The sequence below is a fragment of the Lutra lutra genome, chromosome 6 (assembly GCF_902655055.1).
Source record: "Lutra lutra chromosome 6, mLutLut1.2, whole genome shotgun sequence".
NCBI classification, from domain to species: Eukaryota; Metazoa; Chordata; class Mammalia; order Carnivora; family Mustelidae; genus Lutra; species Lutra lutra.
The window spans coordinates 55,281,655-55,425,833 of record NC_062283.1 but is presented as its reverse complement, the minus strand read 5'-3'; the positions used below and the strand labels follow the sequence as shown (position 1 = coordinate 55,425,833).

Below are 144,179 nucleotides of genomic sequence, written 5' to 3'. Positions count from 1 at the left end.
AACTAAGGGGGAGGAAAAGGTAAAAAGAGTGTTGTGTGTACAAAGACTTTAAGAATCAAAGAAACTAACATTCTGTCCTTTGATCTGCCTTCTAGTGTGGTCAGCATTGATTCAACAGGTAATTGAAAATAAGACAATTGGGAGGGTTTGTGGACAGAGGCTACTGTTGATAGACAGACAGTATCTCTAAGCCAGATGCGATCATCACTGAGGGCCACAGACCTTCAGCAAGCCTGATTTGAGGCATGGATAGTTTGTCATTCCCTGAGACCAGTATTTCTGGGAATGTGTTCTGTATACCATAAATCCTGTGGGGTGATAGTGAGAAAAAGATGTCCAAACAAGATTGCTAATGTAATTAATTCTTAAGCCTAAGATATTCAACTCCAGTTAACTAACTTTTTAAAATTCCCTTGATAAGCCTATATCCAACTTAAAAATTAAAAAAAAAAAAAAAGATGTGAATAGATGTTACCCTCTGCCAACTAAAAGTGGGAGAGGGTTCCTCTCATCAAATAAGTTAAAGAAATGTTAGTTAAACAAAAATAAACACAATGGCTTTTTTCTTTGTGGGACTCCTCAGGGTCAATAATATTTTTATTTTCATTGTGAATTTTTAAAGAAGTATGCCATTGGGGCGCCTGGGTGGCTCAGTGGGTTAAAGCCTCTGCCTTCGGCTCAGGTCATGATCCCAGGATCCTGGGATCGAGCCCCTCATCGGGCTCTCCGCTCTGCAGAAATCCTGCTTCCTCCTTTCTCTCTGCCTGCCTCTCTGCCTACTTGTGTCCTCTGTCTGTCAAATAAATAAATAAAATCTTAAAAAAAAAAAGTAGTATGCCGTTGTTTTCTAAATTTTTTGATGCTTGATTCCAAAGTGACCTGAAGAAATAATGCTTCATGGATCCTGCTTAAATCCTTGAAACCAAGTCCAACTCAAGTTTGAAAATCAATTAGCAAACAATTCTTTATAAGATCTCATGAAATTTGGCTATTGAGATATAAAATTTTATTTACTGTTTTACTTCATTGATTCAATTGTTGGTAAAATGCCCCCCCTTCAAATATAGCTATCATAGTTAATGATGCAACTTCACAGAGAAATTTTAAATGTAATGCCAACTATTAAGGACTTTACAGTAATAGACAAAGTCTGCATGTGACTCTCACACTTTTCAAAGAACTTTCTCTCATTTATTTAGGTGACTTCAGTACTCCTATGAAATAGTCATGTTGTACGTAACAGCAGAACAAGACTTGTGGCATCTTATGGACAAGTCACATCTCAGCAATATTTCTTGACTTAGAAGCCAGACAGTGTTATCTGTTTCTGAGTTGGGTTTGTCCATCACCAGCTGTGCAAATGTTTATTCGCTACCCTTAACAAGTGTAGTATAGAAGGGGCCATGATGACCTACTGAAATGCATATTTGAAGAATAAAATTTTTACGTAAAGAATTTTTCAGGACAATTGGGTGGCTCAGTTGATTAAGTATCTGCCTTCGGCTCAGGTCCTGTCATGGTCCTGGGATGGAGCCCCGCATCAGGCTCCCTGTTCAGCAGGGAGCCTGCTTCTCCCTCTCCCCCCTGCTCGTGCTCTCTCTCTCTCTCTCTCTCTCTCTCAAATAAATAAATAAAATCTTTTAAAAAAATTTTTTTCACAGGCAGAACAAGTAGGTTAGTGATCAACCTAGCACCTTTGATTTAATTTTTTTCCAAATGAGTTGCTCTCCCACTCAGAATATGCAAAGTAAAATTTCTTCCATCTCTGTGTTTGTTTCCTAAATCAATTTTTTCAACTTTTGTGAATGGCACAGTCAGTTAAACCAATTCCCCTCAATGGTCCTTCTCTTGAACATTAAACTAGCCAACTGGTTTGGCAAAAATACATCCCAACATGATTTAGATGTTTTCTAAATAATTTTTCTTTCTGAAGTTTGGGTGAAATATCAAAAAGCCTGGTCCTCGCTCACATAGGATGCCAGGGTCAGAACCAAAAGGCATCCTAAGTTCTTGATTCTCCAAGTGACCAAATCTAAACCACTCACCAAACATCTCTTTGTGTTAATGGACGTTACAGGAAATGTTTCATTCCAAAGATGCACCAAATCAAGTTGGTAATCCCATGCTTTGAGCACAAAAATGATTCTAAAGTAGTGATAGATGCTGTTATAAATTCCCCACCACCTCAATTTCCTCTCTATAGACTATAAATAAGAAATTGTTGGTGCGAGTGAAGAGGGGCAAGATGGCAGAGAAGTAGGAGACCCTGTTCCAACCAGTCCCCTAAAGTGAGCTAATTATCTATGAGAACACTCTGAATACCCATGAAATCAGCCTGAGGTGTACGAAGAAGTTGTTGATGGTTACAAGATAGGAATCTTTTATTCATTTCATATTTTCCAAGCACTTGGTATAGTGTCTGGCTCACACAATGGGTTTAAGAAAGGTTTATTATTCTTATTTACTTCTCTGCCTGACAAAAGTAAATAAGTTTCCATCATTTCTTGGCCCAATCCCAGCATGATGCTCAGACACTGGGATAAATCCTGTCCCTAATACATAAAATTCCTTTCCCCAAAATATTCAGAGCATCAGATAAGTTGATGACACACAGGCCTGAGATAAGAGAGCACCCATCAGGGTTTTGGTGTTTTGGTTTTATAAAAACCTTGAGAAATTCTGTTTTGAAGCTGATATTTTCAAAAAAGTTCTTTGAATTTTTTAGAACATTTCAATCACTGCTTTTCAAGGGAAATTTTAGTAATTTTTTCCAACTGAATGGAAAGCTGTGCTATGCAAACAACAAAGATTTCTTTCTTTTGAAAGTTATTCATGTCCTGCTTCTAGGATTGCCAGGGGAATTGAATTTTCAAAAAAAAAAATTTAACCAAGCTGAATTCCATTGTGCTAGAAACAACCTAAACTCTAAAGTTCAGAAGTTTTATGTTTCCTTCTCAACTTGGAGCCCATGGTTTTTGCATGGGTTCTTAAGTTAGCTACATAAGTTTGCATGACCTATAGCCAAATTTGTCTTATTTTTCAGTGTGTATTTGTTTTTGCTAACTTTTTAATTTCTTCCTTTAGTTTTTTGTGGACAGCACAAAAGGGTTTGAATTTGCACATGCCCCTCAGCAATAGAGCAAACTCACATTTGGGATAAAGCTGTACTCACATTTTTTTAAAAGATTTTACTTATTTATTTGACAGAGAGAGAGACACAGAGAGAGGGAACACAAGCAGGGGGAGTGGGAGAGGGAGAAGCAGGCTTCATGCTAAGCAGGGAGCCCGATGCAGGGCTCGATTCCAGAACTCTGGGATCATGACCTGAGCCAAAGGCAGACACCTAATGACTGAGCCACCCAGGCACCCCTACTCACATTTTTTAAGACATCACTTTTTCAGTGCATGTCCTCTTGCACATTAAAAATTTTCTATAATTGCATGTGTTACTATCTATATTTTAAACTCAAGAACACTGAAGTTCAGTGTCAAATACTTTTGTACAACAACTCTGCCTCAAATCTAGAACTGTTCAGCTCCAAGGCCTACCTGTGCTCTACTTTCCAGTGGTTCTCAAACCTCAGTGTGCATAAAATTACCGGAGGTAGTTTCTACTCAGATCCTCAGGCATTGTTTCTGGAGACTGTGCCCCAGTGGCTCTTCCTCAGGCTCAGAAATCTGAATTTTTAACAGCGATCCCCAATGGTTCTAAACCAAGTCATCCAGATTCCAACTAATTGGATCACATTCCGATAAAGATTTGTCTGTACCTGCCTCCTCTCCTCAGCCCTGGAGGTAAAGCAAGATTACACACGTCCGCAGTCCCAGCTCTACCACCAATCACCGTATGGTATAAACCACAGTAAACCACTTCCCCTGTTTGGATCCTGGTTTCTTTAGCCTATTAAATGAGAAAAATTGTATTCTCTTTACCTCAAAGGATTGATACCAAGATAAAATGCCATGATAGATACCATACATTTATAAGAGGAGAAAATGTTATTTAAATGTTTTAAGGATATCCCAATGACAAAAAAAAAAAAAAAAAAAAACCATAAAATGCAAGCTTCTTTGTATGTTTTAATACAGGGTTGTCCAATCACAATGTTGCAAAGAATAGTTAGACATTCAGTCTTTTCAATCTACTTCCCCTTCATCTATAACCACTATGAAGTGCAGAAAATCCTTTGCTAATGTATGCAAACACACACACACACACACACACACACACACACACACGATCGCCATGGTTAAGTTAGTGACAGATTTTCCACTGTCTTCACTCTAGATATCATGAAAAGATTAAAGATATTTCCTTTTAAGACAATGCAGGTGGGTTAACAGCCAAGTGTTACTGCCACCAACACTCCCACCAACCCACATGGGAATTGTAGGACACCCCCCACCCTACCACCACCAAGATGACTCCTTTCTCAGGTGTATGGACTTCCACTACCCTTTCAGTGGAAGGAAAGTTCTGAAACAATTGGTATGATAAAAGAGACTGACACCAAACAGACACAGCTTGATTTCATGGCATGCCACATGGAATTTTTCTAAAAATGAAGAAACTTTAGCATTTCCTTGTTATTTGGGGCTACAAAGCCATAAGCCTCCCACCTATCTTGGTCGGCTTTGAAATGAGCAGACTGGCTGGAAAACAAGAGGCAATTTGCATGTGAAGAATAAACAAACAGAAGTCTGCTGCATACCATGTCAAAAAAAAAAAAGAGTTGATGTCTTTGTTTAGAAAGGAGAAGCAGCAAAGTTTAGCAGGTTAGTAACACAGCACTTTTCCCTTCCTGCCTCCTAATACGTATTCTAAATAAACCTGATTTGACCTCAATACATCATCAATAGCTTTCTCCCAGGCCTCACTGATTCAAAACTTTTGCCCAGTCCAGTATATCAGGCACAGAGCATCAAATGTCTTAAACACTGATCTCACCATCTCCCCTGCACTCTAATCGTGAAATCACTTTATATTGCATAACCTCGAGTCCCTATCCCCACCTTCCATAAATTTTTTCCTGTGTCAAATTTGCAATTATTCCTCCATTTGCATTCACCTCCCACCCCAGCCCACCTTGCATTCTCTAATTGTTACTCATTATGTATCATCCTTTTTATGTATTAGTGAATTCAATTTACTCAAACCAGCCAAAAAGTATTCAGTGAGGGGGCACCTTGGGTGGCTCAGTCGGTTGAGGATCCTACTCTCAGTTTAGGCTCAGGTCATCAACTCAAGGTCCGGAGATTGAGACCTGAGAGGACCTCCTCACTCGGCGAGGAGTCTGCTTGTCCCTCTCCCTCTGTCCTCCCTGCTCACTCACTGAGGCATTCATGCTCTCACTCATAAATAAATAAATTATAAATAAATAATCTTTTTTGAAAAAGTATTCAATGAGACTCCATGTGCTTAAGAGACTGTGCAAAGTCAGAAGGGAAAGATTCCAAATGGTAAGATTTAAGGAGCTGGTCTCTGACATGGGTAGCAAGACATTTATTCACATACATAATCACAAATACATTCTGGAAGGACAACTTATGTGGTCACTAAAATCCATTTTCTATTTCTCCTAAGAACACACTTATTTTGATGTGAGGCTATATTGTCTGAGTTCTGGACAGAAGACTGGGACAGAAGGTATATACCTCTCTTTCAGGCCTGGCCCATAAAAGCTTATGATCATCTGCACTGTTTCTTCTATCTTCCAAGAGGGCTCTGGGACACTATAGTCTATTAGAAATATAATAGAAGGGGCGCCTGGGTGGCTCAGTGGGTTAAAAGCCTCTGCCTTCCGCTCAGGTCATGATCCCAGGGTCCTGGGATCGAGTCCCACATTAGGCTCTCTGCTCAGCAGGGAGTCTGCTTCCTCCTCTCTCTCTGCCTGCCTCTCTGCCTACTTGTGATCTCTCTCTGTCAAATAAATAAATAAAATCTTTAAAAAAAAAAAAAAAAGGAAATACAATAGAAGTCCATGTGGAATTTTAACTTTTCTGGTAGCCACACAAAAAAGTTCAAAAGTAAAGGTGAAATTAATTTTAATAACATATTTTATTTCACTTAACATGTATAAAATATTATTTCCATATGTAATTTTAAAACTATTAAATCAATGTTTTATTTTCTTTTTTAATTATACTACATTTTTCAAGATCTGTGTGTATTTCACACTGCCCATACATCTTAGTGCAACAGTATATCACATTTCAAGTACTCAGTAACCACATGCAAGCTAGTGACAACAATGTTGGACAGCATAACTCTAGCGGATGGTGAAGTCCCAAGATTGAAGGATCTCTTTCCTTCTTTTTCTTAGCTTATTCCACCACTAGTACTCCCAGTAAAAGGTTGAATAGAAGAAGTGAAATTTGATGTACATTTATACTTACTGATCTTAAGGAAAAAGCATTTAGTCTTTCACAATTAAGAATGATGTTAGTTATAAGTTATATATAGATGAACTTATTAGGTTGTGAAAGTTCCTAATGTACCAAGAGTCTTAACTGTTGTTAGATTTTAGTAAATGCTGATCTGTATCTATTGAGATAATCAAATAGATTAATTCTTTTGTTGGTTAATAGGGTACATTACATTGATTGATTTTGAATGTGAAACCAACCTTGCATTCTGGAATTGGACCCCTGTTGCTCCTTTTGTATCATCCTTTTTATGTATTACTGAATTCAATTTACATAAATTTTGTTTAGAATTTTTACATCTTTGTTCACAAGGGATTTTGGACAGTAATTTTCTTTACTTCCTATATCTTTGTCTAGTTTTGGTATCAGGGTAATGCCCACCTCATGAAAGGAGTTGGGAAGTAGAATTTTATAGAAAAGTTCCCTTAGACTTCGTATCAAATGTTTTATAATATTCACCAGTAAAGTCATCTGGGCCTAGAGTTTGCTTCCTAGAAAAGTTTGTAACTTCAAAATTTAATCTCTTTTTTAAGTATAGCGATATTCTAGGTATAGTGATTTTCTAGATATAGCTATTTCATCTTCACTAAGCTTTGGTAGTTTGTACATTCCAAAAATTTGTTGATTTCATTAAATATGTCAAAAATATTAATACAGTTGTTGGTAGTATCCCCTTATGATTTTGGTGATATCTGTATAGCTTTAGTGATACTATCTTTCAGATTTCTATTATTAATAATTTGTGTCTTTTCTCATTTTTTTCCTCATCAGTCTCTAGAGATGTTTCTCAACTGAATTGATTTCATGGAGCAGCCCTTAATTTCAATTATTTTCTCTATTGTGTTTCTATACTGTATTTCATTGATTTCTAGTCCACTGATTTCCTTTTATATTTATTTTTCCTTTGGATTTTATGCTTACTTTCCTTTTTCCAGTTTTTAAAAATAGAATCTAAAGGCATTGATTTAAGACCCTTCTTCTTTTCTAAAACAAGTGTTTAATGCTATAAATTACCCCCTCTATGTACTACTTTAACAGTATCTCGTAATTTCTATATTTTGTGCTTTTGTTTTCTCTCAGCACAAAATATTAATTTTCCTTTAGATTTCCTATTTGACTTAGAGGTTATTCAAAAGCGTGTTGTTTGATTTCCAAATATTTGGTTATATTCCAGAGATTTTCTCTTATTAATTTCTGATTCAATACCATTGTCACAACATATTTTGTATGACTTGAATACTTTTAAATTTATTTGCACTTGTTTTATGGCCCACCTCTGATCTAACCTGGTAAATATTTTGTGTGCATTCTTAAAGAATAAATATACTTTCCTTGTTCAACAAATACTGATTAGATCAAATTGGTTGATAGTATTGAAACCATACTGATTTCCTATTCGTTTTGTCAGTTATTGAGAGGTGGATGTGAAATCTCTAACTATAATTGCGACGTTGTCTATTTTTTCTCGCAGTTCTATCAGTGTTTGTGTTCTGTTATTAGGTATGTAAACATTTAGGATCGCTAAATATTCAGGATGCCTGGGTGGCTCAGTTGGTTAAGCATCTGCCTTGGGCCCAGGTCATGATCCAGGGGGCCTGGGATGGAGCCCCACATTGGACTCCCTGCTCAGTGGGGTGTCTGCTTATCTCTCTCCTTCTCCCTCTGTGTGTGCTCTCTCTCTAGCTCTCACTCTCTCTCAAATACATAAATAAAATCTTTAAAAAAAAGGATTGCTATATACTCTTGATAAAATCACTCCTTTATCATTATGAAATGAACTTCTTTGTCACTGCTAATAATCTTTGCTCTGAAATCTGCTCCTTCTGATATTAATATAGCCACTCCAGGTGTTTTTTTTTTAATTACCATTTCCATATTATATCTTCATCTAACCTTCATTTTTAAATTGGCTATGTCTTTATGTTTGAAGGGACTTTGTTGTGTACCGCGTATTGTTAGATTTTGCTTATTTTACCTAATCTGACCGTTTTTGCCTTTTATTTATTTTTTTAAGGATTTTATTTATTGGGGTGCCTGGGTGGCTCAGTGGGTTAAGCCTCTACCTTCGGCTCGGTCATGATCTCATGGTCCTGGGATCGAAACCTGAGTCAGGCTCTCTGCACAGCAAGGAGCCTACTTCCCCCTCTCTCTCTGCCTGCCTCTCTGCGTACTTGTGATCTCTGTCTGTGGAATAAATAAATAAAAATCTTTAAAAAATAAAAAAATTTAAAAGATTTTATTTATTCATTTGACAGAGAGAGAGAACACAAGCAGGGAGAGCGAGAGAGGGAGAAGTAGGCTCTGTGCTCCCAACTATCCCGTTTACATGTCTCCATTCTCAAACCTGTGCTATGGCTGTCATGCACGTTACTTTTACACATTATCACGCCAAACAATATTGTGATTATATATGTTAAAATAGTTATGTTTTAAGGTGATTTAAATAACAAGAAAATACTTTGTGTTTATTCATGTTGTTACCATTTCTGATAGTCTTCATTCCTTTTATATAGGTCTTTATTTCCATCTGATACCATTTTCCTTCTGCCTGAAGAACTTGCCACAATATTTCTTGCAGTGAGGGTCTACAGGTAATAAGTTGTTCAAATTTCGTTATGTCTGATATATTCAGATACTCTGATTAATGGCCAAGATTAACATACATTCTCAAAGGTAACTTTGTAAAATTCTTCCTTTTTTTTTTTTCTATAACTTTAAGGTTGAGTTTTTGCTTTACAAATATATCTCCTGCCGATCAAGCCATGATTCTCATTGACACAGCTACCATTTATTGAACACTTAATATTTTCCAAGATCCCATTAGTACTGTAACATATCTCATTTAATTCCTCTAATAAAGATGAGATATTTTTATCCTCATTTTACCAATGGGGAAACTGAAACTCAGGTAGATTGTCATTGTCAAGTACACACAATGGCAGAGAAAAATGAGGCCTTTTTGAACTCAGGTCTCATCACTACTGCCATAAAGATTTTCTTATTTTGCTGGTGTACCAGGAAGATAATTGGGTGAGATTCTAATTAACTGAGATATAGCACATCTTATTAATTTTGAAACACTAGCAATTGGAATTCATTTTATGGTAGATCTTATAATTTATCTTAGAATTCCTGTTGCAAAGTTAGTGATCACGATGCAACTATGGTTGCTTTGGCTGGTACAACGTCTTTCTAAAAGATAAAAAGAGCATTGCTGTCAAAATTTGAAGAATGGGTATCTCTACCTTGAAAGAAAATCCTAACAATAATAGTAGGATATAATTTTAAGAAATACTAAATCACCAAAACTCTTGATGACACAGAACACAGTGTTATGTAGAAAAGCAGAAACATTGACAATGCTAAGTTTAAAAGCAATCCCAAGTAGGATAGACTCAGTGTGAAAAAAGTTTGAGTATCCTGAATAATTTTACATTTATTGTTGTGTGTGTTCTTTTTTTTTTTTTTTTAAGATTTTAATTATTTATTTGACAGAGAGATAGAGAGAGCCATAGAGTACAAGTTGGGTGAATGGCAGAGGGAAAGGTAGGAGCAGGCCCTCTGCTGAGCAGGGAGCCCGATGTGGGGCTCAATCCTGGAAACTTGGGATCATGACCTGAGCTGAAGGCAGACACTTAAAGGACTGAGCCATTCAGGTTCCCCTTCTCTGTTCTTTTAAAGAAATCTTTGGATATGTGGAGGTTATGGATATATTCTCTTACATTTTCTTCTAGAAGTTTATATTTTTAACTTTCACATTTAGGTTTATGAGCCTTTTCAAACTAAGTTTTGTGTATGATATGAATTAGAGATAATAATTCACTCTTTTCCCATATAGATTCCTTCATCCCAGAGTCATATATTGAATGGTCATCCTTTCCCTACAGAACTGAAACAATCTCCAACTGGTCTTCTTGTCTCCAGTTTTGCCTTCTAGAGAGTCTTTTCTTCCTGTAGCAACGAGGGTAATTTTTAAAAATTGTGCATTGTATGATATTTTTCATGCTTAAACCTTTTTATTAGCTTCTCATCACACTATAAATAAAATTAAAGAATTCCATGACACACAAGAACCCACATTACCTGGTTCATATGTAACCTGCCACCATATTTGATCCCATGTTCCATCTTCCGTCACTCTTTCCATCACTCCTGCTGCTGTAGACACACACACACACACACACACACACACACACACACACACACTGGCCCCTGGCCCTTGAACTCTCTATGGCCTTTAAACTAGTGTTTCCTGTTACTCAAAATGCTCATCTCCAGGTATAAGCATGACCTACTAGACCCTAGTTCCTCCAATGCCATTTCCCCAGAAAGGCCCCCTGTGATGATTGTTCTAAATGATCTGTAATAGTACTGAGTCTCTATTCCTCTGCTACTTTTTTTTTCTTCATGGCACATTTCACTACCTGACGCTATACTTGTTTGTTTATTGTTTGACTCTCACATTAGAATGTAAGCGCCATAAAAGCAAGGACCATGCCTCCCCAAAACAGAACAGAATGTGATATATAGTAGGAACTCAACTGGTATTTGTTAAATGAATTATTGAATGCATGGAAAAATGAAAGTTGATGCCAGTGATGTAGAAAGACATAAAAGGATGCAGAGAGAAGAGGAGAATTGAAAATGTACTTCTCTCTTTCCTTTGAACTCTTCATTATTTTGTGTTGTGATACTGTGCTTCTGACATGTAGCTTTGCTGTTGTTTATATAGCAAAATGCAAAAAAAAAAAAAAAATGGGTTCAAATCTTAATTCCATCATGTACCAGTCCTGTGATATTTGAGACTCTCTGAGCTGCAATTTCCTGTGAAATGGGAATTAAAAGTACCTGCCTCACTGTGTCATTATCTTCGGTATTATAAATTACCCATATAAAATGCCTACCCAGGCGCACCTGGGTGGTTCAGTGAGTTAAGCTGCTGCCTTCGGCTCAGGTCATGATCTCAGGGTCCTGGGATCAAGTCCCGCATCGGGCTCTCTGCTCTGCAGGGAGTCTGCTTCCCCCTCTCTCTCTGTCTGCCTCTCTGCCTACTTGTGATCTCTGTCTGTCAAATAAATAAATAAAATCTTTTAAAAAAATTAAAAAATAAAATAAAATGCCTACCCAAAGGTATATATGTAGGATTCCAAAAATGGTAACTTTTTATTATTATATAATTTCCTATTTATAAATTAAATGAAGGTACTACAAATTTTTAAAAAATCTCTTGGTATATACTTCAGTCACAAGTAGAATTTTTTGTGTATGTGAAGAGCACGATAAATGTTTTTAGAATAAATGAATAGATACAGACAGGCTATATTAAGAACTAAAATTCCAACAAGAGTCTGTTTTCTTCTTTCTATCTGTATCTCCCATTGATTTATTGATTAATAGTGGAATTACACTGTCCTTGGACTATTTTGTTAGAAAGATCTCTGGAGGAAAAAAAAAAAAAAAACAACCCAGTTTACATAGTCTCTTAGTCTCTATAAAATATTTTTGACTTCTTATTTCTTCTCTAACTTTAGAGTTAGACCTTTTTGATTCCTCGGTATGCACAATTGTATATTTCAATGATTTTTTTCAATAGGCGAAATACTTCTCCCCCTTCCCTTTTCACTTCTAAAACCTCACAAGCTGTTAAAATGTCCATCCCTTCTGCTCCATTTCCTCACCAAAATCCTATCACATACCATATGAATTTTTAACCCTAACACCTGTCTACCCACATGGTTCCAGAGGGGTAAGTTAAAAACAACAACAACAACAACAATAAAGCTCACACATATCTTTATGCAACTAGCCCACAAAGTACATAAAACATCGTTTGTCTAAATTGATTACCTACTGTGTGCAAAACTCCAGGGACCAAAAGAATGTAAATTGTATGTATTAAGATCACCGCTTTTCCACTCTCCTTGGTTCCTGACCAATGATTGTGTTACTCTTCTGTTTGTATGGCTTCCAAACCCTTGCATTTAAAGCTTTTGTCTCATCATCCAGGTGCCAAGCCATCTTCCAGGCTGCAGAAAAAGCTGTTCTGTGAGATCTGCTTCCTCCTTAGGGTGTGATGTATGACCGGAAAGAACTAGAAGGAAGTTTGTTAGTGCCAATTTTAACTTAATTCATTAATTACACAAATGCTTGGTATTAATAATTTTCTTATTCTTGTATTGGGTGTGGGTAGAGAAACCTTTAAAGAAAGCTTCTGCATGAAACTGTAGCTCTGTGAATATTTGAATTTCTATATACCGGAAATCAGTTAATGCTTTTGTAGGGTACCTGGGATGATTGACAAGCTTCTCCCCTAAGCATCCTCTTTTATCCCATACTTCATCACATTAACATTTATGTATGTATGTATTTATATATTTATTTATTTGTTTATTTAGTTATCTGATGATCCAGTTTGGGGAACCAAGGGGAAATGATGTGTAAAAGTAGCTTTCCTGGGGCAGGAAGCAGTATTACTCACATTGTTCAGAAATGCTGGTACATGGTGATAAAGAAAAGCAGACTCTAACTTTGAGTTGGTTTTTCATTGTTTTGTTTTAGGTAAAAACCTAACCATTGAAGAAAAGATTAAAAATTGGACTTCCTTAAAATTAAAAACATCCATTCACCAAAAAGAATAAAATTAAGAGAATAAGAAGTGTATGTAGGTATAATCCAGAAAATACGAAGAATCCCAACATAATAAAAATAAGGCAAAGAAAAATAAAATAATTATAGAAATGAGAACCCATCATCTTTGTCATATTCTATTGTTGCAAACAAGTCACAGTTCCCACCAGCATTCAAGACTATTACACAAGGAAATGAGAACCAGGAGGCAAGGATGACTGAGGGTCATAGTAGAGTTGTGCATCACATATCCCACCCTTTTCTTACACAAGAGGAAGCCTTCTATATACACTATTGTCACCTGGCATTTTTTTTTTTATGACACTCTATATTCTGTCACTCACTCCATAACAGGATATAGAAATCTTTCCCATTCTTTTTTACAGTTTCAGAGTAATTCTTTTGTGTGAATGTGCCATTTTTTTTTTTAAATCAGTCTCTTGCTAATGGACATTTTGGCTGTTCCTAGTCTTTTGCTATACCAATATTGTGGCAATGAATAGCCTTGTACGTACATGATTTGTTTTTCCTTTTTTGTTTTGTTTTGCCAGTTTATCTATCAGATATATTTTTAGAAATAATTTCTTGGTCACCAGGTTAATTCGTATATAATTTTGTAATCCCTTCAGTAATATATGAAAGTGCCCATTTCCTCACATCTTTGCCAACAGAGTGTGTTCTCAAACTTTTGGATATCACACCTCATTGTAGTTTTCTTTCTTTATTAAAAGATTTTTATTTATTTGTCAGAGAGAGCACAAGCAGGAGGAGCAACAGGCAGAGGGAGAAGCAGGCTCCCCACTGAGCAAAGAGCTCGATGGGAGCTCCATCCCAGGACCCTGAGATCAGGACCCAAGGGGAAGGCCAGCATCCCTTCACTGTAGTTTTCATTTGCATTCTCTTGTGAGCAACACTAAGCATCTTTTCATAGATTTTTTTAAAGATTTATTCATTTATTTAAGAGATAGAGCAGGAGAGAGAAAGCAAGATACTTATCTTGAAAAATAATATTCATATGTAGAAAAAAAAGGTTTTATTTCTTCTTTTCACATTTTTATGCTTCTATTTGTTTTCTCTTATCTAAGTTTATTGAGTAACATTGTATCAAATAGTACATAGTGGGCATCCTTGTCTTTTTTCTAACTTCAGCCAAGAAGAAAAGCCTCTGGTATTTTCCCATTACAAAAAATGTTGACTCTCTAGGGCTAACATCTGTGTGTGTATACAGGTGAATGTAAATGTAGGTATATAATCTGGTTAAGGTAGTAACTACCAATTGACAATTGTTTATTTTTAATATTAACAATTCTTGGATTTTGTCAAATGCTTTTTTTCTTGACAATTGAGAAAATGTTTTTCTCCTTATCTCTATTAATAAATTGTTGAATTATATTAATGGCATTCTTATTATTGAACTGCCCTTATATTCCTGAAGTAAACGCCACTTGATTATTATGCATTTTTTAAGGATTTTATTTTTTATTTCAGAGATTGAGAGTTAGCATGAGGGAGGAGCAGAGGGAAGGGGACAAACAGACTCCATGCTGAGCACAGAGTCCATTGTGGGGCTTGATCCCAAGACCCTGAGATCATGACTTGAGCTGAGATCAAGAGTCAGACTCTTGACTGACTGAGCCACCCAGGTGCCCCAATCATCATGCATGTTTGAGTGCTCTTGAAATCTGTTTGCTAATTCCTGATTTGTAAATTTGCCATTGATAATTCGTAGTTTCCTTTTTGGTACAATTTTTGTTGGGCTTTTATATCTATTTATAGTTGTTTCATTAAAAGAATTAGGGAGTTTTCCTTCTTTTACTAAGCCCAGGAAAAATATAATTAGCTTTGGGATAGTCTTATGTAAAGACGTATTTTATAAGATTTTGTATCTTGCAGCTCATACTCATACCTAGAAGTTTGACCAATAGGTGGAAAAATAGCATGAATTGTGCTGGCTACTTCAATAAGGTGTTGCTATGAAGAGAGATTCTTCAGACTGACACAGTATCCTTTGGAGAAAAAAAAAAGTTAACCGCGAGAATCTTTGTTACAAAAGATCTTTTTTTACCCAGACCAAGAAATTCAAGGCTACTATGGGTCATATTAATCATGCACTTTACAGAATTTGCAAAAGCCTAATAGGCAATCTTAAGACAAAGTGAAAGAAAAAATGAGGTGTAGAAGGGAAGGACATGAGGGAGACTAAGCTGTGGTATGGGAAGGGTCAGAGCAATGTGGGAGAATGATCTGACTGGTCTCTCCAAAACCCTTCCTGAAATGTGCTCCAGACTGACTAAGTACTATCTACATTATGAAAGTCATCTGTAGAGAAGAAGCTTAGGGGCAGGCATTATACCCTGCTCATTTCTGTTGATCTAAGGTTCAGGCACAGACTAAAACCAAATGTTAGGAGGACTAGGGAAATGGACAGAGTTCTCAAGCCAGTTGCTAAACAATAGAAACTACAAAGGGAGGCCAAAGTGAAGATTATGATAGTCTGCATTCAAGGACCATGACTGGTTAAGAGAACACCAAGACTGATGAATAGCTAACTAGTGTGGAAAATAAATTCAATAAAGTAGCAAGGCGATTTAATTCTTTACCTGCTGCCCCCAACAAACCACGCCCCCAGAGGGTGAGAGGCTCAAGGGCTGCAGTTTCTAGAATAGAAACCCCTCTGTGTCTACTGCAATTGTGGTCATGGAAAACAATGAACAAGGCAGAGACTTCTCTTGGGCTCACGAAGAAACTATCTCCCCTGCCGCAGCAGAGAGATTCCTTGTTCTTCCTGCCCAGGAGAGGGTCAGAGACAGTGAAATTTGTAATCAATTCATTGTCAAATCCTGTGGAGCCAAATCCGGACCCATCCTCAAGGAAAACCTATCATCTGGAATTGGGACTAGATGCACAGGCAAGAAGTGACACAATGTGTCTCCCACTAGGGAGGAGTGAGATATTTTTAGTTGCAATCTGAGATGGCTCTCAAAATCATAAATGGCAAAAAGCACACAGGTGCAACTGTATGTGTTGCTATATGTATGTCTTAGCTTGAGGGTGTAAGAAAGCAGTAAGTCAAAGAGAGTCGACTGTTACTTTATCTGTCTAGCAGCTCCTACCTCCTGGAAAAGAAGTTCTCCTTTCTAATGGAGAATCTTTATGCATCGTTTAGATAGGGCTGACCTCACCTTTTCCCTAACCTAAGTTCTGGGTAGTGGGGCTATAGCAGTGAATGAAATAGACCTTTTGGAGCTTTCACTCTAATCATTAGAGAAAAGCAATAAACATAAAAATTAATATATTTCAAGTATGTCTGAAAATGTTATGCATAAAGAGAAAGAGAGAGAGAGAGAGAGAAAGGAAGGAAGGAAGGAAGAAAAGGGAGATGGAAGTGAATTTTTTAATGAACAATAAGTCAGAACTGGAAGTAACATTTATTGGATTTTTATGCACAGTATACTCAATTTTGAAATGTAGGGAAACAGAAAACAAAAATCGCCATGAGTAACTTTCGGAAACTTTTCTCCTCTTCTGGTGCCTCAGTGGCTCAGTCAGTAAAGTATCCAACTCTTGGTTTCAGCTCAGGTCATAATCTCATGTGTCCTGGGATCAAGCCCCACACTGGGCTCCTCGATTCAGCAGGGAGTCTGCTTGAAGTTTCTCTCCCTTTCCTCCTCACTGTCCTCCCTCTCCCAAATAAATAATTAAATCTTTTAAAAAATAAATAAAAGAAAATTATCCCCCCATCAAAAAAAATATTAAAGTTTTCTCCTATATCTACAGCTTATTTGGTCAATACTGAAAATATTTTGAAGCTAATGTATTATAACCACCAAAATGGGCCTTTTATCTTATTTATGAGATGTTGAAGAGATCTGCAGATATTCCGAAACTTACTTTTCTTTTGTGTAGAACTGTCAAAGTAGGGTCTGTGACTTTTAAGTATCTTAAATTCATCTCTGCAGACTTTTTCTACTTTTTCAGAAATACACCATTCATGCGTAATCATTTTGTTTCAACACATGTGCAGAGGAAACAATAGAAGGAAAGTTTTGCCATGTAATCATTTTTAAAGAATATGTTTTAAACCATATTCCCAGAAATTCATGAAGCTTTAAGAAGAAAAAAAGATTGTATGTCATCAGCTTAGCCATACCACATAAGAAAACTCATGCATTAAACATCTCAAAAGGAAGTAATACAGCTTTAGTTCAATCTGTAATTTGTGACCTATCACAGAGATTCTGGCTTGGCACCACTCAAAAATGCTCACTGAATGTCACTGCAAAGGTTTGAGAGGACTCTCCAAGGACCAATTAAAGGAATGGAAAACTAGGCAAGATTGTTCACCAGTAGGAAAAAGCAAGAATAATGGTGCAAGATGGATGTGGTTTTCCAATTTTCTTGTTTTGACTGTAAAGGTGGAAACCCAAGCCAAAAATAAATAATAATAATAAACATCTCATCCTGTTATGCTTATAATCATTAAAAAGGGATTTTTGTCCAGTCCATTCTGTCCTCATCCTCTCTAACTCCCAGTGGCCTTCACCTGCAAACACCAGACTAAGTTATCGACTACATTGTCACTGCTTCTTTACCATGCGTGACTGTACACACACACACACACACACACACATTTTGAGCTTATGTTCATTTTATTAGCAAGCAGTACATGATGCAAAAAAATAGAAACCAATATTCTTATTTAAGTATACGGACAAAAAACTTTTTTTTTTTTTAAGATTTTTATTTATTTATTTGACAGAGAGAGATCACAAGTAGACGGAGAGGAAGGCAGAGAGAGAGAGAGAGAGGGAAGCAGGCTTCTCGCTGAGCAGAGAGCCCGATGTGGGACTCGATCCCAGGACCCTGAGATCATGACCTGAGCCGAAGGCAGCGGCTTAACCCACTGAGCCACCCAGGCGCCCCCGGACAGAAAACTTTTTAAGAAATATGCTCTATCAACTTAAACTCATGATTAACCATCAATTTTTTTTTTTATTTTATGTATTATATGCATGGGCCATTGATACATATATGTTAGCTTCTCAAACAATCCATGGCATATTATAGACACACAAATGTTGATTTAATAATTAGTCAACTAGTTGAATAACTGCATTGGTTGGACTATGATTTTTACTAAGTCATTTTAAAAAGAAAGTCTTTCCTCTTTTTTGTATGTCTTGTTTACCCAAACTCAGTTGATATTTTCAGAAATTTAAGGAGAAATTTGCAGACGAGGTTCATGACAGAGAATGCCTCCTCTCACTTATAAGTTTTTGTAAGTCTGGAATATGAATGCAGGAGACCACAAAAGGAAGAAAGACAGAATGGACAGAAAAGCAGGTTCTCTTGGTCACAATATTAATTTTCTCAAAGGTAAGGACCTTCTCCTATAATTTTCTATATGCCTGGTGATAAATAATAGATCTTCACAATTACATGTTATATTAAGAAAAGGCAGAAATTTAGAGAAAATTTAAATCCCCAATAGTAATTCTTCCCTGAAAGGTTTTTTACTTTCATTTTTCTTTTGTCTCCTTTTTACTTTCAGGTTGCTTTAGTTCTTTTGGAGTTTAGCCTCTGAAATATACTAGAGCAATTTCTGTTCTCAAACCACAGAAGGGCGGAAAGTCTGATAAAGCAGCCCAGTGCCCAGTGCCACTTCTGATTAGAATAATAAGTAAGAATGACCACACAGCTTTGTGTTGAGCAAAGTCCAGGTCTGGACATAGCAAGTGGTGAAGTAGAAAGAGTCCTAGGCTGAGTAACCAGGCATGTCCTCTTACACCATTTACCTTCTCAGTCTGAGATCCAGTTTCTTCATTTCTAAAATTAAGGGATAAGTCATGTTTCATTCCAGCTCTAATTTTCTATAATTCTAACAATTTCCCTAAAGTGCATACTTATCAATCATTTACAAATACCACAGATACATTTTGCACAGACATGTCAAATATCAAAGTGAATAAATATTCCCTAAAGATCTTTTTTATTAACTTTGCTATGGCCAACTGGTATGTAAAAGATGAGTTCCATTCAGTGTAAAGTGTAAAATTTGTACAACTAATATAGAAATTGTAACAATACTTTTTTATCATCAGTTTACAAATCCTTTAAATTCTGTAGACTATGAGCTCCTCTGGGACAGTACTATTTTTTCATCACTTTTATATCCCCAGTACATGATTTTGGTACGAAAAAAAATTAAATGTTTTTAATAATTAATCTGAACAGCTAATCCAGGCTGTAGAGAAGCATGTGGAAGAAAAGCATGCTGAGTGATCTCACTTCCAAGGCATGACCAAGAGCCTTGGTGGTCCTCAGTCCTGCATGGAAATCATAGTATATTTCCCTAGCTCATCCATGCTACACTCATGGATGTCTGTTACAGACTTCATTTTCAATCCTCAAATCCTCCAACACTTCCCACCTCATACTTGCTTCAAAAGAGAACATTCACAATCTCCCATATACATCCCTATAGCATCTGTATCATATGGTAAGTCTTCCTGTTGCTATTAAGAATGAACTTTTTATACTCTTGGGCAAGTCAATGGCTTCACCTGTACAACAGATCCAACCTCTTACATCAATACAAGAATAATCATTCCTTCCAGAATTCTCCTCACTCTCTATTGAATCACATGGATTCTCTCTCTCCACTGGATCTTTTTCCATCAGTGCACAAACATTTTATTTTTTCTCTCACCCTAAAAAAAAAAAAAAGAAAACAACAACAGAGACTCTCTCTTAACCCCACCTCTGCCTCTAACCACTGTCCTATTTAATTTTTTAATTTATAATTGAAGTATAATTGGCATATGATATTTTATCAGTTTCAGGTGCACAGCACAGTGATTTGACAATTCTATATATTATGTTTACCACAGTAAGTGGAATTATCATCTCTCACCATATAACATTAGTACAGTATTATTGACTATTCCCTCTGCTTTACTTTTCATCCCCACTACTTACTTATTTTATAGCGAGAAATTTGTACTTCTTAATCCCCTTCACTTATTTCATGTATCCTTCCTACCCTCTTCCTTTCTGGCAATCACCAGTTTGTTCTCTATATCTATGAGTCTGTTTCTGTTTTATTGGCTTGTTACTTCATTTGTCTTGCTTTTTAGATTGTACATACAAATGAAATGACATGGTGTTTGTCTTTATCTGTCTGGCTTGTTGCATTTAGTATAATACCCACTAAGCTCATCTGTGTTGTTGCAAATGGTGACACTAAGTTTGCTTCTATATCCTTACCTACCTCACTATATTCATTCTCAACCTCCTTTATGGGTCTCTCCTCTTCTTCCCAGATACTAAATAAACAATGATTAGCATCAGAGCTGATGGTTTGGGCTTCTCTTTTTCTATTACTCTATTATCTGAGCCAGATCCATGGATTTCTAATTCATAAAAATGCTCATAATTCCAAAATATATACCAAGTTTATAATGCACAGGTCAACCAAACTCCCCATATCCAAACTTGTATATCCAGTTGCTTTCTTACCATCTCCACTTTGAATTCTGATAGGCCTCTGAAACTCAGTACATCCTCAAGTCAAAGTCACAAATTTCTGCTTCAATCTGCTCTTCTCTTAAGCTTTTCCATCCTGAATAATTATAACTCAATAATTCCAATGGCTCAAGCCAAAAACTCTGGAGTCATTCTTGAATTCATCCTTTCTCTCATATCTGTAGTCAAATCCTATCAAGATAGAGCTGTAAGCTATTTCAAGAGTGCAAGTGTCTTTCACATCTTCACCTTCACCAGTCTGTCTCAAGCCACCATCTTCGTGCATCTGAATTATCGCAATTGCTAATTCTTTTACCTGTGTTTGTCTCAAAAAAATTCTCAGCAGAGCAGCCAGGATGATCCCAGTACATCAAATTAGGTCAGAATTCTCAATCTTGTCTCATCTCACTCAAAGTAAAAGCAAAAGAAAAAATAAATAAAAGGTTTGTTGGGGCGCCTGGGTGGCTCAGTGGGTTAAGCCGCTGCCTTCGGCTCAGGTCATGATCCCAGGTCCTGGGTTCGAGCCCCACATCGGGCTTTCTGCTCAGCGGGGAGCCTGCTTCCTCCTCTCTCCCTGCCTGCCTCTCTGCCTACTTGTGATTTCTCTCTGTCAAATAAATAAATAAAATCTTTAAAAAAAAAAAAAATAAAAATAAAAAATTAAAAAAAAAAAAAAAAAAAAGGTTTGTCGAAATTGTCAGGCCCTTTAAAACTCCCCTGTTTTTCCATCCTCCCCTGCTTTGTCCCACTCAGCCACAATGGTCCCCTTGCTGACCTCTGAACACTCCTGGTACATTCCTATTCAGGTCTCGGCACCTGCTGTGTTGCACAACCTATCACATTACCCTCTCAGGTAGCTTGCTCCCTCCCTTCCCTCAGGTCTTTACTCAGATGTCAACTCAATAAGATCTTCCCAGTCCTACTTACCTAAATTTCAACCCTTCCCCACCAACCTCCAGCAGTCTATCTTCCCCTTTCCTGCTCTATTCTGAAACATAGCAGGATCTTACATAGTTAGTGAATGAACTGAAAGAAAGGAAGTCACCATACCACACAGTCAATATTAGAGATAATTTTTGAGAAATGAAGCTTACTTTCAAATGCCTCCAACATTCATGGAGAAGCCTCTGAAGACTTTCTACAATTAATAATTAAGAGTTGTTTGTAGTGAGTACATAAACTTTTTGGCAACAACTGGATGTTACTAACATACTTAAAATAGCTTGAAAAAAAATCTCGAGAATAAGATATTAACAGATGATAATTTCACAGAATTAATGATCGTTTGTCTTTGCTACAGACAAGCAGGAATTTATTCATTCCTCTTTTGTAGAAAGATGTAAGAAGAAGAGGAAGCAGTTTAAATCTAATTTGAATTTTATCTTCACCAAGTAAGAAAATAAAATTCAATAACACACTGAACATAAAGTACTCACCTTATACATGCACAGTAGAGAATTAATAAATGGAATTTCCCTTCCTCTAGTATATTACATATATTATGATTTAGTAAAATGTTTTTACAATTTACTATTTAAACTATCTGTCATATCAGAATCACAGTGCTTTCTTAAGCAATTGAAAATGTTTTTCCCATACATATAATTCTCTGGAAGAAAAAGATTTGGTCACTAAGTAGAATAAAACTGAAGACTTTCTTTTTTACTCATTCCAGTTTTTTATGGAAGGGGATTCGCTTCATTGAACCTACCTTCCTGAATTATCTTATTTAATTACTACTGCAGATATTTAACATTTTAAATAATAAAGGATCCAAAAAACAAAAGTTATGAACACAGTAATATTTGAATTAAAATTTTAAACTGCACCTGGTATTAAGGATTGAGAAGATGGTAACTTGTTAGTAACGTCTCATCCTATCTTGTAAATAAATGCTCAATAAAAAGAAATGCAATCATTATTTTTTTGAAGGAATAAGATGTTTGGCCACCTTCTGATGATTTCTTAGCCTGGAGGAAAGCTTCTGAATATAAACTGTTAGAATGACAGTGGAGAAGTCTGGAGAGATTTAGGAAAACAAAGATAGATGGTATTAAAAAAAAGAAGAAGAAGAAGAAGAAAAAAGAACTCTGAAATTAGTTCTTAATCCAGAGGGCCAGACTCTCCTGGGTTTCAAATGAGCTCTTGAACTGTAGCCAAGCTGCTCAAAATGGGGGTTGCCAGTTGAAATTTTAGGGAGAAGAAAGTGACTTGCTACTTCTGTTCGTTTTCGTGATTTACCCTTCCTCCGGACATTGTATTACCCCCTTTCAAAGATGTGGCTGAATCTATTGTTTAGTAGATGGGGGTTTTTCATTTACCCATCAAAGCACCCTCCCTCCTCCTTTTCACAGTATTGTCCAGGGGTGCGTCCAGAAAGATGAAAGGAAGGATATGAGGTCGATGGTCACCGGCAGAAATTAGCTACAGTTATAAAAATAAGTAGTAGATATCCAGTGGTTTTGACTTTCTGTTCTTTGAAGTTCTCCCTGGAGAGATGAGGAAAGGAGAAGAATGTCCCTTTAGTTCCTACAGAGTTTTCCTCTCTAGTTAGTCATAAACTTGAGTGACAGAGCAAAGATGATCCAAGGCCCCTGCTGCTCCTAGAAAAAGGAATCAGTATAAGAATTTTTTTACATACCCTTGCACAAAAACCATCATTATGTGTGTGTAGCCTCTTGCTGCACCCAAAACCAATCCCAATTAAAGTGAGAACAGGACTAAAAATCACCCAGAGAATCATTTCTCCAACCTCCACAGCACTTCCTTTTCTGAATAGAAGAAATAATTTCTCCTATCTTTTGGTAACATCCCTGAGCATTTCCACTGGTAGACGATGTAAAAACCTTGAACTATCGTACTAGCCTCCATTCCATGACAAACTGCCATATAATGGATGTCACATCCCCTGTATTTTCATATGAGGCTCTGAGCCTTTCTTATGAATATAAAATATTAAATGTAAAAGTTACATTTACCATTAAGATGGATGAAAATGGATTTTTCAAGACTTCTTAGTCTCTGTTTGCACTTGTGATCAGTCCAGAAAAGGGAGGAAAGTAAAATCTATCTAGAGTCATGATACTATCACATGATTGTTCTTGAGCCCTCAGACCCCACCCAGATCACAAATTTGTGAAAAACTGGTTCTGAGAAATAAACATCTATATCAGTTGTCCAGTTGATAGGGAACACAGACCAAGTATGTATGAGTGCCTGTGAGTGTGTGCACACGTGAATGTGTGTGTATCTTGTTACTTTCTGCACTGACACTTTGGAAGACCTACTTCATCACTGTGGGAACCATCCAACACATTCCCACTGAAACAATGAGAAGTCCGATAAATCATAATGAACAGATCCTATCCTGAACCATCCCAGCCCCCAACCCAAACAACAAGGTTAGATTTTGCTCTGCTTTAGATTGTATAAAATTGCTTTTGATTGGCCTGAGGAAACATGTATCACCATGATATTTATGTGTCCTCTCTTATGTCTGTCATGGCTAAAAGAAGATCATAGCTAAGCACACTGTTCACTTTTACTCCACACATCACCACCACCATCAAACCTACACGTTGGCAAGGACATGCTTACAATCCTCCTATTACATGATATTTGTCAGGAATGTTTCAAAAGTAGCTATAACATACATGGATAATTCTTCAGTATTTGCATTATCAAGCCAACAAACATCTTGTAATCTAAGCATCCTTACCACAGAGAGAACTGCAAAATTGATTCACTGTAATTTGATGGAGAGCTTATTTTAGGAAAAGTAAAGTATCATTGGTGAAATGTGAGCTAAGTGCAGCTGAATATTTCAGAAGGTGAGCCAAAGTCCCTCTAAAAAGGGTGCATCCCTAAAAATGATAAGGCCAAGGTCTACAGGTTCAGAATAATCCTGGAGATTTCCAGGAGGGCAACTAGAAACAAAATTGAAAGTGTTACTTAACTCTGATGCAAAATAAGAACTGCTCCCTGAAAAAAAAAGTTGGGGGGAGAACTTAGGGAAAATTGGACAGAAGATTGTTAACTAGAGAGATGGAGGAATCTTAAGAAAATACAATTTCAAAGGGCAATGTTTGTACCTTGTGCTAAAACTATGAGTAAAGTCAATTAAACTTTCACCAAATTTGAAATCTTCACAACCAAGACCCACACCATGAAATTTGAAGGAGATATGTTTAGGATAAACAAATCACCTTTGTGAATAGTGAATTTATCATACAGATTACATCAAATAGTTGGATCAACAAGAAGTATAGATATATACATGGAAAGAGATCAAAATAATAAATGTATAACTAGATAAGGGAAATCCAGTTTTATATCTCAGAGTTTTTTTAGGTAAAAGTAAGTAAAGACAGTGATGCTTTCACACAAAATACTGTTTTGCTTTCCTGTCAATGTGTCAGGATTGGACGCAATGGGCTGTTTGTCTCACCCAAAGAAGTGTTTCTTTGTCATGTCAATGTCAAGAGTGTGGGCTTTGAGTCTACTTGCCTCTTCTATGTTTGAATCCTGAATCCATCACATGCCATAAAATAACTGCCATAGTTTCCTTAGCTCTAAAGCAGTAATAACCCGACTACTTTAGAGCTAAAGAAACAATGGCAGTGTTATGGTGAAAATTAAATGAGATACTCTGTGTAAAGCATTTAACACAATTCAGGATACATAATAGGGGCTCAATTAGTTTTGAATATCATCCACAATATTGTAAAATAAGCAATTTACTCTCAAAAAAATAAACCGATAGCCCCAGGGCCTTCTTAATAATTCAGTTATATCCTGGGAATTCTTTTTCCTTGTCTTGGTCAATGACTTCACCCTCTGTATCATCAGCTAGTGCCACAATAATGCTGCATAACAAATAACCTCCTATTCTAGATGGATTACATCAACAAGTACTTGTTTTTCTTGTTCACAGGAGCTGAAGTTTTACTGAACTCAGCCAAACTCAGCCAGACTTGGCTCTAGGACAAGGACTAGGTCAAGCCTGTTCTATGAGTCTGATTCCAGGGTCAGGTTGAGGGACAGCAGCTACCAGGACATATCCCCATGGAAATGGCAGAAGTCCAGGAGCCAAGCAAAACTATGAAAGCCTGTTTTAAACTTTTATAACATTCCATGGGCCAAAGCAAGTCACATGGCCAAAGATGACATTAAAGGGGGCAATAAAGTGTACTCCACCCTCAGTAAGAAGGGAAGAGAGCAAATATGTGTTGAACAATAATCTTAACTATCACACCAACTGATACTGAAAGTGAGAAGAATTTTTTTAAAAAGAGTAGTGGGGGTGGGGAGGGGGGGTTGGAATCCAGCTATTTGCAATGACATGGGTGGACCTTAAGGGCATTATGCAAAGTAAAATAAACCAGACAAAGGCACATACTATATATCACTTATGTGTGGAATCTAAGTAACTTATAAAAACAGACTCAAATGGTGGTTACCAAGGAATATGGGGTGGCAGAACTGGGGAGATGTAGTTTGATGGTACAAACTTTCTAGTAGATAAATAGCTTCTGAAGATCTAATGCCCAGCACAGTGATTGCTGTCAAGGATACTACATCATTTGCTTCAATGTTGCTAAAAGGCTGGATCTTAACTTTCCTCACCACAGAGAAGGAATGATAATCATGGGACATTATAGAAGTATTAGATAATGCTAGCATGGCAATCATATTGCAATAGAGAAATGTATCAAACCATGACGTCCTACACCTTCAACTAACACAATGTTAGATCTCAATTAAAAAAAAAAAAAAGAACAGTGTGGGAAAAGATTCTCATTGTCTCTCACAGCCCAGAAAGCATACTCAAAATCTGCTTTTCACAGAGTCAAATTTGATAAATACAGAAGGAAGGTATAATGGGAACATCAGGCTATTCCCAAGGAGATCCCATAAACCCCAGTATCTAGAGTTTCCAAAGGGAGAGTGGCATGATCTCAAAAGGGCATTTCACACTAATATCATGAAAATGGTCATACTGTTACTCACTTAAGGAATATGCTCTGTTCAACATTGTGTTTATGTCTTTAAGTTAATACTCATTATAGGAAATATGTATACTATTCAAGTAAATGTAGTGGAGCCTGAGGAACCATGCCATGGCCTATTTCATCGTGACTATAAAATACTATTCTAAAGTTTGTATATCAATAATAACAGCAACACAAAACAACAACACATAACCCCCTGTTATTAAAAAATATAGGAAAGAAGAAAAGTCTTGAAAGATAAAAGGTAGAGGGATCATATGTCCAGAAGCAACTGCATCGGGCCAAGCCCTCTGGTCAATGACATCAGTTACTTTGTAAATGAATTGGAAGTCCTAATTCTGCTTTAGCTTAGAAATCTGATTATCCTAGAGCTTGTAAGAAATCAGCTTTAATCCTCTTTTAAATGTCATTCAACAGGTTCTCTGCTGTACGTGGGATGCAAATGAATTTCCCTTATCAGATCTTTTCTAATTCATTTTTCTTCCACAGGACATTCTCAGAAATAATTTAAGACTGGACTCTGAAAATTGTTCCAATCTTGAATAACATATGTTTGAAGCATATTGTCTCTCCAATCAGCAAATCACTCCTGAATCATTATTCAAAAACAGAAACCCTTGTTACTCTACATGAAAATTAAACAAGAAATTTTTCTGACATATTATGTCCACAACTAAGCTGTTCTCTGTGTATTTCCGTGTCAGCTCAAAATGAAATTTAAAAATCCCAGCATTGTCTACCCCATTCAAAATACATGACGTTTTCTTATTACTAGTATGATTATAGCCAAGATTGCAAGGAGATGAGGGATGTAACTCAAGTTTACTTACTCCTCAAACAAATTACAAGGAAAATGAACACTGAAACTGAGTCCAAGTCCTGGTTTCAGTCCCAGTCTGTAAGATAACATGGGAAAATCTCCATCTTTATAAATTATTTTGAGTTGGAGAACAAATGAAATTTTGCAGTTGTAGTGATAATTAAGTCCTTTTCAGAGGCATAGCTGCTGAAATGTATCATTAAACAGTGAATTTTATAATGTGTTTGGTCTAAAACTAAATAAAACTAAATTAAATAAAACTAAATTAAAACTAAATTCATACAGTTGTTGAATCCAATTGGGAGATTTAAAATGAAATTTATAAAGTGCTGTTAACCATGTGTGGACCTTCTAAGAAAGCCTTCGAATGCATGATTTGTGTTTCTCTCTTTGCTTACATGTAGGCACTCATATAAGTGTTAAATGATTTCATTTACTCTACACCAGTGTTACCTTTTTGATCTTTTAAATAAGTTATCTTATCATTGAAGATCAATATTACACTTAGAGTTGGGAGAACATCAGTCCATAATTGTCAGTGTCTTTCCCTCCTAAGACAGAGTTGTATCATCCAGTCTTTTTATCTCTATATATGTACACATATAATATGTATATAATAGATTTTATTATACACAAGATATAGATACAAAATGGATATCTAGGTGAAATTAACATGTACGACTTCCAGTATTTTAATCCTATTTCTAGATTTTAAGAATTCCTTATTTTGTAGCTCCTGGTAGGGGAAAGAATCTGTCCCCTGGTGGGAAGTGGAGAACTAAAAATCTGGATACTTGCTTTCTTGGCTTCTGTTACAGCTAGGTAGGACGCATGAATTAGGACTGGCCAATCAGACATAGTTCTTCCAAGTCTGATTCCCAGAGCTTCTAGTAGAACAAAATTCAGGAGTGGTGGTGGATACATGTTGGAGGTGGTAACAATGGTTCAGTGTTTAATAAGCAGAGGTAGTCTTGCCCTCAGCAGAATGGTTCTAAGCCATGGTTTATGCCTGAGGTTCACACTTCTTGGCTCTTTTACCTTGCCTGTTCTCCAAGTCAATTTATCCAATCTTCTGGCAATTCAGTGAGCCACTCAAAATCTTTTTAATAACTTCCTTTCTGCATAATCAGCTAAAATCAGTTTGGGTTGCTTGTTATAAGGAATCTTGACAAGTTGCACCATTCTGTGAATAATGGAAAACTTGGGCTTTGCAGGAAAGATATCAGGGTGTGAAATATGCTAGCTGTGGTGTCTGGTAATCTTTGAGGGAACCATGGCATACAATCTCCTAGTTGTAACTACCTTATTAAAATCATAATAATTGGTCATCTAACATTAAACTAATAAGTAGTGGATAGTTCTCCTTTGACATGCTTCTTCCACCATGACTTACTGAGTTCAACAGGCCACTGGAAACCTGTATATCTGTTCTATTCAGTAAGGAGGGTAGATTTTAGGTGAAGTTAAAGACTTAAAATACATTTCTAAAATTACATTCTGTCTATCAGCACAGAGGGTCACTGCCCCACTCCCACTTCTTAAAATAGGCTATAAAAACCCTGTGCTAGTTTTTCTCAATTGGCTTCCTCTAGGAACAAAGAGATTATTCTCTACCCTTCTATGCCCTTCTCTGAATCCCAGTAGGCTCACCCTGTAATTTGGACTCTGTGGCCATTTATTTTTCCCTTTGGATTGGTCTGTGGGTAGCAACAATGTCTTCAGCAAAAGAAGCTGTGGGTCAGCTCCTGTTGAGAGCCCTTTCTATCTGATTCAGCTCTCATCAGTCTCTAATAACTTTAGTTTTCTCTCTTCAGTCTTAGCAGTCTCCTACTATTATGTCTACTGAGTGATTTTTCTTGGGTAACTCAACATTCTTCATTCCTTTAACCCCAACCACATCTCTACAAATGACTATTTGTAGTCATTTCATTTAAGTCTCATTATTTGCATCACCATAGCTGAATTCCCCTTCCTGCCATAACCTCTACTCACATGGTAGTCTAAAGACAGAGGCTGGATCTTACTCACTTTTTAATCCCAATGATCAGCAAAATGCCTTTCACACACAAAGTTCTCAGAATATGTCAATGGGTCTCAACCAAGTATACAAGGAAAGCTCCTAGACAGCCTCCACCATTAGACTATACAAGTCTGATTTTCAGTGAGCTCCCCAAATCTACTCCACTGGAGCTCCTAGGACATTTCCCTTTTTTTCTGGAACTGATATGCTGGAGTAAAATGAGCATGGAATTTAAAGATAGGTAGCTAGGTCTGTGTGACCTTAGAATAATCATTTAATTTATCTCAATCATTTAATTTCTTAGTAATAAAACTGAACTTAAAAGACTGAATTGATTATTTTATAGGCTTAACCATGGTGTCAAATAAATATAAAAATGCAATGGCATTGATGAGAGTAGTTTATTTCTCCACACATGAAAAGTGGCTTGCACTAGAGGAGCAGGTCTGTTCAGTGTGGTCCTTCAGATCAAGGTTTTTGCTATCTCATTATTCTTTTACACTTGGGACAGTGTTTTTCTCTGCTTAGTAGAGGCTGAGGGATGACTATCATATGAGTAGTTAAGCAAGAACATGGAAAATGCACAATTTCTTTTTTAAATGTTTTCCTTTTTTCCATTTCTTTTAATCTAAAATACACATAAGAAGATTTAGCACATTAACCATTTTCAAGTTTACAGTTCAGTAATATTAAATATATTCACATTGTTGTGCGATCATCATCATCTATCTCCGAAATACTTTTCATCTTGCAACACTAAAACTCTAGACCCATTAAATCATAACTCCCCATGACCTTCTCCCTCATTCTACTCTCTGAAACTATGAGTTCTTCTTCTCCTCCTCCTCCACTTCCTCCTCCTTCTTCTTTTTCTTTTTCTGTGTTTTCTTGGTCAGATTTCATATATAAGTGAGATTATGCAGTATCTGTCTTTTTTAAAAACATACAATGTATTATTTGTTTCAGGGGTATGAAGTCTGTGATTCATCAGTCTTACATAATACAAAGCGGCCCCCACAGTCTCCCCAGTGTCCTCCCCAATGTCCATCACCCAGCCATCCCATTCCGCTCACCCCCTTCCCCTCCAGCAATCCTCAGTTTGCTTCCTGAGATTGAGAGTCTTAGGGTTTTTCTCCCTCTCTGATTTCTTGTTTCATTTTTCCCCTCTTCCCCTTTGATCCTCTGCCTTGTTTCTCAAATTCCACGTATCAGTGAGATTGTATGATAACTGTCTTTCTCTGATTGACTTATTTCACTTAGCATGATACCCTCTAATTCCATCCACATCATTGCAAATGGAAAGATTTCATTTTGATGGCTGCATAATATTCCATTGTGAATATATACAACATCTTCTTTATTCATTCATCTGTCAATGGACATCTAGGTTCTTTCTATAGTTTAGCTATTGTGGACATTACATACAGTATCTCTCTTTCTATGTCTGGTTTATTTTACTTAGCATAATGTCCTCCAGTTTTATCATATTGTCACAAATGTAAGGATTTCCTCCTTTTTTAAGACTGACTAATACTGGGGCACCTGGGTGGCTCAGTGGGTTAAGCCTCTGCCCTTGGCTCAGGTCATGATCTCAGGGTCCTGAGATCAAGCCCCGCTTTGGGCTCTCTGCTCGATGGGGAGCCTGCTTCCCCCTCTCTCTCTGCCTACCTCTCTGCATACTTGTAATCTCTCTCTCTCAGTCAAATAAATAAGTAAAATCTTAAAAAAAAAGACTGAATAATACTCTACTATATACATATAATATTAATATAATAATTATAATCCATACAGTGAAATATATACAATAAAATTCCATATATATGCATACACTTTATACACACACACCCCATCTCCCACTGACAGATATTTCAATTGTTTCTATATCTTGCTATTGTTAATAATGCTACAGTAAACGTGGAGCTACATATATCTCCTTGAGGTAGTATTTTATTTCCTTTGGGTATATACCTAGATATGGTATTGCTAGATCATATGGTAGTTCTATTTTTACTCTTTTGAGGACCCTCCTATTTTTCATAGTGGTTATACCAATGGTTGTGTGTGTGTGTGTGTGTGTGTGTGTGTGTGTGTGTGTGTGTTGCTTGAAGATTCTAAGAAAATGAAATAATTCCAGACTCTGGAGTAAGATAGTTAGGTTTAAATCCTGGCTCCTGTTCTTACTAGAAAGGTCAGTTTGGGCAAGTGACTAAATGTCTTTAAGCCAATTTCCTCATCTATAAATTATGGAAAACAATAATGAATACTTCATAGAATTTTAGTGATAAATAAAAAAACAATATATATAGTTAGCACAGCTTCTAGAACATATTATGTGCCAAACCTATCATTATTAAGTACTGCATTTCTGTGGAAACTGAGGAAGGCAAAGATAGGTCTGTTTACTTCCCAAGAAAGGTGGATTGAAGTGGGACACTGTGGCATTGTCATCTCAGTCAGCTGTTAGACTAAATAGCTTAAAATTAGTATTAAACCTCATAAAGATAGTCATATTGTTATGTTCACCTTCACCTAGGCTGAGGATTATATAAGGACTTTAATATATCTAGTGGAGGACATCAAAGGAAAGACAGATGTACAAACATGCTAAAACAGAAAGAAACAAAAAAATGACCACCTTGAACTATAATTTTTTTTTTTTTTTGGAGAATACTGTAAAACTCTAGCATCACTTATTGCTTCCTCCCCACTTAGATATTTTTTTTTTAGAATAATAAAGGTATTCTTAAGCTGAACAAGAAAATAAAAAGCTCTAGTTCGGTGGCTCAGTCAGTTGGCTAGGTGGCTCAGTTGGTTAAGCTGGATGACTCTTGATTTCAGCTCAAGTTATGATCTCAGGGTTGTGAGATTGAGCCCTGCCTCAGCTCTGCACTGGGCATGGAGCCTGCTTAAGATTCTCTTTTTCTCTCCCTGTCAAGCCACCCCTCATTTTCTAAAACAAAACAAAACAAAAACAAAAACAAAAACAAACAAACAAAAAAAGCACCTCCAAAGCAAGAATCCCAGCCCACAAACAGGTTAGAAGCTTTTCCAGTTTTCTAAGTCATGCAGTATCTCCTCTACAGCATTCTATTAGCTGAAAAGAATAACTAAAATCAGCTTAAACTTTTTGATGAGCAGCACAAACACACTTCTTGATGGAAAGAGTGTAAAAAATTTTGCAGACATGTTTTAAAACTTCCATAAGGAATAACACGGAGGACATAGGGAAATGGAGAGGAGAAGGGAGTTGGGGGAAATGGAGGGGGAGATGAACCATGAGAGACTGTGGACTCTGAGGAACTAACTGAGGGTTTTGGAGGGGAGGGGGTTGGGAGGTTGGGTGAGCCTGGTTGTGGTTATTGTGGAGGGCATGTATTGCATGGAGCACTGGGCGTGGTACATAAACAATGAATTCTGGAACACTGAAAAGAAATTTAAAAAAAAAATTTTAAAAAGAAAAAACAACTTCCATATAATGTATTATTATATTTTTGGACTCAGGTCCTAAGTTTTTATATACGTATTCTGGGTCTGTACTGAACATACCACATATTTTGAAACATAAGACTACAACTCAAACATTATTTAGACAAAGCCATTATATCGCACATAATATATATTTTTTAAATTATTATGGCATCCATTACCTTAAATTCTCTTTCCAGAGTTTGTACATATGTATCAAATGTAACAGACAGAATATATTAGCAAAAAAGTGTTTGTCATAACAAGAACTTTCTCAAAATGATTGTTAAAAATACAAATTAGATGTAAATGCTATGTATTTTTGTAGACAACAGATGACATTAAATAGTCTTGTAGATGTTTCTCCAAAACTTCCCTCCCTAGAATTACCAGTGCATTAGAAATGATGCACTTGCTTAAAAGGCAGTATCCTTAAGAGCTCATACAATCAGTTTTATGGCTCATATATTTTAATTGTCATTATTTTAATTAGAAGTTATTCATCTCAATTCATTTCAGATCACATCTAATTCCCGAGTTGGTGGTACTCTGTTTCCTAGATTATAGCTTTAGAAAAATACAATTTATTGTTCAGTGACAAGAATATCATCCTTATTTAAGGAAGGTTAAATAGTAGAACTGGCCTGGAAAGAATCTGACACAAGGAAAACTCACTAAACTTGACTCTAGCCTCACACTTTTAGTTTGATATGATATGACCCACACTTCTACCCTGATGTAATTCTCTTATCCAGTTATCATCTAAGCAGTCCCATAGGAAGTTGGGGTTTATGCTTTGAATGTGAGTATCATTTTCCTCCTAAGAGCAAAGAAAACATGAGATTTTCCTGCAAAGAGAGAGGTTTAATGTAAAGAACAAAATAGAAATGATACCCTCATTCTAGCATAAAAGGAGAAAAAAATTATTTGCCAAATAAGAGTTAGAGGTAGAAAATGTGAACTAATTATTATGATCCTGTAACTTTGATTTTTTTAAAGATTTTATTTATTTATTTGACAGAGAGAGAGAGAGATCACAAGTAGGCAGAGAGGCAGACAAAGAGGCAGGCAGAGAGAGGAGGAAGCAGGCTCACTGCTGAGCAGAGAGCCCAATGCGGGGCTCGATCCCAAGACCCTGAGATCATGACCTGAGCTGAAGGCAGAGGCTTAACCCACTGAGCCACCCAGGAGCCCTGTAACTTTGATTTTTAATGCCATATATCAATGCTTAGGCTATGACCATGTTGTTTTAGAACGCCTCTCCCCACCAAGTCCCAGGAAACTAACCTAAACCGTTCTGCCCCACATTACTATGTCACATTTGTTACATTTTGCCATTCATGTAATTGACTGCCATTCATATAATTGATTTTACATGTATTATTTCCTCAACTGGATTGTAAGTTCCTCAAATTCTGAAAATTATGCTTTATTCACTTCTTAATGTCTTCCTTACTATCTAATGAGATATTAGGTATAAATAAAATAGGTGTTTACTTAATTTTTTAGAATTTAATTGAATTATTGAGAATTAATTATGTTAAACTTACATCTAACAGAGGGTAAAATACTAAGTTAACTAAGTCAACTTTAACAGTTGATACTCAGTTTAATTTTGTATATTCAGTCTCTTCAAATAAAAACAGAATTTTGATGATAAATAAATCATCATGACCCTGATTGACAATTAAGAGAGCAATAATAATCATTTATGTTTCAACAAAGAATTCATTATTCAATAATAATACAAGATAAAGGAGATGGGAGTAAAAATAACATATAAACCATAAATTGTCAGAGAAAATAAGTAAAAGGTGAAATAATCTGATGATTTCAACTCTAATTGTTGACCAAAATTTCGGTATTATTTATCTGTATTTGAAACAAACTAAAAAGAGTGACTCAAATAAGACATGCCTTTTTTAAGATTTTAGATTTAAGTAATCTCTACACCCAATGTGGGGCTTGAACTCACAACCTGTAGATCAAGAGTCGCATGCTCCTCCAACTGAGCCAGACAGCCATACCAAAGGTGATACCTTTTAACTTAAAAAACAATGTCATGGGTGCTTCAATGGCTCAGCTGGTCAAGCCACTGCCTTCAGCTCAGGTCCCAGTGTCCTGGGATCAAGTAACACATCGGGCTCCTGGATCCACAGGGAGTCTGCTTCTTCCTCCGACCTTCTCCCCTCTCATGTTCTCTCCCACTCTCACTCTCTCTCAAATAAATAAATAAAATCTTTAAAAAAAAAAAAAGAATGTCATGATAGGACATGGAATGAAACCTTCAGAAGTTGAAGGTGCTCAGTTATACTCATAGAAGGTCAGAACATGAAGGTGCCTGATATACCTGCTTAACATAAGAGATAAGGATCAGAGACCAAGAGATTTACTACGGGTGTGAAAATAAGTGACTGAACCAAGAATAGAAAAAACATCTAAGTCTATAAGTGTATTTTTTACCACAATTTTTTACCACAAAGGGGTATTTTTTACCCCTTTTTACCACAATAGACAGACATTCACTTATCTGTCATGTATAATAATACACACTGGCTCAATTATAAATACCCTAAAAAACTTCTTCTATTCCAAGGAATGACTCAAATTGTGCATTTATCTTTTTTCACCACTGACACAATGTATCAATAGAGTCTTTATGGCCCTATTGTCTATGTCATACAGTACATCATGGACAAAGGAAAAACTTAAATTGAAATGGACTCCTGTCTAAGCCTACTTTTTACCAGTAGATAAAGTTTGGGCACTCAAATGTTGCCTTCATATTCAAATATCTTGTTGAATTCTTAAAAATGAATTCTACTAAAATTGATGCAAACCTTGATTTTTTTAAAATGCATTTAATAAGTACAATAGCTTGTATTCTATGAGCATTCAGGCAAAAGAAAGCAAGAATGAACCCAAATTAAGGGCTTCTTTCATTAATTTGGGATGAGTCTCCAATATGTAAACAAAAAATAATTTCAGAAAATACTCTATGAGTAAAAACCAGCAGAGTGCTCCCACACAGTAGTTAATCAATAAATGTGTATTTAAGGAATACAGTTATTTTTCTAGATAGTGTTAGGGTTTTGATCCCCTTTGCTTGGGGACTTAGTGTCCAGTAAAATTTTAAGAACTGTGTACAAAAATAAGTAGGAGCACCAAAAGGTAAATTATCAGTGCCAGATGTAGATGCCTAATACAGACAACAGTGCATGCTCCAGTAGCTCAGTGAAAGAAGAAATGTTTGGCAGGGGGTGGGGAAAGGGATGGCTCATATAACTGGACTGGTTGTTGTTGCTACAACAGAAATGTCTCAGAAGAAAAGAAGAATGATTCTGCAATTAAATCCTTTGAAGAGTTGTGCCACTGTTTCCATATAGACAGCTTTTGAATGCAATATGTAGGACAGCCTACCCAACTGAAGTGCAAAAATCCTTTTCAAAAAAACGCATTTTCCTTATTACCTGAGGATCAAATAATAAATAACAATAATAAATGCAGCTTGAGGAGGAAAAGCCACACTCCCATTTATTCTTTTCTGTGTTTTACCTTAAAAGAAGCTTTGATATTTTTATACATCAGTCAGCATCCAGCTCATTTCCGTGCTGGTGTGTTAACCTTCTCCCTCTGGACACTTGGGATATTAATATTATCCTCTGTAACAATCAGTAGAAGAAATGAAGCATTTACGCAAATACTGCAAATTAGATTAAACTGCAGTTCTGATGTAACCCTGTGACATACAGTTTCTTGCGAATTAAGCCAAATGTACAAGCATTTAATGACTAATCCTTTTAGGTATTTTAATGCCCACATGAAGATTTATTGAGGAGAAAGGGAAAGCATATGCGGTTTTCCGTTAGAGCCTGCCTGCGGGCGGAGGATTGAGCAGATTGGCTTTTTTTAATTAATATTTCAGTTCTTTGTGTTTTGGCGGGCAGGTTGCACGTGGTCCTGGTACTGAACGGACAGCTCCTTCTCTTAGACTGTGCGCTGGGGGCTAGCAGTCTAAGAGGGCAGTGGCAGACCCTGAAGACAGGAGAGAAGAGAGGCCAGGAGAGTGAAATCAAGTGCTGACTCCCCCTTTTTCCTTATACCCCACACAGCCATAGGCTTGCCTCCTCCAGAAATTAACCTACTGATCTATATTGGTAAAATTAGTTATACTAGAAGCTTTCTCAGTTCAGCCACAAAAGGGGAGGAGAAAGCTTGTCAGGCCCTCCTCCTTCCCCTGGGCTTACTACAAACAACTTTTCTGATGCTAGGAGGAAACCTTTGAAGATAAAGGCAAGTTCGCCTGCATTTTAGGAATCCCTCCTGCAGATGGGAGGATTCTAACTAATGAAATCTCAAGGATCACATTCGTTTTTAATGTTATAAAACCTTGTTAAAGAAAGTAATACATGTCTGCATGTACGTATGCATATATACATATATGTGGGTGTATATATATATGAGTGTGCATGTATATACAAGTATGTATATAAGAGAGATGGAAATAGATTCATAGATTTGGATGGACATAGAGCCTGATCAACCAACTTAAAAATATCAATGATCTTGAAAAGTTTCTTCTATTTATTCCACTGGCACACTGCTTTCAAACAAGATTTTAACTTTGTTTTAAAGTTCATCTGGGGGGCACCTGGGTGGCTCAGTGGGTTAAGCCTCTGCCTTCAGCTCAGGTCACAATCTCAGGGTCCTGGGATAGAGCCCCGAGTCTGGCTCTCTGCTCGGCAGGGAACCTGCTTTCCCCCACCTGTCTCTGCCTGCTTCTTTGCCTACTTGTGATCTCTGTCTGTCAAATAAATAAATACAATCTTTAAAAAAAAAGTTCATCTGGGTATAAGAAAAAGACGTAAGGAATTGTGAGCTATCAGTGCCTTGAAACATTAAGACGTTTTCACAGAAATATGAGTTGGAAAATTTGGGAATCTTTTTGATGGTATGTTCAATATCAGTGCTGATATCATCTGAGTCAAAGTCTCCAAAATAAAATATATTAGGCATATATCAAATATATCACACATTTTTGTTAAACTAACACTTAGAACACGCATTCTATTTACATATGGGAAATGTAACTATTGTTTCTCAGTTGTAGTTCTCCCCACCTCCTCAGTATGTGGGAAGATTACGTTCTCTCCTTGCCCTGTAGTTAACCATAACCTCATGATTGGCTCTGGCTTGCAACAAAGAACTTATTTACTTGTGCCAGAACCTCCAGACCCCTCCCTAACATAACCTTGTGATAATGCAGAGATAAAGATCGCACTAGATTTCTGAACCTCCATATGGAGAATAATAACCCTGGTGAGGTGTCCAGATCCACGATGAACTGTATGTGTGAGGGAAATAAATTTTGTTGTGTTAATACACAGAGATTTGGGAGTTATTTGTTACCACAGTGCACCATGTCCTAATCTGACTAATAAATTCCTTTAAAGAAAAAAAAAATAGCAAACTTCCCATGGTCAGAATTGCCAAGGATTGACTTTCTTGGGACGTTATAAACCAGTGCAGCTCGACAGAAATAAAATGCAGGTCGCATAAGTGATTTTAAAAATTCTAGTACTAATACTTTTAAAAGAAAAAAAAAAAGAACAAGTAAATTTCCTTTTAATAACGTATTTGTTAATATATCAAAATATTATCATTATGGTCAATACAAAAGTTTTGATATGCTTAAAATTTTCTTTTTCAAATAAGTATATGAAAATCAGCTGTGTATTTTATACTCACAGCACAGCTCAATTTAGACTAACTTTATTTCAAATTGCCAATGTCTTCTAGCTAAAATCACCAAATACACACCTGTAGTTGAAGAAATTGGGTTTATGACTTGTATGCATCTCATAGAGAATCTTGGAACATAACAATCATAACATCTTAATAAAGGGGGTTAGAAAGGATCATATAGGATTTGAACTTCAGTTGAGTTTTTCCAGGAATGGTCCAAGGAAGTAGAGGTTCACACTGGATTGAGTGTTCTCAGAAAGAGGGTGAAATTGTGTGATTAGGTATCCCAATAAATGTTTTACACTGAGGGAATACTAAAGCAAAAGCTGTAATTAGTAAAGAAGCAGCGGTCCCTTCCATTAGCTATTAGCCAGAAAAGGAGTATGTTGGGTATTTCCAGGTGTGAACAATGTTCGTGTTCTGTGTTCAGACATGATTGCAGAGTAGTCCTGCATTCCTCTAAGTCTGTCTGGTCACAGAGAGGCCCTGTGTAACGTTGATGTTCTGCAAGATGATTTGTATTCAGCAGAACACCAACACCTGAGCATGAGGTAAGCCAGCCTGTAGCAACACCATGGCCTAGCTGATAATACTAGTTCAACTCCTGGATGTCAGAAGCCATTTGTGGGGCTATGCGGGGTTGGGGGGTAGAGTAGCTTAGTTTTTTATCGAAATGATTATATTTGTCTGCTAGGGCTGCCATAACAAAATATCACAGACTGGAGGCTTAAATAACTGAAACTTATTTTCTTGTAGTTCTGGAGGCTGGAGTCCAAGATCAGGGGGTCAGCAGAAGCCTTTCTCCTTGGCTTGGCTGCCTTCTTGCTGTGTCCTCACGTGGTCTTTCCCCTGTGGGTACACATTCCTGGTTCTTGTTCCTCTTCTTAGAAAGACATGAGTAATATTGGATTAGGGCCCCATTCTTTTTTTTTATTTAAATTCAATTAGTCAACATATAATACATCATTAGTTTCAGAGGTAATGTTCAATAATTTATCGGTTGCATATAACACCCAGTGCTCACCATATCACGTGACCTCCTTAATGCCCATCACCCAATTACTCCTTCCCCACCCACCTTATGGCCCTGCTGTTATGACCTCATACAACCTTAATTACCTCCTTAAAAGCCCCATCTCCAAATATAGTCACATTGGGGGTTAGGGATTTAATATATGAATTTTGGAGGGAACAATTTGGTCCATAATGGCACTCCATAACCACATACAGCTAGGCATAAAACAGTATGATTATAGACAATTTGAAATTAATTGTGTCCATTTGCTAGAGACTCACATTGACTGAGGACATTTATCAGCAGAATAAAAAGTTTGTGAAAGTTTCACTGCTAAAAGGAACTCTGGATATTTTTGGTCCCTCTTTTTATTATATCTTTTCTCTATAATGTAATGTACTGACTTCATGGTAAAGAGTTCTGTAATTAGGTGTCAAGATGACCCATTTTTTCACATTAAGGTATAGTTCCATAAGCAGTTAAATAAAGTGGGTGAAACACCTTCTTATCCTTTTACATTTCCTGATTTCCAGTCAATGAATCACTTCTTGAGAATAGATTTTACAGTGTCATAGGAACCCTAACTCTTGTCATTCCAAGCCACCCAAGGGGCATTCTTCCCAACCTAGCAAGAATCATTAAAGAGCCTCTGTCTCGGGGCGCCTGGGTGGCTCAGTGGGTTAAAGCCTCTGCCTTCGGCTCAGGTCATGATCCCAAGGTCCTGGGATTGAGCCCCGCATCGGGCTCCCTGCTCAGCAGGGAGCCTGCTTCCTCCTCTCTCTCTGCCTGCCTCTCTGCCTACTTGTGATCTCTCTGTCCAATAAATAAATAAAATCTTAAAAAAAAAAAAGAGCCTCTGTCTCATGCTAGATATACCACCTTGGGAAGGGACAGGATGAACTTTCTATACTTATTTCTTAAGAGGCCAGTAGTCTTACTTTTCTGTGGAAATAGGAGTAGGTTCCATGTTTTACAGAAAATCAGAGATTTTGGAGTGATCTTTGGTTTCTTGATTGTGAAAAGGGAGAGAAAGATGTTAGCATGAAAAATTTGAAATCCTGGACCTTTGAAAATAAAACCTTTTGGGGTTATTCTGGCCACCAAAATCTACATAATGGTGGTAAATAAGCACATTGTCAAAATATACAATTCCTACATCTCAAGGATTTTGAATTTTGCCTTCAACTGTACCTGAGACACACCTTGTAAATGACCTTGTAAATGAAAAATGCATTAAAATGATGTCTCTCTAACATTCTGCATCGCTACTCCTCCTCCCCTGCCAGAGTCCAGATAATTCATGGAAGAGCTTCCTCCTCTAAGTCAAAACTGGCTGTGCCAGCACAGAGCATCTACAGGTGTTTAGTTTGTCACCATCTAAATCTTAGCATTCAGATTGGAACACACTCCTCAAAGACTAATGCTGTTTCAATATATTTAACTAGGGAAAGAAACCTGTTCTCCTTAACTGCTGGCACATAAATATATGAGAAGTAGATAGTGTTCAATCATACAAAGAACCTTACACTGTATTATTTATCAGAATGTCTCCATTCATTACTGATATTTCTAATATGTGGTACATATTTAATACATCACAGTCTATACATGTTCCCAGTGTCTTATACTAGAGAGAAGTCTCAATGCTAGATTTAATCTCTAATTTTCCAAAAGGAGGGCCTGAGAGATGTTATTTTTACATCTGAGGATTTACATTAACCCATACCATCCCCGTTTCACTGAACTTCTTAAAATGGACATTCCATGACATGCCCTTGTCCCAGCCAGATGGACACGATACTCCCAAGAGGACAAGATTCCAAGAATCATTAGAGTGGGTTATCTTCTTTTCTGCAGTGATTTCTTCATTAAAGATGCTTTATCTGAGGACAAAGAGAGAGAAAGGGAGCGATTGAGAGCAGGAAAAAATACCAATAGTGAGAGGATGACCAGAGGGCAGCAAGGGTGATAGGGTGTTTCTGGGATTGCTACCTCCATCCTTGGCAGAGAACACTGAGAGACAGAGAGGATTTGGGAGTATGCCTGTAAGTTCTCTCAAGGCTTTTCATAGCACCAGAATGAAGAAGAGGCCTGAGCAAAGTTGTCCCCTCTGAATCTAGACAGCAAAAAGACAGTACTCTGACATGGAAATCAGTAGAAATGTTAACAATGAAGACAGACAAACCAGAATTTAGTGTTGGAAGGGATGGGTCATGGAAGAGAAGCAATACTCTTCATCATTTTAGGATTGATACAAACCCATGAGAAGCGTTGGCCTACCAGCAGGAAGGCAATTTGCAGAAATAAATCTTACCTAATCATTTTAAAGTTCATTACCAATTAAAAAGTTGATTTGCATCTATATAGCCATATATATATATAAATATATATATTCATATATATTTACTATAAACCATCCATGAAAGGGAGCAGAGTGGTTAAGTGACTTGCCTGATGTCACAGAGCCAATCAGTGGCAGAATCTATGCATCCTTCGCCATCCTCTACTTGCTCAAAAGTGGAGGGAAATCAAAAGAGATAAATTCATCCTAGCAAATGTCTAATGCCCATATGATGCCTATGAACAGAAGTGACTTGGGAGGGACATTACCTCAGGTGACCAAAAATGGCAGGGCCAAGGCAGGAAAAAAAAAATATTTAATGGTATGTCCTGTTAGGTAAGATACGTAATAAGGCAGAACAGGTACACATTTCTGGACAATGTCCCTGAACATTCCAGGCAGCAGACAGATAGCAGGAAACAAAGGAATAAGGTAAATATGGATGGACCAGGAGTTTCAAAACAAAACTATTCAAGGGTAAGTAAAAGACAGACGTGAGGTCTAAACAGCATGCACAGAGCGTGGAGATTCGGCAAGATTACATAATGAAGTCAAGAAAGTGTAAAGGCAAACACTAGCACAGCCAAGTTGAAGAATAAAGGGCGATTGCACCAGAGATTAAGATAAATAAAATAATAAGGCATTGTTCCAGTACATAAGGAAGAAAAGGTCAATGGAAAAATAAACGGGACCTCTGAGAGGCGTGCTGGGGTAATTGACAGAAGAGGAAGACAAAGCTGTTTCAAGGATTTAAAAAAAAAGGTAACTGGAGACCTTGATTGCCTCAAAGCTCCTCAAGGCTACTAACAGGGAGAAGAGGCAGGGGCTTAGGGTCAGCCACCAGACACATCAACAGGGGTCAGTTAGAAGGTAGACAATGAGATATGTACTAGAGTGACCAGAACTTGAAGTATTACAAATGGAGAAACACACACAATCTCTCAGCCCTCATGTTACTGAGAAAATGCCCAAGAGAGGCAGAAACCTGCGGGCACTGGATGGAAGGGAACTAAACCAGCGCAGAATCCCAGGAGGGCGTGTGTATGAGGGCCCTGAGGCAAAAGTTGGGGGCAGGGGGAGAAGGAGGAAAAGAAAGAAGTAGAGAGAAAAAGAAGGAGAGGGGAAGGAGAGAGAGGAAGGGAAGGGAAGAAAGAGAGAGAAGAAGAAAGGAAGAAATGAAACTCAAAGTTTTAAAAGACCAAAATATTCATTAATCCAGGAGCAAATACTGGAAATAATTAGCCATAAAGGATAAGGAATGCGTGGGGTTCGTGGAAGGAGGACTAAGTTGTCCATTCCCTAGATATTGAGTGAGAGACTTTGGACCAAGTGATGCAAGCTTCTAAGTTCTAGCCCCAGCCCTGGCCTTGTCACTTGCTTAGCTGTGTGACTTGAGCAAAAAGGCTAAGACCCGATGACTTCCTACATCTCCCCCAGCTGGATTTTCTTTGCTGCCATCTGTCCAAGGGCTGCAAAGACTAACTCTAGGGAAGCTAGTTTGCCCTAATAACGTTTCTCTTCGGTTACCTCCTTAACAACACCCCCTCCTTCCAAATAATAACACCCAACATTTCTTAAGAGCTTCCCTCAGTCCTGGCTGATCAAAGAGATCTATATATTCAATTGAGCGTCATAGTGATCTGATAAGCTAAGTGTTCATAGTCTTTTTCCCGTTTTACAGGCGAGAAAATTAAGTAACTGGCTGAGGTAGAATCGTGGTTGAAGCTCCAGGCCCTGTGGTTGCACGGGTGAGGCAGGGGTCCCGGTGTCTAGCGGTGGATCGACAGAGAGGCACCCTCCACCTTGCCTGGGAGCAGGTGCTGAGGGAGACTGGCAGGACCCTGCGCTTGTCCCAGGCGTCCTCACTCAGGCTGTCTTCCGCACTCCCCGCAGGCCAGAGCCACTGACTGCCAGGGCTAGGGCACCAGGCCGGCGCTCCAGGGCAGGGGACAGGCTCAGGGAGGCCGGCACACAGTCGCCACCAGAGAAGAGAGAGGTGAGATCAGGGAGGCCAGATTTGAGGCCTCAGGAGTCCGAAAGGCTTCCCCCAGAAGGTGTCAAGGTGGCGCATCTCTTACTACAAAGGAAACCTAGACAGGGCCTCCAGGTGGGTGGTTTCCGTCCGTCAGGAGTCTAGAACTGAGAGATACAAAGGAAGAAATGAAAACTCTGGAAAAGTTTCCATTCAACAGCACGGGCCAGAAGATGTAGTAGTAGGACACCTGGGCGATCACTCCTACCCTTTTAAGCCTCACTTTCTGGAGGCTTGCCTAACCTGCGGGGGGCGGAAGAATCTTGAGCAACTGCCAAGTGCCTCAGTTTCCTCTGGGAGGGGCACTTATCCTGCCGCACCTCCGACTAATATTAGCACACACTCTACCTACCTCCGAGGACTGTTGTCGGGATTAACCGACCTAATGCTTGTAAGGAGTCTGAAAACAGCAAGTGCTCCATAAATGCTGGCTCCTGGTATTACTTTGTTGCTATTCTTTGCTCTACAAAAACAAAGTAATAACTATGCAAATCCTCCCTCCTTGCGTTGTGGGGACCAGAGTGTTCTCGGGATCAAATGAGTCAATACTTGCAAAGGTACTTAGCGAAGGAAGGCTCCATGGAGGACCCGAAAGCCTCAAACACCCCCAGCGCCCCGTAAGGTGAAACACTGAAATACTGGGGGCGGGAGGAGGACGGAGCGCGGCCCTTTGTGAACTCACGCAGTTCTTCGCGGAAGGGAGCAAGTTTACCCCGAGAGAGCAAGACCTTAGCTGAAGAGCCAGGGAGCCTCCGGGGCGCCGTGCGCTCCCGGGCTCCCGCGGCTGCCAGGGGTGAGTGCCCCCCAGGACGCCGCCGGGCTGTCTAGACCCGCTCCCCCGGCGCCCGGGCCGCGCGGAGAGGGTGCGCGAGCCCGTGCCCGTGCCCTTCCTGGGTCCCACTCGGCAGCCGAGGCAGAAGGGCGAGGAGGCTGCCCTCTCGCGTGAGGGCCTTGGCTCCAACTTGCATTGTTATCAAAGAGAAGACTTCAGACGCGAGTTCCTCTATTTAATTTTCGGCTAATACATTCGCAAGGCTTTTTCATTGCTTGCAAATGCATCTTCTCTGTACGATTATGGAATCCGTGTTGCCTGTCGGCTGCAAGGCTGAAGCGGAATACAGATCCGCGTTAGGCTTTTGACAAACAGCGCGGAGGGCGGGGTAGGGTCGTGCGGAAGGAGGTTTAAAAAAGAAAAATAAGTAAGAAAAAGGAATTTAGAAAAATCAATGACAACCCTTAAACTGAAATGACTGGAGAGTCTGTCAGAAATGTTAATTTCCCTTAAATACCCCAAAGCTCTTTTTTTAAATGGTCTGCCTTTTCTCGTTTGGAATTAGGTAACATTTTACGCAAAGGGGTCCTTCTGTTGTTGAAAGTGGAGGGGAGGGGGAGATACAAAGAGAAGGCAGAAGAGTTATCACATCCTGACTGGAAAAAGACATTCAGGGTCAGCATCAGCTTAGGCTAATAGAAGTAGGAAAGGCAAGCAATTCGTTCTTAGCTGGGGTGGGGGGTGGGGGGTTTCACCTGGAGTGCCTACACATGAATGCCCGTCCTGCCCAAGCCTTTTCTCTTCAAATATCCTGGCCCTTGTAAGTAACTGGGCCAAGTTTTAGCTTCTTGGCTTCTGACCAGAATTTTCCCGGTATTTGGAACACTCTTCTCTCTCCATCTTGCATTCATTACTAATGAGGAAAAAAATGAATGATTCAGGGTTCGGAATACTGTGTCCTGGAACCAACCGGTTTGCTTTTCAATGACTTGAAGGACTGTCCCCCCCCCCCCCCCGCCACCCCCCACGTCCCTACCTATCTACCCACAGTATCCGTAATTGGGAGAGATTTAGAGGAATCAAACCAGAGGAAGTCCTTGGATAAGACCTTTCCATTGTCATTAAAATCCTGAGAGATTGTGAAACTTGGACCCCCCTCCCCCAGAGGGCCCTGAGACCTCCCTCTGTTTGGCACTAGGAACCCCAGGCTGAGCTCAGAAGCTTATCCAGCCAGGATGGAGGCACTGGGGGGAAAGAGGGGTCAGGGGACTCAAGAACAGGTGGAAGGGTGCCTGAGAGAGAGTAGAATCAGACACACTAAGATAGGACAGAGCAGGGGTGCCTGGCTGGCTTAGACCATAGAGCAGGCACCTCCTGGTCCTGAATTCAAGCCTCACATTTGGTGCAGAACTTACTTTAAAAGAAAAAAGATGGGACACAGCGGTCATTGGCTTTCTTTAGGCTCTCTAAAGGCCCCTCTGCTCTGTACTGCATCCAAAACAAAAAGTGGAAGGAAAGGATTGGAAGGATTAGGAGAGGTACTGATATTCAGATCTACACTTCTTGTTTTTGCTTTGTGGAAGGAAGGTCTGCCTACTGTGTTGGATCTTCAGTGCTCTTTCCCCCATACTAGTATCCTTCCAAAGCCAGGTTTTGTAATCATGAAAATTACCTCCTCAACTCATGTCTGGGTTATGGAACTGCATGCCCCACTGGAGCAGAAGACACTAAATTTCATTGTTAGATAATGTACACACATGCCCTGATATGGCATAAGTTTAATGGATTCAGTCTCATTTCTACCTTTCTCTAAAGAGGAAGGAAAGAAGGAAGGGTAAGGAAGAAAGGAAGGAAGGGAGGGAGGGAAGAAGGAAAGAAGTAAAAAGAGAGAAGGAAGATACTCTGGTTGATTCATATGAATGAATATATCGAAGGAAATAATTTGGGTTAAAAGTGTCCAAATAATTGCATTAATTACAATCTCTACTCCATTTTATTTAGCATTATACGGGCAATTTTGTGAGGAAAATCTATTTAGACAACAGGAAAACACACAAAATCTGTCTGGAGGAGCGAAGAAAATCCCAAGTAGGAAAAAGAAAGAAGAGGATGGTGGGGGGAGAAGGGGGTGGGAGAGGAGGAGAAAAAGGAGAAACGTGTTTAATAAAGTTAGGATAGACACTTGTTTGCTGGTAATTGTTCACCAACTTCAAAAATGCAATGGGTGGAGGACTCTTTCAGTAGAGATGTTTGGGATTGGATGACAACTGAGGTGAGTTGTATGATACCAGCACAGAAGCTCAGGAACGGACCTGAGCTTCCCACACCAGCATCTGAACTGTAAGAAACAGTTCATAACCTCTCTTTTCTACCTCTGGACCCTAACTAGATAGTAATGATAGATTTAATATATATAAAATATAATAACAGATTAATAACAATAATAATAATAGATATAATATAGATATATTGAAGATTCCTAAAGCGACTGCAATAGAACAATCCCTCCTGGGATGTGGAGCATGGAATCAGAAGGCAGAACAGAAGCTCTGGGTGCTACGGGAGACCCTTCTTCAGCTTCTAGGGCGTGAGGCTGGCGGGGGTTCTCCTGTGCTTTTATGAGCTCTCTCGAGTGGGCGGTAGCTGGCCGGGGCTTAGGCTCAGGCTAGGATGCTCACTACCGGTTTCTCCAGAGAGGGAGCCCCAGGCGGTTGTCACCATGTCTCCAACTCGCCGTGGCCAGTTAATTCAATTAAGCGCCCGCTGGAGAATGTGTGGCCAATCGCTCTCCCGCAAAAGGGCAAAGCATGGAAAGAGGAATTAGCTTTGCTGAAAAGCCCAGTCTTTGGGTCAAGGAGGATGGCACTTATTAATTGCTCAAAACTATTAATTGGATGGGAAGGGGAGATGGTGGGGGGCGGGGAGAATGACAGAAAAAAATCTCGCGCGCGCGCGCGCGTGCGCGCGCAACACACACACACACACACACACACACACACACACACACCAAGCGCAGCCACACACCTGCCTCGATGAGTTTCTTTAGAAAAGGGGCGCGCCGAGCAACCCCAGAGCAGATGGAAGGGAGCGCTGACCAGTATGTGCATATGGCGCGGATGATTTCCCCAACTTTTCTTTCAAGGACAGACAGCTTTTTTTTTTTTTTTTTTTTTTTTTTTTCTTTTTGTTGGGATGAGGCGAGAGGGAGCAGTTGGCCAAATGGAGTTTCCCTACCGTTCAGATGCTGGTGTGGGAAGCTGGGACACTGGAGTGGGGGGAAAGCTTTTCAAGGCAGATGTGGACCCTGGCAAAGTAGACCCTTAAGCCAAGAGACACACTTCACCCTCCCAGTTTCGTTTCCTTTAAATACAAATACAAGTTTGTTTTTTCTCATTCTGCCAGATCTTTAGTTTCCTCTAACTCCACAAAGGTTCGAGAAACAGTAAATGAACCCTGGACACCTTTTGTCTTGGTATCTAGAAGTCACTCGGGAAAATGAAATGGGGATAAGTAGTGGAATGGAGAGTTCAGATTGCCTGTTCTTCCGTGATGTCCAGAAGGATTTAGAGGGACAAGACAGCTAGAGGTCATTCTGTGGATGTACCCAGCTCCAGGCCAGAGCTCATTACCAAGAGTGTCAGCAGTGCGGGGGCTGCGTGTGGATCTTCTCCCGGATGGGGACAAACACATGGGCCAAACGCGCTGGCACACCAGGCAGAGCAGGCGGCCACCGCGTCCTGAGCCTCCTGGTCATTCCCAGGGGAGAGGGTTTTGCGTCTGCTGCCTGGACCTAAGCCGGGAAAAGAAGGTCCCTTCGCCTTCAATGAAGACGTATCTGACAGTAGAGCAGTTGGGGGAGGGGTTTACAGCTTGTCTGAGAAGGGGCCATCCTTTTCCATTTAAGCTCAGACCAACATCATCTACTTAGAAAAGCGCGTCTGGCAATTCCCAAGATAACCTGCGGGTTCTACCTCCTCCCAGGATGGGGGCTGGTGGTGGTGAGAGGGGTTACACCTTCGCAGAGGCGGGGGCTCCTGGGGTAGGTCGAGGGGGCCGGCTCCAGCTCCCACAGACGGTTATTTATTTCCTCTGTGGGTGGAATATAGAGGCCTCACTCAGTCCTGACAAACAAAAGATTCCGCTGCAAGCATTTTGGGATTCAGCCCCTGGTGCCAAGGGCACTCATCTTACCCCTCCTGCTTAAAGATTAAGTTGGGCATTCTTTCTTTTCATCTTCACTGGGCTTTCATTCTCCTGACTTCATTAGACCAAAATATAGAATTTTGGGGGGGCTTGCGCACCTTGTAAAAGGGTGCAAGTGTTGGGGGCTGACCCTTGTGCAGGACTGAAGTATCACGGATCTCCATTTCAGACAGTGCATTTCAATTCTTGTCGTGTGCCTTTGTCCATTTATATAAAGCAAAGAGCGCTGAGTGACAGCCCCAGTTAGCCTGCATGAGCAGATCCTTATAAACCCTCCCAAACCCCGACCTAAAAAAAAAAAAAAAAAAAAAGCCACATGCCTGTTTGCCTGCGGCTTATTATTAAGACACCTTCTCAGCTTAAACACTTAAAAGCTAACCAAATGAAATGGCAATTAAGACTAAATTACTCCTTCTATCTCTGAGATGAGTCTGTGGGGCCAGCCAGTTCTGACGGGATAGGGTTGGAGAACGGACCTTAAAGCCTCAGTATTCCCGGCATGTAGCCACCCCTACCCTCGCCAGGTGCTGGAACACTTGGTGCAGGAAGCTGGATTTTGAACGAAGTAAAGCTCAAATACTGTTTGAAAGTCAAGAAATCCACCAAAGAGACAGAGATAGGTGTGCACTGCCTCCTTTCTGCCCTCTCTTTGTAAAATATAACTTTCAAACATTTAAGGGTTATTTTGGGGTAGTAGTGTTCAAATACCTGGTGTCACTGCTAAATGTTTTACACCCTCCTCCCCAATCCAGCTCTGTTTCAGAAAGGGAAAAAGCAAAACACAAAAGAGGGGGAAAATGGGCTGGGTTGGGGAGTGGAAGACAACGTTTTACCTAAATGTAGAATCTTGTCACACGTCTTTATTCTCTTGTATTTTTCTTAAATATATTGCCAGTTACACCATTTCTTTATGATGAAAAGTTGGGGCTGTCCACCTTGGCTATTTATTTTAAAAGCTGCTGAAAGTGTAAGCTACCACAGGGTGTTGCCTTTCAAAAAAGGGAAAAGAGCCCAAATTCGATGTAAATTTGGAAAGAGCAATATTGTTTCCACTTGGGTAAGGGCAGACACCCCAATCTGGGTGAAATTGATTTGGGTGCTTGTTGGAAAAAGCAGTCTTCAGCATCTAGGGAGTGGAACCAATAGGAATGAACACTTAGTCATGTAAAAGGAAGCTTTAATTAATATATATTTCTATCTCTAATATACACATATCGGGGCTGGATCTTTATCTTCACAATAAAATGTGTGCAAATGCTCTCTGTAGAGATGAGTCCCCACCTCAGTCGGTATAGAAAAGCATGATAAAGGTTGGAAAAAATGGATAAAAATGTTGAAAGAACCTCCAGTTCCTTATTAGGCGAAGATACAATATTTATTCCTTGTCTCCTGGGATAAATCTCTTCTGCCTATTGTCCTCCCAGTTCTCAGTGCTGATGCTTAATTTTCAAAACTTCTATATTACCAAGGGACCTACGACATCAGCCAAAGAAATACTCAGCAAGTACAAAATCTGTTCCAGGGAGCTGCTTTTGTGCAGAGGGAAAATTTTGTTCCTACAGGTTTTTAAGTGGGTACGAGGCAAGGAGCTATCTGATCCGGGCAAAGCCATTACAATTTAGATCTCTATCTATAGAACATTTTTTTTTCCTTAAAAAAAATTGGAAAATACAAGAAGTTTGGATTTTTTTCCCGATTCTTTTTTTGGAGAGGGAAATTGCATCGTAAGCTTTCGGAGAAACCCAACATGTCAACTACCTTTCCGGGACTAGTCCACGATGCCGAGGTATTATTACTTTTTTTTTTTTTTTTTTTTTTTGAGCGCGCGTGTGTGTGTGGCGGCGGCGGCGGTGGCTGCGGTGGTGGCAGCTTTCCCTGTCTCTAATCTATATTGGACCGTTACGTTTAATTATAATCTGGCTTTCGGGAGAAGTTAAGGAAGGAAAGGGGAGAAAGTTCGTTATGACATCTGTCGCCAGGAAGGGCAACTCTCTGCCATGTTAAGAAACATTTGCCATAATGAGGGGGAAAACATAATCCTAATAATAAAGAAAGGAAGGAGGGGGTGAGGAGAAAGAGATAAAGATGGAAAAAAAGATACTCAGAAAGGCAAAGTAAAGAGATTGATGGGGGGCGGTAGGTGGACAAGGGGGGTGGGGAACAACGCACCCCTTTGGAAAGGGCTTATTCTAGGAAAGTGAAGCAGAAAGAGGGGAGTCGGATTCCTTGCCCCAAATGGTTAAGGAAATGAACAAGTTGAACGATTTGCACAGACTGGATTTTGTAAATATATGGATAATGATTTTGAGCAGCTCTGGCGGAACAGCTCAGCAAGGACAGCCGTGGAATCCCGGTGTTGGGATCTGGTTGCAGTGGCGAGGCGCCGGCCAGCGTTCCGTGCGTGTGGACTCGGGTTCTGCTCCCCGCCGCCCGGGAGTCAGGCGTAAACCTGGCTCTCAGCGCCCAGCTCCCTGGGCAAGTTAAGCAGGGGCTGTGTGTGTGTGTGTGTGTGTGTGTGTATGTGTGTGTGTGCGCGCGCGTGTGTGTGTGTATGTGTGTGTGGTGTGTCACCCGCACCTATATAGGGTGGGGGATTTTTTTCCGCCCTCTCGACTGTGAGGACGAGGCCACCCACCCCCAGTTCGCAAAGGCTCTCTGGCAAAGGCGCTGAGCCGGGGCTGCGGCTCGGCCCCAGCCCTGCATGCTCGCTCCCCTTGGAGAGCCAGAGAAAGCTCCTGGCTCCGGGAGAGCGGTGCCTCGGTTGCAAAATGACAAACCTCAAGTTTTTCTGCTCTCCCTTTTCCCCCTCTTCCTTCCAGATACGTCACGACGGATCAAACAGCTACCGTTTGATGCAGCTTGGCTGTCTGGAGTCCGTAGCCAATTCCACTGTCGCCTATTCCTCCTCCTCTCCTTTAACTTACTCCACCACCGGCACCGAGTTCGCGTCCCCCTACTTCTCCACTAACCACCAGTACACCCCGCTCCACCACCAGTCCTTCCATTACGAGTTTCAGCACAGCCACCCGGCCGTCACCCCCGACGCCTACTCTCTGAACTCGCTCCACCACTCGCAACAGTACTACCAGCAGATCCACCACGGGGAGCCCACCGACTTTATTAACCTGCACAATGCGCGGGCGCTCAAGTCGTCCTGCCTGGACGAGCAGAGGCGGGAGCTGGGCTGCCTCGATGCCTACCGCCGCCACGACCTGTCTCTCATGAGCCACGGCTCTCAGTATGGAATGCACCCAGATCAAAGACTCCTGCCAGGGCCCAGCCTGGGGCTGGCCACCGCGGGAGCGGACGACTTGCAGGTAAATAAGCATGCAGCGAATTTGTCTGCGCCCTCCCCTCTTTGCCCTCCCCCTCCCGAACCGTTAAAGCTCTAACTGTAAGCCGCCTCTCCTCTCTCCTCTCCTCTCCTCTTCCCTCCTCTCCTCTCTTCTCCTCTCTCTGTCTGTCTGTCTCTCTCTCTCTCTCTCTCTCTCTCTCTCACACACACACACACACACCCCACTTATTATGGAAAGTTATCAAAACAATTAGAGGAGGCGTGCGCCATTCTGTCACTCTCATTGGATCAAGGCATTTCACCTGGACGCCCGGGAGTCTGGCTAGCTGCGGGCCCCCACTTTCAGTCCGTCTGCACAGAAATCGGTTATGAATCCTCATTCCTGTCCCTGAGGGGATGGGGCGGAGGAGATCCGGGAGGCTGGGTTGAGCCGACTGGACTCTGAGTAAGACTCGATAAGATGATGACCAATCGCACCTTCAGTCTCCGCGTTTTGCTGGGTCTACCCGCCGGCGTCTCAGGTGTCTGTCCCAGACAGAGCTTGTGGAAACTTACTAAGACTGGGAGGTGGGGGGGGGGGGGTGCTGGTTTGTACTGCGACTTTGTTGGGCTCTAGCAAAAGTTTCCCCGAATATTAGTATTGCTGTGGATAGTAAAGAATTGCAAATGAAAGTCTCAAAATTCACACCAATCAAAGAATCTGCCCAATACACTTCACCAGGCTGTGGAGTTGAACCCAAGTCTAAGGAGACCCAATCCCACCACTCAGTTGGGTAATTGACAACTTTATTTTTCTCACCGGGTTATTAACTTTTACACAAGATGCAACTTCTTAAAAAGAAGGAAATTAAGAAATAAATGAGGGGAGGGAAAGAAATAAGAAGGAATGAAGAAATGAGAAAAAGAAAGGAGGGATGAGAGAGAGAGCAAAAAGAGAGGAAGGAAGGAAGGAAGGGAGGGAGGGAGGAATCTAGATACTGTGGAGACCATCAATCAGATGATCTCTCTCTTACATTTTTCTTAATGTATTTTTGCACATTTTTGCCAACAATAGAATTTATAATTTTTCAGACATACTGCCACAACCACATTGCAAACAAATAAACCCACAAATATCCCAAAAAAGAACTGAAAAGACATTAATTTGTAGCTTCTTCTGGCTGAAAGGACAGCTGTAGCTGAGTGTCTACTTTTTCAGTCCGCACAAAGCTGGCCACCCTCTCCACAGTTCCATAACGAAAGGGGAGATACTCCAAGAGCACAAGTTGGAGACGTAAGAGATCCCTTTTTGCGCACGGAAAATCTTTGCCTCTCATTTACCTCCAAGCAAGGGATCATTTTAAAATTAAAGTGAAAGCCCTTACAGTCCCAACAAAGAGCCGTGGGCACAAGATCGGCACACAAGAAAAAAGATTTGGTTCCATAAACCTTGACTTTCTATATTTATATTCACAAAATAATTTTATACGCTCAGAACATTTTTACATTTTTCACAAGGATCTCCTTATGTCTCAAGGGGGGAAAAATCTGCCATTCAATGCTTAGCTCAACTAAAACCTATTTACTCCTTTTAATAGCCGCGTCTGCTGCTGATTTTTTTGTATCTGTACAAATTTTTTTTCTGTGCTAGGCACAAAGCCGGGCATTTTTCAAAAGAGGGGATTAGAACATTTGCAAGCACCAAACAAAGGGCGAATCCCGTGCAAAAGAACACCGTAGTTTATCCAATTTTCGACTTAGTGCCATTCAACTGGTCATTTATGCAATGTCATCCGACCAAACAACATGTTTTACTTATGAGGGGGAAAAGTTTGTTAAGTGTAGAGACCAAGATTCATTTCTTCTGAGAAAATAAACATCTTAACAGTGCGCGAGAGAATGGGAGGGAGAGTGGTTCGCTCCCTTGGAGAGCTTCGAGGCTCTTTACCTTCTACATTTCAGATATTTTAAGACCTTTTCTTCAGTTAATGTCTTTTTTATATTTATAGTCTTTTTTTAGTTTTTTAGTTTATTGGTCATACTGAGGGAATATTCATACTGAGAGAAACACTCCAACATCCTAGAAGAAGTTGAAGAGTATGATATGTGATGTATTTATGTATCTATGTCTATAGACATGTCTATATATGTACATATCATTGTGTATGTGTGTATATATATATATGCTATATGTGTGTGTGTGTATATATATATATATATATATATATATATATATATATATACAGGAAACAAGTTGTAAATCTGGTAAGTTATTTTCTTGCACTCCTCTTGGACTTAGTTGGCAGAATAAAAAAGAAAGAGAAAAAATGTAATAGCTACTTTTAAAAAGAGAAATAGGGAGGGGATGTGTGGGAGAAACCCGTCTCTCTCCTTTTATTTCTTCCTTTTTAAAACATTCATCAGCATATGCCTCATTTCAAATGCAACAAATGTAAATATACTTTTCCCTGCACAGAATTTTAAGTGAAAGTCCAATGGTTTGCAGGGCGGTCTAAGTCTGCCTAACAGATGCAAACAGTCTTGTGGCTTCAGTTCCATCTTTGAGTCCCCTAAAAAGATTTGCTATGGCCAACAAAGGAAACTGTCACACCTTTTCCCATCACCGCTTTAATTTATGCTCAGTCTCCAAGTTTTTTTTTTTTCATATTGATTTGATAATCACTTTAAGGCAGAACATTTAAAATAAGAAAGAGCTCGTGAGTAGGTTGAAAAGGGGGGTCTTACAGGCCTGCCTCAATATGGTGAAAATGGGGAAGCAAAAGGGAGCCAGGGCTGTAAAGGTTGTTTTGTAAAGTGGGTTTTTATTATGCACCGACTCTCTCCGCATTTACTTAACTCTTCACGGGCTGTTGGGTAGGTTAACACCCTTCAAGGCCTCTTTCATGTCCAATACCTCGTTTGTTTGTAAAGGAAAATGAGCCTTTAACACATTTCAACTCAGGGGGAAAAGACAGAGAGAGAAATTTTTATTTTTCTTTATCAAAAATCAGCAAACCCTTCCCTTCTTCCCAGCTCAAATGATCCCTCAATCCATTAGGAGCCTCAAGATCTACAGTGAGTGAACCTGAAGGTGTTTCCTCTCTAAGGCATATTTTGGGTAGGATACTACTACTTCTGTGGTAAAGCAGAACCAACATCAGATATCTTGAAGGCTGCACTTGAAATGGCTCCTCTGAGCTCCCCAGAAACCCACAGTGCCAGACTTGACACTTTTAGTGTAATTTGCTCCACGCAGAAAGTGCTGTGGAAACTGTCTGTATATATGCTATCTACCTTGATGGGGACTCAAAGGGCTTCTCATTCCCTCATGCCAAGATGAAAGGCACTCAGGTACTTTGAAGTGTAATATTGTATGGTGCTGCAAAATGCATACCTTAAGATTTATACAACTTTTAGATTGTGGTTTTTCTGGCACTTTTTTTCCCCTTAAAATCATGTGTGCTGCCAAACTTGTTCCAGCTCAGTGGTTGCTTTTAAATGTCTACTACAGGGATATGGGGTTCAGGAATGGGGCAGATTGAAAGACTTAACTCATGTGGTCATACCTATTAGTACCTATTTGAGTGCTTTTATTTATTTTTCTTTTATTAAGGGCTCCGTGGAAGCCCAGTGTGGACTTGTTCTCAATGGTCAAGGTGGAGTGATAAGAAGAGGTAAGTGACATGTTAAAATGAAACATTCTTCTCTCATGTGATACTTTGAAGATCTGGTGGTGTTTTTAAGCATTGGATCCCTTGTCTGATGATTAAGAAAACAATTACTCTTGGTCGATTACTTTGGTCCCACATAGGCATACTCCCCTCCTTCACTGAGGCTTGAACCCAGACTGTGCCCCAAAGAGCTATGATAGAAGAGATTTGCTCTTCTCCATGGAACAGTGACACAATCAAAGTTAGAGGGGGAGAAAAAGAAAAAAAAGAAGAAAGGAAGAAAGAAAGAGAAAGAAAGAAAGAAAGAAAGAAAGAAAGAAAGAAAGAAAGAAAAGAAAGGGGAAAAATCCTTGTCACACCTCCTTTCCCCATCACCACATCCTCAAGCAGAATTTCTGGTCTCTTTTAGTCCTGAATGTGCCAGCCACAGCCTGGGTGATTGAGGTGATGGTGTTAGCTTGAGGCTTTGAAGGATTCTATGAAAGGCTAGATTCATTGAGGCTTCGGGGAAGGCTAATGAAACACCAATATTGTAGCTGCCCTTATTTTTCTAAGTGTCCAGAACATTTCTTTCTTTAAGGGAGGTGGGAGGAGGAGGTGGTGTTAACTGTACCGGATAAAGCTTTCTTGTTCCCATCTGTTGAGGAAAACATCTGAATCCAGAGTTACCCATGGAATTGGAAGGTGGGGGGAAGGCAAGGGTCTGAGAGCTGTTGATTTTGGCTCAGACACTGAAGGGGGCTGCATCTCAGATGTTCCATTTTGACAAAAGGTTTTGAACTATGACATTTTAAGGGCCTCAAGGCGGTGCAGATTTTGCTGGCTTCCCCACTTAACTGTACCCAGAGCCTCTGAAGCTTATTTTCCCAGCAAAGCTGAGTAACCCGAGGAGCACACAGGCAAGGGGACCAGCTGTTATCCCAACTTCATACGAATTAATAAGATGTGGCCTATTCACCAGGACTAATTCCAGCTCCAGGGCCGCAGTTGTCTTTAGTAACAGAACTACTAAAGACTGAGTCACTTCTGATGGCACCAAATAAATGTCCTTCAATCCCTGTTCATCCTCTTCAAAGCTTATTGAAAGATTCCAGTGCTTTTCCAAAGAAAGCAATGGATTCTTTCATGTTTAAAGTGCAGGTTTTACAACCCAGTGTCCAATGTGAAATTCCATTTAAATTGAGGAGGAACAAAAACAAAGACTGCTTTTCTTTTGGAACTTGAGGATTGTCATAGTGGATACTTGGAACTTCCACTAAATGTAAAATAGCTATTAGGCTCCGTTGTTTTACTCCAGGGAGATTTGAAACTATTTTTCAAAAAACTGCTAGTGTTGTTCCATAAGGATTTTTTTTTTTTTTTTTTAATGAGTAATAGTAAGCTTGTCAGTTAGGCTAATATTCAGCCATGTTAAAGTGAGATGAAATAGGCCCAAGACTAGTAAAAATTGAAATAAAATTCACATGATATTGGAGGGAGGGATTAATATGCATGGTGAAAGAGGGGCCAGGTGAGATGTGCGGATCTGGGTCTGTGGCAGCGATCGCGCTAAAGGTGGGGCTGAGCACGCAGGGCGCACGGAGATGTCGGTGGTGCTGAAGGACAGCGCCACCAATTAGTGCCCGAAGCCGGCTCCTCCCAGAGCCCGACTGGCGCTACTGCGGTCGACGCGTTCAGTTGCGCAGTTAGTCCAAGATCACCTTCTCAAATGCTTGGAAATCGCATCAGACCTTACAATAGCTGGCAGAGGGTGGGAATTATTTGAGACCGAGGGCGGGAGCTGGCAGGGAGGTGGCTGTGTAATCAGTTGAAGTTTTTTGGAGAGAGATTTAGGGGACACGCGCTCAGCATCCCCCGAGAAAGGCCTACGCTCCTGGATAACCACAAAATGGGAACTGTGGTCCTGTCCTATTAGAGCCATAGAAACGGTCTTCCTTGGGTGATGTTTTATTGCTCTTACAGAATTTCGTGCCACCTCGTTTCACCTGAAAATCAGCATGGAGCCTGTGATTTTAAACCAAACATTGATCTTTTAGGAAAACAGCATAGCTCCAAAGAGAAAGGGGTGGTAGCTTGGGGCATCTATCTGTATTGTTTGACTAAATCCCAGGCCTCACCCCCCCACCCCCACTCCCTGCAAAGGAATTCAGAATTTAGCTGCTGAATTTATTGCATTTCCACATGTCTTACAGAAAGGCCAATTAACTCAGTTGAGCTCTGGAGACCAAGTGTGTGTCTGTTACTCTGAAACAATCAATGTTCATGACAATTTACAAATGGAGAGCAAGGAAGTCTTGCTTAAAAGGTTTTGTACATCCTGTTGGAACCTGCCCAGCCCCTCATCTCAGGACTCCCCGTTTTTGAAGAAAAGCTGAGGAAGGCCCTTCTCTTTCTTGTCATGGTAGTGCACCAGAATCTTAATCTAAATAGCTCGAGTCACCTTTGTTCATCAAAAACCAGGAGAGTATGAAGTTAAGCACTCTGCCATACTGCCATATTGTGTAACGGTTTTGTTTAGGTAGGAATGCCTGTTTCTCTTCTAATCCATGTTTACAGGTAACTCTCCACAGGAAACATGATTTCTTGAAAACCACAACTTTTTGCCAATTTTCCCTCCCTTGCTATGTTCTCTGATAAACTTACATTTCTAATGATTTCTATGATTTATTGTGGGAGGAACAAAACAGATTTCACTTCCAAAGTCTCCTGAGTATTCTTCTAGAAGAAAGATCCCTAAGTGCCTCCTATGAGTTCACCAGGGAGAGGCTGTCCTGGTTTGCAGGGTGTGTGTGTGTGGTGGGGGGCACTCAGTTCTTTAAATTTAGCTATCTCTATTTGCAAAGAACAAAATACCATTTCTCTGACTCACTTCGGTAAGTGGCAGTTACATTGTCTTTGCCTATAATGAAGGCCAAGGAGCCAAAGAAAGCGTGGAAGAGGGGCAGCGGCAAGGTAATTACCACCTAGATAAAATATTTGCCACTGCCTCTGAGATGCAGCTCCCGCACGCTCACTCTCACTTAATGGTGTGCGTGATTTTGCCCGCAGCTCCGCCACTCCAACCATCAGAACCAATAATCTTTACTTTACCCTGTGCTCTCGTATCGATAGCTTCTCTAGCCTCCGGCTTTGGCTTTGATATGTTAATATTTCTGAGTAGCAAATTCTGCAGAGATCATATTAATGTTGTACGTACAGAGTGGAGCTTTGCCTTCGTTGAATATTCAGATACTGGGTTTCAAAAGGCATCTCTTGAAGAAATGAGGCTTCTATTTACAGGAGTCGTCTGTGTTTTTAATCATTAAAAAAAGAAAGGAAAACCCACTCTTTTTTTCCCCATGAATCTTCTGAGGCTCCCTCATGGCCCCCTTCCCTTTGTCAGGCACTGGTCCCTTTCATTTCTCGCTCTGAGAATTTAATAGTAGGAGAACAATGTTGATGATGACGACAACGATGATGATGTTGCTAAGAATGAATGGATCCAGGTTGGAAAGGCAGGGGTAGGGGTTCGATTGGGTAGGGGGCTGTGGCCTGCAGATGCAGATGGAGATGAGATGAGAAGACCCAGCTTTCCCATATTTGGGTGGGAAGTGACATTTTGGCCCTGGTCTTTTTTGAGAAATCGGAATGGCAACTCAAAAAAAAAAAAAAAAAAAGGGAAGAAAGAAAAAAATGAAAAAAGTGAAGAGGGGAAGCGCCCTTGTTTTGCTTTGTGATCACTCTGCCTTGCAGCCCCAGGCTAATTTCAGAAGCTTAAATACCGCCATAGCCTCTGGGCCACGCGGAGAGGGAGCGGACCTGGCTATGGGCAGGCAGGAGCACTTTCCGGATTGCCCGTGGCTACACAAAATACAAACTACTTTGAATCAAACATTTTGGGGGAATTAATATGATCTGAACTCTGCACGTTTTAAGGGAGCTGGAGTTTGTCAGATCACTTAGAGGTGACTGGCACGCCAAGGAGGAGGCATTTACGCTGCGGTACAAACATTGTCAGATCTTATTTAATTTTTTAAAAAATGCTTCTGTGAAATGGAGTTTAGCAGCACTCGCCCAGTCTGCCAATAAGAGGGTGGGTGGACCTGACCGCTCTCCTCTTCTACAGTTCCCACAGCTGGCTGCCCACAACCTGCTTGGGCAGGAAGATGAGCTGCTTCTGCTCTTTCAGTTTTGCCAGGGCCCTGAGTTTTGGAACTCGAGTGAGGAAGAGCCTCTGGCTCTTTCAGCGACTTCCAGGAGGAGTACAATTGGAGTGGGGTGGGAAGCCTTCCTCTTCTTCTTTTGTCAGGGCCCCCAGAATCTCTCTTTACTAGAATTGCCCAAAATCATCTGTATAGCTCATCCATTTTGAAAATAGAACCAGAAACACACCTCTCCTGCCTCGTTAGTCCCCAAATACAGATGCTGCAGATTCGGAATTCAATCTCCTTTATACGAAGACAAAAATTCATATACCAAAGGATCTATAGGAATGGTTTTGGGGGGGGAAATCGTGGGGGGGGGGAGCTCCTTTCCGTAACCCACTGCCATCTCTCCGTTTTCTTTATCGCTGTAAAAATCACCAAAACCAAAGCAATCCCTGCATTGCGAAATGGGGATTAATACATACACACACACAATTATACACCCACCGCCACATTAAACCAGTGTCTCTCTGTGCAGACCTCCCTTTCTTTTGTTCTGCCTGGAATCTGCACAGGAAGGAGCGTGTCCAAACCTCGTAATCCAGTTATACCTGGAAGGATACATTCTCCCCCCTCAAACAGCGCAGTAAGCCGCTGATGCATCATTTGAGGCCTATTTGATTGCAGTTAAACCGCTATCCCTTTGCTGTTTGATTACAATGAGTATCTGCTGAGAAGGGGTGGGGAGAAGCGGGGAGGAGATTACCCGAGGGATTTGGGATTGAGCAGGGCGAGGGGCTAGAGAGGAAGCAGTGGAGAATGATCCTACCCAACCCAGTTTACAGGCGCACCTCACAGAAATGCACCCGCAGAACAAACAGGGACAGGAAACTCCTATAATCGCTTACACATTTTTAATGTGTCAGAAAAAACGAGCGATCACTGGAGATGAAGAAGGGGAGAAAAAAATCCCTGCCGTTTGTATTTCTTTCATTTGAATTGTAAACATCTGTTTGGCTGTAAGGCGAACAGAACATTTATTTTGCTCTCAAGATTTGGTCTAATTATGTCAACACCGAAGCGACGGGGAGTGGGGCGGCGCTGCGGCTTTGGAGAGGCTGCGCGCTTCAGCCCCGCGCCCGGAAGCCAGCCAGGAAGTATTGATCGCACCTGGAGAGCGCGCAGAGCCTCTAGCCATCACCAGCTCTGTTCTTTGAGAGGAAGGCACCCAGAGGGGGCGCGTGGCTTACAGGCAGCTTTAGGGGTGCCAGGAGAGCCACAGCTCCTTGGAGACGGCCGCGGCTGTTTCCTCTGCCCTAATTGCCTGGATAAGAAAAGGAAAAGCTCACTCAGGCGTGGACGCTTGTCTTTCTATCCCGTAGCCGCGCAAAAGGTGGGTGGGGATCTTGTTGCGCTCCAAAGCTCGCGCCCCAGAGCGGTGTTAGTTGCTCAACACGATGGTGGAGTTGGGTGGGCTTTATTCAGGATGCTGAGCACGTGTGCGTCCCTTTCCCGTTGCACCTCCCACGAGCTGGGGAATTAAGTTGAGCAGGCGTGAGGATCCCCATTTTTCAGATGGACAGACCAGGGCCCAGAGTTATTCATCAGAGGTCCCATGGGTCACTAGTTGGCCAACCTCTTACTTGCAGCCCGGTCTTTTTCCCACTCCCTAGGCTGTGCCTGCCAACACAGGGCCAGATATCTCCAGCCACTCCAGGAAGGGCGCAGCCCGACTCCGTTTTTCTTTGGCCTCATGGAATCTAACAAGGTCTGGCAGCTGAAGGATCTGCTTCTGTGTGTTTTGTGCCCAGTTTTGTCCCCTGCACAGTTTCTCTGCCTGACTTTTCCCCGTAGCTATGACAGAGTTATCCGTTTTATGATAGTCATGTTCTAGACAAATGACCTTAAGTAGATAGTCCCTGACTTCTTATGCTGTTTCTATCGCTACAGATCTGAGTTTGAGCATCACTGGAAATAGGAAGCCCCATGTCCAAATTTCAATTTTGAAAATAGTGCCCTCCATAGCAGTATTACGTCTGTGCACTATGATGGAAAAGAGATGTACTCGAGAAAAGCTCTGCATGAGTAGCCTGGTTCTGGTGCCAGAGTCATCTCTAACTGGAGTGCTGGATCTAGAATGAATGTTATGTAATTTCAATAAGAGCCCACCTGCAACACAGGTACTATGAAGAACTGGTAACCCTGGGGATGAATACTGCAAATGCCTTGGCATGGATGACTCTCATGGCTTTCCTTTGAAATCTCGTCTTGCTATCTCTAGTCAGGGTCCCCTCCTTGGACCTTCATTCTAAACACAAAAATCTGGTTATGTTGACCTATTAATCTTTTCTTCCTCCCCCAAAAATAAACCACTGGGAAGAAAGATGTCAGGTTCCCCAAGCTGCTGTAAACTCTACAAGTTGCCAAATCTTTAGCCAGGACGAGAGAGTTCCCCAAGGCTGCAGCAATGCCAACTATCAAAGCAACAGAAATTCCCTTTAAAGATGCTGTGACATAAAAAATAAAAGACTCTAGAGTTGATGGCTAATCCTGAATACAAAATAAATCTTCCAGGCAGTTTGTGTGTGCATAAAGCATACTCTTAATATGCAGCCAGTGTAACTTACCTAATAAACGCTTATTTGAGTGAAAGCCAGAAACCTAACCTGGATGCAGGAAAGACCCAGAGCCCAGGGTGGTAGCACTTGGCTAGAGAGCAGATCCAATGACTTCCCTGGAAGCAGCTAGCTTTCACCACACAGGACTCACTTTGCCAAAAGGGGGCAGTTTTTCAGTTGGAGAAAATCTGATTTGACTCTTTTTTTTTTTTTAACAAAGATCTTTTATAATCTTCTGTATCTCCCTAAATTAGGTTTCTGACCCACTATAGATTAGTGAATATAGGAAAGGTCTAAAGCTGTGTCCTTCTTTTCTGCTGACTTACTGGGAAAGTAGCACATGCACAAACATTCCTCTCATAATTTACTTGAGACCCATTAGGTGAGACTGCTTGTGTCCTCAGTTGTGTATTGGCTATTTTACCAGAGAGGAGGGTTTATGTAAGAGTGTAAATTTGCTTATGATTCCATAACAATGGATGGAAGCCCATTTTCAGAAGACAGCTCTGTGAATTTTGAATATAGATATTATGATTCTTTAATATGTTTTACTTCAGATGACTCCACAGTGACCAAAGTCCTAAAGTTATCAGGCTCCTGATTCTGACAATAGGATGCTAAAAGCCAGCTTCACTGATAGCCTGTTCATCGTAGTTTTTGAGAAGTCACTTACGAGTTTTTTGTAAAATACATTTTGCATCTATAGGTATAAAGGGAGAGCATCAATGAATAGGGATAATAGTAGTTCCAGGCCTCCAAATCTGAGAAAACTATGATGATGGGGGGGGGGGAGGATCAGCTTTAAAATTCTCTGTGACAATGTTAAGTGGGGAAGTGCAGGTGAATTCGTGTTTGGGGCTTCCGAGACAGGCATTTGCATGGTTTTCCACTATGTTGACCACAAGTTTAATGCCAGGAAAAGGATTTCAAATTGACAGATGAAATTGTGGACCTCTCAGATTTCAGACTGAGGGTCAGTTTCCTGGCACCAGCACTAACATTGGGAATGGGCCAAGCATGCAGGACTCATCTTCCAGTCTGGAGAGGGCTGGTTACTCTAAGGTTCTCAGTATCCTCTCTTCTGTTTTGGGGGGTCATTCAGGGTGATCGCCAGCCTTAGAATGCTTAAGGAGAAAGAGTTGCAGCACTTTCAGGGGAAACTTGGATGACTCTAAGACAGCCTGGAAGAATTCCAGGTAGTACAGGGGTAGAAACACTTTAAGAGAGGGGTAAAACTAACCTGTTCTTTCCCCCCAGGTCCAGGACCCCTTCACCTTTTTTTTTTTTTAAAAAAACATTATTTATTTATTTATTTGAGAGAAGATAGAGACAGTGAGAGAGAGCATGAGCGAGGAGAAGGTCAGAGGGAGAAGCAGACTCCCCGTGGAGCTGGGAGCCTGATGTGGGACTCGATCCTGGGACTCCAGGATCATGACCTGAGCCGAAGGCAGTCGCTCAACCAACTGAGCCACCCAGGCGCCCCCCCTTCACCTTTTTAAGCATCCTCCCAGGTTCCTTAACCACTGTGCTCAGAGAACATACCCAAATCTGAATGCCAGAGACTCCAGCAACACAATATTCTCCCTGAGCAGCTTAGTAAAGGAGGGGAGGAGCTTTGTGGGAGGCAAGTGGTGAGCCATAGACTAGGGCTTCTCAAACTTTAATGTGCCCATGAACCACCTGGGGATCTTGTTAAAATGCGGATTCTGATTCAGAAGGTCTGTAGTTAGGCCTGGGATTCCACATGTCTATCAAGCTCTCAGGAGATGCCAATGCTGCCAGTTGAGAACCACCCTTTGAGTAAAAGGATTTTGGGCAACACTCTCCTGCTTGTTTTTCTTCTTCCAGCTACTTTTCTCTCATAGAACTTGACCTTTTGTAGAGATGAGTCTTAAGATCTCCCATAGTTGAAGAAATCAAATGCGTGCTTAGGAAAGCAAGCCTTGAATTGGAACTTGCCAGTGAACCTCATTAGCTCTGCCCTCAGATGGCTCAGTACATGAAGAGGCAGCCTTGAATGCCAGGGCTGTGTAGCCACCATGTTGGTAGTATCACACTGGCTCAGGATTTTTGCAGTATGAGAAGACTGGGCAGCAGGAAACTCTCAGGGATTATCATCTTGGGTTCTCAAGTCTCCTTCCAGTGCCTGAGGTTAGGGAATGCACTCTTCTGTCTTGGAGGAGAGTAAAGCTCTAGGGGCTTTCTGGAGCTCGGAGACCAAAGGCAAGATTGCTTTGGTGATTTTGCTATTACCAGTTATCTTGCTTTGTTCCCTAATAGTAATAACGAAAACAACAACCAAAACAATAATATTATTGGCCACTAACACTTAACGTGGCTCTCATTATGTTCTCCTCTTGTGCTGTATTTGACTGTGTGTGCCAGTCCTGGGGGCTGACATGTGGTAGAGAGATGTGACCTACCATCTACCCACATGGGTTGAAAGTTTATGACAATGGGCAGATTATTTTTGGTGGTGCCTGAGAAGTGAGTGATTCTAGTCCCTATAGTTGGTAGGTGGAGGAGGGAAAAGAGATGGCAGTTTTCAAGCAATTTGGAAAAGAGATTCCAAAACTTTGGTCTGTATAATAAATCATGGATAAAATATAGCCATCCATTTTGTCTATTGCACAGATATGCACACACATATACAGAGCCATGGAAAAATAATACAGACCCTCTGTGGGGCCAACTGATAGAGTTTGGGGTTTTTAATTAATTGAAATGTTTTTTTGTGTGTGTATGATGTCAAAATTAGCACTGATGGGCCAGCCAGCACTACGTAGGATAATTTTTGCTTAAATTAAAAAACTGTACCCCCACAAACATGTTCTATATGATATTTGAAAGATAAAACTTTTATTGTTATCTGAAAGGACATCTTCAGAGCAGCTTTCTGAGATGATCCCGATGATGTATATATGAGAACAATTGTTGTTGTGTATTCCCAAATCCCAAGGGTGCCTTGATGTTAACTGTCTTTCATGCAATTATTTTCTCTCACTGTCACTAATATGTAATATACTTCCCCTCCCCCCACAAGGTGGCACCTGTGTGGTGAACCCCACAGACTTGTTTTGCTCTGTCCCTGGCCGTTTGTCCCTTCTCAGTTCAACTTCCAAATACAAGGTGACGATTGCTGAGGTGAAGAGACGCCTCTCACCACCGGAATGCCTCAATGCTTCACTCTTGGGAGGCATTTTGAGAAGGTAAGATAACTGTTTTCTGGCGCATCGTGTCTTCTAACTGTACTGACACCGTACTCCTCAACCCTCAGCCCTTCGGCCTTCTGTCTCATGTTGAATTGGTGGTCAAATCTCATCATTTCCCTCAGAATATGAACTTTCAAAACTTAGTTTTTATTTTGTTTTTGGACAGAGCAAAATCCAAGAATGGGGGCCGCTGCCTGAGAGAGAAACTGGATAGGCTTGGCCTGAATTTGCCAGCAGGAAGACGGAAAGCAGCCAACGTTACCCTCCTCACTTCCTTAGTTGAAGGTATGATTTTTCAGCTCGGCAAAGTAATGGTACAAAGTTAGCAATTATTTGGAACTCAGGCTTGTTAGAATATGCTGTTTTATTTTTGACTATAGTATTAAGTAGGACAGTTAACAAATTGGGTGAATTTCCCAATTAATCATGATAAAGATGACTACATTAGACAGTATAAGGCTCAGATAATTCATAAAATGTCATTTAATATGCTAATCTTGACAATAATATGGAAGATAATGCAAGGTTTAAGTACTTCAACTAGTATTTCCTAAATAACAGTAACCAAAAAGCTGGCTGGGTTTTGTCATTTTTATTAGTGTTTATTTTAGGGTTCAGATAAATCTAGCTTAACTTATTCAGTGCACCCTGATCTATAGGATAATTAATCACACTTTATATAGGGATCACAGGAGTCTAGGCATGATACCAAGCCTGAGAGCATATTGGGTTAATCCTAGTAAGCATCTCTTCAAGTACAGTGGCATTGCATGGCTTTCTAGGTGCATTAGCTGAGTCCCAGAAGGTTAAGGTTAATCAGTGGTATGGAGACAGAGGTAAAAATATCTTCCCAAAAGTTATTTTTTTTTCCCAATTCCCCCTTTCCCTTTTGTTTCTTCTGTAAGGACTAAACTACATAATCTTATTCAAACTTCTTTTAAGAAGAGGTATTATCGGGGCACCTGGGTGGCTCAGTGGGTTAAAGCCTCTGCCTTCAGCTCAGGTCATGATCCCAGGGTCCTGGGATGGAGCCCCGCATCGGGCTCTCTGCTCTGTAGGGAGTCTGCTTCCCTCTCTCTTTGCCTGCCTCTCTGCCTACTTGTGATCTCTCTCTCAAATAAAAAATAAGTAAAATCTTAAAAAAAAAAGAAGAGGTATTATCGGAGACTTATTTTTGACTTTATGGGAGAGCTTTCGAATGCCAGATTAGAGTTCTCCCATAACCCAGAATGCTATTATTTTAATTCTCTCCTGAACTCACCTGAACACACCTGTGACACTTTTCTTGCACTGGTTACTCTCTTGTCTACAAGGCACTATGGGAAGTGAAGAGTGAGGGAAACACAAACGCAAACATCTTGACTTTATCCAGATTATCAATTCATACCTTTTACTGTACCACTTTCTGAAGTAGTATGTTCTAGACATTAGTCTGGGCAAAATTGCTTTGGTGATTTTGCTATTAATAATTATCTTCGCTTTGTTCCCTAATTACGATAGTGATAACAACAGTAATATTACTGACCACCCACATTTAATAAGTTAGTTACTGTTACTACATTTTATGTCTTATGATGTGTTTGCTTGTCTATGCCGATACTAAGAACTGACAGATGCCAAAGGAAGTTGATGTGTCATCCACTCATATGTGTTGGAGGTACTGGGGAAGGACATGGTAGAAAAAATGACACATGGGTTAATTCTAAAGGGAGACAGATTCCTGCTCAATTTAAGGAAGAAGATAATTATAATTTTAGCTGTTTAACAATAGAACAAAACACTTAAACAGAATATAATGAGGTGGATTCAAGAATCATATGGGTATGGGCGCCTGGGTGGCTCAGCCATTAAGCATCTGCCTTTGGCTCAGGTCATGATCCCAGGGTTCTGGGATCGAGCCCCACATCAGGCACTGTTCAGTGGGAAGTCTGCTTCTCCCTCTCCCACTCCTCCTGCTTGTGTTCCCTCTCTCGTTGTCTCTCTCTTCTCTCTCTCTCTCTGTCAAATACATAAATCTTTAAAAACAAACAAAAAAAGAATCATATGGGTAGTAAGAGTTGACTGGCTCTTAAACCCAACTCTGTAGGAGAATCAGCTCTGGAGGTTTATTAAAAAATACCTGGGACCCTCCCCTAAATCAATTGAAACTCAGTCTCTAGGGGGGTATGACCCAGGCATCTACACTTCTTTTTCAACATCCCCAGTGAATCTAATGTATATGAAGTTTAAAGATCATTGGTCTAAATGTTTCTTGAGATCCTTTCCACTTCCTAGGATGCACTGACTGAATTCTTGTGAGATTTGTAACTGGTGTGAAAATTAAAGGCCCTAAGAAAGACCATTTTCTGGGGTGTCCATGAATATCCTGATTAATAGAAGCTGAAGAGCCATACATGAAAGGGTATATTCACAAACCTTCTTATTGATTTTTATGGAGGCCAAGCACTAAAGTATTCTGAGTGGGAATTCTCAATCTGTGGTAAAAGAGGCAGTGAAAGTTAAATATGTGAACCTCTAGGGTGATCTTCATGGTACCACAGAAATATCTAACTGAGTTCTCTGTTCTTCTGTCTTGTGTTCATGGAGGAGTCACAATTAGCCTTGGTGGATGAAACCCAAGATTTAATTCTTTCCAAATACTTTAATTGGATCCTTTTGAAATCCCCCAAATCTTCATGATATAAAGAAATACATATTTTTTGTTTAATTCCAGACTGTGATGGAACCGAGGAAAAGAACTTTAGAGGCAAAGGACTTCTTGCATCCCTTAATTCCCCATATGTTATAACCCACAAATACACATGCACACTTTCTCTCTATCTCTCTCTCACACACACACACACTTAAAATTTTTATTACAGTGTGTTATATTCTCTGATTTCTATTCTGGTCCATATTTTTGTGTTCTTTCTAATGCTGATGATAAACCTACTGAATTTATTTCAAGACTCACCCTGAGTCATGACACACAGTTTAAAAAACTACAAGTTGTCTGAGGACACGGAGAGAACCTAATACTCGAAGAACAGGGACATTCCATCTAAATTAAAATAGGCTTTATTTTATCCCTGGCTGGCAGGAAGAGCAGTTTTAGAGTTGAGGAATCTCCTGTTTATTTTTATTCCCACATTTTGGTTGGCGTGATGATGACAGCCGACCTTCTCCAGCCACCAAGATGCCATTTTCTTTCTGCATTAGTCTCATAGTCATTGGAATCGTGTAGATGATGCTGGATGGATATGAAATAACAGTGACTCAATTTGGATTTATCAAGCCCCTGGAAGATTGACATAGTTAATGCTTCTCTTCAGTACTTTTGGAAACTTGATCTTTTTTGAACTAACATGGGTCTGATTCAGTTCTTTTGGATTTGTTTTGCTTGTGTAGTTTTGAGTGGTAAATTAAAACTTTCCCATATTTACCAGTTGGTGTCCCTAAGACTTTGAGTTGAGCCTGTCTTTGAGTGATACTTTTCCTCTCTTTCTATCAAACATATTTTGTAAGAGCCAGCAACATTTCAGGTCGATTTTTTCAGAAATTCCAAAACTAGATTCCTAGTCATCAAAAAATGGTCCATCAGCTTTCTTATAAATCTGTGGTCTTATGGGAAGGAATAGAATTTTTCTTACCATTTGTATTGATATCTCCTTTTTATCTCCTAGATTTTCTGCAATAACCCACATATATATTTGAATACCCATACCTAGTAATTTAGCTTCTCTTAAACGGCTTTTTTTAAAGTTTGTCTTTTAATTTGTTAGTTAAGTTACAGTATAATATTAAGTTCAGATGTACAATATAGTGATTCAACAAATTCATACATCACATGGTGCTCATCATAGTAAGTGCCCTCCTTCATCCCCATCATCTACTTACCTCATCTCTCCCCTGACCCCTGTAACCCTTGGTTTGTTCTCTATAGTTAAGAATCTGTTTCTTGGTTTGTCCCCCTCTCTCTTCCCCCACTCCTTGCTCATTTGTTTTTTTTCCTGAATTCCGCATATGAGTGAAATGATACGGTATTTGTCTTTCTCTGACCGACTTATTAACCCTAGATTCCTCCATGTCATTGCAAATGGCAAGATTTCATTCTTGTCTTTGACTGAATAATACTCCATTATATATACCACTGCTTCTTTATCCATTGATCAATCGATGGACACTTGGACTGTTTCCCTATCTTGGCTATTGTAAATAAGGCTGCTATAAACATGGGGGTGCATGTATCCCTTTGAATTAGTGTAAATACCCAGCAGTGTGATTGCTGGATGGTAGGGCAGTTCTATTTTTAATTTTTTAAGGATCCTCCATACTGTTTTCCACAGTGGTTCCACCAGTTTGCATTCCCACCAACAGTGTGCCAGTGCTCTTTTCCTCTACGTTCTCTCCAACACCTGTTGTTTCTTGTGTTGTTGATTTTAGCCATTCTGAAAGATGTGAGGTGACATCTTACCATGGTTTTGATTTGTATTTCCCTGATGGGAAGTGATGATGGACATATTTTCATGTGTCTGTTAGTCGTCTGTATGTCTTCTTTGGGAAAATGTCTACTCAGGTCCTCTGCCCATTTTTAAATTGGATTATTTGTCTTTTGGAGTTCGAGTTTTATAAGTTCTTTATATCTTTTGGGCACTAACAATTTATCAGATATATCATTTGCAAATATCTTTTCCCATTCTGTAGGTTGCCTTTTAGTTTTGTTGATTATTTCTTTTGCTGTACAACTTTTTATTTTGATATATCTTAAATGTCTCTTATGGCCCTTGATTAAGACTCTTATAGTTATTTCTCAAACATCCTGAGGGTCCAATATATTATTAGCATTAAATCACACACCCCACCCCATCCCCACTTTGCTACAGGACTTGAGCATAAGTGAGATAATATCTAACTGGCTTTATTTCTCATACACCAGACTTAGAAATAAAGTTCATGAAAGTCAGCTTTCCATGATGTTACCGTACTTGTCAGTCCTTTTCTGGGGAAGATTTGAATACAGCCTTGCCATTGTTTCTATTTTGATAGAAATTTTTTTTAAAAAAAGGGTAGTTCATGGAAACTCTGCTAGGCATTCCATGCAGAAATGATATAACCTTTGTAAAGATCCAATTGGTGAACAGCAGGGTGCATTTTATAATGGATATTGAAATTAGCAAATAAAAACACCCAAACATTGGTTTTTCAAGAACTACCCCTCTCACTGACATAAATAACATTAGTTTCATTATGATAGTCCAAATTTCCATGCTTGCCTTGGGCTTTTCCATCATTCTGTTTTTAATTGTTTTATAATAAATTTCCTGTGTTTCTTTTAAATGGAGTCACTCAATTGATAGGACCACCCTAACATTGTTCTCCAATCAACATATTGAAGTAATTATTTGGGGATTATTTAAGGAATTTAAGGGAGAGGACTATTTAATGCAAATTTATACTTAAATCACAACATTTGTTACAAATATCATTGTATCTAGTGACCACCGGATGAAGAACTTAAAACTGACTTCTTTTTACCTCATAAAGTTGTTTGAAAAGTGAGCATTCTGGTAAGGCAGTTATTTGGGGGGGGGGGGTTCCATGTAAAAGACATATCTGAGCTAGAATATGATATGAATATTTGAATCCAGAGTCCTCAGAATGTAGTAGTAGATCATTTCCCCCTTTTATCCATCTTCACCAAATGGGTTTTAGATATATAACTAATGGTTGGAACATCTTCTTCCCCACTTTATCATAAACTTGATGTCCTTTTTGTTTCCCCTTGTTTTAGATAACTAAAACAATTCCTGTGACTTCTCTTTTGTCTCTTTCTGGTTATCTATGACATCAGAGAGATGCTACTCTCCAGAAAATGTGGTGGATTAGAGCTGTTTAACCCAATGCATGTATCTTCCTGAGGAGATTGTGGGGTAATCCCCACCTCTTGTATAGTGGTAATAATTCTATCTTTGGAAAACATTCAAAGAATATGGCCAATATTATTGTTCTGATTCTAATACTCTTACTATATATTTATTATTTATGAATCAGCAGTTTCTGTTAGCTGCCTCCTCTGTATTTTATTCCAGAATAATCTTTGTGGAGTTGGTGGTTGTTAAAATAAACATGAGGAGACAATGATGTAGTTATTCATACCCATTGCTTCCCCCTCACTTGACGTTTTCCAGGATGGCCAGAGTGTTGCTGGAGGGAAGTTTTGTGCACCGGAGTGGGGTGTTTTCCTGGGACAGTTCCATTGAATTTGGAAAAGCTCATGTAACATTCTCAGGCAACACCAGGAGTTCTGAAAGCACCATTTAAGTCCCTAAACATAAATACCTTGACTTGTAGTTTGTTGTGACAGGGGGTCAAATCCTGTGTGTGTGTGTGTGTGTGTGTGTGTGTGTGTGCGCGCGCGCGTGTGTGTGTGTGTCCGTGTGTGTGTGTGTGTGTATTTCAAAACCATGGGGGCAGAAAAGGATGTGAATATACACTAGCAACAGAAAAGGGATCATTTACAAATATTGTAAATAATCTCCATTCAGGATTCAAAGGATTTTGAGTTTAAATCCTTCTTTGTTGTTATTTCATGCTATAGTTTCAAAAAATGTAACCTTCCAGACCCTGCCCTGCACGTCTTCACATGAACTAGTTGTCCCGCATGAGCTAGATGTATTTTCCCTTGGGCAAGTACGCCTCCCGAGCCCCCAATAAAGTCACTGTTGAAATTTTGTCAGACTTTGAGGTGGTTACTTAACCTGACTCAGATTTATTTTCTTAGTTTATAAATAAAGATAATAATATCTATAGTGGTTAGGATAATGTTAGTTATTATAACAATTAATTCCCAAATTATCAGTGGTTTACCATGATAGAAGCCGATTTCTCGTCATAGTCTGATATGAGTGTACCTCACCAAGGGCCTTTTCTCACAGTTTCAGTCAAGGACCCAGAGTCCTTCCCTCTGTAACTATTCCCTTCTCTAGGTCCTCAGAACCCCATTCATTAAGCTCACAAGAAAGAGAGACATGGTGGCAGAAGTACACAGCTTCTTACCCACTTGGCTGAGTCCTGCCTGCCCTTGCCCACTTTGGTCCTTTTCACTTCTCAGTCTTGCAGGGTGTGCTGCTCACTTAAAAACACACCACTGTGTTACTTCCCTCATGATTTTATTTTCTTCTTTCCATTATTCTTTCAACATATATGCCTTGACTAAAGTGCTTTTTGAACACTCGGTTTCTTCTTTATTTCCATGATTTAGATTTATCAAAATTCATAGACATTTTAATAAAAGTATAGAGTGTAGTTCTTCCTACTGATGTCCATATCCTGCTGAATAGCAATGGCAGTTTTAGAATTGTTTTTGTTTTAATTTACAACAAATATTTGAGTTTATAATGATATCTCTCTAAGAATGGAGTCAAAGAGTAATTTTACTTTTGAATTAATATAATTTTAAGTAGATAATTTATTCAGATATTAGAAGAAAATTTAAAAGTTACAAAAGAGCATACAGTAAAATATTTGTTTTTCACTCTATTCTCTAGTTGGCCAGTTCCCCTCCTGGCAGAAAACAAATGTTCTGTTAAACAAACGGTTTCTCTATTTCCTTCCAAGGATGTGTGTGTGTGTGTGTGTGTGTGTGTGCGCATGGGATTTTTTCATTTTTTAAAGAAATTATAGTATTCTGTATACACTATTCTACTGTTGGGGTCTTTTTTTCACACCTTATAATAGTGTTTTTTCTCAGGGCTTACAAGTTGTCCATGCCTTTAAACACTCAGGATATTCCTTATTTGAGTGTTTCATAATTTATTTAACCAGTTCCCTACTGAATATTATACAAATGTTTTCAATCTTCAGCTATCACAAATCGTGCTACAATGAGTAACCTCACACTTACATAAATAATTCTGCAGATAGGCAACTTTCAGATCTTTGCTAATCTGATGGGTTAAAAAAAAAAAAAAAAGGCTACCTTGGTTATGAAGGAGGTTGAGTTGAGTATTCCTAGAAGAATTTAAAGAGCTTCGCTGCCTATTCATTTGCTTTGTCCTTATGGGATATTTTAAAATATTTTCTTATTGATTGGTAATGCTCATTATGTAACAGGAAGCTGGCTGTGTGTCTCTGATCTGCATTGCAAGGACTCCCAACCACTACCTTTGGTTTGTCTGTTTGCCGTTACGAGTTTTCTGTTGGTTTGCTTATTTGTTTAGGTCTGTGTCTTACAGAATTTTTGATATGAGTATAATCATATGTCTCATATATTTTATATCATAGTTTTTAGTTTTACTTGTAATATTTTAAAAGACTTTTTTATCCCCAGACTGTAAAAGAATTCTGTCATGTTCTAATTACTTTGTGATTCTACCTTTTATGTTTAAATTGTTGATCCATCTGGACCTTGTTGTTAGATGCATGGTATAGATCCAGTTTTATTTGCTTATTTCCAGATGGCCACCCAGTTGTCCCAACACCTTTTCTTGAAAACCTATCTTTTCCCTACTAGTAAAAGAAAAGCAAGCTTCATTTCACACTATATCTCTCCATACACATACACTTTTTCAGTAGACTGATTTCGTTTCCTTAACAGTGCTGTCTGTTTCTCCTTCTACAATTACATTTCAGTTTTTTGTTTTTATTTTTTAAAACATTTATTTATTTATTTAAAGTGGGCTCCATGCTCAGTGTGGGGCTTGAACTCATGACCCTGAGATCAAAATGTGAATGCTCTATCAACTGAGCCAGCCGGGTGCCTCTCCTTTTTTTTTTTTTTTTTTTAAATTTTGTTTTGTTTTTAGAATTTATACTATGTCAGCTAAGTAAGGCAGAACGCTTTATACAAAAGCCCTGATAGACAGAGGTCTTTATAGTTTAAAATTGACTTTATAGTGACTGCTTTCCTTTTGTATAAGCCACAGAATTCTTGTATTTCATGACGGTGTACAATTAATCCCTGCATAACCCTTTCCCTTCACCTTGGGACAGTAGCTCTTAATGTTGGCCTGAGATTACTTCAGGAGCTTCAAAACAGGCAAATACCCCGAGACTGATATGGAGTGACACCCGGACATTAAAAACAAAAACACAAACCCCAGGTTATGGGAGCAGCAAGTGTTGAAAAGTATAGATACAGTCTATTTTATAAAATGGTTCCACTGATAGAAGGATATACTCTATTTTTGTGGATCTTCTAGAATGAACTATATGTTCATTCTTTCTACCAATTCTTTGTTCTAGTTTTTCACCATTTTCATTAGAAGTCTTCACAAGACTATTGTTGTAATTAACCAATAAGATATTTCAAAGCTTTTTCACATGAAAGATGTTTACTGAGTACCTATTTTGAATCGGGGCTGTGCTAAGTATATGGCATGCGATGGGGAATAAAACTATTGCTTTGAAAAACAAAGCGTTGTTTAAACAAAATCATCATTAAACTAGGGAATTACTGAATTATAAGACAATTACTTATATCATAGGTTGTATTATATGTAGTGATATAGAGTACATTCCTTTCCGAATAGTTTGGGAAACCTATGATATATTAATTTTGTCCTTCAGCTCTAGGGTTTACTATGGCTTGGTATTACAGTTTATTTAATAAAGTATCTTATCCAGGTTTAAAAATATTCTCAAAAAATTTTTTTTAAAGATTTTGTTTTTAAGTAATCTCTACCCAGTGTGGAGCTCGAACTCACAATCTTGAGATCAAGAGTCACATGCTCTACCGACTGAGGAAGTCAGGTGTCTCTCAGATTTGCTTTCTAATAGGTACTTCTTAGAATAATCCCACAGATAGATTTCAGTGCTAGTTTCCCATACATATAAATAAAATTGAAATCATAGACATGTGACTAGAGGTTAACACATATGAATCATTGCTTTTATCTAATAACATCGGGTATTGCAATACTAAATTAAACAAATTGTTGTTATGGCAATACTGTTACAGTGGCAGTTGACAAGAATCATCTGGTAATCACAATATAGAGGTATCCTTTAGTGCAAATTAGTGTACTGGATGTTGATTTTTCATTATCTGAAGTACATTTTTCCCTAAAATACAACAATTCTAAAGGAAGGGAAAAATCCCTAGCGACATAAAAGGTTGACAAGCTGGTTATTTATTTCTATTTAAAAATACATTTAAGGGAGCCTGGGTGGCTCAGTGTGTTAAAGCCTCTGCCTTTGGCTCAGGTGATGATCTCAGGGTTCTGGGATTGAGCCCCACCTTGGGTCTCTGCTCAGCGGGGAGCCTGCCTCCCGCCCCCCCCCCACCTTCTGCCTCTCTGCCTACTTGTGATCTCTGTCAAATGAATAAATAAATCTTTAAAATAAATAAATAAATAAATAAATAAATAAATAAATAAATGTACATTTAGATCTTTTGTAAAATAATGTAGGAGCCCAGAAACTCAGTAAAACAGGTGATCCAGAAAACATTTTCCCATTAACTTTCCACTTCTAGGCTGCATCAGTGAAGTTCATTTAAACTTCTCTTAATATTTTTCCCTAGTTGTTCACTTTTTGCTTTTGAGTGAAAAATGAGTGCCCTGACATCAGGGAGCAAGTTCTTTTCTATGCTCATATCATATTCTGTAATTTTACTTCTGTTAACTTTTTGAGAGAGTTACTCAGTGTATCACCTACTGATGATGTTAGCATTGAAAAAAATGAATACTTCTTAGGGGTTTCTATTTTTCTTTTTTTTGGAAAGGGAGATAAGGACTACTTAGCTTATAGACCCTAAAGACTTGCACTTAACATACTCTTATACAAACAATAACCCTAACCCCAAACATCCAACCTACATCTAAAATATCCTTGAAATAATACAATATAAGGTGGTCATCCATGCTGGAATCAGTGTATTGCCCGGTCGTGTGAAAAAGGGTGGAAGGTCCTGGTTGGTCAAGTGGCACGGTGCATTAAGATTTCAAAATGACTTAAACCTGTTTTGCAAACAAAAACTAGGGCATCCTACCTCATCTTACAAGGCTATGAGATGACATGGCAGTATTTGCCATACGGGAAAAAGAAGGAAAAATGTTCTCGGCCCTTCCTGAATCACTCTTCTACCACAGGTTACTATACCTGCTTTTGCCCTACCACAGAGACACAGAAGCTCATTGATCTTTACCTTCACAAATCAGTCAGATCCCCCTAGAATCTTATTCACACGCTTTTTTTTTTTTAATTTTTTTTGAAAGGTTTATTTCATTTGCGAGACAGAATGTTCATGTCCAGGTAAGCATGTGAGCTGGGGACAGGGACAGAAGGAGAGAATCTCAAACAGATTCCCCACTGAGCAAGGACCACCCCCCCCCACGTTGTGGGGCTTGATCTCATGACCCACGAGATCATGACCTGAGTGGAAACTAAAGAGTCTGATGCTTAACTTACTGAACCACCCAGGCTCCCCTTCACATGCTTTTTATGATCCTAAAATTTCTATTTTTCTTAAACTTGTTCATTCTAAGATACTTGCTGTACAGAATTTAAATACAGATTTGTCCTCCTTGCTGGATATCATGTGTATTTTAATTCACAATTCATTTACTCATTCATTCTTGGGTCCTCACACACAAAGCTTTTGTGGCATGATACACATATTTTAACTACCTATCAGAGTGCCTTCACTTGCCACTTCTTTTAATGTAACATAGCTATACATCCAGTAACAATGTTACATTGCAAGCAAGAGAAAGCAGTAAACAGAACGAAGGAAAAGAAAGATCTGGCTGTCAGTGTAAATGTAAATAGCAGCTGTTCCATTCAAACTGTTTTAAAAACTACACACGGTGAGAGCTTTGCATATAATGGACCAGAGTCAGGTTTTAGCATCAAATTTAAGAGACATGCAGCCACCCTCCCATTTGCACTGTTTCACTTCTCTCACTACTGCACAAGCAGTAGAGGACAAATGTGTGTGTGTGTGTATGTGTATATATATATATATATATATATATATATATATATATATATATATATGTATATATATATATATATATATATATATTAGTGTCTGTGAAAATGCTTTCCAAATAACTTTCTGTGACAATATTGCAATATACAGATATATCAATATCCATAACTCAACACAATGTACAAAGATGACACTGCGAACGGGTTATTGTGTTATATTGTGTTAGTGGCAAGAAACTTGTAAATCCCAAGATCACATGAGCTTATCCTCTGTCATGTGTTAGGGTCACTGCTTTAGACTGTATGCTTCAAATCTGAAATGTCTTGAATTATCTCCCTTCTGTCATTTTTCTAGCCAAAGTGACCTTCCTATATGGCATTACAATGTCTTTTTTTTTTTTTTAAAGATTTTGTTTATTGGTTTACCAGAGAGAAAGCAAGCATAAGCAGGGGGAACGGCAGGCAAGGCAAGAAGCAGGCTCCCCACTGAGCAGGGAGCCTGATTCAGAACTTGGTCCCAGAACCCCGGAATCATGTGACCTGAGCCAAAGGCAGACACTTAACCGACTGAGCCACCCAAGCATCCCACAATGCCTTTATTTTTTTTTTTCCAAAAAAAACCTTTGTGCCATTTTTCTGTCAAATATGCATACATTTTCTTTCTCTATTGGTTACGGGGATAAACTGTTAGTAATAAGCCCTTTAAAAATATTTCTTGTACATTGCAGCTTTATCTAAAACCGTGACCCTTCAATAACCAGCACTACCCAGACTCCTCAACATAGGGACCCTCTGCATGTAGTTATGCCCTCTTCCTATTTAGAGTGGATGACTAAGAAGGATGCTTCCTACCACGTGAATATGTAAATCTTAACTAAAAACTGGCCACTGCTTTGAAATGGGGGGGGTGTGTGGAAATCATGATCCCTAATTCACAAAGCATTATCTGATCTAATCCCCCATGTTGACCACCTTTTCCCCCTTTGAACATCAGTAAAACATTTTCTCTCTAACACTCACGTGATTCTTGTAGTACAATAGCTTGTGTTATAAATAATAACAACATAATGTCAGTAAACATGAGCAGATGATAGTGCTCATATAGGTTGCTGCGTAAATTAGAAAGTGCTAAAAAAAAAAGTGCTACTCAGGTGTTTTTTGCTACTGTTAGAAGAGTGGTTGTCATTGTCCTAGAAACAGGGACGGCCCTTTTATATCCCTCATTACTCCTACATATGCACTGCACCTTGAGCAAAGTAGGAGCTCAGTATATGTACAGTGAAAGCTTGTTTCTGTTTTTGTTTTGTTTTTTTGAGTTTTTGTGCTCAAGTGAAATTTGGCTTGAGCCTTAAAACTATTATTGTTTTCAAGGTTGAACTTTATCCCCAAATCTTACTTGGCTGATAAGCCATTTTTTACCTCATTTCTTACCAATTTATTCAGGTTTAAGATTTTTGTGGAAGACTAAAAGTTATTTATGATTTTACTATACTTAAAAAGCACTGTGTTTTTATTAGTGTGCATAAGAAGCATTGCACACTGTGCTAAAAGGTACTGAAGACTGCCATGAAGCCTGATACGCTGGTACTATGATCACAGAATATTGCATCCTTGCAAACAGAGTGGTATGAAATCGATAAAATACATTGTTCTCCCCTTTCCAAAGTCTTCCAGGTTCTTTGGAAAGTTACTTGGACCCTTTGTCAATATTTTGATAGATCTCCTGGGAAAGACATCTGAATGTTTCAAATACACTAAGGTTAGGTTTTAGGTTGATCAACAACAGAATGGCAAGCCCATGGAGTTTTTCCCTCTGGCATTAACCTGTAGGATCTAAGAAGCTAAACTGATGTCTAGGAAAGTCAAAACTTCTAGATCATTGTTCTTGTTTTCCCCACAGTTTTTCACATGCCCCTGCCTGGTAAGTAGCTTCTCTATTCCTCAGTTTCTCCTCATCCCACTCTATCCCCCACCCCAAAAGTCTTTTCCCTAGTATTATTTAGAACCAATAGGAAAAAATGATCTATTTGACCACAAGGAAGGAGGAGGCTTAAGGAAAATATAAAGTGTTACTCTTACTGAGTTTAGACATTTGTGGAAAACTGACTTTTGTTGTCTGCCAACAGGGGAAGCTTTACACTTGGCTCGGGATTTTGGCTACACTTGTGAAACAGAGTTTCCAGCCAAAGCTGTAGGAGAACATCTTGCCAGACAACATATGGAACAGAAAGAACAGACAGCACGAAAAAAGATGATCCTAGCGACCAAGTAAGCAGAATGGGAAGCTCTGTATGCCTTCTCTCAGTTTTTCCATTTTCTTTGAGTGAAGGAAAGAGTCTAGAAAGTACCAGTTCTCTAAAGCAGGGGGTCTCACGTTTCAGCAGCTAGATATATTACACAAGGACACACCCTCAGTCCCGGCCTTGTGCCATAGCAAGATTTACAAACTGCCTTTGTTTAGTGATGATGAAAGTTTTTAGAAAACCTCTTCAGAAAATGCCGGCATTCTTAGGAGAAAAGTATGTTTAGGAAATGTAGATTCCAGGCAAATATGTCATTAACTTCTATGTGATTTGGTCTAAACCACTCACTGCACCTTAATACATGAGGGTGAAGATCTCTAAACACTGTGAATGTCTGGAGAATATGAAAAAAGAGGACCCAGGTGTGTGAGAGGTAACACAGAGTCCTTTAGGACCAAGGATCACCATCACTGCCCCCATCTTTTCTAATGTATAATTAAGTAAACAATCCCTATCCTGCCCCACCTGAAGTGGTGATACTGTCAAAAAGAAAAGGTGTCATGTATGAGAAAGCTTCTGAAAATTGTAAAAAGTCCAACAAAAATGTGAATTAAAATAATGACAGAGGGCACCTGGGTGGCTCAGTGGTTAAGCCTCTGCCTTCAGCTCAGGTCATGATCTCAGGGTCCTGGGATCGAGTCCCACATCGGGCTCTCTGCTCTGCAGGGAGCCTGCTTCCTCCTCTCTCTCTCTGCTTGCCTCTCTGCCCACTTGTGATCTCTCTCTGTCAAATAAATAAAATCTTTAAAAAAAATAATAATGACAGAGATGATGTAAGAAAGGGGAAGCTTGCATAAGATGAGTTCAGACTCCCTCAAACTTGACAGTTCTTTGATAAGGAATGGAAGAACTACCATAGATGGTGTGAAAACCCAACAAAATAGTCAAACTGTGCTGCAAGTCATGTTCAAACTTCTAGAGAAAAATCTTTCAGACAGTAGCTAATTCTTACTCTCTTCTCTTTATTAAAATAAGTTATGCTACATAATAGACTTAATAATCTTGCTAATTTCCTAACTGTATATTCAGATTTTAGAACTAATAGTCTCAAGTGGGTTAAACTATCATCTCTAAATTAGTTTCTTATTTGGGGAAAACTTTCAAAGAGAGTATAAGGTAGATCACGTTAAAGACGTTGCTTCTTAGAAACTGATGGAAAAAGACTTCACAACAGGTTAGCTAAAATCTAAATGGCCTCAAAATGCATAAAACCAAAACTAAATATTTCTTCTACGAACTTCTAATGTCACATAGGTCTTTTTGTGTGTTTTTATAAGTTTAAGGGCTTAAATGGGATACCTACCATCCAACAGTCTTGCTCATGATCCTGAGTCCCTTATTTGGGATTGGTGCTGCTTGTGGCTGCACTGTTTGGGTTTGGGATATACCTGTGTATTACTCTTCAGAGAATAACTTAGATGGTTCGTCTTGCCCCAGAGGGAAGGAAAACAAAAGGTGGTGGCAAAAGGAGAAAAAAGTAAAACAAGGAAACGAAAGGGAAAGGAACAGCTGAGAAAGAAAATGAGGACCAAGGGTTAGAAAAGAAAATTATAAGGCAGGTATAAAATGTGGATTTAAGATTTTGGAATAGACCTTATTATGTGCAAGCTCCTGAAAACTTGCTGTTAAAAAGAGCTGAACCTGGATTTTTTTGTGTGGCTTATCTCCTGGGGGATCTTTTCTTTGGTTTTGCTTCTGCTCTTACCCCCTTACACGGGAGGACCCAGAGGGGTCTTCATCAGTAATATTTCAGTTTCTCCAGGAGGAGTAGAAAGTACACATAGACAGTATGAATCCTCAATATCATAAAGACGTGTTCAGATCAAGAGAAGAATACACTGCTAGAAGTTAGATAGTGTCCTGCAGGTGTTTCCAAAGCATGGTCTCTTTCTAGCCAGCAGGATTATACAGATTTTTCCAATATGTATACCCATAGGACACCTCTGAATGACTCGGTTATCCCCAGATATGCATTATCCAAGAGAAGTCACCTTTATATTTTCTACCTCGAAATTAGTTTGTTGAGTTTCATCATGCTTATTCTAAGACTTTCACTCCCTAATCTAGAGCAGTCCTTCTTTTTGTACCCCTTACCCAATGAGGGTTCCATAGCTGCTCACCTCTACCGCCCACAGCAATGCCTCCATTAACATCCAAGTACCCATTTTCTTGAGAGTTCCCATAACTCTGTTTAAATGTCTGTACATTCAAACCGATGCAGAGATTTTGTTTTCATAGAAGTCCAATGTTAGAACTTGAGGGGATTAAGAGAAATATTTTCATATTTGCCCACGTTGTGCTGAGACATCTATTTTACAGTAGTGGATTCAACTTGGGAGTAGTATTTTCCTTTTGCCTAGGATCTCAAAAATGTCTATTTTTAGATGATATTTTGGACTTCGGTTTCATAAAATATTGTGAGAACAGAAAACATGTACTTCTTTAACCCTCTGCCCATAGCTGGACATTTGTAAACCATTAAATAATCAAGAATTGCGCTCACTGATTCTAATAACCTGAAGTTTTGTATGAGTAAATAGGTCATAAATATTTAGAAATTAGGAGAGAGCCTGTATAATTTTTCTTTGTCTTTTTGGTTGTGTATATCCGTCCCATCTTCTTATTGGACAATGTGAAACAAGAATGAGAGACTGTGTAGTCATTATAAATATATACAAGACAAGGAGTCATCAACATAAATGGATAAGTTAAAGGATATGTAGGAATAACAAGCTTTTCCTGCAATATATGAATTGATCCAATATGTGTTCTGAGCAGTTTCTAATTTTCTAATAGTGAAGTTTTGGATATTTTCAATTAAAATCTTCAACATTGAAATTAAGTAGCCTACATGGATATGCATGCATTCTAGTTAGCTCGTCTTTGTTCACAAGACTGTGACAATTGCATCAAAAATACATATGAATTTCAAAATCTTTGGATAAGAGATCCAATAACTGATCTGCATTGTTGGATTGGCTTACATGTTTCTCTTTTGCCTCTATGAATAATGGATTCAGTTGTATTTAATTGTGTTGCCAACTGTAAAATTAAATGAAAGGCCTATTGACTAAGGGTAGAGCCTCCTAATTCCTCTTAATTTCTTGTGTTTTTTTGATTAACCAAATATCTTGGTGTAATTAGACAATTATATAGGAAGGACAGAAACTGAAATAGACCATTTTTGAATTCTAAAAATGTACTGGACAAAACATTTCATTCATGGAAAACACATTAAACTTCTTCATTGAATTTAGAACTAAATATGCTTAACATTTGATCTGCATTAAGGTAAAGCAGAGTCATTAACATGTTTTAATTGTTACCATAACAATAATTGTCAAAAAGGGAAACAGAACTTGAAATTCAGACATCAGCTTAAAAATTATGTCCTTAAGGACAGTGACGTAAGTGATAAAGTTAGAATTTATGATTCACCGAAGATCATCTTGTGTTACATAATTCATAATGTGTCATTTTGTTTTGAGAGACGAGTATTTCTTATTGTAGTTTTATAAATAAAATTTAAAATAAGGATGAGACTAGTCATAAAAATAATAACTCCATAACTGTCATAATGAGATGATGATCATAATTGCCCAAGGGGAGTCTCCAAATTGTCATCTGTTTTTAAGTCAAGAAGCTGTCCTAAATCAGTGGGTTAAGAGCAGCGGAATCAAATACCAGAGGTCAAGAATTCTGGAACTGCTCCTGGTACAGCTTCCTTTATAGTGTAGCTGAATTGCTTAGCACAAGTTCAATTTTTCCACACTTGGCCATTTCCTCATTTATTCAGCAACTTTAAGTTTATTATAACTTGCTGTATTATTTATACAAAGTACAGTATAAGGAAGTTGATTTATCAGCTTATAAACTAATTTATTCAATCATCCAAATAATTCCAATATCATACCACAAGAACTAAAGCAATGTTTCAACATTTGAATTTTTTTTTCAAGATTTTATTTATTTATTTATTTGACAGAGAGAAATCACAAGTAGGCAGAGAGGCAGGCAGAGAGAGAGGAGGAAGCAGGCTCCCTGCTGAGCAGAAAGCCCGATTCGGGGCTCGAACCCAGGACCTGGGATCATGACCTGAGCCGAAGGCAGGGGCTTAACCCACTGAGCCACCCAGGTGCCCCTCAACATTTGAATTTTTAAATATATTTTAATCTGATATAAAATTAAAAGACTCATTTTAAACAACTCCAATATTTTTTTATAATAATGGTTCCTACTGATGATCTACCAAATAGTAATTCATATTGCCAGTCTGAAAAATGATAGCATGAATCTGGATTTAAAATTTTATTTAGAAATTGCCTAAAAAATAAAGATAACAGTATATCTAACTCTACTCAGTAACACAAAGTAACAGATAATGATGCCCTACCAAATGACATCATTTGATGCTATCGACTGGCATCAGAAACTTAGTTTAAATTGTCATAAATCTGAAAGTCAATCAACTAAGTCTAACTCAGAACAGAAAAAGTGATAAATTCAGATCAAATATTCTCAATGAACATAGACACATGCAGTTGTTAAAAGCATGCATTAAGATGCTATATCTCAGAGACTAAAACATTAGCTGGAGGATATGGAAGATCCTCTTTGATTTAGAGCAGATCAGGACTCTTTCTGGCTTTTTTTTTTTCCTCTCCTTATGATCCGCTTTTACTTTCAATTGGGTTCACAATGAAAAGGGCAATTTCTGTGCACTCACACTACCTGAAAATCACACTTACGGGTACCTTTTGCAAGAAACAATATTACATGGGACATAACAATCATTTTTGTGAAGCTAGTGGGCTGAATTGTAGTAAATGATTTTGTACTTTAAATAGTAAAATATGAATTCAGTTCACAGGAGTCTAAATTCTAATGAAATGCTGGGAAACAGGATTTTCCAAAGTCTGCTTGAATCATGGCCTTGAAAGGAACCTGTAACTTGATTTAAACTTTTTACAAATGTGATATCCCCTCCAAAACTCATATTTTAATTTCTTAAAAAACAATGGTTCAGTGTGATTCTTTCATATAGATTTCTTTATGCTGAGGTTGATCTGTGAATATTCTCCTTAAAAATGAACACAGTTTTGTCAGTGCTCATGGGCTGTTGATCACTTCCAAAATTCTTACAGTTTTCCTATAGTTTGGGAGCAAAGTCACCATTGTGAACCTCATCTGTATGTTGTAGATGGAACTTTGGAGGTTGCTTTATGAACATAAACCTAGTCCTCTTTTAATTAATTAATTATAATTTTTTAATCTCATCCTCTTTTAAATGAGAAAACAAACTTTTGGTAAATGTCATGGGATGAAATTAAAGCCCCATATTAAGAGTTCAACTTCAATGATGAATCTTTTATTCTAGACAAATTTGTAAAGAATTCCAAGATCTCTTGAGCCAAGATAGATCACCACTGGGATCCTCCAGACCCACTCCAATTCTAGACCTTGACATCCAGAGACACCTAACACATTTCAGGTAAGACTGGTTTTCCAATCTCCTCAGACTCTCTTTTAAATTCTTAAATCATCTTTATTAACCCAGACACTTTTGTATTCCTATCATAGTTCTATTTAAAGATAGCACTTATATATTCATTTAGTGACTGACTAGATCTTTTGAAATTGCAAGCATCTAAGATCAAATTATAAAAATAACTAATGCATGAAACATTTTAGATCAGAAAATTTAGCGTCTTTGTGCAATTTTGAGGAAATTGTGACTTTGCAAGTGAACAGTATTATTTCAAGTAAAAGCACTTTTGAATCAGGATTCTGAAATCATTTAAATACTTCTTTATTTTGGTGAGGCACATTGTTGAATGGACAGGTGATATGACACAAACTAATGGGACATTGTACACTGATTTTACAAGTGTATATTAATAATTTCTACCCAATTAGAAACTGCAAATGGCTCTTAAATTAGACCACACACGTGTATTTTAAAGCTCCTGGAATGTGTTATTGAAAGCACATTTAATATTTTATTTTCTGAGATGCTTTGGAAAAAGAATAGAATTTTTTTTCTGGTTAATTTATACCCTACATGCAATGTGGAAAGAAAGAAGATAATTACTCAGGTAACTTCCAGTTTCAAAGCTCTAAAATTCTAAGCTTTACATGATATTTCTCATCAATGTAAAAAATATTTTATCCTCTTTTAACTATCACTATTTGGTTTAAAAAAACAATGTTAAGCAGGGGGTCCTGCAGGGGTGGTTCAGTTGGCTCACCATGTTGATCTCAGCTCAGGTCTTGAGTTCAAAACCCACGTTGGGCTCTGCACTGGCTTGGAGCCTACTTAAAACAAAACAAAGCAAACAAACAAACAAATAAAAACAATGTTAAATAAAGACAATTGTACATTAAATTTTAAAATGTTTTCAGTACCTCTCACCAATGATAATGCTGTCGGGGAGGATACTCCATTATATAAAATAGTAGATATTTTGATGAGTTGGAATTTTATCTGCAACATCAGAGACTTTTAAATAGAGTATTTTATCTTGCATCATGCCACAAGTCTCCTTAAGATATGGTAGATACATCTTTGAAGACTATATTTTGGGTTTACTTTCTAAAAATGCACCAGATAGACCAAAAATCTATCTCACAGGACTTCTCTCCCAGCACTCAGTTGGGTTAGTGAAAGTGAGTATAATAACACTGGTAGAAATTACAATGCCCAGAAGTTAAGGGGAAGAGGCTTCGAAGTCCATAGAACCATCTTCAAATCCAGACCCTCATTCAGGTGAGCTGGGTAGTTTTGGGGTAACATGCATTCTTTCCAACCCTCAATCTCCCTAGCTTTAAATCAAATAAGAACCCTTCCATTATATGACAGTAGTAAGCTAACATGACAGAACGCATATAGGGGAGCCGGGCTGACTTGTAATTCTGGATATTGAGGCCATGAGTTCAAGTCCCACCTGGGGCATAGAGCTTACTTTAAATAAATTAGTACGTGAGTAAAGTGTGTAAACCTGGCAATCACAGACCTATACCCCTGGGGATAAAAATATATTATATGTTTATAAAAAGTTTTTTAAAAAGGATATTATTCCATTAAAAAAATTAATACGTGAAAAATAAAGTGAGATAATGAATATAAAGTAAGTGTTCAGTGAATGATGGGTTGTTTACTTTGCTGCCAGTCAAGGTTTAGAAGGTATGGTTTGCCTCACTGTCCTATCTGTACAAATATTTTTCATATTTTTTATCCACAATAAAGATATTTGTAATTTTTACAGAAGTTCAGTTCTGAACTTAATTTTTATGCAAATTCAAGGTCTTGATTTAAGGAAGTTTGTGAAGTGACAAATACACTCTATGGAAGAATTTACTGTTAAAACACAGGGAATTCAGGTTTTATATCATAGTTACGAGGTTATTTCCAGTTACAGGTGCTGCAGCCTTCATCAGACAGTGAGCTGTCCTTTTTCAGACTCAAAACAAAATACAGCATCAATGTGTAAATTGAATACTAGCGACAGTGTGAAATAAATAGGCAAGCCATGTGTTTGCTCAGCATAGGCACAATCTGCTAATTTATTGATACTTTAGTTAGTTGCCAAATCAATGCCACAGAACTCCTTAAAGAGAAAACTTTGACTTCTAAACTTGAGCTGAGTGTTTCCTTCCTAGGCTTTATTTGCTTGTATTTACCTCCCCGCTATGCAGAATATGGTAAGAAGCTAGTCTGGTGTTGTCCAGAAAAAAGCTACATATAATGAAAATTGCTCCCCCCTCCTCCCATCCTCAGTTAAAAAAGAGATTATATTTTGGGTTAAAACTCTTAAGGTTATGTATGGCTGCAGATTCTCAGTCACAGCAATTTGAAATATACAGCCATATGTTAAAAGAATTTAACACTACATGGTATATCTACTTATAAAAGTATCATCTATAAAATTTTGGTATTATTATTTATATATTAATATATATGGGCACAAATATAATACATTATTATTATGAATATTGTTATATATTAAGTATTTTGTTATATTAAATATTATTTAAGTATTATAAATATTGTTATATATTAAGTATACTTAAGTATTAAGTATATATTAAGTATCAGAAAGCTATGATTTCTTATTTATTGTGCCTTTTTAAGATTTTCCAGATTTTTTATTTGCTTTGCTTTCACTACATTCCAGATTATTTATTTTGATGAGATGTTTCGATTTCATATGGAAGGTCGTAGGATGATAGAAATCACATAACTAAAATTCACTTTATAGCAAACTTCCTAAATTATATCTTTTTTATTGTGATAATAAGCACTTAACAGAAAATTTATCATCTTAACCATTTGTGAATGAGCAATTTAGCAGTGTTAAGTACAGGCACATTGTTGTGCCAACAACTCTCCAGGACTTTTTCATTTGGCAAATCTGAAACTCTATAACCATTAAACAACTCCCCATTTCCCCTCTCCCTAGCCCATGGCAGCTCCCACTCTACTTTCTGTCTCTGTGAGTTTAACTACCCTAGATGACTCATGTAAGTGGAATCCTACAGCATGTCTTTTTGCGACTAGCTTATTTCACTTAGTATAATGTTCTCAAGGTTTATCCGAATTGTAGCATGTGTCAGAATTTCCTTGCTTTTTAAAACTGAGTAATAGTCGTTGTTTGTATATGCTACATTTGCCTATCTACTCGTTCCTTAATGGGTACTTGGGTTGCTTCTACCTCTTGGCTGTTGTGAATAGTACTGCTATCAAAATGGATATGCAAATACCTCGTTGAGATCTTGCTTTCAATTCTTTTGGATATATACCCAGAATAGAATTAGTATATTCTATAGAAATTCTTTTTAATTTTTTGAGAAATTGTCATAGACTTATAATACATGAAAGAGATTTTATAATAGAAGATGAAACAGAGTACAGGTTATTACCTGAGGTAGTTAGATAATGCGTTCATCTTTCTATCCACAGTACTTGACACATGGTATGTACCCAATTAAATATGTTAGTTGTTTTTCTTAGTGTCTGCACCATTTTACATTCCCACCAACAGGACACAAGGGTTCTAATTCCCCCACATCCAAACCAACACTTACTATTTACTGTTTCTATTTTTTTTTTAATTTTATTTATTTATTTGACAAATACAGATCACAAGTAGGCAGAGAGGCAGGCAGAGAGAAAGAGAGAGGAGGAAGCAGGTCCCTTGCTGAGCAGAGTCCAATGTGGGGCTCCATCCCAGGACCTTGGAATCATGACCTGAGCCAAAGGCAGAGGCTTTAACCCACTGAGCCACCCAGGTGCCACTCTATTTTTGTTTTTAATAGCAACTATCCTAATAGGTATGAAGTGATATCTCATTGTGGTTTTGATATGTATGTCCCTAGTGATGAATGATGTGAGGCATCTTTACATAAGCCTTTTGACTGTTTCTATGCCATTTTTTGAAGAAAGGTGTATTCAAGTCCTTTACCTATTTTTAATCTGGTTATTCGCTTTTTGTTATTGAATTGTAAGTTCTTTATATAGTCTGGATATTAGCCTCTTTTAGATATAGGATTTGAAAATATTTTCTTTCATTCTGTAGGTTGCCTTTTTATTTTGTTGATTGTGTCCTTCGATGTACCAAAATTTTTATGTTGTTCATCTTGCCTTTTTTTTTTTTAACTTTTATTGCCTGTGTCATATCCATGAAATCCTTGGCAAATTCAAAGTCATGAAGCTTTCCCCCCATTTTCTTCTAAGAGTTTTATAGTTGTAGGTCTTATGTTTAGGTCTTTGATGGATTTTGAGTTTTTATATATAAGGTAAGGTGGATGTCCACTTTCATTTTTCTACATGTCTTTAAACTATGTCCTTTTAAACAAAAGATATATGGTTAACATTTCCAATTAAAAACCAAATCAAAGTCTCCTGATGTATATCAAGTTTAAATGTATCTTTTTTTTTTTTACTCTGCATTTATTTTAAAAATCCTCAAAAGAATAGCTTAATAGGACAATAAAGGTCAGTTTGTAGTCTGACCTTGAAAAACACTTCATTCATACTTTTTAAGTGTAGCCCTTAAACCTGGTTTCACAGCAAAATCTCTCTTGGAGGGGCGCCTGGGTGGCTCAGTGGGTTAAGCCGCTGCCTTCGGCTCAGGTCATGATCTCAGAGTCCTGGGATCGAGCTCAGCAGGGAGCCTGCTTCCTCCTCTCTCTCTGCCTGCCTCTCTGCCTGCCTCTCTGCCTGCTTGTGATCTCTCTGTCAAATAAGTAAATAAAATCTTAAAAAAAAAAAATCTCTCTTGGAGCTTCTTAAAAAAAAATCTCAAAGACAGTACACTTTTTAAAGTACACTTTAAAAGTTCTAATTTAACAGGCCAAGTCTAGCATTGAACTTGAGCATCTGGGTTGTTTGCAGAACTCTGAAGTTTGTTCTAATAGTTAGACGGCTTTGGGAACTGCAGCCCTAGGATGTTTCTAGACTATTAGCTTTTTTTTTTTTTTACTTTGGAAGAAAAACAATTCTAATTCATTTTTAAAGTGACACTGAGAATTATATTCTGTCTTGTATACCAATGTATTGAAAGGATTCTACGTTTATTATTCTGCTAATAATCTGGGTAAAAACATGTCGGCATGGAATGTGTCTCTTTCATAATTTCCTACTGACAGCGGTAACTTTAATTTTGATAGAAGGATAAGTTCAAGAGAAAAATGAGTCAGAAAGGAAGCATAACACATTTGACTTTGAAAACAGTCCATTGGTAGAATCTGATTTTTCTACTGTGTTTGCTGAGTTCTGGCTGGGAGAGAAGTAAGGAGAGAGTGTAATCAGATAAGCATAGAGAATGCTCTAATTAGTAACATTGACTTTTGCTATTATTTTATTTGGTCAAAATATACTTCCCAATGTGGACCACTTGAATTACACCTTACAGGGTGGTTGATTTGGTACCTCGAGGGCTGTGGCTTCCTTTCAGTCCATTGAATATGTCCAGATAAAGCTAGGGAATGATCTGACCTCATAAAGCACAGATAACTACTTCCAGTTTTCTGTGGTAGTTGACATACCTGTGTGCTCAGGGAAACTGCACGGCAGTGACCTTTCTCACAATCTATAGCCTGGAAACCTGCTTGTTTCCATCAAAATGACAGCAGTCAGGCTTATTCATTATTTATAATGTACCGAGTACCACCAAAAGTGTAGAGCATACCGCAGACACTGTAACACTCCTAGAAGGGGGAAGAGAATTGATTGAAATCCGCACAAGACCCCACAGATACAATTCCCAGGAACAACAGTGGCAATTAGATAAAGGTGGTATGGGGCCTCATGGACAGAACAGACTCAGCTCAGACGGAAGCCCAGGGCCCTCATTTTCTGCAATGTTAAGAACTTCCCTGTTTGCGATCTCAAGGAGGTCTTAGCAACTTTTCCCTTCTTGATCTCTTACGTTCTCATAATCACCTTGAATCTGAAGTCAAGCAGAAACATGCCTGACAATTTAAGAAAGGGGAGAGAGTCAGACTATCTTTAATGTTCTGTTCAGAAAAAACAGCCAATCCGAAAAAGGAGGAAGCTTTCTTTCTTAGCACCCACCTTAGGAGCCTGAAATGTTATTGTTTCTTGTATTTTACAGTGGTAATGGCCAGTGGTGCAAAGATTGGGACTCAAGGATTGTCCCATTCTTAGGAACTTGCAGTGTGGAGGAAAATTACTTTCAAAAACTTATAATATATGAGAGATCTTGTAAGAAAGGATTAAACACAATACAGGTAATTACCTGGGGTAATTAGGAAATGCTTTCATCTATCTATCCATAGTATTTAGCATGTAGTATATACCTAATAAATATGTTCATTGATGTGGATTATGATAATATCTCTATTAGGTCCTGGATGTATTCTCCACTGGGTTATTCCCAGGGCCATGATGTTTTAACTGAAGCATGGGTTAGGGAAGTCAAAAAGTGAATTGACGGGATGCCTGGGTGGCTCAGTTGGTTAAGCAGCTGCCTTCGGCTCAGGTCATGATCCCAGTGTCCTGGGATCGAGTCCCACATCAGGCTCCTTGCTCGGCAGGGAACCTGCTTCTCCCTCTGCCTCTGCCTGCCACTCTGTCTGCCTGTGCTCGCTTTCTCTTTCTCTCTCTCTCTCTGACAAATAAATAAACAAAATCTTTAAAAAAAAAAAAGTGAATTGACATCACACCTTCTTAGAAATAAACCCTCCTACTCTTCCCATAATTCCTGAAAGCAAGAAATAGATAGGTACTTCCCAGATATCTGTATATTTGCTGGTGATAACATCTTCTTCATTGATTCTCAATGTTGGATGTTCCCTTACAATTTCTATTCTCCTTCAACATTTGGATCTTCTCTCCAGTGTACTTGTCAGGTTGTCACCCATTCCGGGTTTAAAAACTTTCAATGATAGGTTGTTCTTTCATTACTTACATGTCCTTTCTATCTCTGACAATCTATCTGAAATGCCTTCCTTCCACTGAGGCAACATCTGTCTCCCTAATGTCCCACTCCTTGGGGGCCTTCCATAGTCACTTTAATTCCATTTCCCTCTCAATTTCTTTTTTTTTAAATTTTTTTTTTTATTTTTTATTCATTTATTTGTCAGAGAGAGAGGAGAGAGAGTGAGCACAGGTAGACAGAGTGGCAGGCAGAGGCAGAGGGAGAAGCAGGCTCCCTGCCAGGCAAGGAGGCTGATGCGGGACTCGATCCCAGGACTCGATCCCAGGACGCGGGGATCATGACCTGAGCCGAAGGCAGCTGCTCAACCAACTGAGCCACCCAGGCGCCCCTCCCTCTCAATTTCTGAGACAGCTCTGGTGTCTGTGTTTTCTCTTGCTGGGCCATTCATCCCCCTTTTCTTTTCTTTTTTTTTTTTATGATTTTATTTATTTATTTGAGAGAGAGAGCACGAGTGGGGGAGGGTCAGAGGGAGAAGCAGACTCCCTACTGAGCAGGTAGCCCAATGCGGAACTCCATCGGGGACTTCAGGATCACCACCTGAGCCGAAGGCAGTCGCCCAACCAACTGAGCCACCCAGATGCGCCATCCCCGTTTTCTTTATGTTCCACATATGGCATGAATTCCAGTCAGCTACTATCTTCTAAGAGCCATATGCTCGGCAGCTGACGCAGGAGAGCGTGTATGTCTCTACTTGAACGCGACCTGTTTGGTTGCCTCTAAGGACCCTAAAGTGTGTATAGATTTTGTTTCTTTTTTTTTTTTTTTATTTTTTCTCCTTTTAGGAGGATGAGAAAGTGGTGGGGAAGGTAATCAACATGGATGATTCTATTAATCTATGAAATCACTCAGTGTCAGAAGAGAAATGAAGAAATTTCCATTTAATCTCTAATCTCAAAAGAAAACATCATGAATTGAATCATACAACGAGGCTTCTTAGCATGTAAGAAATAAAATTATTAAGCCTCCTTCTGGATGTTCTGCCCATTTAAGAGGACTTCCAGGACCATTTTGTTTAAGAATATTCAAAATAACAGGACTGAACTGTGAAGGAAAAAAAGTCCTGTATTTCCACTTAAGCTTCTTTATGTAAGATTGAAATTCAACTTTATAACTCAAACTTCAAAAACTGTGTGGCATTCCCAGGTGCAAAGAAAAACATACCTGTAAATGGTCAGGTCTTATTCACTAGTTAAATATGGATAGTTTCTATTTACATAAGAGTAAAAATAGTCTCCCTTGAAGTAAAATTTTCACTAGTAAAAATGTCGACTAAAAATAAAACAGGCAACAGTTTTCACCCCCTTAGCAGACAGGTGGAACTATGATGAACTTCTTGTATGAATCTACATTAAGTTACTTACATTTATTTAACATTAAGCAGGAAATTGAATTAAATCAGTTGCCAATATTTATTGTACTTCACAAGTTGCATGGCACCAAACCAAAGGCTGCAGGAGATCTATGTATAAAAGCATCCCTCAAAGATCACTTGATGACATGTTAAATGATTTTTAGGTGCAGCACACTGGAGACTAGTAATTCAAATGACAGAAACGAGAGGCAACTGTTTCTAACAAGTTCCAAACATGGCACTGTAGAAACAACATGTGTGAATAATTGGGGAATGCATAGTTGGTGAAGAAATTTGGGAATTTAAATAATTTCTGTCTTTGTTGAGCTGTGGATTGGAGGACAGTCTGGAGAGAGAGCACAGGATGGCGGGAAGCACTCAGGATGGCTTTCAGGGACCTACCTCAGTGTCTTCTTGTTACCAGTTGTTAGTGTGGATTTAGAGGAGAACTTTTACCAGTCTTGCCTCTGTACATTCATCCACATATTGATACAGTTAAGCTGGATGATCTCTAAGGCTTCTTCTAGACCAATGATATTTTACCCCATTCTCCATTCACCGTTCCACGTTAGTTAAATCATTATTTATGCTGTGTTTCTATATGATCTCATCTTTTCCTCTTTATGTTTTAGAAATTTGTTCATTTTAAAAAGTCAATAATTGTGGCACCCGAGTGGCCCAGTCAGTTAAGAACCTGCAGCTCGGGTCATGACCCCAGGGTCCGGGGATCGAGCCCCACATTGGGCTCCCGGCTGAGCCGGGAGCCTGCTTCTCTCTCAGCCCCTCCACCTTGTTTGTGGTCATGCATGCTCTCTCTCTCTGTCTGAAGTAAATAAATAAAATCTAAACCAAAAAGAGAGAGAGAGATAAGTAAAAAGTCAGTAACTGAATAGAATTCATCTAAAAAAGCACAAGAGCCCTAAACTCAGCCTTTCCATTCCCTTATTCTATATAGAAAATATGAATTGCCTGATAGGGAGAAATGTAAGGAGATAGTTCATTTATTCCTAAAATCTGTATTCTTATATGCAAAAGTAGGGTACAAGTGTTAAAAATGTCTTTACCTTCAAAAAGTTGACTTGAATGTGATTGACTTCGATGTTTCAAATGCATGTGCAATGATTATATCTGTAGCCTCCTTTGCTAATGAACTGGACTGAAGTAAAATGGAATCACAAGGACTCAATCCCCTTTAGGACCTGAGTAAGTAGCTGAGAAGAGCAGGAGGAACATGACCTTAGGGCAGTAGATGGGCAACACATACCCCAATCTGGCAGAGATTAAGGCAGTCATAACTAAACTTCTCCAAAGAGAGGTTTTGAATTTTGTAGAACTCTAGCCCCATGAGGTACTCCTTGAAGGTGTCTCATAGTCAAGTGTTTTATGGCTCAGGAAACCCTGCCTATTATAATCTGCTTGACATATGCCAGTTACACCTTAGCATTTCAAAAACTCCCAGTACCCTTTTTGAATAGAAGAAATACTCAGCTCCATGTTTCCAAAATGTGATCACAGGAACTAAACTTTTTATCTCAGAGTCACTATTAACAGCCCACGGAACTTAGGTTCTACAGAAGTTCTAGGGGAAAATGCTGAAGTTCTTCATTCTGTTTTTCCTGGGAAGGATAGCAGCCTATCCTTCCCAAGAAGGGTTTACTTCTTGGCCCTACGGGAACATACCCAACTTCCAGGCTGCATTTAAATTGAATAGGTATTATTTTAACAATGCTGATGTTTTGGACCCATGCCAAGTAAATTAAATCAGGATCTCTGGAAGGGAAACCACACATTGATATTTTTTTAATAAGCTCTCCGGGTGACTTTTCTATATATCTGTGGTTGAGAACCACTATCTGAAGGAAGCACAGAACGTTTGTGAGTGCCGTCAAGGTCTTGCTAGTGAGTAGATTTCAATAATTTCTCACCACCAGAGAACTGTATACCTTCATTATGCACTTTAATTAAACCCCATTGGAACCATTTAATGGAGTTTAATTAAACTCCACTGGGGCCATACGACAATATAATCTATGTAGAAAATAAGCACCATCAGACAGTTCCTCTTTTCCTCTGTGTCCATGCCCAAGACATAGGCTACAAAGGGTAGATGTTATCAACTTTTAAGAGGATAAGCCCCAGCTACTTTCCTCTACTCTCTGTCCACGACTTATATTCAGGATTTGCACTGCTTCCGAGAGATGAAGTGCCTTACCCTCCTAGCTCTGAAAAGAAGTAAGGTTCTGCAGAGAAGCCCCATAATCCTTTGCTGGTGTTCTCCAGGGGTGTTCCCCAGCCTGCTGCACTCACCACTGTTCTCATGAGTGGAAGAAGGCATTTTTCTGACTGCCCCCTAAAACCATAGTGGGGAGTACAGGCTGAGTCTCAGGCTACATTTGGACCTAAACTTGCAGTAGCTGAATAATACAGGAGGGAAAGAGAAAGAGGTTTATCTTCCCTTTAAATCTTGCTGCCTGCCTGCCTCCCAGAGGCCAAAAAACAGAGCTGATGTTGGTGACAGTTGCCTCTGTATGTAATTCGAGAAATCAAAGATACGTGATAGCAAACACCCATTGGAATGATGCAACGGAACAAAGTAATGAGAATAATAACCCAACTATTTCAACTTTTATACGCACTGAAAGAAGAAGAAGAGATGGTTCCTTGTCAGACATTTTCCAGGTAGAAAGTTGAAATTTGACGAAATGAAGTCAGCTTTTACTCAGATTACCTAAATGATGACAATGGGCTATTTTCTACTCATGTTCTGTCTCCTAGTTTGTAGTATAAAAAATATCTAAATACATTCAGATTTTTGTATCCCAAAAGAAAGCTAGAAAAATCCATCCGCTGTTGTCAGACACACCTGAATGACCTAGTCTTCAGCAGAAAATATTTTTTATATATGTCTTTTTTTTTATTTTCAGCATAACAGTATTCATTGTTTTTGTACCACACCCAGTGTCCATGCAGTCCATGCCCTCTCTAATACCCACCACCTGGTTCCCCCAACCTCTCACCCCCCCACCTCTTCAAACCCTTCAGATTGTTTTTCAGAGTCCATAGTCTCTCATTGTTCACCTCCCCTTCCAATTTCCCCCAAATGCCTTCTCCTAACTCCCCATGTCCTCCATGCTATTTGTTATGTTCCACAAATAAGTGAAACCATATGATAATTGACTCTCTCTGTTCAGCAGAAAATATTAATGAGGCTGGCATTTCCTTTTCAGTATGTTTTATTTATTTATTTGTTATTCTTTACTCTTTTTTTCTTTTTTTAATTATTAAGTAGGTTCCACACCCGATGTGGGGCTTGAACTCATAACCCCAAGATCAAGAGTCACATGGTCTACTGACTGAGCCAGCCAAGTGCCCCACCTTTTCAATACATTTTAAACCAGTGTTTCCTTATTAGTATTTGGAAAGGATGTGCTGGACCCTAGGCCCAACTCTTTAGGTAGAAAGAATTCAAGGGGAGATTCCATAGGCATTTGCTCTAGGCTATGTTTTAGAAAATAGCTTTAGTGTTTTAATTTAAATCAGTTTAGACAGATCAATTAAAGCATTTCTGAAGGATAGCTAGAGCAATATGGAAACAGTTTTGTAACATTTCTCTAGCATACAACAAAGCTACTGAAGTATAAACCATATTTACTTAGATTACGGGAAGTAAAATAGCTCTTATTCCTTAGGTAGTTGTCTTTTCAGAATCCTCTACTAATTTATATTCCAAGTAAGGGCTGAAGCTTTGGAGATTGTCTCCTTTTTTTTTTTTTTATGTTTTATTTATTTATTTATCAGAGAGAGAGAGTGAGAGAGTGAGCAAGCACAAGCAGGGGGAGCGGCAGGCAGAGAGAGAGGGAGAAGCAGGCTCCCTGCAGAGCAGGGAGACCCATGTGGGAGTCAATCCCAGAACTCTGGGATCATGACCTGAGCTGAAGGCAGACACTTAACCAACTGAGCCACTCAGATGTCCCTCCTTTTTTTTTTTAATAAAAGATTTTATTTAGCTATTTGACACAGAGAGTGCATGCACAGAAGCTGGGGGAGCAGCAGGCAGAGGGAGAAGGAAAAGCAGCCCCCCATGGAGTAAGGAGTCTGATGCAGGGCTCCATGTGAGCTTAATGCCTGGCTTAATCCCAGGACCCCAGGATCAGGACCCGAGCTATATAGGCAGACGCTTAACTGACTGAGCTGCCCAGCCATGCCTGGAGATTTTCAAGAAAAACTTACTTATAAGGCCTTAGCCACAAGCAAAAAATGCACTTAATGAGATACCACAAGGTGTGACGAGAAGTTTGTGAAATTTCAATTATACAGAAGTTTCCTGATAGATTCTCATCATTCATGGCAAGTAGTTTGTAAGCATAAACCCTGAGTTAAAACTGGATTGTTCCTAATGTCTTATTGGCAAAACCACACAGGGAAAAAGAAGAGAGGATTATAATTTATTCTCTCTCAAATAGCAATTTCTTCTTTTCCATCTTCTATTATTACTTCTGTCATTTCTGTCTCCGTTCCTTCATTTTTAACCTTATTGGTAGAGGATACAGTTTGAACTCTGATAATATATTTTCCCTTAAAAAGTTGAAGTCTAGGGGCACCTGGGTGGCTCAGTGGGTTAAGGCCTCTGCCTTCAGCTCAGGTCATGATCCCAGGGTCCTGGGATCGAGCCCCGCATCGGGCTCTGTGCTCGGTGGGGAGCCTGCTTCCTCCTCTCTCTCTGCCTGCCTCTCTGCCTACTTGTGATCTCTGTCTGTCAAATGAATAAATAAAAAATCTTCAAAAAAAAAAAAAGTTGAAGTCTATAATCAGTAGAATTTATTCAGGTCAAGCCCATTGGTCAAGAAGAGATCAGAATGCCACCTTATATTTTAATTATTTTATTTTACTTTAACTTTATTCATTCATTCATTCATTCATTCATTCATTCATTCATTTATGTATTTATCTTAAGGAGTCTCCCTGCCCAGCATGGTGCCCAATGCAGGGAGCTTGAACTCACAATCCTGAGATCATAACCTGAGCTGAGATCAAGAGTCTGATGCTTAACGGGCTGAGCCACCTGGGTGATCCCAGAATGCCACCTTATAAAAGACAAAAACAGTATAAGTCGGCTGGTACATGTGTACACACAGTCATACTCTCTCCCTAAAAAGGGTGGTTCTGCTCTGAGCCATCCCTCCAATTGCTGTAATCTGAACATACCCTAACACTTAGGGGGAAAGTCAGAAGTAGAATTTCATCTTTTAGATCCAGCCATAGTTACTGTCTTTCTGAGCTCAGCCAATTTTAAAAGATGGTTTATGTTGCAGAAAGATGCTCTCGAGAATGTTTATTGGGGGATCTAGCAGAATAGGAGTTTTTAAAACCATGAATAACATTAAGACCACGACAATTAAATAGAAGTTGCATTTTCTCTGACATCAGGTACCATAAACTATAGCAGTCTGGATTTTCTCAATGGGTAATTGTGTCGCTCACAGTGAGTTGTCAGAACCTTCCTGTTCCTCGGTGTGAAACTGTAATAGGAAAATGAAATCAATGAGCTGGAATCTAGTTAGAGAGGGAGAGAGAGAGAGAGAGTATAGTTCAAGGTAAATACAGCTTGTAAGCCTGACTAGTTGTGATCCAAACCTAAAATTTGACCCGTGCTTTTTTTTTGTTGTTGTTTTTTTGGGGGGGGGGGTTGTTTGTTTGTTTTTTAGCTTAGATTTACTGATTTGGTGAGCCTTTCCCTAAGAATTGCTCTTGGGTCAGATCTCTCTGTCAGGATACTGCAAGTGGATATGTTTTTAATCTCCCCTAATTTTCACACCTTTGATTTTGGCCCACCACAATGCTTTTTTTTAAACCACATTAAGATATTTTAAAATGTTGGTTCCATTATCGAATGCAGGAATTTTCCTCTCTATTTTAATGCCAGCACTTAAATCTAGGATGCCTTCAATCTTACTGCCAGTTAACATGGCAGGCAGACTGGGATGAATGGGAGAGTCTTGGGTGCACTCATCCGGAAACATCCTTCAAGGCTGACAAGTGCCCTAGGTCTACACTTTGGGTATCATTGCCCAACCAGCTGTGAGTCTCCCTAAGTTGGCCTTCATCTATTCACTTGTCCTCTCAACTTATCACATGGCATTTGGGGATATTTTTGTCACATGCTTTGTAAAAATCCTATAGTAACATGCATTTTTAGTCCTTTAATAATACTTTGTTAAAAAATACTATTACTGGGGTTTGGCTGCCTCAATCAGTGGAACATGCGACTGTGGATCTCGGGGTTATGAGTTGAAGCCCCATGTTGGTGTAGAGATTACTTAAAAATAAAACAATCTTTTAAAAAAATGCAGTTACTTTATTGGGCTCTTTACTGAACCCTTCTGTGGTCTCTTAAAATATTAACATTTCAGAATTGTAAGGACCCATTATATGAACAAATGGTAATTAAATCCATTCAAGAGAATATTTAACCAGCAATAAAAAATGATCTATTGAGGGGCGCCTGGGTGGCTCAGTGGGTTAGGCCGCTGCCTTCGGCTCAGGTCATGGTCTCAGGGTCCTGGGATCGAGCCCTGCATCGGGCTCTCTGCTCAGCAGGGAGCCTGCTTCCTCCTCTCTCTGCCTGCCTCTCTGCCTGCTTGTGATCTCTCTCTGTGTCAAATAAATAAATAAAATCTTTAAAAAAATGATCTATTGATAAGCACCACAACATGGATGAATCTCAAAATTATTATGCCAAGTTATAACAGTACGTACTTTATTATTCAGTTTATATGACAGTTGGGAAAAAGTAATAACTACACAGAAATTAGAGCACTGATTCCCAGGAGCTGGGAGAGAAGGCATTGATGGGCAAGGAACATCAGAAAACGTTTTGGGTAATTGTAGTGGTAACACAACTGCATGGATTTGTCAAAATTCAACAGTCTGTATTCCTTAAAAGGATAAATCTTACCCTGTGTAAACTAACATTCAATGCTCCTGATTTTAAAAATGTTCCATTACAGAGGCGCCTGGGTGGCACAGTCCGTTAAGCATTCCACTCTTGGTTTCAGCTTGGGGTTGTAACGTCAGGATCCTGATCTCAGGGTTATGAGGTCCAGCCCAGCTCCAAGCTTGGCTCATCAGTGTCTGCTGGAGATTCTTTCTCTCACTCTCCCTTCTCCTCTGTTCCTCCCTACTCTCTTTCTGTCTCTAAAATAAATAAATCCTCACTTTTTTTAATGTTCCATTGCAAGAAACTTGTTAAGGGATGAATTAAATGTAATTTAATAAACTAGAGTTCCCAAAGTCTGTCTCCTTCCACACCCCCCCCCGCTTTGATTATTAAGGAAGATTACTCTGTTCTATTTCAACCTTCTCTCCCATCTTCCTAGATTTTTTAAAGATTACCTAGCAACTCCAGTCTCTCAAAAACACATGCCTATTTTCTTTATCCTGAAATAAGAGTTTCCTATACTTAAAAAAAAAAAGTCTCAACTCCATTCATTATATCATTGCCAGTTTTAACATTAAACTGTTTGAAAAGAAGGCCAAGTATCTTAATTACCATTTAATCTTTCTTCTGCTAACATAGCACCATCTCCCCTCCCCTCCCTGCCCTTCTCCGCAGCATTCCTCTTTCCCATTCTTGGAACCTAACTTTACACTGAATCTTACTACCCTGGGCTTCAGAGACTCCCAAATGAAGCCTGGGAAACGTTAGCCTTTCGCTAAGTCAATCATTCCAGACACTGAGGTACCCCGCCCCCTATCACCACTCTCCCCTGAGGCTCCTGCATCTGGAGATCAGCAGTAGTTAAGTGCTGGAAGCTGATAGAGTACAGGTTGATGATAGTGTCCCAACGCAGCCCTGTTTGTTTTTGTTGCTGTTATTCATTTGTGGTTTATTTTTATTTTAACAAATTTGTATTTTTTTAAAGAGTTTTTAATTTTCTTTCTTTCTTTCTTTTGAAGATTTTATTTATTTATTTGACAGAGAGACACAGTGAGAGAGGGAACAGGAGCAGGGGGAGTGGGAGAGGGAGAAGCAGACTTCCCGCTAAGCAGGGAGCCTGATGCGGGGCTCCATCCCAGAACTCTGTGATCATGACCTGAGCTGAAGGCAGACACTTAACGACTTAGCCTCCCAGGCATCCCTGTATTTTTTTTTTTTAAAGATGAGACTATAACTTTAGATTACCAATTTATAGTAAGAGTTCAAACCACAGAATTTTAGAGACACATATAGCATATTATTCACCATTCTATTAAGATCTAGCATACTTGGATTATCAGTGGACTATGAGTCCATGAATATGGCTCCCAGTGCTTTTCATCCCTTTGTGACTGAGATCTTACCCTCCCCCTGTCCTCCTGTGGTCCTTCCAGGCTCTGGTTTTACAGTTTGGTAGCAGGGGGAAGAGATGTTACTCCTTTCTCCTAAAAATTCTATTTAAGTTCTTGTATCACTTTGGCAAGTTTCTATCCTTCGGCAGGAGCACATCTTTTTCAATATCTTAATCAAGGGACCAGGAAACTAACATTTTTTTTTCTCCATATCATCCAAGGAGCTTTAGTGGGTCAGTGGACTTTAGTCCGGCTGAGAAAAAAAGGGAAGTCAAATGACGGTGCCCAAGTAGGAATGACCAGGTTTGGGGATAGAGAAGTGAGGAACCTGAGATCAGCCTTTCAAAAATAAAGACCTAGAACACATGATTGCAAAGAGGGGAGGAAGGAGGCCTGAGAAATGCAAATATGATAGGAAATCTGATACAGCATTTATCTTGGCTGCCACCTTCAACAGTTTTGAAAATGTGGCATGACGAGGACACATGGAGCATAATGCTAGCTGTCTCTTTCACTTGTCTTGTTCCTGAGAATACACTTTTAGATGAATTTGAATTTAGAAGAACTTCTAAATTTTGCCTACCTACTTCAAACCGTTCATGGCTACCATTTAACCTAGGTAATACTTGCCTGTGAAATGCCCTCTCCTGTTGATCTGATGAAAATCTGTGCACATGCCAAGTATAACATCAATATTAAGTCTGTGCTGAAAAATATATTTCTAAAGGCAAAATTGATCTAAGTTACCAAAGATTTTAGAGATCATAAACAGATGACCTCAGTTTATTTTCTAAGACTGAAAGTCAGCCTTAATATTTCTCTTTTTTCTTTTATTTTTTTTTCCTGTGGACTCTACATTATTCCTTTCCACCTTTTTGTCTGTCACTATGAATGAAATATACACCTATTTTCAGCACTATTCTAACACAATATTAAATTGCTTTAATTATTGGATTAGTAAACCTCACTGAAAACTGCTAGAACAGAGGCTATCTTTTGTATTTATTATCATCCTACGTAGTATGCCATGTATGTTTTTTGATATGCAGGTAGTGTTAAATGAAGGAAACTAACAATTTACGTGATGTTTCCCATGTTGAAAGATAACATTCCAAACAATTACCTTTCTTTTTTTTTTTAAGTTTTGTTTATTTTTATTGAAGTACACTGTTATATTAAGTTTCAGGCATACAACATAAACAGTTACTTTCCTGGTGTTGAAGATTCCGCAATCCATTTTAGACTTCTCGGTTGAGCTCAGTGGTCTTCCAGTTTTCATAACCTTCTTTCCATGTCCTGGCTTTAAAGAAGAGCATTAGCACCTGTGGGTTGAAGGTTAGGGCTGGAAAGAACTTGCAGATGTCCTAGTCACACTATTGTCATCTTACCAAGCTAAATAACTTCTTCCAGATCACAAAGTGCCTACAGCCAGAGCCCGTGTGAAGACTTGGCATGACGGGTTCTCAGTGCAGGGCACAGATGAGAGTGTATCCTACTGATGATATTGCATCCTGTAATATCCAGCACGTATATGGTCCAGCAAGCAGGACCATCAGCCAAGGAAGGAGACCAGCTTAAGTATCTTTCATTATGGGGACACTACTTATTCACATGGGGAATTAAAGCATTTCTATAGATCTACCCACTTTGTACTTGATTTTTAAAAACCTCAGTCTTAAAAGAGTAAGAAGTATTCTCATTTTCCAGGCCTACAAGTCTGCCTACAGAACCAACTTTGAAAAACAAAGTTAAAACTGCCAACAGAATGTGATTTCTAAAAAAATAAAATAAAATAAAACACACCCACATCCTGAGAACATAAGCACAGAGGCTATGCAGAATATCAGATTTCTCAGAGAAATTACTTAACTCTGCACATTATTTTCATATGATTATATGGAAATAATCGTATCTAATTTTTAGCATTGTTTCCAGGATTGTAGAAGCTGATACAGAAGGAAGCACGTAGAGCAGGGCCTGGCATATGTTCCAAACTCAAATATTGGCTTATTAACTTTAATATTTAACCTAGTGAAACTGAATTCTGCATACTCTGCCATAGATAAAGAGGGCAGTCTTCACCAAGAGGACATGGCACTAGAGAGGACAATAAAATTCATCCCGTGGTACAAGGAGCTCAAAACAGGAATTAAGCATGAGCAGAGAGGCAGATTGTAATCAGAGCCAAGTATTTCGACACTAATGAATGGGTTCACTCAGTTGTTTTTGTGGAAGCCGCCACGATTAATTCTTCCACCACTCCGATCAATTCCATTTGTTGTCCAGATTCCCTGATAGATCTTAAAGCATATGGGTTCCCTTCTAGTTATCTCACTGAGAAACAGAGCTGAGATCAGTTTTCCAGCTCAGCAATGCAAGATACTGTAACAAAGATATGCAGATGCTTGAACTAAATTTGTCTTATACTACAAATTTTGGTGTGCATAGTTGTCTAAGCACTAACGGTTCTTATTTTCTAAATAATCGAAGACTGAAGACTTTCTTTTTTAATGTATGTTGATTATGACCCAGGCACAGATTATGACATTTGTAAAATGTTCAGCTGAAATGTGCTGGCAATCTGTGCAGTATAGTGTGAGACATGCAGAAAATTTTACTCTTACTATGAGTATCCCATAGCCAACAATACCTACCATTTATTGAACACTCACTATAGGTCTGGCAACATCCTGAGCCCTTTTTATGGACTAATAGAAGCAATTTCATGTGACAGATCCTATTATTATCACCATTCAGGTGTATCCACAGGCTGCCTTGGACTATAAATCCTTCATTTGCATTGTTTTAAAATCTCCTTATTTTTGCTCCTAAAGATTACATAACTTATGAGGGATAGCAAGCAAGTTAACATATTTTGGAGGATGATACTGTCTGATTTTAAAACTGTTAATGTCATAACAATGATACTAGGACTTGTGAGCAGTCACTAGCTCTATTTATTGAATGTATAATATATATTATGTTGTATATAACATATGCATAATATATACCAAACATATATTTCCATATTATTACAAGATATTAATTATGGGGAGCAGCCAGGCAGAGTCTCACTTCAGAAACAATTGACCAAATGATCAAGCTAGGGCGTTTCTGTTCACAACAGTGAATCTACAATTACATATTTGTTCAGATAGAGATGGTCATGACTGGAAGGGTTACGTGTGCTGCAGTTGCCAACAACACTCTCTACATTTTCTCACTATTTATGATTATTAGTTAATTAGTTAGCCACTAAAACCCAAACATAAAGTGGCTTACATAAGATAGAATTTTGCTTTTCTCTCACTGAGGACACTGAATGAAGGTGAGTGAGTTTCTTCAGTCGTGTTCTACCTGCACCACCAGGGTGATTATCTTCGTCTGCAGAGCTGCATAACTATTTTGAGAGAAAAATAAAGATCACTCGGTTTCCTTGTAAGCAGGTGGGAATCACATACAACTCTTCCCTTCATGTTCTAGTGTGGGAAGGTTCGTCCCATGTCCAAATGTAACTACAAGGAAAGCTTAAAAATGTCATCTCCAGCTAGATGACTGTGTACCCAGATAAAACTTTGTTACTATGAAGGAGAGAAGAATGAAGTCAGAGGAACAGCTAACCATCAAGAATACTCAGCCAATCTTTAGTTCTTCTTGTGCGAACTATACTCGTACAAATATAAACGCCATTCTTAGAAATGAGATGCTTCCCACATACAGAACGTTGTAATTTTGCCTTTTTTTTTTTTAATTTTGGCTTTCTTAATGAGATAGAGAATCAGGGCTAAATCCTGTGTTAAATATTTAGGTTTGCTGATCATTAGTGTTTTTCCAGTCTATCAATGACAAATCTACGTGCATCCTGAATTTGTTATGGCCAAAAAAGATACATTGACTTGTGTTCTATCTTTCCTACTGCTTGACACCCCTTAGGAACGCAATAAATGCCTGTTTGATTGAATGTTTTGGATCAGATGCTTGTTCTGTATCATACTACAAGTTGTTCATTTCTTTTTCCTTACCACTTCTCATTTCCAGTCTGATCACTCATGGCTTTGGGACTCCAGCAATATGTGCAGCCCTAAGCACTTTCCAAACAGTCCTCAGTGAAATGCTGAACTACTTGGAAAAACACACTACCCACAAAAATGGCGGAGCAGCGGATTCTGGCCAAGGACATGCCAACTCGGAGAAAGCCCCCCTGCGGAAAACTTCAGAGGCTGCCGTGAAAGAGGGCAAAACAGAAAAGACAGACTAGCTACATCAAACAGAATCTATTTCTAGAGAGTCTTGCTGCTGATATTTTTTCTAATATATATATCATTGAGGGTGATTAATCTTCAGTGGACCAAATCTCTACCCTCCCCCAACCCTCCATAAAAAACAAAAATGGAAATGAAAAATGAAACAAAAAGGACAAACCCCCCCCAAAAAAAGAAAAAAAAAAAGGAAAACAGCAGTGTAACTGTGTGATGAAATTGTCACTTTTTAATTTTATGTTATGATAAACTCTTTTTGTGCACGTAATTTATTGTTCCAGATGATATACATCACAGTTTTTAAGAACTTCTGGACTCTGGAGAGAGAGCACATGCTTTTTCACATCTAACTGATGCACTTTCTTATCCAACCATGTAGTTAGGGATTAGAAAGCATGACCAACTGGAATCCACCACCGGTGCTTACCGCTCCCATCTTTCTTCACTTAATTCCCTGGGAACAGAAGAGTGCCTCTTCCCATTAAATAGACCAGTCTGGCAATCAATCCATCAATAAATGCTTTGGGAACTGAAAAGGGCAGTCACGAATCTTTGTCTTGTGGATTGACAGAAATCCTGAAATTTTGGTCACCCCTATCCTACTTAACTACCAGTGCCTTGGTGGTATTTAAAAATTCCAGAAAAATCTGCCCTCTTTATGTATGACGATTCCCAACCCACCCTAGGACCTCCCTCCACCCATAACTAAGAAGAGACAGCATAATATGGAAGAGCTAAGAGATGAACTCTTCTATTCATTTTCTTCACATCCCCAACCTCACAGTTCAAGGAAATAGACTTGCACTTAATGGCTTGGGGCAGGATGGATACAGGAAAGGGTAGCTTTGCCACTCTTGGGCTCCTGAAGGAAAGCAGTGCTATTTTGCTGTCTGGAAAAGCACAGGAATAGGAACAGTGATGTTTCCAAGGATCCTTGCCCCTCAGAGACAGGAGACAAGTCCAGGGGACTGGTGGAGGCGCCTTGAAGCGCTGGTGGCCAATGATTGTCTGGTTACAATAAGAGCCATTCTTTTTCTACCTTCTTCTTCTACATGCCTGATGGCTATGTTCTAAACCTTTAGAGGCACAGAAACATCCAGGTCTGTGTTCAATAAAGAAAACAAAACCAGGATGATCAGAGAAGACTTTTGCTTTTAAGATCCTTCCTTTTTTTAATAGCTTGTTCTTATACCTTCATTGTCCTTTAGTTAAGACACTGAAAATAAGAGCTTCCTGGCTGCAAAAGCCAGGTGCTAATTGAATGAAAGTTTGGTCCATTTAAACTTGAATGTGTCAAGAAACCTGACTGGTATCACATTGTACTGACCTTTCTATTGTTAAGAATTTTCAGACTTCTAGGCAAATAAAGATATAGGTCATCATCTATGAAAAAAATTATTTTAATAATATATGGACTCCTGATACACGTTTAGCATGAAAATATGTCCTCTTACTAACACATTTCAATTACTTTCAAAATGTGTCTGCCATATTATAAGCCCACGGGGAATATTAGTATTATTTTTAATTGAGAGGAAACTGCTCGAGATTTTTCATGGGGAAAGCACACAAAATATTTTTACCTAACAATAATTCTTAAAATTATTTGATCTTTATCTTCAATCTTGTACAGAAAAGAACCATAATCAATGAAACTCTAAATTTTCTAAACTAAATTCAGTTAAGAGAAGACACTACTAAGGAATTCTATGATAAAGGTGTTTTATAGTTATACCATAGAAGAGCTTAAAATAAATGTAAAAGTAATGAATTGTGATTTCATGTGTTTATCTAGTTCCATTTTTTAAATTTTGCCATTGTTCATGGATTAAAGTTTTTGAAATAAAATAGAATAAAGCAGGGATTCTGCTGCAGTTCCAAATTTCATCACAAAGTAAACAATTCCATTTTACATGAAATTTCCCATATTGTAAAATATACACATGAAACAAAAATGATGAATATTTCAGCTTGATAAGTAATAGGAAGGCTCTATACAGATAATACAGGCTACTAATATTTCCTTAATGAAGTTTCCATATTCACTTTCTTTTATTCCTTTTATTATTACCAATTACATATGTATTTAATATGGCATTTTGATATGCATATCTGCTAGATATTTAATGTAGTTATATACCATGTCAAATGTTCACCAATAATCAGATAAAAAATTAGATCTGACTTATAGTACCACCTTCTCCACCCAGAGTTGTGACTAGCTGGGGTTCTTAACACCTCAGTGGGGTGTTATTATGTATTAGCCTTGGAAACAAAAGCATAACTATAAATAACTACAGTGCATATTATTTACCAGGATTCTGGGTGTCTTAAGAGCCTGAAACGGACAGCTTTAAGGCTCTTAAGACATTAAGAGCCCATTGTTTAACTTAACCAGCCATTAGGCCATAAATGAATTGATGGACTGGTCATGTTTAGAGTCATTTATTATCATATTCTAATAGACATTGTTAACATACCAACTTTTGCCTTGTATATAATAGGTACTCAACACTTTTTAAATAAATGAGTAAATGAATGTGTGTGTGTTCTTTGTCCAAGATGGGCCAAAGGACCTATTACTTTTTTTCCTCCCCAAAACTCAGTGTTTCAATCTGGATTGCTTCTTCCATAGTAATTTATAAATAGCTCTTTTTATTTCAATAAGGTAGCATTTTCACTATATCATATTAGTTCCAAGTAGATATACTCAGTATAGGACAATAAAGAAAAACTATGTAGATATCTGAACTTTAACAAAAGTGAAGTTATAATCAGTATCATAATTTATAGTAAAGGAAGGTTACCTGAGGAGAAACTGATTTCTAGATATTAAAAATTGTTTGTCCAAACTAAGTATTAGAGACAATAGCTAACATTCACATAGCACTACTATGCCCCTGTTTGCTCTTAGCCGATGGGATACATTAACTCTGGTTCTGACAGTAATTATGAGAGTAGGTATCTGTTAGTGTCCTCACTTAACAGATGAGGAAATGGGTGTACAGAGAGGTTCCAATAAAAATCTATTTGATTTTCAGTGTTAAATAATAGAGCAATGGAAAATTTTTCAGATTAACTATTAGTTGCCCAGAAAAACTGTCTGAATTTCATACTCACCCACAATTAATAAATGCACAATTTTTATATTTAAACTTATAAAAGATTAGGCCAAATTCCTATGAAAATAAATGTCTAAGGCTGTTTCAATAACCAATTTATAAATGCCACCTCCATGGCTATTTCATTAGAGTTACCATTTGACTTAAGTTTAGTGGTTCTAGAAAAGTAAATGAAACTGAATTACACTATATTTTTCTCCTCTGGAAAGATCAGAGCACTTGGTAAGATTCCTGGTCTATTATCCTACTCCCCTCTTTTCAGATGCTTTAAAAATAGGGATAATTCTTCATGGCTTTGCAGTTCCTTTTTCTTTTCCCTTCTTTTTTTTTTTTTTTAAGATTTTATTTATTTATTTGTCAGAGAGAGAGAGGGAGAGAGAGCGAGCGCAGGCAGACAGAATGGCAGGCAGAGGCAGAGCGAGAAGCAGGCTCCCTGCCGAGCAAGGAGCCCAATGTGGGACTCGATCCCAGGATGCTGGGATCATGACCTGAGCTGAAGGCAGCTGCTTAACCAACTGAGCCACCCAGGTGTCCCTTCTTTTCCCTTCTTTGAGGGTATATTCTCTTTAATGTCTGGGACAGAACATGACCCTTTAGCACACCTACGAGAATCCTGATCCTGTGGTGACAGTGATAAGAATTTGACCTTCTGTCACCTGGTGCTTTTAAGGTAAATGTATGAGTAAATTGTCCTTGTTAATGATAAGTAAAATAATATTATTCCATTTCCCTGTATGTTCTTCCTTTTATGCCTCTTTGGGGGCATTTTAGAGACTCCTTTACACAAGGAGCATACAGTGTCCTTATAAAAGCCAAGTCACTATGCACAAGGTGGCCTGGCCTCGTGACTAAGAGCATAGACTCTGAAGCTAAATAACCCAGCTCAAACCATGGCTTTTTCCATTTGCTACAGCGTGACCTTGGGCAAAGTGCCAAATGTCTCTGTATGCCCACTTCCCCATCTGTAAAGTGAGGACACTAATAGATACCTACTTCCATAATTACTGTCAGAACCAAAGAGTTAATGTATCCCATAGGCTAAGAGCAAACAGGGGCATAGCTAGTGCTATGTAACTCTTAGCTATGGCCTCTAATACTTAGTTTGGACAAACTATTTTTAATCTAGAAATCGGTTTCACCTCAGTTTACTGGACCCTTTCTGTATGCCAGGCTCTGTCCTAGAGGCTGTAAATACAGAGTAGAATAGAACATTGTTTTGCGAGCTTATCACAGTCTCCTGTGAAGACCTCAGCCCTTAGAACACGGTAAGTGTTATAGTGAAAATATGCAGCAGTTGCCCCAACACAAACCAGAGCACTGTCCAGGAAACTGGAGAGGAGGGGTGGGGATTATGTTCGGGGACAGAGAAAGATGATTAGGAAAAGAGACATTATGGTTCTGGGTAAATTGAAAATAGTTGGAGCAGGATGCTATTTTGAAAACTAACAGATGCACCTTGTATTTCTAGTTATTCCTACCTTCCTCCCCCATCGTTGGGCAGCTAACATTTTGCCTGTACTCCCCCAAGGCAGGAAGATGACCCGATGGAATGCAGGTAATAAAAGAGTTGAACTTTTGTAAAAGTTTACAGTTTTAAAATCTTCGGCCCTAAGGAGGAATGGAGGTTTAAAAGCATCTCAGTCAGGAGATTTTTCTTACACACACACACACACACACAGGCCCAGAAAATAGTCCCTGTTTTGGGAAAAGAAGAAGACAAAAAAGTGGGGAAGCTCAGCTGTGATCGATCTCTCAGAGAATGGGCCATGTCCTGGGGGTGAGGTTGGGGGCAGAAGGAAATATATCCCCATCCCCAGAGGAAAGGCCAGGGAGGAAGAACTTCCAGCAGAGAGCAGAAACATTTAGCAGAGCTGTGTATGTGGTAGGGTGTGTGTGTGTGTGGCAGAGCTGTGTATGTGGTAGGGTGTGTGTGTGTGTGTGTGTGTGTGTGTGTAGGCAGATAGATCTCAGCCCCATGGGCTTTCTCCCACAGAGTTTCTCTTCAACATGGTGCAGAGGTACCAGGACAATGTGGGTGGAAGCAGACAACAGAACAGCAGGAATTCCCACACCCCAGGGGGGGTGCAGCACAAAGAGGATATTTTAGGTGCCCCCAGATGCATACAGAGTCCTCACAGGTTGGACACGAACATGCCCAGGAGAAACCTGAGACCTGTGTCAAAGACCAGATGGGAATTCAAGCACATCAATTAGAGTCCATTTAGGAGAACAGAAACCTGCTAGGGTTTTCAAGGAGAAAGGATTTATTGAAGAAAATAGGTTGGTCAGGGGTTAAAAGTTGAAAGAGTGAAAAATGAGACACAGAATCACCCAAATATTAATAATTGAAAAAAGCAGCGATCACCCTTATAGATAGAAGGACATAAGGAAAGAGGTGAGGTTACCTGCACATGGGAGCTCCTGAGACATCCCTCCCCGCCACAATTGTTGAACCTCAGAAATAGATGCTGGTGGTACCTCTGAGGGCTAGAGCGTGGCTAACTCCAGGAATATAAAAGGAGTTGGGGGGCTGGAACCAGAACGTTCTGCTTCTGCTCAAGGGAAGCTGACAGAAATGAGAAATACACGGAGCATTCTTTTCACCTTCTCCTTCTTTGAATTCCTACCAGTGTCTCCATTGTCAGAGTCCAGTTAGAAGCCAGCTGGCAAAGGGTTGTGAGAAAGATGGCTTGCAGACTTCTACCCCAGCCTCCCACAATATAGAAGAGGGTCTCTGCAGGTGCCAGTAGACAAAGCATCAGTAGACAAAGATCCAGACCATATATTCCTCAACACAGCATGGTTCTATGTAAGCCCTCCTCCCCAAAATGTGGGACATTGATGCAACCCAAGAAGACCCTAAATGGACTAATACTAAATTTCTGCCACATTGAAAAGAAGACTAACATATAAAAATTTCATCATGTCACAGAAAAAAGTGACATTTCTCATATATCCAAATTGGCAGACAGATATTCATACCCACTACACTTAAAAACTAAACTTCAGCTATTTTCCATCTGCATCACAGAGAATTCAAAAAGAATGAGACACAGGAAAATATGAAATAATAATTCCCATAAGAGGCAGAAAAAAATAAAAATAAGTAAACCTGTACATGTGAGTTATTGCCAAAGTCTGATGTAAGTTTCAAAGCTATTCTTCCTTTAACATTGTATTTCCTCAATTACTTCATTCATGTCAAGAGGTATTTGGAGCAAGGACCTTACAGTGATATTTCTGTTTAGTGTTCCAAGTTCAATCAGGATGTTCCGGGAGTCAATAAAAGTTAATAAGGTGCATAAATAGTGGGATCTTTTATCTTCACACCCCACACATTCTCCCTGGGCAATATCACCTTGTATTATGACTTACTTGTGACAAGGACCAATAGCCATCTAACAAAGCCCATTTTACCTTTATCCAGGATATATGTCTATCCAGACATTGGTAAACTTATTCTGTAAAGGGCCAGGTAGCAAATATTCTAGGGAATGCAGGCCATATGGATTCTGCTGCAAGTAATTATGCATGAAAGTAGCTATAGACAATCTGTAAACAAATGTGCATGACTGTTCCAAGAAATCTTTCTTTACAAAAATAGGTATTGGACCTTCTTGAGTCTGAGGACTGTTGTTTGCTACCACTGGCCCAGATTACATTTCTCAACATTTCTTGCTGTTTGTGGCTATGTGCTTAAGTTCTTTCCAGTGGGGGAGTGAAAGTGATATTTGATATTTCCAGATCCTACAAATGAAAACCAGCCATGTACTTGCCTCCATGATAATGAGTCTGGAGGGCAAAGATTCTCAACCTTGGCATTACTGACATTTTGGACCAGATAATTCCTGATTATGAGGGGCTATCCTGTGTGTTGTAGGATGTTTAGCAGATCCTTGGCTTCTATGCACTGGATGCCAGTAGCATCTCTCCTAATTGTGACAATCAAAATTGTCTTCAGACATTGCTAAACGTCTCCTGGGGGACAAAATTACTCCTAGTTAAGAACCACTGTCCTAAAGATGTCAGAAACAGAAGATAGAAAGTACCTGGATCCCTGAATGACCATGTGGAAGAGAAGTACCTGTTACTCCCACCTAAATTTCTAGTATGTTAAGCCACTGAAATTGTGAGGTGAGCAGCAGTGTCTGTCTGCTGCTATTCATTAGTCTAGCTTAACACAATCCTGATGAATTACAAATCCATATCTTCATCTCAAACTACTGCTGTGCTCCAGATCTGTGTAATCAATTTTCTAAGGGTATTGCCCTATGAAAACCAGTATCTTTAAATATAGATATAGACATACTGATCTATATTAATATCAAAAAATATATATATTTTCTGGATAGTACTCCCTGATCTACAATGAAGGAAAATAAATCCTTTTTTATGGTTCATTCTAAAAAAAATTAAAAAAAAACAAAAAACATATATCAAAATACAGATTTCTAATCAATCCCCTCCCTCAATCTCAATCAATCTTCCTCCTCCTGAGTTTTCCTTTTCTGTTAGTGATGCCCTTATACAGTTGCCTAAGATGTAAACCTGTAAGTTATCTTAAATTTTTCCCTATCTCTATCACTTCCTAGAGTTAATCACTAGGTTCTGGTAAATAAATACAATAATATTATAATAAGTTAATTTTTCAGGTCCTATTGATCAACTGTATGAAGCAGCCATTCTCCTAGTTCAAGACAACATCAGCTCTTGATTGCATTATTATAATAGTCTTCTAACTGGCTTTCCTGCCTACAGTGCTGCTTTTCCTTAGAAAAATCATTCTAGAAAGTAACCAATTTGCACATCCTAAATAAAACTCTCTAAGGCTTTCTGTTCCCTTTAAGTTGAGTCAAACTCTTCCAGAAGATTTATAATATCCCTCTTACCTGGTCTTTGGCCTCTCCTCCAGTTTCCTCCAGCTTTAATTTATATCAGGGCTTCCCACATCATATTGCCTCCTCTGGCCCACCACATACACACTCCATGGTCCAGTCACATCAAGCTTCTTTGAATTTCTGAAACTATCCACAAGCTAAGACTGACTCTATAGTTGTTAAGCTTGGAACATTGGGTTCCACCTAACCTCCTCAACCAAGCCAACTTCTACTAATGTTTTAGGTATCAGCTTAAAAGTCACTAATTCAGTGCAACAATAGAGGTTTTCTATTGTTAAATAACATAGTACCACAAACTTAATGGGTTAAATTAGCATCCATTAATTAGTGCCATTTCTATAGGTCACAAGTCCAGCCAGGCTCAACTGGGTCTCTGCCTAGTCTCTCATTAGACTGAACTCAAGATAACACCCAGACCAGACTCTTATCTAAAGCTTCTAGGGGAAGTATCCACTTCCAAACTCCTTCAGGTGGTTGGCAAAATTCATTTCCTTGTGGTTATCGAACCAAGGCCCCCTTTCCTTGCTGGTTGTCAGCCAGGAGTCACTCAGAGCTCCCAGACTCCACTCTCATTTCTTTATTACATGGACCCCTCCGTGTTCAAGGCCAGCAACAGTGCATTGAATCAACAGTGAATTTGACTTTCCCTTCAGCTGTCAGGTGGAGAAAACTTCTGCTTTTAAGGGGCTCACATGATTAGATTGTATATCTCTCTTTTGGTTTACTTAAACTCAACTGATCAGTAGCTACAAAACTCCTGCAAACTCTGCAAAACTCCTTTATCACCTAAGATGTAATGTAATTATGAATGTGATACTACATTATATTCAGAGTCCTTGGAGAGTAGGTGGGAAATCTTGGAAGTTCATCTTTAGAACACTTCCTACTAAAGAGGCCTTCTCTCATTCTCTAAACCAAGTTGCTTTTCCCTCCTTTGTACTCCTCTACTACCATTTCTCCTAGGCATGCCACTTACTAAAATTTTTTAAATAATTATTTACTTAATTATCTTTCCTATTAGATAATCTCCAGTTGCCTTAACTGTAAAATGAGGACAATCATAGTATTTATATCATCAATGTAAATACTATATTTATATTACATATATTATTTATATATATGTATATTTATATATTATATATATTATATTTAGTATTACATATATTAATATTACATTTAGTATTTACATCAATGTAAATACCATATGAAATATGATATTATTTATATCATTTACACACATTACATTATTATAAGAATTAAATTAAATTTTCCATGTAAAACAAGAATAACAGTGCCCGAGCCATAGTAAGGGCCCAAATGAGTTAACATTAATATATTACTGCAAATAGTGGAATTGTGTTGCTTTTTTTTTTTTTAAAGTTCTATTTATTTAAGTAATCTCTGCACCTCATGTGGGGCTCAAACTCACAAACCTGAGATGAATAATCCCATGCCCTTCTGACTAAGCCAGCCAGGTGTCTCCATGGAATTGTTAATACTAACTATCATTAGGTTTTGAGGAGGGAATCCATGTATCTTGCCTATCTTTGTAATTCCAGCAACTAGCCCAGTACCTACCTAGCAAACTCCTGCCTGGCAGGAATGACTGATAGACGAATGAAGATGAAATTCAATAGCATTCCAAGTTCTATAGAGAAAATACATCATATGCTTTGGAAGAAATGGTGAAAAACCCTAAATTACTAGAAGCTCTAGGAGTGTTTTCAGATTCACAGTGCAAGAGTAGAAAGTGATAGGCACAAAACATCTCCGGCATTAACACAGAAAGTCATTATCACACTCATGTCTCCAGTGTATAAATCCTGGAAGCGCATTGTTAAAGCTACAATTTTAAATAAAAGAGGAATGGAAAATAAAACTGACAACTTATTGTCTCATCTACAGCAAAGCATTCTTTGTACAAATTATATCCTCAAACAGCACTGAAATCAGTATAAATGCTTATTGTTCCCAATTATCCTAATTATCTATTTGAAGCCTATTTACTAACACAGTAGAGATTTTTTTTTTTTTTCTGAGGGTTTTGAGGGGGTATGAAAAGGCTGCATTTCCTTTCTGGCTTCATAAATGTTTTCTCTAATTAGTTAACTTCATTTTAGAGTGGATAAGTTTTTGTTTTCTTAATGAATGACAGAATTCCACTGGAAATTATAGTCTTTTATCCTAGAGGTTATAAAGCTATTATAATGACTTTGAGACAGAAGACTGTTGTAATAACCGGTTTTATGGAAAAGGATTTGGAGATTGCCTGTAACTTCTTTAGAACGTGGAAGAAAAAGCAGCCCTGTGTTCCAGGCACACTGTGCATGTTTTCTCCCTGCTCTCTGGCTAGACGTGCATTATACTGACATATGTGTATGTGTATTTTATTGACATATGGACATGTAACTCCTGGATCACATAAGGATAACTTAGGAAATTCCAGATTTTTTTGCAAATTAGTCAAGCTAAAATTCTAATCATCAGCAACAAATCATATTTAATCAATGAGACCTTCTTGAACCCAGAAATGTTTAAAATAAAATTCTTTCACAGCCTTTATCATAATGGAGACTAATTAAACTCATTCATTCATTCATTCAACAAATATTTATTGAGAAGTCAGTATATGCTGATCACTATGCTAATCATATAACAGAAGATGTCCCATATGTTGAGCACAAGAACCTTAAATCTTTTTCAGTCCTTTGTTTTTCTTGGTCTTGTTTCTTCAAGATTCGTATTACTTTCAAGTCCTGGATCTGAGAGCTCATGCTCATTTCCAGTGGCTATAAGTAGCAATTCTCATTATGTATTTATTGTTAAGCAAGTCTTGGTCACAGACTAGAAGTACTTTATTTTATTTTATGCATTTATTCATTTATGTTTCTAGACTCTTCAAAACTAAGATTTAATACAACTTTCAGGAACTTATGCAAATAATAAAATACTATAAATTAGAAATAGCTGAGAAATAAAAAGGCAAATAAATGGTAAAGGAATAAAAATAGAATCAGAAATGAGGCTAATAAAAATAAAATTATGAGTATTTGCTACATACAGGTGTATAACAAATTTAACTCTGAGCTTCCTTTTCTGTTTTGTTTGTTTGTTTCGTTTTCTTTTGTTTCCGGCGGGGAGAAGGAGGAGAGGGAGAGAGAGAATCTTAAGCAGGCTCCATGCTAAGCATGACCCTGATGTCATGACCTGAGCCAAAATCAAGAGTCAGACACTTAACTGACTAAGCCACCCAGACACCCCTCTGAGCTTTCCAATAGACATTGAAAAATGGAAAAGTTGATGACTGATTCAATTTTGTGTTGTATTTGTATTTGTGTTGAAGATTAAGCCAAAACAATTGCTCAGCAGAAATACAACTATTTCTGACACTTAGAGGGCAAAAAGAATTTTCAAAGAATCCTTAGAAAAAGGTCCAAGAGCAACATTCTTTCAGCAGATTGAAGTTCCTCAAACTTAGCATCCTTAACATACTGGCTGGATAATTCTTTGTTGTGCAATTATGTCCCATGCATTATGGGTTTTTTAGCAGAAATTCCTGGACCCTCTCCATTTAATGACAGTAGAACTGCTCCCCAGCTGCAACAGCCACAAATGTCTCCAGACACTGCTAACTGTCCCTGGAGGCCATGCCCCCTGCCATGCTTTGTCCATTAAGAACCACTTTAATAGATCCAACAAAAGAAAGACTGTTTTGTAGACAAATGGCATTATATCAAAACATAGTTTAGTGAAAACAAGACCGTATAGGGCCAGAACAATAGTCCAGTTACTCGGCCCTCTATTGGCCTGACTTAATCCTAGGTTATATTTAGAGTAACTAACTGATATCCATCAGTCAGAACTTTAAGAAAACTATCCTCAGAGTTGGGGCGCCTGGGTGGCTCAGTGGGTTAAGCCGCTGCCTTCGGCTCAGGTCATGATCCCAGGGTCCTGGGTTCGAGCCCCGCATCGGGCTTTCTGCTTGGCAGGGAGCCTGATTCCTCCTCTCTCTCTGCCTGCCTCTCTGCTTACTTGTGATTTCTCTCTGTCAAATAAATAAATAAAATCTTAAAAAAAAAAAAAAAGAAAACTATTCCTCAGAGCTGAACTTCTAATGGATGCTGGATTGCCATGACTACCTTCTAGGTAAATATTATTTGACCTTTTGCTTATTGATACTGATGGTTCTAATTTTCCCACCTTCCAGTACTCTTACACACTTTGGCGGTGCCCTCCCCCACCAGCTCAGGGCTTAGCCATGTGACCTTCTTTAGTTCATGAGAAAGTAACAAACTCAATGCAAGCAGAGCCTTGAAAAAGCACTTGTTTGTTCTCTTTCTCCCTTTCTCCCTCTCTCCCTCTGTCACCCTTTGAATTCCTGCCTCTGTCTAGAGCACAAATCTAGACTAGCTAACTGGAAAAGAAGGGACTTTGTGGAAAAGAGATGAGCAACCAGGCAACCTACCACATGATCACCTGCTCATGCAAATCTGCTCAAGCCAGATACATGACAACAAGACCCACCAAGCACAATGGAGCTAACTCAGATCAGCAGGATGGCCCAGCAACTATCAGACTTACAAGAAATAATAGTTGCTGCAAACATCCACTAAGTTTTGAGGTAGTGTGTTACCCAGCAATATGCAACTGACAGTTGCCAATTAAAAACTATTAATAGGTTGACATCCTTTTTGAAAAACGGAGAGACCAAGGAAGGGTGCGTCACCTTTGCTCTGAGTGAGACAGTTTTGATTTGTCTATTGGAAATGCTCCATAGAGTTGTCAAAAGCACTGGACCCGTGGTCAAAGGGAGGAAACTGTTTCAACAGCTTAATATAACAAATGTATTTGTAAGTTTCTGGAGAATAATTTCTGAAGATAATATACATGTTGATTTAAGCAAACAAAATTTCCAGCCATGATTGAAAAAATGAACACTGTCTTTTCATTCATAGGACAAATACACCTTGATTTAATCCTCTGACCTTGACATTGTGCTGGGTATGCGGTGCTAAACAAAATTGAAACCCATAGCACCAGAGTTGGAGAGCAGCCCTGGGGGCCATATATAGGACTGGTTTAGAGCAGAAACTGGAATCAGGTTGTCTGGATGGTGATCTTGGCTTAGCCATGTTCCCATGAGGTCTTTTGCTTGTGCAAATAGGCACTTTCAAATTGGATATAACCTAAGGCTAATTAGTCTCGATGCCTTATTTTTCTTATCTGTGATATGAAGATGTTTATACTAACAGTACTACCTTCCAGGATTGTGGTGAGGTTTGACTGAACGAGTTCATGCAAATTGTTTACCAGAGAGCCTCACACAGAGAGAGTTATTTTGGAGTAGGTTTTGCGAAGGGTTAGGAGTGATGGGGGTGCTGGAGTCACACTGCTTCAGTTGGAATATGGACCTAACCCCTTGGAGCTGTGTGCCCTGGGGAGTTCCGAAGCCTCTCTAAATCTTGTAAGGTGGGATAAATAATATAAGGAGAATTAAAAGAGGTAAATGATGGATAGTACTTAACATATACCTGACTCACAGTAAATATTCATTAATCTATAATTTTATAAAATTCATTAATAAATAAACAAAATGGCAGAGAAGTAATTCAGATGAAGAGAGAGAGGGCAAAGCTCTCCAATGGGTGGGAGAACAACCTGAAGGATAAGTCGCAGTTAAACAGTCCGAGGGGGGAAGAAAGAGCATTCCTGGTGGAGGAACACTATCTGCAGAGCCCCTGAGTGGGGAGAGAGCTTGGAGTTTATAGGAGCAGTCAGAGGTCGTACAGCAAGCAACGGTCAGAGGTGGCCATACAGCAAACCAGTGCCAGGTGAGCCAGGAGTAAGGATGAAGATGAGGCTGAAGAAATGTTCTGGGCTATGTGGCCTTATGGAAGATCCCATATTCCATCACAAGTACAATAGGGAACCAGCGAGTGTTTTAAAACCAGAAAGTGGGCAAACCAGTTGAGGTTTTCAGTCCTTGAAGTCTCTTAACATCTACCCTTTAGACCTCTTATCCCACTCGTTCTTTTTTCCTCCAACTTGTTTTCTAGTTTGAAAGCAGATGGGTGATATGGAGAGCTTGGAGGTAAGTGTTTTTAAATCATTGTTCAGCAATAACACAAATACATTTTTTTTGAGACTATCATCATACTAAAAATAATTTTGGTGCCAAATTTTTTTTAAAAATCTATGGAGTAGAAATGGATTTTGAATTGGTTGTGTTACAAGTGTAATTCACATTGGGTCCAAACAAATTGAAATATTCTAAAAATCAAAATAGAATTTGTATGCACCTGAAACTAATATTAAAAAATTAAATAAAATCTTATTAGGAAAGCAGGTGTGTGCTCGTGAGACCGGGTAGACAAGGAGCATTAGCAAGATCCCAAGGGCAAACTCTAGTATTTGCCCTGCCCTCAGGACCCATCCTAACCCTGAGACACAGAGACACACATGTGAACAAGATGATGCTCATCTTCAAAACCCAGGGTTACTGATGTCCTCAGTGTAGACACGCAACCAAAGATCATCATGGTGCTGCTCCTTTCGGTGTCCAAGATTTCTAGTTCCTGGGAGGATGCTTGTTGATAGCGGCTCTGACAATCAATTGATTTGCAGACTTTAGTAACATCTTCTTTTACCTTCAGTGTTGATTCCTTAGAAAGTGCACTTGACGTTTTAGACATATTCCAAGTATTTCTGGAAACAATACTCCATGTTTTTTGTGGATTCGTTTGTTTTTGTTTTGTTTTTATTTGAGATATAATTGACATATAACATTATATTAGTTTCAGGTCTACAGCATAATGATTCCATATTTGTATATATTGTGAAATGATCAACATGATAAGTGTAGTTACCATCCATCACCATACATACTCAAATGTTTTAACTCAACTTAATTTTCCATACAGACAAGGTCAGGGGTGCCTGGGTGGCTCAGTTGGTTGAACTCAACCAGTGTTGAGTTCAACTCAGGCAATGATCTCAGGAACAGGAGACCAAGTCCCAGGTCTGGGGCAGCTCCACACTCAATGTAGGGTCTGCCTGGCTGCTTGGAATTCTCTCTCTCTCCCCCTCTCCCTGTGTGCATGTGCAAGCACGCTCTCTCTCTCTTTCAAATAAATAAATAAGATCTTTTAAAAGAATTCCAACCTTATCATCTTTGAGAGAAAAAATGGAAAAGCTATAGTGGTTTAGATATTTCAGGTAAAATTCTTCTGGATTTACCATGCAATTGTTTTTCAAAAAAAGAGAGTATGCAAAGTTGAATGTTGCTTTGGATTGAACAACTGTTTTAAACAAAATGAATCTTTCAAGAGTGAATTTTTTTTTTTCTAAAAAATCCTATGCCTACCTAAGTAAGTCATTGGTCTTGTCTCCTATAGTACTTTGAAAATACATTTATCCAGGCAACCCAAAAAGTTGGATGTTTCTGTATGTTTCACAAGTGTAGTATTTCTCTTTTTAAAAAATCATAATAATGGGGCACCTGGGTGGCTTGGTCAGTTGGGCATCTGACTTTGGCTCAGGTCATGATCCCAGGTCTTGGAACCCAGTGTCCAGCTCCCTGTTCCCCGGGGAGACCGCTTCTCCATCTGCCCCTCTCCCTGCTCATGTTTTCTCTCTCTTTCTCTCTCTCAAATAAATACAATCTTTAAAAAGAATAAAAAAATAAAAAGCCATAATAATTATTGCATAAATAATTAAATATGTTCCATGAAAATACTGTAATATTGAATTTCAAATTAACTAGACTTCTAGAGTTAAAAGTAATTAGTCATAATTAAAATACTCTGTATAAGATTGAAAATCATTTAAAGGCACTGGCAAGTAGCCATCAAAAGGACCCCTAATCTTAAAAATCTGTTAAAAGTTTGACCAGGGACTTGTAATATGATGAGCACTGGGTGTTACATTCAACTAATGAATCATTGAACATTATATCGAAAACTAATGATGTACTACACTTTGGCTAATTGAATTTACATTTTTTTAAATTTTATTATTTATTTGACAGACAGAGATCACAAATAGGCAAAGAGGCAGGCAGAGAGAGAGAGGGATAAGCAGGCTCCCCGCCGAGCAGAGAGCCCGATGTGGGGCTCTATCCCAGGGCCCTGGGATCATGACCTGAGCTGAAGACAGAGGTTTAACCCACTGAGCCACCCAGGTGCCCCTTGAATTTACATTTTAAAAAGTGTTTGGCAGGAAAATTCTTCATGACAATTTCTTTTTTTTAAATTTAATTTATTTTATTTTTTCAGTGTTCCAAGATTCATTGTTTATGCACCTCACCCAGTGCTCCATGCAATACGTGCCCTCCTTAATACCCACCACCAGGCTCACCTAACTCCCCGCCCCCTCCCCTCCAAAACCCTCAGTTTGTTTCTCAGAGTCCACAGTCTCTCATGCTTCATCTCCCCCCAACCTCAATTTCCCCCAATTCACTTCTCCTTTCCTTCTCCTAATGTCCTCTGTGTTACTCCTTATGCTCCACAAGTAAGTGAAACCATATGATAATTGACTGTCTCTGCTTGACTTATTTCACTCAGCATAATCTCTTCCAGTCCTGTCCATGTTGATACAAAAGTTGGGTATTCATCCTTTCTGATGGAGGCATAATACTCCATTGTATATATGGACCATATCTTCTTTATCCATTCATCTGTTGAAGGGCATCTTGGTTCTTTCCACAGTTTAGCAATTGTGGACATTGCTGCTATGTACCCATTTGGGGTACAAATGGCCCTTAATTTCTTAAGGAATCCCCACACTGTTTTCCAAAGTGGCTGCACCAACTTGCATTCCCACAACAGGGTAAGAGGGTCCCCCTTTCTCCACATCCTCTCCAACAGTTGTTGTTTACTGTCTTGTAATTTTGGCCATTCTAACTTGTGTAAGGTGGTATCTCAATGTGGTTTTGATTTGAAACTCCCTGATGGCTAATGATGATGAACATTTTTTCATGCATCTGTTAGCCATTTGTATGTCTTCTTTGGAGAAGCATCTGTTCATATCTTCTGCCCATTTTTTGATGTTTTTGAGTATTGAATTTGAGGAGTTCTTTATAGATCTTGGATGTCAGCCCTTTGTCTGTAGTGTCATTTGCGAATATCTTCTCCCATTCCATGGGTTGCCTCTTTTTTTTGTTGACTGTTTCCTTTGCTGTGCAGAAGCTTTTGACCTTGATGAATTCCCAAAAGTTCATTTTCGCTTTTATTTCCTTTGCCTTTGGAGATGTGTCTTGAAACAAATTGTTATGGCCGATGTCAAAGAGGTTACTGCCTACATTCTCCTCTAGGATTTTGATTCAGGTCAGGTCTTGATCTCAGAGTTGTAGCTCCAAAAGAGCTATGACCTTGACCATTTTACTAATTAATTTTTTAAAGATTTATTTATTTATTTGTCAGAGAGAGAGGGAGAGAGAGCAAGTGAGCACAGGCAGACAGAGTGGCAGGCAGAGGGAGAAGCAGGCTCCCCGCTGAGCAAGGAGCCCGAAGTGGGACTCCATCCCAGGACACGGGGATCATGACCTGAGCTGAAGGCAGCCGCTTAACCAACTGAGCCACCCAGGCGTCCAAGGAGAAACTTATTTTTGAGCACATTTTATGATACCTAGTTCTTTTCTTTTACATAAACACACAAATTCAACATAAACAGAAAAGGCAGTCTTGAAGCACGCTAAAAGGTATAGGTTTTCCTACACCTTAACAAGTTACAGAGGCATGCACTGTTTTTGCCCTGCCAGCCTCCCCAACCCTACCATCCCCAGAGATCCTGGGAAGATTCCGCAGATTTTCAGCAACCTGGGAAAGCAAGTAGCACCATCTAGATCTTGCACATGCTGGAATGCTCTCTACCCACCACCTTCCCTTTTCCTCTCCCACTTGTGAATCTTTGGGCTTCAATTTATATATCACATCCTTTGCTAAGCTTTCTGTGATACCCCTCACCACCACCAAAACTATCATCTAAACCAAATTAGATCCAATCAGAGCACATTCTTCTCCCATTCAATCCATGTTATATGACTATATTTACTTTTGTCATAGCAAATTTGTTGAATGATTTATTTCCTGTCTCCATGGAGATGGGGTACCTGACACAGAGTAGTTCATCAATAAATGTTAGTCAAATAAATAAGCAAAAGCTAAATGGAGGGGCAACATTATAATTTTTTTTCATCAAAGGGTATTTGCATTTTCTTTTATTTTTTAAGTATACTTGATATACTGCATTATATTACTTTCAGGTGTACAACACAGTGACTTGACATATATATATATATATATGTTATGAAATGATCATCACAATAAGTTTATCATCTGTTATCCTATATAAATCTTTATTTACTATTCTCTGTATTCATTTATGATCTCTACTGGACTGTAAAGTCTACAAGAGAACAGAAACCTCATCTAGGTTATTCCTACAGTGCCTGGGATGGCAGAAAAAGTTGTTGGTGAAGATTGTTACATCAGACCGCTCAGATAAACACTAAGGTAAGAGGAGTTACTTAGAGAATTTGAAGTTGGAAGGAACCATAGATGGAATATGATCCAGTCCCTTAGTTCTATAAAAAAATAAGAATTAATATAATATTTAGGGTGATAATGCCTTTAAATCTTATCGAGGACACAAGCTGCTGTGAAGATGATTTTGCTCAGCAAACCCTTCTTTCTCTCTGTTGTGGCCCCTCTTTCTCCATTCATTTGTTTCTCCAAATTCCAATTTCACCTTCATGGTGGCTGAGGGGCAGCTAAATGTCTCCAACACCAGGATATTTCAAGGGGTTGTGATCTGCAGGAATGTTTGGGTCTTCTTTTATTGATTTAACTTTTTTTTTTCAGCATAACACTATTCCTTGTATTTATTTAACTTTTTATCTTCCTCATTGAAAATTGGCATGCACAGTGATAACCAGAGTGGAAGGAAGGAAAAGGGAAGTCTGGATATTTGTGGATGATAAAGATATGTACACATAAGTGAAAGAATATACAAATGTGATCTAATAGGTAGTGAGATCAAAGGACAAGGACTGAGAAAGCTTTCTGCATATCCTTTCCCATTGACAGGTTTGGCACAACCAAACAATGTTTGGGGAAAAAAATTATCTATAGAGGTGGGGCTCTGGAAAATTATCTCTGTCCTAAAAATATTTTAAAGGTATTTTTAAATGTTATCTGAATAACTAATAAATAAACTAATAAAAAACAAATAAATAAATGAACTTATCCACTAAATATTTTAGTAATTACAAGGCACAGTTTTACTTTATTAAATAAACTAGTAACCCTAAGAGCAGATATATATTCCCTGTAACCTATTTCACAGGGAAATACAATACAGATAAAATATTATCTAAATGTAGAAGATAATTAATAAAGATACTTAAAAAGTACAGGATTGTGTGGTAATGAATGTTTCTGAATGACGCACGAATTACCAATTCCCTAAAGAAGAAAGTTACAATGAGAAATAATTTTTTATTTTGATTCATAACCCCCACTTTTCTCTAAATTTATTTTCAGCAAAATTTCTCACATTACTCTTTCTTCAAAATGTATCTGAACACCTTAGTTGCTTTCAAAATATCAGCAGTAGCTCCGAAGGTCTTGATAAGCTAGAAAGCGTATTCTACTGCCCTCTGCTGGAAGATGGGGAGAGTTATCGCCCATCAACTAGATTGCCAGAGCCAGTGGCAGAAATGGCTGCTCTCTCTTTATTTCATTTATCAGCTTGTTATTTACCACCTGCTAGCCATTGAATCACTTGATATAGACTATAGATAGGTAGGTTATTTAGGGACGATACTGAGTATCTATATTCTGCAACTATATAAGATGTATTTACAGAACTAGGCTAAACTTCTACAAACCTGCAGAATAAAACTGGGATAACACTTGAAATGATAAGCGTGTGATGAGTAGGAATCCTACACAATGTCCAGATAACTGAAAAACTGAAGTGCTCCACAGAGGGAAAAGGTCTAGGATAGAACACGGGAAAATTGTCAAGCAATAAACAAATAATAAAAGTGTGGGTAAAGACCTTATCACAACAATTCTTTAATACATTCTTTACTTACTTCTGAGCCCTACTGGACTGTCAAATCCAAGAGAACACTTAACATTCAGTGAATAATCGCATGGTTTTGTGCTTCAGTTCACCGACCTTTAAAGTTTTTACTCCAACATTACAAGGTGACTGAGGACGACAAACTGTGTATTTATGTGTATGTGTGAATTTTCTTTTTTTTTTCAATATTACTTTTTTAAAATTTATTTTCAGCATAACAGTATTCATTGTTTTTGCACCACACCCAGTGCTCCATGCAATCCATGTATGTGTGAATTTTCTTAAAATATGGTTTTTAGATTTAATCACATAATTTTAATCAGAACCAGGGGTTTCATTCAAAGTTTCCGGAAGGTTTATAGGAAATATAATGGCTTAAAATTGTAATCAGTCCTACTCTGGGGACAGATTGAATGCTCCTTTGCCAGCTACTGGTGACCTTCACTTTTAGGTGATGCATCTTAACCCACTGGGTTAGTAGAATATGTGTTTGGGTTTGGACACTGGCTTGGCAATGTTATTCCAGTCACTGGACAAAGAACTAGCATGGGTTTCAGATTCAAACAAACTTGGCTTTGAATCTCAGTGTTAACAAAACATTTAATAACTGTTAAAGCAGACACTTGCATGATATGTATCATGGACAAGAGCCCCCTGAGGGAAATGCCATTATAATCCTCATTCACCAATGAGGAAACTAAAGTACAGAGAGTGTTAAGTAACTTTTCTGGACTTAAAGTCCCTGAGTCAGTAGGTAGTAGAGTCAGGATTCAAACCCACGGCTCGAGGTTCTAGAATCCTTGCTCTCAAGCCCTACCTTATGCCACCTCTCTTCCCTCAGTCATACTTTCCTCATTTACAAAATGATAGTAAAGAAACCCAGCTTACTGGATTTGGGAGAGAATGGGGAAAATACACATCACAGTGAAATGCTGATCCTGGTACCAGATAGAGGCTGAGTAAAATTGTTGCTGGTATTTTGTCTTTTAACAACTTGGTGCCTGTGGGTTAACCTGACATCCAGTTTTTAAAAACAGTGGATCACCCAATAAGGCCACTATAGAGTCTTCCTGCAGAACTCAGCTCTAGAAGAGAACTGAAAGACCATCTTTCCCAGACTTTTTATTTTAGAGGTAAGAGTAATGATGCTAAAGAACAAAAAAATTGCCCCCAATAGCACCAAAGCTGAACCCAGAACTCCACGCTGTCAGTTTGGTATGTTATTTCTATCACTCTGTTTTCTCCCAATATAGCTTGTTGTCTGAATGGTCCCGCTGACTGAAAGTTTTGTAAGGAAGCCTAGACTGACGTTTTGGGGAGCACAGATCTTAAATCTCATCACGTCACATATATCAGTTGAAAAAGTACAACAGAAAAATAATTACAGTACATCTCCCCTATTTGATAAAACTTTCCCTTTCCTTCTTTGATTTGGACATCCTTCCTTTTTTGTCAAAATAACTTAGCCCTGAATTTCCAGTATGGTCACATTTATTTCAAATAAATTCTCTCTCTCTCTCTCTCTCTCTCACACACACACACACACACACACACACACACACACACACACACACTACCACCTACAAATTTTTTAGGACCACCTGAATGTGAATTATCTGAAGTCTTTTTTAAAAGGAAAATCCTAGACCCTACTCCTGATTCACAGAATCATGATGTTTAGGGGTGAGCCTGAGAATTCATATTACCTGTGCAGTCCCCATTAAAGCACCTTCAAGTTTGGAAATTACTACCTTAGAACAGAGAACTAAGGGTGGAACAGAGAGGGCAGGAAAGCACACCTCTGAGCCTGCATCATCAGGACTGAGTCTGTTTTGATTCCCTAATTTTCTTCTCTTCTCCCACCATCCCTCTACCCCCATCCACCATAATCTCTCTCTCTCCTTCCCTCTCTGTCTCTTTCTGTTTCTTTTTTGCCTTTTGTTTTCTTGGTAAAAATGGGAACTCTGTAGGCTAGAAGACACCTGTATGATTTTTCAGAGCAGTGTTTATGGATGTGTATGGGTGTGTGCTAAGGATTGTTGGTTTTAATCACATTTCTTAACTTATTGTGGTTATTGAGGTTCAGTAAAGTAATACCTTTTCAACACTGGCAAAATCTCTATGGAAATCCCTAGGTAGTTTGGGGAGTTAATCGCATAGAATGCGGTCATCTCAGGACTTTGTAGGGTCAGTGGGTTTCAAGGACTCCTCTCTGGCCAGTCTGCTGAGAAAATGAAGCAGAGGACAGAAGGAAGCACAGAAAAGCCCACCTGTCTCCCTCAAGTAGCTCAAGCCTGCCAGAGAGTCCAGAATAAAGGAGGGATGGGGGGCCAGGAGATGGAAGGGCTAACTGAGAGCGTTGTGGAGGTCCATGAGAACGTGACAAGCTGAGAGAAAATGGAGTCCCCAAGAGGCATTGGAAAGGGAGTGAATAATACCCTTCACTTCACATGTGCCATGACATCCCTGGCTCTTCTTTTCCCCCTCACCTCTCCATGACCAAGATGGTAGACACAGCCCTAGGATTGTTTCCCCTTTCCCTACTTGAATTTATTTATTTAGTTATTTATTTGACAGACAGAGAGATCACAAGTAGGCAGAGGTGGGGGGGAAGCAGGCTACCCGCCGAGCAGAGAGCCTGATGCAGGGTCTGACCCCAGGACCCTGAGATCACAACCTGAGCCGAATGCAGAGGCTTAACCCACTGAGCCACCCAGGTGCCCCTCCCTACTTGAAATTTTATATACAACCACAGTGGCTGGGAAGGTGACATTTTTCTACCTCTAGCGCTCACATCTTCACTAATGGAGCAATCCCATGATTCACTTAGATCGGGGCTATTTCATTCGAATTGAACTAATTGCTTATGTTCTAAGAATCTACATGTCCCAAATGTATAGAAAAAGTGAGAATCCACTTATTCTCACGAGTTGTTATTTAGAAGCAACGCTAAGATCTGGAGCCCACAGTAGAGATGTATTAGTTGCCATTCCTGACACATAGAGCACTCTACGGCAATGTGGGTGTCCTCCCCAAAGTTTCTGTGGTATTAGGAGAGATGTCTGTTGTTTCCTGGCAGCAAGTCTTCGGCCCTGGTTCCTCCAGTAACCCTTCTATAATGTCTCCTCCTGGGAAGAATGTTTATACTCCTTGGTTGCCTCCACCATTTGATGTGGTTCCTCCAGAGGATCCAAACGTTAATCTTTAGATCTTTCCTCATGTGTCTGCTGCTCCAACCTGTAGAAGTAAATACCAAATGGGAAGACATCATTACTGTACCTTACTTGTGAGCCACAAAATTATATGGTTCATTTATTAACCCTCTGGGGAAATATGCCTTTACAACTCCAGGTTGGACAGTTTGAGGGGCTTTCCATTTAACTTGAGGTTGGTTTCTATGGTACTAATCAGGGCATCCCAGCTACATGTAATAGCTCTACTTTTTAAAATGCTCTAAATTCCTACTCCTGTAAATATTTCCACCTAGGAGTCCCACCACCTATCAATAAGGATAATTCTTAACGTGGATGTGATGTTTGTGGAAGGTTGATGGGTAAAAGAACCTGGTCTCTATTCCTTCATCATCAGTTTGACACACTTCAGGCAAACCTGTCACATGAGTATACAAATTTATATAGTGATAAATTCACATTTGTAGGGAATTCTTCGCTCCTTAAAATAAATTCATTTCCTTTTTTATAAAATGATTTATCTTCATGTTTCAAAAATATGCTTTGTTTCATAAACACAAAAAATAGCCTCATTTAGTCAGCTAAGAACATGAAAGAAATAGGTGCTTCATATATATTTGTGTGTATTTTTCTTTATTATAAATGACACCTTCTATTTTTTATTTGCTTCTTGCAATTGAATAGACTAAACTTCTTCAGCACCTTCTTGAAGATATGTCCATAATCCTTTTTAATAATGAGCCTAATTCTTGTCTAGCTTCAAAAGCGCCCATTCAGTTAATCAATGAATGTTTATCGAGGACCTACTATGCTCCATACACTCTTCTAAGCACCAGGGATCTATCAGCAAATAAACTACTGTGCCTGCCCTCATGGACTTGCATTCTAACATGTGTTACCTAACAAAAGAGGATGATCTAGGAAATAAGATTTAATTCTTATTTTTTTATTTATTTTCTATTATTATTTCACTTCCATTAGCCTCACAGCTTTCATTCCTGTTAAGTGATTGTTTTTTGAAATACCTTTTACTTGCTTCATTCAGATGTTTTGAAATCTAATTAAACAGCATGGATACAGAAAGCCATGTACACAAGAGAATATATCCCGTAGGTCTATGGAATATATTGAGGGATAGAGCCATGTTGTCCACCCTCAAGGAAGTGTTAATCTTGTCCAAGGAGATGGTCACACCATGAGAGATAAAACAATGATTCATTACTAAACTGTGTGTGCTGACCCCACTGCAACTGGAGAAATCAGTGAGCACTTGAATAACTGGGGGCCAATTCAAGAAGGTGAAACTTGGACTGGTTCCCAAATAATATTAAAATTAGGAAGATCAAAAAATAAAAACTGAAGTAAAATTAGGTAGAGAGTAAGAAAAGTCTAGTAATGGGAACTGGAATTACATAGCTGATTTTACAAAGATGATAATTTCTTGATAAGATTGAGAGAAATGATCGGTGAAATAAAGGGCATGGAAAAACATTTTGGAGGGCTTCCAGTCCAGGCAGAGGGTTTGATGTGTTAGAGAGCCAGTGGAATTCTCTAGCATGAAGGAGGTATTAACAAGTCTGTCTTAGGAGGGTCTGTGCTGGAGACTGATTCTACTGTAAGTTTCTCTTAACAATAGGCATGTCCTAACATCGTAGGCCTCTCCCAATGAGTGGAAGCCTTCCCTTCCCAGACCCCATGAATTTCTAAAGCCTTGGTATAAGAGAAGAAACTTATGTACCTGTGTACCAGAAGAAAACCATCATCACTACGCCTCTGGGTCCTCCACCTGTACCTATACGGGAAGATCCAAAAGGTGAAGCAAAAGTTTTGACTCAATCTTCCTCCACTAAGCTGAAGAACAATAACTTAGTCTTCAACATAGACTCATTCCATAATGTGTTCCAAAATTAAAAATCCGGGGAAAATATCATTAACATAGGTTTGATATCTTAATACAGTAAGTGCCTGGAAAAATCTTCTTGAGAATCTCAGAGTCGTGTCTCCAGTCAGTTGGGAAAGGGTTCAACAGAAAATCCAAAATACCAATGGCTTAAGTAGGATAAAAGTTTATTTCTCTTGTATGAAAGAAATTCAGAGAAGGATAGTTCATTAGTGGGGCAGTAACTCTAATCATCAATGGCCAGCCTCCTTCCATCCTTCACTTCCACTGTCTGAGCCCTGGCTTCCAACTTTAAGATTCTATTCATGGTCCAAGATGCCTGCTGTCATACCCATACTGCAGTCAAGAGGAGTGAGGGAGAGAGCAAAGGTCAAATGTGCCCTCCTTCGCTGAAAGTCTGCTAAATTTGAGCACCCTTCCTGAAATGTCACACCACACTGCACTGATAGTTCACTAATCATGACTCTATGATTAGCTGAGCCTGAGAGACAGCCTTTCAGCAAGGTTTATTCCTAGTAAAACTGAGCTCACCAAGGCTATAAAGTAATCTGCATTTAAAAGTCTGAGAAAGTCTTTACAGATTTTTACACTTAACTCATATTTTTCAAATATTAACAATCGTAACTCATATGCTTCATGTATATATCCTTTCAAAAATAAGTTGCAGACATAATGCTCTATGCTTAAATACCTCTTTGTCTATTTCCTAAATTCAAAGACATTCTTTTCTATTGCCACAGCCCAATTCTCAAAATCAGGAACTTAGTATTGATAGAATACTATTTAAAATCTACACCCTATTTAGATTTTGGCAATTTCACCAACAACATCTTTTATACTAAAAGAAAGTATGGGATCTCACATTGCATTCTGTTGTCATATCTCTTTAATCTATTTGAATATGGAACAGGTCTTTAGGTTTCTTTTACTATATTAACAATTATTTTGTAGTATGGCTCTAAATTTTGTCCAGCATTCCCTCCTCATAAGGGAAAAAGAGTGACTATAGCAGAGACACCCAGCAGACAACGTTAGAGCCAAATGATCAACATTTATATACCTAGCTGTAGCACAGATTGACATCATTTGCTTTCTTTAAAAAAAAAGGGGGAGGGGCGCCTGGGTGGCTCAGTGGGTTAAAGCCTCTGCCTTCGGCTCAGGTCATGATCCTGGGGTCCTGGGATCCAGCCCTGCATCGGGCTCTCTGCTCGGCGGGGAGCCTGCTTCCTCCTCTCTCTCTGCCTGCCTCTCTGCCTACTTGTGATCTTTGTCTGTCGAATAAATAAATAAAATCTTTTAAGAAAAAAGATTTTATTTATTTATATGGCAGAGAGAGACAGTGAGAGAGGGAACACAAGCAGGAGGAGTGGGAGAGGGAGAAGGAGGCTTCCCGCTGAGCAGGGTGACTCATTCAGGGCTCGATCCCAGGACCAGGGGATCATGACCTGAGCGGAAGGCAGACGCTCAATGACTAAGCCACCCAGGCGCCCCTGCTTTCTGATATGATGCAATAAGAGCACATAATTTCTGTGCTATTCCTGCCAAAAATGCATAAACTGAATCTAATGTCATTCTTTTAGTTTTTGAACATGCCAAAACCATTCAAGCAAAATGACTTATTTTTCATGCTTCCCCTGTCTCTCTGTTGTCATTACATGATGAACCATGTGAAATTACACCACGAGTACTGAGTTCAACTACCTTATTTGCTTTAAGATCTAGACCATTTGCAGGAGAGGGTGAATGCTACAAAAAGAATGCCAAGTATGTTTTCTTGCTCATGTTCACCTTCGGGTTTCTGAGTTTCCACAATGTGCTCCGCCCTTTGTGTCCAACCACTTATGTTCTCACTATTCCCTTGTATATAAATATGTAGACCCAGAATCCGGGAAGTTGAAGGGAAGATTTAATTCCCATCCAATGTTTCAGAATTAGAAAAGCACTATTGTTCATTGTGTTATTTTTGAACCAATTCCTGAAATCGGTTTAGGCTTCTCATTCAGATCAAAATATTTTAAAGGAAAACTTAAAGTATTTGTTAAAATGAACTTTCTGTCTCTTTTTCCCATGAATGCCCAAGTATAATATTGCTATTATTTGCATAGAGAATGAAAGCTATATTTTCTCCCATTGTCAAATGTCAAAGTATGCCAAAATTCAAATTTTCAGAGCCATGTGAAGTTTCATTCCTCATGAAACTCAAGCTACATGGAAATGAAAAGAAACATGTTTTCTTTATCAGCATTTGTTATTTATCTTCCTTTGTCATATTTCATTCATTTTATTCCTTTCATTTTGTATCCGGGATTAATCTGGAATGTCTGATTTTAATTATAAATCCCCTTTATACAGAACTTTTTAAATACGATTTTTCATATAATTTATTCCTGACTTCAAATCCTGTGGACAAGGAATGTCAACAGCTTCTAATAACTTCCTTTTAAGGATTACATGAGTAATGATCCAGGGAATGGACCAAATGAGAACCACTAGAAAGAAAACCAAAGAAGGTAAAAGCAAACATACATCAGTAAGTAAAAATAGAGCCAGATTTGCTTTCAAAACAGAATGGTCTCCTCCCTAATGACACAAGTGATGCTTCTCACTTACTACATGAGCCCAGGATTGTCTCTTAACCTTGTCATTCTTCCTGTTTTCCCTAGAGAACAAAATGATAACCAGACCTTTCTTGTATTAGGTCAACCTTTGTATTAGGTCGCCCTCCCCCCCCCCAATTATTATGGTAAATTAGTAGAATGTGTTTTTTAACATATTTTTAATGAACCACATAATGAAATTTCATACCTAGGCTTTAGTATTTTGTTACAATTTCTCTAGAATATTGTTTTAAACTAATTAAGTAGTGTTATTAAAACAAAGATGGTGTTATTGCTGCTCTTTTTTTTATCCGTTCACTGTATGTAATATCTGAGTGAGTTACTCTGCAGAACAAAAAAATTTGACTACATCAGTGAGCCTATTATGCCTTTATCCTATGCACATTTCTGGTCACTGAGAAAATTGAATTGTGTTTTTTTCTTTTATATTCCCACTGAGGGAGATTGCTGGCTAGATGAAGAAACAAATTATTAGATGTGCTTTGTAGGTGTGGACTGTCTGGATGGCACAATCCTGTTAAGAAAATTCCATTTATTTCCACATCCCTGAAGATCTCAGTCTCTCTGCTCAGAACCCCCTCCTCACTCTGGCCAGCTTCCCTCTGGCTTTGCACACAAAGGCTTTAGGTCCCAAGTTCAAGGGGGCGGGGGTGGTCAAGTTGAATCCAATTCACCTTGAGTCACTTTATTAGCCTTAGAACTCCACCTTAAATATGACCATAAAAAATATCAGTTCATAAAATGCACATTCCAGTATCATTAGCATGGTTTCTCACTTTTGGAAGGGTTTTGGTTTTGTTTTTGTTTTTTCACAATACCTGGCACCTGTTCCTCCTGCCTCTCTTTTTTTGTGGCTGTTTCTGCTCCCCTGCTAACCTTGGGTTTTAGCTGTACGTCCACCTTTTCCCAGCAATTGTCTCTGATTCAAATCATGTTCTGACTAGTACTGGCTTTCCCTCCTATCCATTTTCCTTTTAGACTGGGTCGAGCATTTCCATATATAAGTGGGTTCCAGCCTCATATGTATTGTTTCCCTAATAAAATACATTCCCAAAGGACCGAAGAATCCTACTGCAAAGCCTTTTCATCTTCGTGTACAGCAGCCAGTGCAGCATGTGGGATAAAGCTACATACACTACACATACACTTAGACCCTGGCCTGGTGCAGAGAAGCCTCCAACAAGCATTAGCCATCTTGGTCGCTGCCTCTGTGAGCTGGAGATAAGCAACAGACAACTAACAAAGGTTAGTTCATTCATGTATTCGATTTTAATTTTTGAGCTCCATTCTCCTGTGGTTAAGTCACACTCATGAGGAAGTTACACGCATTTGAAAACTTCATTAAAATAAAGGGCAGCAGTGAATTTGTAGTGTTTTCATCAGTTACTCACAAACTCCTGGGACCCCTGGGGGTCTCAGTTGGTTAAGCATCCGACTTCAGTTCAGGGCATGATCTCAGGGTGGAGAGATTGAGCCCCCAATCAAATGGAATCGGCTCCCCACTCAGCAGAGAATCTGGTTCCCCTGTCCTTCGGTCCCTCCCCCCAACCCTCCACTCATGCACTCTCTCTCTCTTTCTCTGAAATAAATAAATCTTTCCCAAGAAAGTTCACAAACAACCATCGTTGCAAAACTATAATCTGGTTCGGGGTGCCTGGGTGGCTCAGTCGGTTAAAGCCTCTGCCTTCGGCTCAGGTCATGGTCTCAGAGACCTGGAATGAGACCCTCATCCAGCTCTCTGCTCTGCAGGGAGCCTGCTTCCCCCTCTCTCTCTGCTGCCTCTCTGCCTACTTGTGATCTCTGTCTGACTTGTGATCGCTGCCTGTGAAATAAATAAATTAAATATATTTAAAAAAAAACTATAATCTGGTTAAATCAAAAACAGTCCAGTACTTCATCATTATTACATTTCTCAGAGGAAAGAGCTAATATTTTATCAATCATCACAAAACTTTCAAGAGAGTCTGTAAATGTTCACGTGTGTTAGAGATGTGCTTGTGCCCTTTGTCTGTTTTTAACTAACAGACCTGAGCAATCATAAGGGCAGGTGCTTAAGTGTTTCCATGATGTGTGTTAGTTGTGACTTGCAGGAGCAAATTTGGTGGAGGGGGAGAACTAAGAGTTAGAAGAACTGGGGTTTCGTCCCAGCCTAGCCACTTACGATCTTAGGCAAGTGATTCACCTTTCTGAGCCCTAACTTCCTCCTCTGTAAAATGATGGGCCTGGTGTAATTGTTCCTTCTGCTCCTCCCAGTTCTAACACCAGGCTTCAAATTCCCCACACAGAACAGTTAGAACATAGTTCAGTCTGGTTCTGCTTCCTTCAAGTTGACTACATTTAGTTGAATTGTAATTTATATTAAAAAACATTACCTAGATCCAATTTATATTAAGGATATAAAATGTACCACTCCAAAACTACATTATAGATTTTTTTTTTTTTCCCTCAGACCTTCAGGGAAAGAAAGAGATTAACAGTACTAAGTCTTCTCTCATGTTTTGTATATTCCAGACTTGAAGATTTTGATGTAAGATTTCTTTGAGAATTACAGTTATTCTAAAATGTCCCATCTTAATGGTTAGACCATCAAACCCTAGGCCAGCATTTCTCAACTTCAGCACTGTTAACATTTTGCTAATTCTTTGTTCTGGAAGCTCTCCTATGTGTTGTGGGTTTTTTTTTCCCCCCAGTATTTTACTTATTTATTTATTTATTTTAGAATGAGAGAGAGAGAGAGCACGCCAGCAAGCTTGGGCAGGGCCAGAGGGAAGAAAAGAGAGGACTGCACACTGAGCACTGAGTGCTAAGTGCATAGTCAAATTCGGGGCTCCATCTCACGACCCCGAGATCATGTCCTGACCTGAAACCAAGAATTCAACAATTCAGACTTAGGCAACTGAGCCCCCCAGGTGCCTGTCGTATGTGTTGTTTAATGTTTAGCATCATTCCTGGTCTCTACCCACTAGAGTAGCAGCACCCCCACTCCCCTAATGAGGACAATTAGAAAATGTCTCCAGATGGGGCACCTGGGTGGCTCAGTTGGTTAAGTGTTCAACTCTTGGTTTTAGCTGAGGTCATGATGTTGAGGTCCTGGGATCAAGCCCCAACTTGGGCTCCTCACTCAGCAGGGAGTCTGCTTGGGATTCTCTCTCCCTCTCCCTCTCCCTCTGCCCCACCCACTTGTGCTGTCTGTCTGTCTGTCTCTCTCTCTCTCTCAAATAAATAATAAATAAAATCTTTAAAAGAAGAAAATGTCTCTAGATGTTTCCAAGTATTTCGTGGGGGTGAAGGTTACCCCCACATTAGGTTCACTGCCTGGACAGAAAGCCAACAGCCTACCACACACTGTATCCATTTTCTTTCCTTTATGTTCATTTTCTCTCTTTCTTCATTCATCTTTCTTTCCTTTCCTCCATTTGATTCCTTTTTACTCCTCATTTTATTCTCCTTTTCTCTTTTCTGTCTCTAATACGTAAGACCTGGTTTTGCCATCATGCATACCACTGGCCCTTGGAAGCCAGAGAAAAGCGGACTCTGGGCCTCAATGAACAGCAATAGACGAGTAGTCAGGCTAAAGGGATAGTTCTGATGTCAAAGTGGGGCTCAAATCCTGTTTCTATAATTGACCCATTTTATGACAGTCTGGGAAGGTTGCTAAACCTCTTTGGACTTTGGTTTCCTCATCTGAAAACTGCAATTAATAATGCCTTTTTCATAGGGCTTGCAAAGAATAAATAAAGTTAGCTCAAGTGCTTAGTATGCTTAGCTTAAAGCATGGGACACAGTGAGATTTCAACTGGTGGTAGTTATTGAGTCATACTAGGCTACTAGAAAGAGGGAGGCTATGCTTTGATCACAGTGAAGAAATTTAAGAGTGGAAGAGCTCGTAATAGAAATTGAAGCATTATTATTGTCAGTCGTCAAATCTGTAGAAGCTAATCAGTCTAAAGAAAATAAATGTTAAAGGCAAAGTTAATGATGGTTATGCTTTGAGTCTTTCTGCCCAGTTAAATCCACAAATTGCTAATTTAATTGAAGTGTCTGTAATGTGACCAATTCACAGAGGAAAAGCTGCATTTATCCTCAAATGTAAGCTGGTGGTACTAGAATTTATTCATAATAATCCTTCCAAAAGCTATGGCTCCCTTCTTCTTTTGAAGAAGAAAATAACCATTGGCTGGAAACAATAATTCAACTCACCAAATTATGTTGAGAGAAAGTTTTGAAACACCCTGATTCCAAAAGGTAAGAGCTGGTATACTTCTACCCTTCAGACAGATCTAATAGGACTAGGAAAGCCTTAGACCTCTTGCCTCTGTAGCCAAAGTCACTTTGTTCTTTGGAGTCACTTGAGCAAAAGGCCACTTTGCATCATCATCAAAGTCTCTAAAATTGTGTTTCTCATTTTCTGGTACTGTCCTCATAACTAGATCTGAAATGAAAGGTATTTGCAAAAATAACATCAAGCTCACTGATTTAGAGAGAGGAGAGAGAGAGAGAGCCCTTGCCCCAAGATGCCAGGTTAAGAATAAACAATGGTCAAACTTGCATTATAGATTCGTGAACATCAGAAGGATGCCTGCCAGGTAGAGCTAAGGTGTCTGTAGGTAAGTCCTGAAACAGATCCTTTTTGGCATCTCCAAGTATCTGACTAGTTGCTGCCTCATCCAGCTGGTTCCATGAGCTGTCATTCAACATGCCAGCGCACTCACTCACAGAATCTCATTCCTGGATGCTGAGACCCAAGGAGAGAAGGAAGACCAGCCAAAACCACAGCCTACATTGGTGTCCAGACCAAGACTTGCACACTTATAGGTACACAATCCAATGCTTTTGTTGCCCAAGGGTCAAGAGCTAAAAGCTATGAAGTGATAGAGATGTGGCATCACTGGTGACTCATAAATCAAGACCTGGGGACACTCGGGATGTATGGGACAAAGTCAGGACTGGCAGAATATAGAAGTTTCTCCTATTAAGAAATGGGAGAGAGGCACCTGGGTGGCTCAGTTGGTTAAGTGTCTGCCTCCGGCTTGGGTCATGATCCTGGGGTCCTGGGATGGAGCACCACGTCTGGCTTCCTGCTCTGCAGGAGCCTGCTTCTCCCTCTCCCTGCCACTCCCCCTGCTTGTACTCTCTCTCTGTCAAATAAACAAAATCTTAAAAAAAAAAAAAGAATTATAAGTTACTTAGAAACTTAAACTTAGAAACAAAATACCACTAAATGTATGTAGTTTCATAGTAAAGATCGCAAGCTCCTCATCCCATAATATTTCATTTTCTTTACTAAGACAGCAAAACCTTCTAAACCATTTTCTTCTCCGATTTATCTTCATATGTGCTTAATACATGGCAAAGAATATAGGCCCTGAATACATATTTTTTTGAAAGGATGAGCCCCAGAAAGTCATCAAATGGCTTCAGAAGCTACAAATATGACCTCACTCAAGTCCCCATTTCAATTCCCTGAAGCTTTTAGGTAGTTTTCACAATGAAAATGCATATTTCACATATTGACCAAAATTCTGAAGGAAGTCAGAGAAAGAGGACTAAAAACTGCTCATTCTTGGCAGGCCTGGGCGGCCCAGTCAGTTAAGCATCTGCCTTCAGTCAGGTCATGATCTCAGGGTCCTAGGATGGAGCCCCACATCGGGCTCATCAATCCATGGGGAGTCTGCTTCTCCCTTTCCTTCTGACCATCTCCCCCACCCCGTTGTGCTCTCTGTCTCTTCTCTCAAATAAATAAATAGAGGGGCACCTGGGTGGCTCAGTGGGTTAAAGCCTCTGCCTTCAGCTCAGGTCATGATCTCAGGGTCCTGGGATCCAGCCCCACATCGGGCTCTCTGCTCGCCAGGGAGCCCGCTTCCCCCCTCTCTCTTTGCCGGCCTCTCTGACTACTTGTGATCTCTGTCTGTCAAATAAATAAATAAAAATATTTTAAAAAATTTTTTTAATAAATAAAAGTAATAGGTCTTAAATATTTTTTTACTCTTTGTTTAGATCATAATGCTGGAGTTAATAAAAATATTTACAATACAGCAGGAAAAGAACGTGCTTCATGATTTCTTTATAAATAACCGTGGGAGTTTTATGAAGAATCTTCGCATTCTTCTGCAGTTAAAGAAAGTCTTGGAAACGATTGCTTTTCTATTTGTTGTGCACTTATTAAATCACCTAAAGATTTTTTTTTGCTTTTATTGTCGCTTTTTAAATTATTTACTCTTTTAATATACCTTTCTGTGAGGTAAGATGACACAGTGTTCCTGTAATACGGAGAGCAAAAAGATTTGCTTATAGAAAAGAACCCGGAAATAAAAGTTAGTGTACATTGTTTACAAAAGCAAACTTATAATAGCTTAAAGATTTTGGAAAATTGCTCAAAGGGAGTCTGGCTTGGAGTGTGATCATTGGATAAACCCTCTACCAAAGGATTTATTTCTTTTAGGAATGAAACAATTGTTTCTCAAAAATGATCGCAAACAAATGCCTAAAATGCCTTTCATCCATACTCCAAATAAATAAATTTCCTTTTTTTTGTTCTATAAAAGCACCCACAGAAATTCTATTAAATATGGGGGGAGCATGATAATTACAGAAGCAAAACAATCAGAGACTGACAGACCAATAAGGCTATTGAGTATAATTACTGTGATGTTATTTCTACTAATAGAAATCAGATAACATATGCAGTACATGGAAACATGGGTTCAATAAATGTGCACAATTCCCCAATCAGATAATACTTACACAGATGCAGAAATAATGGGATCTTCCACATATACCTCTCAATGTCCGTCCTTTACAATTATTAATCTGCTAAACTCAAAATGCAGCATCCAGCTGAGCACATGGGGTAGAATCACAATATGGTGTCCCTCGTAAAGGACCTCACAGCCAGGCTTACACCCGCAGACCTCCTGCCTAGCACTACCGCATCCCTGACAGAGGTCATCCAGGCTCTGTTCGAATCCTGTAGGGACTGGCAGTTCACCACAATCAAAACTGCTTTGTCCAGTACATCCAATTTTTAGAAAAATGCTTTTTTTCTTACACTGAGTTAAATCAACCTCCTGGGGAAGCATCCCTCTACTGCTCTTTGTTCTGCATCTTTAGAGGAAGAGAATTATTTCACCTAAAATGCGTCGAGCACATTTGGGCTAGCCACTTCGCTGGCTATAGAGCAATGAACAAAACAAATACCAACTTTTGTCTCCAACCACTCCTTCTTCCCCAAGACCAGCCCCAGATATTGGAAGACAGAGTTCACATCCCTACACTTCCTCTGGTCTATGACGACTAGCCCAGGTTTCTCAACTCTTTGTCCTTCGATGTGGCTCCTGATACTTTTCTTTAAAAATCTGATTGCTTTCTTTTAGGAACCATTCAGTTTATCAAGGACAATCTCAAAGCAGGCTACTTGAGTGGAACACAGTGCCTAAAATGCCGTTATTTAGGACTATCGGATTGCAAATTCTCCAGAACCCAACACAGGACCTTGACTAATGTAACCTAGGAGGTCACTCACTATCTGTGTTTACCAGTCTCAGTGCATTGTTGGATAGAATGCCAATGTGATTACTGTGTTCCAGATACCATAAAGACCCTGAGCAGTGGAAAACTATAGCTGTTTCTTTTTTCTTTTCTTTTCTTTTTTTTTTTTTTTTTTTGAGGTTGGGGAAGAGCAGGGGACAGGAAGAGAGAGAATCTCAAGAAGTCTCCTTTCCCAGCACCCAGCGTGGAGCCTGATGCAGGGCCCAATTTCACAATCCTGAGATCATGACCTGTACTGGGATCAAGAGTTGGGCACTTAACTGACGGAGCCACCCAGGTTCCCCCTCTGTAGGTATTTTATTATCTTCCTCTGTCAGTCTCTGATTCTCCCCTTCACACTTACATTTTTACTTTTACTTTTGTGTTTGTTAAAATTATAGATTGGGGGATTTGTTCCAGAGTATCATCCTGTTGAAATGTTTTGATTCCTTATGCTATAATCCAGTGTATTGACTGTTCTCCCCAGTGTTTAATACCTGAGCAATACAAAACTCTTCTCCTATTTCATCTTCTGATTCATCAGTTTTTCAAAAAATATTAGAATAAGGGGCACCTGGGTGGCTCAGTGGGTTAAAGCCTCTGCCTTCGGCTCAGGTCATGATCCCAGAGTCCTGGGATCGAGCCCCACATTGGGCTCTCTGCTCAGCAGGGAGCCTGCTTCCTCCTTTCTCTGCCTGCCTCTCCGCCTACTTGTGATTTCTGTCTGTCAAATAAATAAATAAAATCTTTAAAAAAATATATTAGAATAAGACTAAAGACAACTTCCCATGGAAACTATCGAAAAAATGGCCTCAAATTGTTTTTCATTAATCAATCAATCACTTCGGGAGAGAATTATTCAAATAGCTGTAAATCTATGATGGTAACAGTAGATAGAACATACCAAGTGGTTTCCTTAAACTGGAGGCCAAGATACATATTTTATATGTATTATCTCATTTAATCATCATGACAACCCTCATCCAATCATTATTGTTATGTGCAAGTTTCATATAATTAGTAAGTCTCCTACATGGAAATGTATTTCAAATATTCCATACAGGGAAATGGAGGCTGAGGGAGGTTAAGCAATTTTCCTACCATCCAGGAGAGTGAGCGGTAGATCTGGACTTGACACAGGTCTGTCCCACTCCAAAAGCTCATGTCTGTAGTCAAAAAACAAACCCCTTCTATATACCATGGCATCACTCAACTCAGATGGGGGAGCCAATGAGAAATTCTTGACACATCTCTGTGAGCTCCGGATATATTATGTTCCTGATATTCAGTCTACTAAACCTATAGCAAAAGGGAATGGGAATGTATGGAACAATCTGTTCTTCCTGAATCTATGTTGGTTCCTAGGGATTTCCTCTTCCCCTTCCAGAGTACATGGCTAACCACTCTGACAACCTAAACTATCATTTTTCTAGCTAAATAATAGTATGAGTCCCTACCTGTGCTTTTCCCTCTTTCTGAAAAATGGAGTGTTTTCCAGTCTCTATTATTAGCCATTCCTTCCCTTTTGCATGTTTTATCAAAAGGTTATTGACCATAATTTCAAGATCACAACCACAAACTCTTTTAGTACATTAGGATATAATTCTTCTAGACGTAGATGCTTGACCTCCTTCAAAGTGCCAGTTAGGTACTGTTAAGATTACATCCTCTTCCTAGAGCTGTATTCTTATCCTTTCTTTCTTTGCTTTCTTCTCAGATGATACTCCTAAAAACTGTGTGGATGTGTGTGTGTGAGATTAGTATTTATCAAAAGATCAGGGTCAATTCTCTTAAACTCTTCCCTAGAGAGTCCCAGAGAGTTGAGCTTTTGCTGTAATGTGTTCAAAAAAGAATACTTTCATTTTAAACTTTTCTTTAATTCCTATTTGCTGCTTTCATAAATCTCATAAAGTCCATTTCTAAGGAAGAAAATTGGCTATCACCCAGTAAATTTGCTTCATTTTATAGATAAGAAAATTGAGATCTGCAAAGGTCAAAGGACATGCCCATGGTGACATACCTGATAAGTGGAAGAACATCTTATGTTAAGGGAATAAAAAGTCATAAAATGAATATCACTTTCTGTTTTTATCAAAATGCATAAATGTGAATTTTAGCAAGGAGTTCCATGGTAATGTTAATTTCTCCCAAATGTCCCTCGTACTTAAGAGACATTTCAGCCCTGATGTTATACATTGTATGTGTTTATTCATGCTTTAAAGGTTATATTTCTGCTCTACATCTTTCCACGTCTTTATTTGCAAATTTTTACTCACAGATATGTATTGGTCTATTGCTTGCATTTTGAAACCAAATTGTTTAGT

General features: G+C 39.0%; 1 protein-coding gene across 1 annotated transcript; it reads left to right on the top strand.

Annotated features, from left to right (window-relative positions):
- Positions 1-50,670: 50,670 nt before the first annotated feature.
- On the top strand, positions 50,671-107,266 carry TFAP2D (transcription factor AP-2 delta). The gene is made up of 8 exons (XM_047734221.1): positions 50,671-50,787; positions 51,821-52,318; positions 55,889-55,949; positions 65,732-65,897; positions 66,067-66,185; positions 79,937-80,078; positions 85,491-85,604; positions 106,292-107,266. Exons 1-8 carry the CDS (start codon positions 50,749-50,751, stop codon positions 106,509-106,511), a joined length of 1,359 nt encoding a protein of 452 aa, XP_047590177.1. The 5' UTR covers positions 50,671-50,748; the 3' UTR covers positions 106,512-107,266.
- The last annotated feature ends 36,913 nt before the right edge of the window (positions 107,267-144,179 follow it).

Coding starts and splice junctions, on each gene's coding strand:
- TFAP2D (XM_047734221.1), top strand. CDS start 50,749: ATGTCAACTACCTTTCCGGGACTAGTCCACGATGCCGAG. Junction 50,788..51,820: donor GACTAGTCCACGATGCCGAG/GTATTATTACTT, acceptor TCTTCCTTCCAG/ATACGTCACGACGGATCAAA. Junction 66,186..79,936: donor CCTCACTTCCTTAGTTGAAG/GTATGATTTTTC, acceptor GTCTGCCAACAG/GGGAAGCTTTACACTTGGCT.